Below are 144179 nucleotides of genomic sequence, written 5' to 3' on the forward strand. Positions count from 1 at the left end.
CTGGGAAACAGTACGTAGATTCCTCAAAAAGTTAAAAATAGAACTACCCTATGACCCAGCAACTGTACTACTAGGTATTTACCCAAAGGATACAAAAATACAGATTCAAAGGGGGTACATGTATCCCACTGTTTATAGCAGCATTATCAACAATAATCAAACTATGAAAAGAACTCAAATATCCACTGACTAATGAATGGATAAAGAAGTGGTATATGTATACAACAGAATATTACTCAGCCATCAAAAGGAATGAAATCTTGCCATTTGCAACAATGTGGATGGAGCTAGAGTGGATTAAGTTAAGCGAAATAAGTCAGGCATAGAAAGACAAATACACATACGATTTCACTCATCTGTGGAGTTTAAGAAACAAAACAGATGAACCTATCACAAGGGGGTAAAAAAGAGAGAGAGGGAAACAAATCATAAGATCCCAAATGATAGAAAACAAACTGAGGGTTCATGGAGGGAGTTGGGTGGGGATGGGCTAAATAGGTGATGGATATTAAGGAGGGCACTTGTCATATTGAGCACTGGATGTTATATATAAATCATGAATCACTAAATTGTGTTCCTGAAAACAATATTACAGTATATGTTAACTAACTAGAATCTTTTTTTTAAAGATTTTGTTTATTTATTTATCACGGATAGAGAGAGCACAAGCAGCAGAGTGGCAGAGGGAGAGGAGGAAGCAGGCTCCCCGCCAAGCAGGAAGCCCAATGCAGGACTTGATCCCAGGACCATGACCTGAGCCAAAGGCAGATGCTTAACCGAATGAGCCAGTCTGGCGTCCCAACTAACTAAATAAAAATTTGAAAAAAAAAAAAAAAAAAGAAATATGTTAATAAGACCAATTAAAATAATTGCTTCTTTTGTCAAAATATACTTGCATTTCTGGGCATAAACTTAACCTATTCAAGATATATTATCCTTCCTCCATATATTACTGGACTTGGTTTGCTAAAATTTGGTTTAGGAGTTTTGCATCTATGTTGACGAATAAAATTGGCCTATCGTTTTGCCTTTTTCAAACTGTCCTTGTCATTCTAGTAATAAGGTTAGAGGAGCCTCATAAAGTTGGGCAATATCCTATTTCTAGTCTCCGGAAGAGACTGGAGCTGTTTCTTCAAATATTTAGTAGAACTCAACTTTGAAGAGCTCTGGGCCTGAAACTTTAATATTATTTGAGCTTTCGATTTTCTTACTGTATTAATTTTGACAAACTGTGTTTTCAAAGAATTTATCCATTTTATTTTAATGTTAAAATGTCTGACATGTGGGGTGCCTGGGTGGCTCAGTGGGTTAAGCCTCTGCCTTCAGCTCAGGTCATGATCTCAGGGTCCTGGGATGGAGCCCTGCATTGGGCTCTCTGCTCAGTGGGGAGCCTGCTTCCCCCTCTCTCTCTGCCTGCTGCTCTGCCTACTTGTGATCCCTCTCTCTATGAAATAAACAAATGGAATCTTTAAAAAAAAAATGTCTGACATGTGGGGCTCCTGGGTGGCATAGTCGGTTAAGCATCCAACCCTTGGTTTCGGCTCAGGTTCTGATCTGTGTCCTCTGATCAAGCCCCGTGTCAGGTTCCATGCTCAGTGCAGAGTCTGCTTGAAATTCTCTCTCCCTCTGCTCCTCCTACTCATTCTTTCTCTCTCAAATAAATAAATATATCTGTTTTTAAAATGTCTGACATAAAGTAGATCATGAAATTCTCTTACTACCTAAATACTTCCTCAATGTTCAACTAATAAAATGGACTTTGTCCACCTTTTTTACTTGTCTTTAAAGGAGGGTTGGTCTGAATTACCTGATCTGCCATTACCTGATATAGAATACCTTAAGCAGTTCTTGACTTAAGGTCTCAGGCATGTCTTTCAAAGCTGTACATACAGTTAGGTTGGGGGGAAAATCAGGAGTGGTACCCTGGGTACTCCTTATTTCCTAATTTGGTGCTTCCCCCGACTATTTCTTGTCCTGGTACAGTTGAAGCAAAATTTAACTGAGTAAATTTGAAGAGCTAATTGGCTTTACTCAACAATTACTGAATCAGGCAACATCCCATCTAGCAAATAGAAAGGCCCTGTACAAAAGAGTTATACATAATGGAAGGTTTGTACCTGCAGAAACAAGGAAGTTATTAGCAAAAGAAAAGAAAGGATTGTTTCAGGCAAGGTCACCTTCCCTTGGACCAGGGCAGGGGGTCTTATCATGCAGATTGTTTCACCAGTGTTGATCAGGAAATTCCAGATTGACCGGTTAAAGGTCACGTTAAAACTTGCAATTAAGTTTTGGTTTGCAAGTGACTCCATTTGAGGCCTTTTTTTAAAAAAAAAAAACAAAAAAAACCCAAAAACAATCTTCATAGAAACTTATTTTTTAGAGCACACTGTGTTAAATGGATAGATGGCTCATGGACACGGATGATTAGCCTAGGGGCTCGGCCACACTAGTCCTTGCCTGGCTGTCCTAAGGACTGAGGAAGGCAGTACATCAAGACCCCCTAGAACCCACAAGGGGCATACCTATGTGAAGTTGCAAATAATTTAGCGAACTCTTCCCTAATTCTTCCCTCCTTTCTCCTCCACAGCTCACAGAGCTCCCCTTTAAGCTGTTTCCCATTCAGAAGTCAATCTCTTACAGCCACCCTCATGGCCTGTCTTGCGATGCATCTCCTCTCCCCAAAGGATAATGAAGTCCCTGCTCCCCCAATCCCTTCTTGAACCCTGAAAACTCAGGCCTCTGGCTCCCACTGGTTATTAATGGATGTAATGACTAAAATTTTATCGGAACACAACTATATCCATTTGTTTATGTATTGTACATGACTGCTTTCTCACTACACACCAGAGTTAAGTAGTTGGTGATATGGGAAAGGCAACAGAAGCAAAAGAAAAATTATTAAATTTCCTTACGACTTACAGCCCATTGACAAGTTCTTGAAACAGGCAGAATGACATTCCTCTAGGGACTCAACTGCCTAAATGTTGACACTTTGCTAAGAGCAAAAGGCAATCTTAGCCGGACCCTCCAGGATCCTCTGAGTCTACTTTAAATATACGAAATTCCTTTGGAGATCCCTTTATTTCAACCCCCACACCCCCCCCCCATACACATTAGGAATCATCCTCCATAAGGCCCACTGATACATATCTGAAGGATCTCTTGACTGAGAGTTTACTAAACAGTAATAAATGCCCTTTCCTAACAATAGCTAGGCCCCTCATGATCCTGGAAAACTTATTTCCAAAATACCTTGGAGGTTTGTTCTGTTCCTAACACCCTCCCAACTTGCAAGTGTATAATGGGTCACTCTTATGACCCCAGCTCTTTCTGCCCATGGGTCCTGCCCCCCCACCTCGTGCTTTAATAAAACCACTTTTTGCACCAAAGACGTCTCAAGAATTCTTTCTTGGCCATCGCTTTGAACCCCAACATCTGTCCTACATCACTTGGGACAGAAATTGTATGGCCTGCAAAGTCTCAACTGTTTAGCACTTGGCCTTTACAGAAAAAGTTTGCCAACCCCACATGAGAGGATTGCTCTCATTAGTTTAGCTTGTCTGGGAGAAAAACAGCCTAAAAATAGCATAAAATTAAGCCTGTGGCCATAATCCTCTCAACAACCCTTTGACATGGGTTGACATTCTCATCCCCTTTTACAGATGAGGAAACTGGGACACAGACAGGACGTTCCCCAACCAAGATCTGACCTGGGCAGGCCGGCTCTACAGGCTGGCTCTCCAGACTGGCTCTGAACTCCTACAGAGGAGTACCTCTTTTGTGAAGCAGAGCTAGGAATGTGAACTTTATCAGTCTCCAAACTCCTAGTATCAGGATTCCAGAGCCCGCTGAGGCAGTTAGCCCATGGCTAGACTTAAGAAACCTGCTCCCAAAACACCACTGGGACCTTGGCAGACAGATAATTGCACTATTCTGTACATCCTATCTGCTTTCCTGGGTCACATGTAGCCCCGCCCCACCAACTGTACTCTCCACACAGAGAAAAGAACAAAGAATTTCATAAGTAGCACCCTACCATTCACTAGCAAATTCTAGCATTTTCTTCCATATGCTTCAGCGTTTCTGTTATTAAGAAATAAAATATAACCCCAGTTGGAGCTCCCTCTGTACTTCTCCTGGATCTCTTTACCTTCCCTCTCCAAAGGTAGCCACAGTACTGAAATTGGGAGTTTCTTTCCCATGCATGCCAGAACTCTTTACTAGCCTGCCTTTTTAAAAATTTCATCATCCAAAAAAAAAAAAAATTTCATCATCCGGCCTGGGCAAGAAATACTAGTTCTTCGGGTTCATAGACTCTCCAACCATTTTCATCCTTCCTCTGCTGAGGTAGGTGGTATCTTTGAATCTGGTTGTTGGGAGTTCAGTGTCTTTGTTCTCAAAGATCCTAATCATGGGTGTGGTTGCCAGGCAAGGGGTGGGGGTGGAGGTAAACAGAACTGGAGTGGTGGCTGAGTTACTAGTTTAACACAAGTAAGGGCTTCCCATCTCATTCTGTTACATCCACTTGCCACACTCACCAGGCTAAAGGAAGAAGTTCTTGCTATGAGGGCCTTCGCTGAAATTGTGTTCCAGACCTTGGGCTGAACTGGGCAAGGTTACCCAGAGCAGGTGAAAACATCTTGGTCAAAGGGATGAGGGAAGGAGGAAGAAGGCCAGAAGTTGCAACTGTGGTGTGTCTCCCCACCCAATGGGGGCCCCCAAATGTGGAGCCACCTGATGGAGTGGAAGCTGATGGCCCCAGTAGTGAAAGAATTTACCCAAGGCTGCACAAAGGAGCTAGAAGTTTATTGAATACACCACACAAGGGAGCAAAGCAGAGATAGTCTGCAGGGAGGTGGTGGGTGCAGACAGTATTTAAAGGGGGAAAGTGAGGAGGGAGGGGGATGTATGGGATTTCCCCTTTTTTGGTAACTGAGCCTGGTTGTGCATAGCAGCCCGTTGGTTACTTAGGGCCTATAGCTATTTTGAGATGGGTCACCTGATGGGCCTGTCTGGATTCAGCCAGGGGGTTGGGATACCATGGTCTCTTTTGCCTTAACCAAGTTTCCATGGCTCAACCCTGTGGTCTCAAAGTAGCCTCTACAACAACTAGGAAAAGGTTACAAGGATTAGCTTCCAAAGATGAGCCTCAGTTTTACATTAGAAAGGGGGGAGTAAGAGATGGTAAGATTAGAAAATAAAATGTAAGAGAGGTGGAGTCAAGATCTAGGCGGTGGTGAGAAGAGAGTACTAAGGACCTGTGCTCCTTGTCCTTTATTGATTTTCACCTCTGGATCCACTCCCCACTCTGCTCCATATTCACCCACATACAGATATCGGTGAGTTCCCTGGCCACTGGCTTCCAGTCAGGTTTGGCCAATGGAGAGGACTGGCAAGAAATCGCAGGAATGGAGGAGGACAAAGCTGGGCTACCTACTTCTATGACTTGTTCTCTGAGAAGTTTCTGTAGGCTGACTGGCAGTTTCCCTCACCTGAAGGTCATAGTCCCTCTCATCAAGTAGCCCTTGCCATAAGGCCCTTGCTCTCCCCAATCCAGGTTCAAGAAATCACTCTCTCCCTCTGCTGCTTTAGGTATAAGGGTGTTAACAGCTAGCCACACGTTCTGGAATATCACTTCCGGAATATCACTTGTGGATTCTCGACGCACTACCTACACTACTTAAATTCTGCACATAGTTACTCAATTAAATGCATCTTTCAAAAAATGTGAGTGTGCCATCTATTGCCACTGGTTACTGATACAGGGCTCATTTCTTAAGTTACTGAGAAAATTGCTGACAAGTTAATTCTATTACTTCTACTAATGACAAACCAACAGCATTAACTTTCAATCCAAGGAGGAGATATATAGAAAGACTCTAACTGATAATTTTGTAAAACCACAAAATGTATACACCAAATCTTCCTAAAGAAATAATTTCTAGGAACATTGACTCTTAGGCCTGGAAATCTGTTGTATCTTTTTTTAAATGTTGAGTTTTACAAAGGTAATCTCTGATATACTTATTTGTCTAATATCTGTCTCCCCCACTACACTGTAAACTCCATGACACCAGAGACATATCTGTTTTATTCACTACTGTATCCTCAGTGACCAATAGCCCTCAAACAGTAGATATTCAACAATTTTTTTAATTTAATGAATGAGTGAATTATGATTAAAACAATTTTTTGAGTTATGGTTTTGAAAATAGTCAAAAGCAGTAGCAAAAACAACCATCATGGAATACTGATGAGTCATTCTCTTAATTAGAGGCAGATATGAGGCAGGCACTTGTTTAGAGAGTTTCTTCAGTGAATCATGTGACTTCTTTGTGGCTTAACAATCATATCTTTTTGTGAAGGTGGTGTGGGAGTGTTCACAAATTTTTCAGGGTGTCTTCTCAATTACAGAGATGCAGGAAATGGTAAATCTCAACGCAGCCTGCACAAAATTGCTTGGGCTTTTCTTTAGGAGAGTCTTAACATATTCAGAACTGAGGAATCCACAGTACATGCTTTACAGAGATATAATGCCTGTGATATCAAATGAATCCCTGAAGAGGCAATAACATCAAGAAATCTACACCACTGTGAAAAACAGAATGGATGTCCCCCAAAATTTTAAAAAAGAAAACTACCATATGATCTAGCAATCCCACTTCTGGGTATTTATCCAAAGAGAATGAAAACACAAATTCAAAAAGATATATGCACTTCCTATGTTCACTGCAGCATTATTTACAATAGCTAAAATATGGAAACAACCTAAGCATCCATCAATGGATAAATGGATAAAAAAAATGTGCTACATGTATATAATGGAATACTACTTAGCCATAAAAAGAATGAAATCTTGCCATCTGCAACAACATGGATGGACCCTGATGGTATTATGCTAAATGAAATAACTCAGACAGAGAAAGACAAATACCATCAGATTTCACTTACATGTACCATCTAAAAACCAAAACAAATGAGCAAAACAGAACAAAACTCATAGATACTTCTGGTATCTGGTGATTGCCAGAAGGGAAGGGAAAGGAGGGTGGGTAAAATGGGTGAAGTGGATTCAGAGGTACAAACTTCCAGTTATAAAATAAATGTCACAGTGATGTAATATACAACATGATGATGATAGTCAATAATATTGTATTGCACATTTGAGAGTTGCCAAGAGTAAATCTTGAAAGTTTTCATTATTAAAAAAAAGAGTTTGTAACTGTATGATGATGGAAGGTAACCAGACTTATAGTGGTGATCATTTTGCAATGTATAAAGGATTGAATCATTATATTGTATACCTAAAACTAACATTTTATATGTCAATTATAATATAATCAAAAAAAAGAAATAACATAAAAAAAGGTATACTAACCACAAGGAAAAGAAATCCATAAATGCTTTGATAGGAGAACCAGCAGAGATTTCTTCCTTGCCTGAATCCTTGCCTCATATCACCCAGGAAATAACCCACATCAGCACAACTTTTGTGGGGCATTCGATTGCAAATGCTTATGTTCAATTATCAAATATGCATTGCATACCTACTATACCTGTGAAGGTACCCACCCACTCCCAGGCTCTGGCAATGGTGATTAAGTCTGGGGCGCCTAACTGGCTCGGTCCATGGAACACGTAGCTCTTGATCTTGGGGGTCAGAAGTTCAAGCCCTACATTGGGTCAGAGATTACTTAAAAAAAAAAACCACATAGTCCGTGTCTGTGATTACTCACAGACTAGTGGAGCCACAATCACAATATGCTATGACACGTACTATAAAGGTACTACTGTTTTGTTTTTTGAACTTTTTATTTGGAGATAATTTCAAGCTTTGGGCAATCGTGCTAGAATAAGAGTAGCAGGAAGGACACCTTTTGTTGGTTTGAAACCTTAGCAGCTTCCTAGGTGAAATCTAAAATTGGCCCTGGTACACAGAGGGGCAGTGGGAACCAAAGGAAGAGGCAGACCATTCTAGATTGGTAGGTGGCAGATTTACTAAGCAAAAGAACTTACATGCAAGTCTTATCTTAGGTGGCTATGAGATGACTAAATCTCTGTGCCCACCCACTAAATCTTAAAAGTTTATACAGAGGCCTTGGGGTGCTCAGGTCGTGATCTCAGGGTCATGGGATGGAGCTCTACATTGGGCTCAGCACTCAGTACAGTCTGCTCGTGCCTCTCCCTCTGCTCCTCCCCCCACTCATTTACTCCAGCGCGGTCTCTCTCTCTCTATCTCTCTCAAAGAAATAAATAAAATCTTTTAAAAAATATTTTATTTATTTCTTTGGGAGAGAAAAAGATTTTATTTATTTCTTTGAGAGAGAGTGAGAGCACAAACTGGGGGGGGCAGTAGGCAGAGGGAGAGGGAGAAGCAGGTTCTCCACTGAGCAGGGAGCCAGATATGGGGCTTGATCCCAGGACCCTGGGATCATGACATGAGCTGAAGGGAAGTGCTTAACTGACTGAGCCACCCAGGTGCCCCTAAAAAAAGGCATATATAGAGGGCTTAATGGGGCTAGTTACATATATAGTCCAGATGGTCTCAACAACACTTTATTCTCTCAAGGTTGTGTCCTTGGAACAGCTTCCACTGTGGGAATGGTGGGCAGAACATACATTCCCAGGAAAGGAGAGGAGGTAAGGAGCCTCTGATTGAATGGGGTCTAGCTCATGGGTCAGTCAGGGGTCATGCCCTCTCAGTGACCTCTTCCAACACCTTTACCCAGATTCATGCAATGTTAACTTTTTAGCCCATGTGCTTTTGCATGCTTTATCTATCTGCCTATATTTTCCCCTAAACTATTTAAGAGTATTATACATAATTACCCCTCACCCCTATATACTTTAGTTTGTGAACCAACAAACTAAACTTGTCTCTTTAGCTTCCTTTAATCTGGAACATTTCTATAGGCTTTGTCTTTTTTTTAAAGATTTTCTTTTCTTTTCTTTTTTATTTATTTTTATTTTTTTAAGATTTTATTTATTTATTTGACAGAGATAGACCAGTGAGAGAGGGAACACAAGCAAGGGGAGTAGGAAAGGGAGAAGCAGGCTCCCCACCAAGCAGGGAGCCCAATATGGGTCTCGATATCAGAAGCCTGGGATCATGACCTGAGCCTAAGGCAGATGCTTACGGAGCCACCCAGGCACCCCTTTTATTTATTTTTTAAAAATTTATTTATTTGTGGGTGGTGGCAGGGAGAGGCAGAGGAAGATGGAGAGAGAGAAAATCTCAAGCAGACTCTCTGCTGAGAGCAGAGCCCAACATCAGGCTCAAAACCATGACCCTGAGATTATGACCTGAGCAGAAATCAAGAGTCAGATGCTCAACCAACTGAGCCACCCAGGTGCCTCTTACGACTTTATTTTTAAGTAATCTCTATACCCAATGGGAGATCAAAATCACAATCCTGAGATCAAGAGTTGCATGTTCTACCAACTGAGCCAGCCAGGTAACCCCATTCTTTTTTTTTTTTTTTTTTTTTTGCTTTCTTTCTCTTTTATGACATAGACATTTTTGAAGAATACATACCCTCCTTTAAAAAATAAACTATTTCTTATTTTGTTTTCCTACTATTTCCTCATGATTAAATTGAAATGATGTATTCTTTTTTTTTTTAAGCAATTTCAATACCCAACATGGGGCTAGAACTCACAAACCTGAGATCAAGAGTCACATGCTTTACCAACTGAGCCAGCCAGGTGCCCCTGTATTTATTTTTAAAGTAAACTTTATGCCCAACATGAGGCTCAAATTCATGAACCTGAGATCAAGAATCACATGCTCTACTGACTGAGCCACCCAGGCATCCCACAGTTTAAGTATTTTTAAGTGTATAGTTAAGTGGCATTAAATACATTCACATTGTGCAACCAACACCATCACCCATCTCTAGAACTTTTTCACCTTCCCAAACTGAAACTCTGTACCTATTAAATAGTAACTTCCCATTCCTCCTTCTCCTTAGCCCCTGATACCTACCATTCTACTTTCCTTCTCTAGGAATTAGAATACTCTAGGTACCTTATATAAGTAGACTCATAAAATATTTGTCCTTTTTGTGTCTGGTTTATTTCACTTAGCATATGTCTTCAAGATTTATCCATGTGGTGGCATGTGTCATTCCTTTTATTCCATTGTATGTGTTCTTTTTATTTGATTTGATTTGATTTGATTTATTTGAGAGAGAGGGAAAGAGAGAGCACAAGCTAGGTGAAGGGCAGAGGAAGAAGCAGGCTCTCTGCTGAGCAGGGAACCTGATGCCAGACTTGATCTGGGGACTCTGCAATCATGACCTGAGCAGAAGGCAGATGCATAACCCCCTGAACCACCCAGGTGCCCTCCACTGTATTCTTGCCTGGAATCTTCCATAGGCAGTGTCATGTCCTTCTCAGGGTTTTACCACTGGAGGTACATGATGTTCATTTGTCCTTAAGAGAGAAAGAGAGCATGCAAACAGGGGCAGAGGGAGAGGGAGAGAGAGAGAGAATCTTAAGCAGGCTCCATGTCTAGTGGAGAGCCCAATGTGGGGCTCTATCTCATGACCCTGAGATCATGACCTGAGCCAAAATCAAGAGTTGTACACTTAACTGACTAAGCCACCCAGGTGCCCCAGTAATGCTCATTTTAATCACCTAGTTAAGGGGTTGTCAGATTTCTCTGCTATATAATTATTTTTTTCTTCCTTGAAACTAATAAGCAATTCTATAGGGGATACATCTTAAAGCAATGAAAATATTCTGCTGCTCATAAAAAATTCTCCTGGAATTATTTATCTATTTTTAAGTAAGTAAGCTCTGTGCTCAGCATAGGACTTCAACTCATGACCCTGAGATCAAGTGTTTATATTCTACTGACTGAGCCAGCTGGGCACCCCAAAAAACTCCCCCTGGATTTAGTACCCTTTGATGAGTCTTGCCTGATTCAATCTTTACTAAAATAGTTATAAAACTCTGACTTTCCTACTGCAGAATTCTTTCTACAATAATCAGTGGGCACTAGGCATTCTACTTTAAACAAGAGCCTGCCCTCCTCCCTTATTGATGGATGGACAGATGGGTGGATGGATGGATTAGATGACATAGGTGGATGGATGGACTGTCCATATGGACTCATGGATTTCTATTTTTTTCAATGATTTATAATTTATCCTACACTGAATTATTTTGGTGCTCAAATACTCCCAGATTTGGCCAATGGGAGCTCCTTCAAGCTGGCTCCTGTGTACTTATGACATGCCCTCATTGTTTTTAAAGCACTTCCTTACTTTATGACATAAAAGATGTTCCAGGTTTGGGGCACCTGGATGACTCAGTTGGTTTGAGCTTCTGAATCTTGATCTCAGTTCGGGTCTTGGTCTCAGGGTCATGAGTTCAGGCCCTGCACTGGGCTCCACACTGGGCACAGAGTCTATTTAAAAAAAGATGTTCCAGACTTATTTCATCCCTACTTTGTCCCAGCCCTACAATCTGCCATTATTCTGAGAGCCTGGTTCCTTTTAGGGAGGAAACATTATTAGAGATAAAGATCTGAGCACCAGGTGTACTCATTACTATTGGGATATCTTTGCCTCTGAGCCCTTTCATTAGACAGAACTAGTAAATATATGCACATGTATATATATATGTGTATATATATATGTATGTATATATATGTGTATATATATGTATGTATGTATATGTATATATATAATGAGCATATTAACATGCATATATACATATTTCAGAAATAATGAGTTCATACCAATCCTTCCAATTCCAATCCATCCTCACAGGGTTCTTTCTTGCCTTTCCCCATTTCATATTTGTATGTCCCTCCTTTCACAATTAGAACCCTGATGCCCAACTACATTGATCCATTTATTCATTTGCTCAATGCTTTATCTTGAGTCATTTCAGAATTATTTTGCCTATACCTCTACCACAACCAAGCCTACTAAAGAGAGTTCAGTATTTGTTTGCAATTCTGCTTGCCTCATAACTCCATCTCATCTCAGACCAGGAGTTCATAAATGACTCGAATTAGTCCTTTCTACTACCCTTACCTCCTCTTTAAATGTGATTATTTGAAATACAATGTGGTCGGGACGCCTGGGTGGCTCAGTTGGTTAAGCGGCTGCCTTCGGCTCAGGCATGGGGCTCCTTGCTCAGCAGGGAGCCTGCTTCTCCCTCTGCCTCTGCCTGCCACTCTGTCTGCCTGTGCTAGCTCTCTCGTGCGCACTCTCTCTCTGACAAATAAATAAATAAAATCTTAAAAAAAAAAAGAAATACAATGTGGTTCATTTGTTCCATTTGCTTTCAGTTGAGTCATCTCCCCACCCTTTTTTTTTAAATTTCATTTATTTAAGTAATCTCTACACCCAACTTGGGGCCTGAACTCACAACCCCAAGATTGAGAGTTGCACACTCCTCTGACTGAGCCAGCCAGGAGCACCTCCCCCTTCTCATCCCATTTTTGAATATATAGAATATTAATATGCTTCAGAAGTCAAAACTATGTAGTAATGCATACTCAAGAGTGTCATTCCTTCCCACGTCTTTCCTGCACCATCTCTCCTCTCTGACCCAGCCTCCTGTAAGTGGTCAACCTGGTTGTATTCTGGTTTATTTGTCTTGTGTTTCTTTTTAAAAAGATGAATAGATAAATAGATATATGAATGCTTTTGAAATTTTTCCTTCTTTTCATAACAAAGGTGAGACTACTTTAATACTCTGTTTCACTTTGTTCCTTTTCTTAATATTATCTAATAGTGGTATTTTCAAGGGCTACCAGTGTTGGGACTAGGGTGAGGTAAGTAAGGTGTGTAGTGTGTAAAATTTAAGGACACACCGGTGACTTCCACCTGGAGGAGTCTGACAGGTGACTAGGAATATAGTCACAAATGAAAAGGAATGAAGTCATTTGAGACAAAGGGAACAGAAAGCACAAAAACAAGGAAGCTCAAAAGAGCATGGTGAGAAGTGCAATATAACTACAGTACAGGATGTTTGCTAGGATGTTTGCTAGGGAGGGCCTGGAGATGAGACAAGGCTGATAAAACATGTTGAGATTGGGTTATAAAATAGTGGTAAAAGCCTGGACTGGAAAAAAAAGAAAAGAGCCTGGACTGGACTTTTTCCTATAGGCAGCAAGAAACCCTTGATTTTTTTTCATGCCCTTGATTGCTTTATCCATTCCATCATTAAATTCTATCCATTCCAATTCTGCACTGGCTTCCCTTGAAGGGTTTTATTTTATGTATTTTTTTTAAAATTTATTTATTTATTTGACAGAGAGATCACAAGTAGGCAGAGAAGCAGGCAGAGAGAGAGGAGGAAACAGGCTCCCTGATGAGCAGAAAGCCCAATGCGGGGCTCAATCCCAGGACCCTGGGATCATGACCTGAGCCAAAGGCAGAGGCTTTAACCCACTGAGCCACTCAGGCACCCCACTTGAAGGGTTTTAATCAGAGGAGTAACATGATTACAATTTTCTTTTAGTGAGATGAAACTGGCAACATGATATAAACCAGGCCTGCAGAATGGGTGAGAAGAAAGGTGAGGGGTGCCTGGGTGGCTCAGTGGGTTAAGCCTCTGTCTTAGGCTCAGGTCATGATCTCAGGGTCCTAGGATCGAGCCCCACATCAGGCTCTCTGCTCAGCAGGGAGCCTGCTCCCCGCCCCCCCCATGCCTGCCTCTCTGCCTACTTGTGATCTCTGTCTGTCAAATAAATAACTAAAATCTTAAAAAAAAAAAAAAAGAAAGGTGAACCTGAGGCAGGTGAGGACTCTCATCAAGTGAGAGGTGATAAAGAACTGAACTGAGAAAGTAGTAACAAGAGGACTGAACAAGAAGGGATAAATGTTTATGAGACAGAATTAGTAAGACTTGGGTATACAAACGAATTTCATTCCAAAATGTAACTGGAGGGGCTCCTGGCTGGATCACTGGGTAGAGCATGTGACTTTTGATCTTGGGTTTATGAGTTCGAGCCCCATGTTGGGTGTACAGATTACTTAAAAATAAAATCTTTTAAAAAATCTTTAGGAGTGCCTGGCTGGCTCAATTCGAGGACCTTGCAATTCCTGATCTTGGGGTCATGACTTCAAGTTCCATGTTGGGTATAGAGATAACTTAAATAAATAAAACTTAAAAAAATTTTTTTAAGAGATGCCTGGGTGGCTCAGTCTAGTGAAGCGTCTGCCTTCAGCTCAGGTCATGATCTCGGGGGTCCTGGGATCGAGCCCTGCATTGGGCTCCCTGCTCAGTGGGGAGTTTGCTTCTCCCTCCCCCTTTGCCCCTCCCTCTCCACTTGTGTGCATACTCATCCTCTCTTTCTCATAAATAAATAAATAAATCTTAAAACTTAAAAAACAAATCTTTAAATAAAAATAAAACGAGGGACACCTGGGTGGCTCAGTCGTTAAGTGTCTGCTTTCAGCTCAGGTCATGATCCCGGGTCCTGGGATCAAGCCCCACATTGGGCTCTCTGCTCGGAAGGAAGCCTGCTTCTCCTTCTCCCACTCCCTCTGCTTGTATTCCCTCTTTCACTGTGTCTCTGTGAAATAAATAAATAAAATCTTAAAAAAAAAAACAAAAAAATGAAATAAAATAGAATTAAAATGGAACCGAAGGGGGTGTCTGGCTAGCTCAGTCAGTAGAGTGTGTGACTCTCAATCTCTGGATCATGAGTTTGAGTCCCCTGTTGGGTGTAGAGATTACTAAAAAAAAATACACATTTAAAATAAATAAATAAATAAATAAATAAATAAAATGGAACTGGAGGATGCAAAACGGAGACTCTCATGGATACACACTTGGAAGAATGGAACTTACGAATTGAGAGACCAGTTTCCCTTAAATGTCTGATTTACAAGAAGACTGAGGCTTATCTCCTGACCAATGAAAACCCACCAGGAATCTCTCTTGTCCTCAAGCCAATGAACTTACTGCTTGGACAGGGGCTGGACTTACCCCTCTTTGTACTCTGCGCATGAATACAGCCCACCTCCAGCCCTTGATGGACTAGCCTGTAGCTTCCTACAGCATGGGTTCTCCAAATTGCAATTCCTCTACTATTCCTGAAGAAACTCAATTTCTGGTAATTCCAGCTTGCCTCAGTTTACTTCTTTATTTAGGTTGACAATACTGATTATAGGTAGAAGATGGAGAAGCAGGAGAAGCCCAAGAGGACTTTCCAGTTTCTGGCTTAAAGGATTGGATGAACAGAGGTGGCATTCAGTTGAGTCGGGAAAATGGCAGGAGTACCTTTGAGGCAAAAGATAAGGTCAGTGTTAGATATGCTGAGTTGGAGTTGGCAAAAAGATAACCAACCAGAAGTTTTCAGGAAAAGGTTCTGAAAAAATGTCTTAGTGAAACTTGGGCTGTTTCCCTCTTCTGACTTCCTTTCACCTTCACAGTCAAGATAAAACCAAGAACTTTGGGGAAAATATTTATTTCACCAAGTGATGTCCAGGAGTCATCAGGAGGTGTATCTAATGTCCTCACAAACATATCTGTCAGCTATAGTTAACAGTGCCCACCATTCTTTTCACATTGCTCAATAAAACATCTTCTGAGTCCCTCATCCATGCCACAGCTACCACTGTCCACCGTCAAAGCATAATCTTTAGAAAGTTAAAAATATGACTTGTACAGGGGCACTTGGGTAGCTCAGTCAGTTAAGCATCTGCCTTTAGTTCAGGTCATGATCCTAGGGTTCTGGGATCAAGCCCCACGTTGGGTTCCATGCTCAGCAGGCAGCCTGTTTCTTCCTTTCCCTTTGCTCTTCCTCTCTGCTCATCTACCTTCTTTCTCTCTTTCTTTTCTCTTTTTTTTTTTTCATTTAAAGATTTCATATATCCATTTGGCAGACAGAGAGAGTGAGAGAGCACAAGCAGGGGGGATGGCAGAGGGAGAGGGAAAAGCAGGCTCCCTGGTGAGCAGGAAGCCTGACTCCAGGCTCAATCCCAGGACCCTGGAACCACCACCGAGCAGAAGGCAGACACTTAACCAACTGAGCCCCCCAGGCACTCTCTCTCTCTTTCAAATAAATAAAATCTTTAAAAAATATGACTAGTACAAAATATAAAGTTAGCACCTATACCAATTTTATTTAACTCATTGAAGGAGAAACAGCAGTATGGTAAATTGAGTCAAAGGAGAATTGGAAAGAATGCATAGAGGCACTAAAAGAAATAATTCTAGAATAAGATTACTAAATTAGATACAATACTAGTTAATGGACTGTGGGGAAATACAATTGTTACCTTGGGTACAGTCTTTTCTACTGGACTGAATCACTTGCATCCCTACAAACAAAAATTTGCAAGTTAACAGAGACTTCATAAAGACTTGGCCTTAATCAATAGTCAATAGTAAGTCACATGAAATGCATTTCCTTAGAGAATTAAATAATTTTTAGGCGGATTTGTTAGACAAGGTTCCAATATGACATGGGAAGGACACCCTTTTGCCTTATTTCCAGACTGCATAATTTTTCTTCCTAATACATCTGTATGAAGAGTGTAGCCCCCTTAGACTGCCGAAATTGCAAATTGTCGAGGCATCAAGGGAGCGCTCCCTCCCACACTATCACACTTCAGAGGGGAACCAGGTCCATCAGCTTTTGCCAGTAGCTTCTCTCTACATATAGGGATCAAATACATGTGTCTGAGGCTAGGCAGGAAAATCAACACCCAAGAAAAATGAGGCACCATCTTCTTTATTTTCATGTCTCCCCTGGTGCCCATGAAAACCTCCTTTACACAGGTGCCCTATGCGATTTGATACTGATGCAAATAAATAGCTTTGTGTTGCCTCCCCTCCAAGTTATGAGACATGCACAGACATTGTTGAATTCCAGCCATGGGAACAATTAACACAAACCAGGAGACCCACAATAGTCACCTCAGATGATTACTATCATTCCAGGAGGTCATAGAGGCTGCCAGATAGCTGGCTTGGGAACAATGTAGACAAAGGAAATACGCTGTACTCACACTGCCCTACTAAGGACTAAAATGATATCCTGATTTATCACTCTCTCTGATTCAGATAAGATTGTTCATTCCCATGAAGTCTGGATTTGAGAGCACTGAGCCACCTTGACACAGACCAGTAAGTCTGAAGTGAATAGGATTCTGTACCATCTGCTTTGTTTAGAGTCTGATAGTCCTAGCAAAGCCTGGCCTTCATACCTCACTTCCTCACACAAAGCCCAAGAGCCTTGTATGAAAGAATGTCTTTTGCACTCCAATTTCAGATTTCGATTCACCATTTTTTCTAGCACCCAAACCCATGGTTCTGACAACATGTGCTCTCTCTTGATGGAGAAGAGAACCCCAGGCTCGATGGAAATGGCACTATCCTGGCCCCAGTCCTAGGGTGGCTCCTTGTCCTGCTTGTATGAGGCACGGTCCTGGCAAGAGATAGATGGCACACTCAAAGGATTTATGCGAGATGAACTGAATGAAGATGTGGACAGGAATAAAAGAACAAGGGATGATAAGGTGTTCAGGGACTAGTAACAGAGGGAAATAACCCTTGACCAGAAGAGGCCAAGAGAGGGAAGTAATACTAGAACCTGGTAAGAGAAGGAGCTATGGAAGAAGGTAGCCTGATAGCAGTTGTGGTCATTGAGGAATGCTGCCCTTTCCAGAACCATGGCTGGACAGGAAGGAAACAGAAAGAACACATAATCTGACTTCTCTCTCTTTCTACCCTCTAAGCCCATGTCAGTGCCTGCCACTGGCCAAACCTAACCAGAAGTCCATGTGACACAGACCATGGAAGGGCTGGTCTCCTAGGGCACAGGACAAGGCCGCAAAATGTGGAGAAAGCATGGTGGGGGGTGGTGAAGGGTAAGATCCATGGAAAATACCCAGCACTTTCCTCCTGTAGGTGGAGCTCTTGGTATGCTATCTCACCCTGTCTGCCACAGACCTGTAAGGTGGGCTAGGGAGTGTCCTCCATGTTCTTTCAGCAATGCTGCCTGCGGGAAGCTAATATGAATCTTAGGGTCCAGTTTTTACAAGATATTGTATGAAGTAGTGGGTTAACTGAGGTATTTACCCAGGGTTGTAGGACGATAGCATAGACAATGAGAGAATCCTAACGGTAAAGGAGGAGGGAAGGAAGGTAGGAGGGAAGGAAGGAAACAAGGAGAAGGAATTTTAAAAGGAAAGAAAGAAGAGAAACAGGGAGGAAAGGAAGAAAGGAAGGGAGGAGGACTAAAAGTAAATAGGGAATCAAGAAAGGGAGGTAAGGAGAGAGGAAGGAAGGAAAACATGCCAAGCCCTAGTTCCAAGTAGAGAGACAAGGCTATAAAATGGAAAGCCTTCCTTTGTGACAGGAATCCCTGATGAAGAGAGAAAGGGTAGTACAGAGAAGTCATCAAAAGCATGGGTTGTGGAACCAGACAGACCTTGGGCCTCTCTCATAGGTCCACATGTCTACATGCTGTATGTCTAGATGGCACTTTACAGTTCTTTCATACCACACTGGCACAGCTTAGTTCTACAGTCCCCCTGCCCCCTCCCCCAATCTCCAGACAAGAAGCAGGCACAACTCCCCTCCTTCAAGCTCCCAGTAGTGAAAACAGGGTTGGCTTGCTACTGAAGATCCAGAGATTCAACATGATGATGCTTGCAAATGTAGAGTTTGAAGAACAAAATACAGCATGAAAATAAGGACAAGCATCACGGGCAAAGGCTGTCTCACAGAATGGTATGTGGAAAGGACAGGTGAAAGCTCCAGCTCTCCTCCTCTGTAAGGGCCATGGTGGGATGCACTTTCTCTCTCAGATCAGAAACCACAGAATTTCAACCCCAGAGCCCTGGGCAGGAGTAAAGTGCGTGACTTCGAGACCATGTGCAAACCATGCATCTCACAAGTATTAAAAAATAATAAATGCTCTAGGGATGCCTGGGTGGCTCAGCCAGTGAAGTGTCTGCCTTTGGCTCAGGTCGTGATCTGGGGGTCCTGGGATTGAGCCCCGCGTCTGGCTCCATGCTTGGTGAGGAGTCTGCCTCTTCCCCTCCCTCTTCCTCTGCCCTTCCCTGCTACTCTTGCTCTCCCTCTCAAATAAATAAACAAATAAATAATCTTAAAAAAAAATAAAATGGCAAATTACATGTGATGTGAATTTATTCTCAGTTAAAAATAAATAAACAAAACAATGCTGACACTGTAGTAAAAACTGCCCTGAAATTCTTGGGACCCATGGTCGCAGAGCCATGCTAGTGATCATTAGGTTTTACGCTGTGGCAAAACAGCTCAGGAGAATTTCAGACTTACTGCGTATCTCACATGCAGCTTGCACATAAGGCGTGGCCCTTATATATGCATTAACCCTCAAAGCACCCCTGCCAAACACAGTGACCCCAAACCATAGTGAGACCCAACTCCCTTAGGATAAGCCCTCCAGTAGAGAGAAGAGGGCCCAACCCATGCCACCTCCAGGAAGCCCTCCCCCTGCAAACTTGATACAGGCCCATAGCCCCACTGAAACATCTGGATGGGGCTGCAACTCAGATTGATGCCTCCTTGAGTTCCCGTTTTCTAAACAGCAGAGGGGAAGCGAGCCCCACTTGACACTGATACTCCCTCCACTGCCACCAAGCGTGACCAACTGTCCCAGTTTGTCCAGGGCTCTGTCCTGGTTTGCAAACCGAAAGTGTCAGCTCTTTGGAAATCCCCCGTCTCAGGAAAGTTGGGACGGTTGGTCACCCTGACACCAGCCCTTTCCTCTATGATGGCATCACCATGATAGTGTGGGTGTGTATCACCCATTACTACGGACAGTGCTCTGGTTCTGCATACAGGAAGGCACCTGGCTCCCCCCATTTCCCAGAAGCCATCAGAGTCCTGCACTTGACCTCAAACTGTCCGGACACTACTTCTTGTTCTGTTGCAGCTGGGTGCTTCTCTCTACAAGCTGCTCATGCAACCTCCCTCTCTTCTGCCTGCCAAATTATCTTTACTAACAGCGGGAATTCAAGGGCTCTTCATGCCTCTCATGATGGCTAAGTCTGCACAGACGCCTCTCAGCTGATTCAACACACATTTACTGAGCCCTTCTGGGGGTTATTAGAGGTGGCCCTTGCTGCCACTTGCTGGGAGCAGGCCTGATTTGACAGCCCCTCCCACCTTCTGCAACAGCTCCCCACCCAACAACCCAGAAATATGCAGGCTTCCTGCCTGTTCCTGGGAGCTCAGGATCCCATGCACAGGTCCCGGCTGCCTCTTTGCTTCCAAACACCCAGCTCTCCAGCCCCAGAGGCACACAATTTTATCAAGAGCTGGTTCAGAATCAGGTTCTGCACCCTGAACAGGGGACCCAGAGGTGAGCGACAGGGCGTTCCTGCCTGTGAGAACCTAAGTTCTAGAAGGAGAGGGATGCACCCCACCCCCAGAATGCAAGGTCACATTGTGCTAGAGAGGCAAGGCCAGGCAGGGATTGTGGGTGGGATCAGCCAGGGTTTCTTGGGGAGGGACACCTGAGAGGAGCCTCACAGGTCACCTGGAAGTTGTACAAAGAAGAGGGCACTGGGGGAGATCTCAGGGGCCTAGAGAACAGCATCCATGGGGACATGGAATGGCACAAAGGATGTGTGGAAAGGTAGGAAGATGCATGAATAGAATCCAGGGACCTGAGGGAGGAGACACTCTCACTGAGGAAGCTGAAACCCAGTGTCTGATCTCCCAACCAGGTCCAGGAGGTGAGGGGGCTGGACGAGTAACCTTTGCCGGTGGTAACTAAGGCATGATGACAGAAGCCAGTGGAGGAGATAGACACAGGGCTACAGAATGCTCTTCTAAAAGCTCAGCTCTGGAGCACCTGGGTGGCATAGTCGGTTAAGCAACCAACTCTTGTTTCAGCTCAGGTCTTGATCTCAGGGTCATCAAGCCTTGATCTCAGGTCATCATCAAGCCCTGTGTGGGACTCTGCACTGAGCACAGAGTCTGCTTGAGATTCTCTTTACCTTCCCCTCTGTCCCTCCACTCATGCTCACTCTCGATCTCTCTCTCAAATATATAAATAAATCTTTAAGAGATAAATAACTAGGGGCACCTGGGTGGCTCAGTGGGTTGAGGCCTCTGCCTTCGGCTCAGGTCATGATCCCGGGGTCCTGAGATCAAGCCCACATCGGGCTCTCTGCTTGGCAGGGAGCCTGCTTCCTTCTCTCTCTCTGCCTGCCTCTCCGCCTACTTGTGATCTCTGTCTGTCAAATAAATAAATAAAATCTTTAAAAATATATAAATAACTAAACAAACAAATAGTTCAGCTCTGACATGAATAGAAAGAGAAGCAGAAAGGGCTGGCTTTGGTGTTTAGGATGAGAAAGAGAGATGCGGTAGGTTATAAGGGGGACTTTGGGGAAGGACCCAGTAGAAAAGGAGTGAATGAAGAATGAAGAGATAGAAGCGAGGGTTCTGGATGGGGGCTGCGTCCAGGCATACTGCAAGGGGTAAGGGAGAGATCTCAGGTTGAACTGAATCTCTCGTTCATTATCCTGAGCAACTAAGGACACTGAGTCAAATAAGGACAATGAGTCCCAGTTCTGAGGGGTGGCAAGTATCATATCCTCAGAAAAGATTGTCCTGTGCCTCGCTAGGTATGAGGAAAGGGAAGAGCCTGTCCTGAAGGGAGTTGATTCAGCTGGAGCTGGAATCAGCATCACAGTTTGTTCTGCTGAGCAAGTGGTGGCATGGGATGTGGCCCGGGGCTGTGTCATGGCCAGCTGAGCACTGGGCAAGGATCTATATCCAGGTCTGACGAGGGAAGCCCTTCTGGCAGTATCCTGAGCAATGGCCCAGGTATGATTCATGTTCTTATAGTTCCTGGTATGCCAAATTGGGGGTGTGTGACTTCGTCCTATACCTTCTGAGGCTGCATTGTCTGTACCAAGTGGTTGCCTATCCAGGTCCTAACCTAGGCAAGAGGCTATGCTCAGCATGCAGATCAGTGGTCTGGTCACCTCAACTGCTCAGTGATTTGCTGAGCAGAGATGTACTCTCAAGCTCTGTTTTTGGCTGAAGCTGTCTGTTGGTTCACCAAGTGGTGGTATAGCCCCCTAGTTTGGGCTATCTCCTTGTGTTTGAAGCACTGATATAGGAAGAAAGAAATGGCTGTTTCCCTGGGTAGATGCTGCCTCTTAGGGTGCACATTGGTGGAGTAGATGTTGACCTTTGTCTGGGAAGGATTAGGCAATGATTGTGCCAAGAGGGGATGAAGGTATGTGCCTTAAACCCAGTGGTAGCTGAGGAGTGGGGTTCTCCAGATGACCTGAGTGATGATCTAGCTTTAAGTTTATCTTTGTGGGGGCTTTGTCCTGGTATACCCAGTCCTGATGTAACCACAAAATGTGGTCTGGGAAGAGAATGTCTTCTGGTCTTCTGGCACGTGGAGGAGTGACATGGGTGAAGGCTCTGTTCTTGGTTGGCACTGTCTCATAGTGGGCCATGTGGTTTGGTATGACCATACACGCCCATCTGAGATGGGCTCTATGGTGGTCTGTTGGGGTAGATCTATGTCATGGCTCAATTTTTCACAGAGGCTCATTGCTTCTTTGGTGAACATATATATAGGGTCCCCCCCCATATGAATCTTCCCACCATGCTAAGTGATGGTATGGGAGTTTGATGGTCTGCTTCAGATCGTGTTTTTGATATTTATAATGATATAGGCATAGGAACTCATCCAAGTGAGGGCTGTTTCCTGATGAGTTAAGTGTGAGTACAGTTATCAGTCCTATTCAACAAGGACTTTCTAGTATGGTGTTCAATGGTGCTATATATTATCCTTTTTCTGTGCCAGACTTTTTCTCTTGGTTTGCTAAGAAGCAATCAGCAATATAGACCTTAGTCTTGTTGGGGAAAGCCTCCTAGTGTGATGAGTGCTGGACTGACTCTGGATTATTGTTCTAGGGTGGAGCTCCTGATGGCTTTCTGGATGATGGGATAAATGTGTTCCCTGGTCCTTGATTTGTACATTCTGTAGAATACTGAGATCTGGGGAAAGTGCAGATTAAGTGTTGGTCTTTATGCTAACCTTCCCATGATGTGCCAAAGCAAGCATGTGTATGGACTTGCTAATGAGCTGTGTGACTCTTGTTCTTGTTTGGATTTGAATCTGTCCACTGGTGTGCTACACACTGGTTATGGGTTCTGGCCTGGGACAGGGCTATTTTGTGGAAAACTTTAAAGATGTGTGGGTGGCAGCCCAGTTCTCAGATAAGAGCTATCTCCTGACTTGCTGAGGACTGTGTGGGTATTAACAATGAACAGTGATCTGAGCAGGACTCTGCCAAGATATGTTGAAGACTGGAATGGCCTTAGGCTCTCAGGAGATATGGCAGTCCCCACGTGGTTAGAGGTCAGATGTGTACATATAGTGGCCAGTGCAGGAGCCTTCACTTAGGCTTCACTTAGGGATACTGACAACATGGGCTGTCTGGCAATGTATTGACTAGTGGTAAGATATAGGGGCAAGGTTGGTTCTAAAGAGTTTAAATGGTGTTATATGTGTTTGAGTTTGGGTAAGAGTGGACATTGTTTTTTAAGCAGTGGTGTAGCTATGAACCCAGCTCCGGGAAGGGGCCAGATTCTTTTTTTTTTTTTTAAGATTCTATTTATTTGAGAGAGAGCACACAAGCAGCAGGGAGGAACAGAGGGAGAGGGAGAAGCAGACTTCCTGTTGAGCAGGGAACCCCATGAGGAACTCGATCCCAGGACCTCGGGATCATGACCTGAGCCAAAGCCAAATGCTTGACGGACTGAGCCATCCAGGCGCCCAAGGGACCATATTCTAATATGCTGAATGGTGACAGCATATCGGTCCCTGTCTGGGTGGGTGCTACACATCCCATCAGTAGTACAACTGAGCTGCCCGTTTCCATACCCTGAATTTCTGTTGGAATAGCATAACCCTCTCCTCTACAGAGAACGTTCATTCTGAAGCAACTCTGCTGTCTACAGGCAGTACTGTACTCTAACAACACAGGTCACATCAGCAGCTTCAACTTAGAGGCCAGAGAGTCCTCTGGCCTATGCAGATACTGAGAAATCTCGATAACAAACAAGTAGTGAAGACCTTTCCTTTCACCATTATCATTAATTCTTAATTCTGCCTTTCCTCTTTAGTTTCTCTACCAGTCACTCCTCTGCCATCCTCAGTGGTAGTCTCATGAACCTGGAGTACATTTGCTGTCCTGGTAATACCAGCTTTCAAGAGAGCACATTTCCCCCTTTGTACTAGGTTGAATGGTATCCCCCCAAATTCGTATCCATTCGAAACCCATGAAAGTTTATTTTTTTAAGATTTTATTTATTTGAGAGAGAGAGTAGAATGAGAGAGAGAAACAAGTGGGGATGAGGGACAGAGAGAGAGGAAGAGGAAGACTCTCCTCTGAGCAGGGAACCCAATGTGGGATTTGATTCTAGGACCCTGGGATCATGACCTGAGTTGAAGGCAGAGGCTTAACTGACTAAGCCACCCAGGCACTCCTGTCATCAAGTTTAGATGAAGTCATATTGGATTAGGGGAGGCACTAAATCCAATATGACTGGTGTCTTTATAAGAAGAGGAAATTTGGGGCACAGACACACAGAGACACACAGAATGGAGAATGCCATGTGAAGATAGAGACTGCGAGGATGTGTCTACACACCAAAGGCTGCTGGCAACCCACACAAGCTAAGAAGAGGCAAGGAAGGAATCTTCCGTAGAGCCTTCAGAGGGAGCAAGGCCAGCAGGAACCCAACAGACTCCTTGATTTTTCAGACTTCCAGCCTCCAGAACTATGAGAGAATAAACTTCTGTTGTTTTAAGTGACCCAGTTTGGGGTAATTTGTTACAGCAGCCATAGTAAACCAATATACCTTGCTTCTACTTCTTTTCTTTTGTACAGATGCTGCTTAAATGCTGAGGACTTCTTTTTATTTCCCTAGAATGTTCCTCTTTGGGGGCGCCTGGGTGGTTCAGTCAGTTAAGTATCTGATTCTTGGTTTCTGCTCAGGTCATATCTTGGGTCTGGTAGGGCTCCACGCTCAGTGGGAAATCTACTTGGGAGATTCTGTCGTTCCTTCACCTTCCCCATTGCCCCTCCCCACACTGATGTGTGCACGCCTTCTCTCTCAATAAATAAATAAATAAAAATCTTTTTTAAAAAAGGAATGTTCCTCCTTGGACAAGAGAGTATAATTTAGCCAACTGCATTTCAGCAAATATTCGTATTTGTCAAGCAACTGTGACTGTTAAAATACTACTAGTATATGTTAGCAGTACCTATTGAAAATAGGACTAAGATTTTTTTTATACCATAACAAGTGAATTTAAAAATTTCCCACTGATTTAAAGCACAGCAACAGGGGCACCTGGCTGGTTCAGTCACTAGAGCATGCAACTCTTGAGCTCAGGGTTGTGAGGTTGTTGTGTATACAGATTACTAAAAATAAAATCTTTTAAAAAATAAAATAAAGCACCATAACATCTTTTATTCTGAGAGACAAAGAACTGAAAACATAACCAGGGAAATGTTTTCTGTGAATGCTGCTTACTCAGTTTTTTTTTCCATCTTATTTTGTTAGTACAGTTTTAATCTGTTTTTTAAAAATAAGTTTACTTCATACTTTAGAGATTTATTATATTATTCCTTAGAATTAAGTTTTAGCTCTCACATATTTGGGTTCTAGGTACTATATTTGATGGAGGGAAAGCAAATATAACATCATTATTCCATTTTCTCCCCTTCTTTTTTTAGATTTGTCTGCTATCCTACATAACACTCTCCCTTTTTTTGCTTCATCCCTTTATCAAACAATAATATGGCTTTTAGGGGCGCCTGGGTGGCTCAGTGGGTTAAGCCGCTGCCTTCGGCTCAGGTCATGATCTCGGAGTCCTGGGATCGAGTCCCGCATGGGGCTCTCTGCTCAGCAGGGAGCCTGCTTCCCTCTCTCTCTCTGCCTGCCTCTCTATCTACTTGTGATCTCTCTCTGTCAAATAAATAAATAAAAATCTTTAAAAAAAATAATATGGCTTTTACTATCCTAAGCTCCCCCACTCATTTCTTCCTTTGCCAGTCCCTGTCCCCATCCCAATTTCTTTATTCCCTCTTCCTATCTACTAAGTATTACTTTTTTAGAAGATTTTATTTATTTACTTGAGAGAGAGAGAGAGAGTGAGAGAGAGAACATGAGAGGGGAGAGGGTCAGAGGGAGCAGCAGACTCCCTGCTCAGCAGGGAGCCCCATGCAGGACACAATCCTCGGACTCCAAGATCATGACCTGAGCTGAAGGCAGTCGCTTAACCAACTGAGTCACCCAGGCGCCCTCTATTAAGTATTATTAAAGAAACTCTAAATCATATTGGCTAGTGTTTACAGAGATAAAAATACAAAGCCGGGTTCTCTAGACTCCATAATGGGTCATAATGAATGGTCTTTAAAGTTCAACTACGTGGAGCGCCTGGGTGGCTCAGTGGGTTAAGCCCCTGCCTTTGGCTCAGGTCATGATCTCAGGGTCCTGGGATCAAGCCCTGCATCAGGCTCTCTGCTTGGAGGAGAGCCTGCTTCCCCCTCTCTGCCTGCCCCTCTGCCTACTTGTAATCTCTCTTTCTCTCTGTTGAATAAATAAATAAAATCTTTAAAAAAATAAAATAAAGTTCAACTGCAGAAAGATATAACCTCTGGGTCTAAGGCAACCCCCTAGCTAGCAAACAGTTTTCCAAGATCCATGCTTCACTTAAAACTTACTGCTTAAGGTTATACCATGTGATGATACCTGTTTGTTTATTCTTTCATCTTTAGTAGCTTGCTGGTATGTCCTTGCTTAGATCCCAGCTTCTATCTGTGCTTTCATCCCTTGCTGAGTGTTGCCTAGATGCACACCACCTACCCAACTCCACACAATTTTCCCAGTTGAAACTTTGCCCAACCCCTGACAGTTGCCTTGACTACTTCTGTGCCCAATCAGGACTTTGACTCCTTCACAGGGAGCTCTTTAAAACTCCAGTTTAGGGGCACTTGACTGGCTCAGTCAAAAGAACATGCAACTCTTGATCTCAGGGATGTGAGTTTGAGCCCCATGTGGGGTGAGGTTACTGAAAAATAAGTAAACTTCAAAAAACATTAAAAACATTAAAAAAACAAAACTTCTATTTATTGAGCTACATGTTGTGCTAAATGCTTCATATGCACTATGTCTTTTAATGCTCACAACCATGTGAGGTAAGAATTACCCCCTCGGGGTGCCTGGGCAGCTCATTCGTTAAGTGTCTGCCTTTGGCTCAGGTCATGATCCCGGGGTCCTGGGATAGAGCCCTGCATTGGGCTCCTTGCTCAGCGGAAAGCCTGCTTCTCCCTCTTCCACTCCCCCTGCTTGGGTTCCCTCTCTTGCTGTGTCTCTCTCTGCCAAATAAATAAATAAAATCTTAAAGAAAAAAAAATTACCCCCATCACCTTCAGCCATTGACCATGCTTTCCATTGTATAGGAAATAATGAGGACATCAACATATGCTTCCTCAATTTCCCTCTTCTCCACCTCAAAATCTCTGATCTTCAAATGCTTCACCTCCTTTATTCCCATTATGAAAACATGTTAAATGGGCAGAGACAGAAATAGAGGGGCATCTGAGAGACAGACATGGTTGATCCGTGGTCTCAAGGAACACAGACCTTAATGAATTCTATGAGGATCAAGAAGAACGATCTAAAAGAAGTACCAAGAGGGGTGCCTGGGTGACTCAGTTGGTTAAATGTCTTACTACTGATTTCAGCTCAGGTCATGATCTCGGGGTTGTGAGACAGAACCTCACGCTCAGTGAGGTTTCCTCTCTCTCACCATCTGTCCCTCCTCAGACTCTCTTTCTCAAATAAATAATCTTAAAAGAAAAAAAAAAAGGAATTACCAAGAGCCTGCCAAGAAATTTCAGGAAGCTGTCATCCAAAGAGATGTTGAAATCAGAAAACAAGCAGCCCACTAAAGTTTGGGGCCTAAGAGTATAGCATTTCTTGTGGGGCAGCTTACTGACTCCTGAAAACACTCTTCTTTTTCACATGATGCCAGCCAATGTGTAGAGGCTTTCACTCTTCAGCCGTTTGGAGGCACGACTCACCTTCTGCTCCCTCTCTTTTCTACCTGCCAGGTTTAATCACTCAGATGGCTTTGATTTTATCCTACAACTCGCTTATGAGTCTCAAAATAATGACTCCAAATGTCCCAGTCTCCTGCCTTAGCTTTGAAGGAAGCTAATACCCCTCTTCTTTATATTCTACCATATTTGGCCACTCTCCAAGATGAAGCCCCTCTGATCGTATAGTCTCTCTGTTTCCACATTGCTCTCTGCTTTCTCACCCACCCAAGTTCCCACTGCACCTTTCCCTCCCAGACCTTTCCACTTAGCCCTAGAGAATTCTCATTCAAAGACAGACAAACTTGGGGTGCCTGGGTGTCTCAGTTGGTTGGGTGTCTGCCTTGGGCTTGAGTCATGGTCCTGGAGTCGGGGATTGAGCCCCGCATCAGTCTCCCTGCTCGGCAGGGAGTCTGCTTCTCCCTTTGCCCTTCACCTCACTCCTGCTCTCCCTCTCCCTTGCTCTCTCTCAAATAAATAAATAAAATCTCCTCCATGGAAACTCTCATTTTCCAGCCTTAAATGAAACATGGTTTTCCCCCTCAAGACACCACTTCCCCTGCATCTCCACATAACACAGGACTTAGAGACAGGGTTGACATTCTCCTACTACTTCATCACTACTTCTAAGCCATAACACTTTCAACTTTGCTTCCTTGAGGTTCATACCATTCACTCATTTTCATTGTGGTCATCTAACAACTACTGGTCAGTCTCTCTCTCCCTCTCCCTGTCATTCACTGAATGTTGCCACTTGACTCATAGTTTTCCTCTCTAACAAACTGACCATCATCCCAAACATCTTCAGCAAACATCCATCTTAGCACCCAATGTGCAGGTAGGGGAGTTTAGGAAGGCAGCATTTGAGCCATGTCAGCTGAATGAAACTTGTGATTTTTCTGGTGGTTTCTCAATATGAAATGGCCGCATTTAAACAGAAACTCAGCCTTATAGTGTCCAGGACAGAGTCTAGGATGACCGTAGGTGAGTAGAGTTTCAATAGATTTGAATTTTTCTCAGCAGCAGACTTGGTCTCCAAGTATCTGAAGCAGGAAGATTTCTGGGAAAGAGCATTTAAGCAAGAGTTGCGGCAGACTGAGTCTAGGCTTATCTGGCTGGCAGTACTGCACTCACATCAATTTTTTTTAAAGCAAGCTCCATGCCCAGCATGGAGCCCAGCATGCAGCTTGAACTCATCATGCTGAAATCAAGGCCTGAGCTGAAATCAAGAGTTGGATGCTTAACAGAATGAGCCATCCAGACACCCCCGCATCAATTCTATTACAAAGACACTGTCTTCTGAATCAACGTTTCATGATTTTGATAAGTACAAAATACCCTTTTTAAAGATTTTATTATTTGAGAGAGAAAGAGAATGTGGGGGGCGCACTTAGAGGGAGAGGGAGAAGCAGGCTTTTGAGTGAGCAGGGAGCCTGACACAGGGCTCAATCCCAGGACCCTGGGATCATGGGACCGTGACCTGAGCCAAAGGCAGCCACTTAACTGCCTGAGCCACCCAGGTGCCACACAAAATGTTATTTCAACAAGTATTTCCTGAAAACCTACTATGTGGCAGGCACTGCCCCAACAGCTGAGTAAAGAAAAAAAAAATCCCTTATCCCATTGCTTAAATCAGTTCACAACTATTTAACATAAATAATTCATATGTCAAGTTAAAATAATGATACTTCAGAGGGTTGTTGTGTGTTTTAAATGAGATGATTCGTATCATGCTAATAGCTCAGTAAGTGATAAGTAAATGGTGAAGGGGTGGGGCTATTAAGAACTCCTCTGCACCTCCCAAGTGTAACCACCAGGTGTCAGGATCCCCTAGCTAAACCCTACTAGGTCAAGGGTGACCAGGTTGTCTACCCTCTCCAAACACCAGTGGAAGTAGCAAAGGACCTTGAGGCCACTCTTCACCCCTCCCCTATTCCTAATCAGAGCTACTTAGGTGCAGACATCTCTTAGTACCAATCTTAGGTGAGAACGTGTGTGCCTACAGAGTGAGACCAATCCAAAGCATTCGGCTGTCTTCGTTAGGCACCACGATTTGGAAATGACCAAGATCCGGTCACAGAGAGCAGAAAAGGAACATTCAAGTCTAAGAGGAGCAAGATGAGGCAGATCCAGGGAGAGAATGAAGTAGGAGGAGGAAAGAAGACACTGAGACAGAGAGAAAGCTAAAACTTCTCTTCCTCAGTCACCTCTCCAGAGCCTCACCCAAAGCTCTGCTAGAGCCCTCTCATTTAAGCCACCAGCAACCTGAAACCCCCACCTCCCAGGCTCCTGCCACACGTCAAATCCCTCTTTAATCCTTGTAATCCCACTGATTCTCTAGCTGGCTTTCTCCCGGATACATTTCACAGAGAAGCTTTAGAGTCCCTGGCAAAGAACTCCTCATTCTCTTTTAGCCCACGTAATTTCTACCTTGTATCTGGGCTGCCATATTTTTCCAGACTTCCCTTTTCTCCTCATTAGAAGCTATATTTCCATTTTTTGAAAGATGCCTTTCCCCCTCTTACAATAGCCTCTTTGACTTTGCCAACTAACCCAGCTGCATATTTTATGTCCCAAGTGCCTAGTATTTTTGATCATTGGCATACATTTTCTCAGGCTTCTAATATGTTATGTTGAAATAGTCCACAGGCTTCCTGTGGGTTATTGACTTTCTGAATGTTAGTCTTAATTTTTCTTAATGCCTTGTAACATGCGGCATACTCAAACAGGAATGGGCCTTGTTCAGACACCATCCTGAAGTAGAAGTGTTGACTTAGTGAGCTCTCTCTCTGGACAGAAACCTTGCTGCGACTACTATTTAGGGCCAAATATCAGTTAAGAGCTCTTTCCTTAACACAGAGAGCTTTGCTTAGGAATTTCTAAAGAAAACCCGAAGAATTTAGAAAATGGAGCCTCTGCTCTAGAAAGGACAAAATAATAAAAAGTAAAATGCACTGCAATTGACATAGTAGCCAAACTTGTGAACTGCCACTAATCCCTTCTCTCCCTTGGCAGTGTGGCAAAGGGAAGTAAATCTATTTCTAGGACAACATAAAGATTCTAGGAACTAACCTAATATATCCAGTTACCTAAAAAATCTGAACTTGGATTTCCTCCAAATCATGATTGATCCAGGTCAATGCCAGATCATGCAAGAGAGGCCTGAGTCCTTGCATTCACTCAAGGCCACTGCTGTTACTGTTTCTAGTCATTGTCAATAGAGAAATAGCCTTATTATGGAAATAGCTCTCCTGTGGTGACATTGCACATATCCACACAGGCAAAGGCTTGAACTATCTGAGTTGTGGCGGAATGCCTTGTGAGCCTCCTGAAACACAAGAGCACAGGAGGTCTGTAAGGAGGTTGTGTCCCAGTCAACTCCCTATATTTCCTGGGAGGCTGTCATGAGACAGTTTCTCATTACCTCCCTGGTTTTGATGGGATATGAAGCTGTCTCTCCCTGGTTTTGATGGGATATGAAGCTGTCTCTCCCTGGTTTTGATGGGATATGAAGCTGTCTCTCCTATGCGTTTGGAATAGAGCTGCAGAATATAAAACCCCTTAGTGGCAGCCTAGAATGGGCTCCTCCGCAATACTGGAATACCGTTGTTTCGGTGTTGTCCTTTTTAGTATGCAGAACAAGGATCATGGCGAGCAGCAACTTAGGCTTACTCTTTTTTTTGCTGTCTACTTACTAAAATGTCTAAGTCTAGAAGTGACTTGCTGTCCTTTTACCAGCCAGATCAATCAGGTCTTGTCTCATGTGTAAGCTTGACAAGCCTTGAGCCATTCCACACAGCCACGCTGTGATTATATCCAAAGCATGACTGGTTGAGGCTACAGTTGATTCCACTGACAGGGTCTGCCTCCTTCTACCCAGTGGAAGCTGTTGCTTTTTCTGACACTAACTGAGGGGCCTAGAATCTAATTGGCTCCCCTTTTTTAAAATGTTGCAAATCCAAATGAAAGGACATTCCACAAAGCAATTTGCCTAGGCTCTTCAAAAGTCAATGTCCCAAAAGGCACCAAGACGGCGGCTGTGGAACTTTACTGGAGACTAAATGAAGTGACAACTAAATACAATCTGTGACATTTGAGTGGATTTTCCATGAAGTTTTAAACACCTCTAAAAGACATCATTACAGTAATTAGAGATATCTGAATATGGGTTATAAATCAGATAATAGCGTTATAATCAATGTTAAAATGTCCTGAGTGGGATCATTGCATTGTGGTTATGTAGAAGAATGCTTTTGCTTTAGGAAACACATGCTGTGCTCATTTCAGCAGCACGTATACTAAAACTGGAACGATACAGAGAAAATTGAGCTTGGCCTCTGCACAAGAATGACGTGTAAATTCGTGAAGCATTTCATATTTTTAAAGGTCTTTATTTTAAAAAGAAAAACAACAAGGAAATACATGCTGAAGTATTCAGGGAGTCCATGCAATTTACTTTCAAGTGATTCAGGGGAAAAATGTATATTTACACATAGATAAAGCAAATGTGGCAACATGCTAACAATTTATAAAGGGTATATAGGTATTCGTTGTATGATTCTTACAACTTAATATCTTAAAATATTTCAAAATAAAAAATTAGGGGGAGGAACCATGCTGCAAAGAACATTTTGCACATATCTGACTGGGCACATGAAACTGTAGGTTATATACTAGAAATGGAATTTCTAAGTCATAAAATATGAGCATTTTTAGGTTTATTTGATATTGTTATATTACTCTCCAAGGTGGTCATACCAGTTTCTACTTCCACCACATTTTACCACATCTTCACACAACACTATCAGTTCTTGCTTCTGCCAATGATGGGTGTAAGATAGTATCGTATTACTGCTTTTTTCCTAACATTGTATTACGAAAAGAAATTTAAACATAAAGTTTAAAAAATTATGCAGTGAACTCGGGTGGTAGCTACATGAACATTTTGTCATATTTATTATGTATCTATCCATCCCTTCATCATATTCTGTTATGTATTTGAAAGTAAACTGAAAACATCTTTATACTTCACCTCTAAACACTTCAGCATGCACATCATTGACAAAGTTCAACATTTGCTTACAGATTTTTAAGGTAAAACATATACACAGTGGAATGTCCAAACCATGAATATATATTTGCTGAGTTCTAACAAATGCACATACACACATGTAAGCCAGACCTCTATAAAAATATAGAACATTACCATCACCCCTAGAAAGTTCCCTAATTCCCCTCCAGGCCAACCCCTGCTCCCACTTTCACCAGGTAACCACTGCTCTGATTGGTTTTTTCATGATTAGTTTTGTCTCTTCTAGACACAATATGCACTTTTTTTGTGGACAATTTCTTTCACTCAGCATGTTTTTGAGATAAGTACATGTAGTTGCTTCTATCACTAGTTTGCTTTTTTTAAGACTTTATTTATTTGAGAGAGAGAGAGAGAGCGAGAAGGCACAAGCAGGGGAGTGGCAGAGGGAGAGGGAGAAGGAGGCTTTCCGCTGAGCAGAGAGCCCAAAGCAGAACTCCATCCCAGGACCCCAGGACCTTGATCTGAGCAGAAAGCAGATGCTTCTACCAACTGAGCCACCAAGGCACCCCTAGTTTGCTCCTTTTTGTCATTGAGTAGAATTCCATTGTATGAATATGACATAGTTTGTTGATCCATTTTTCTGGTGATAGACACCTAGTCTCTTTTCAGTTTGGGGCTATTGTGAATAAGGAGGTTATGAACATTCTTGGCAAGTATTTTTGCATATATATGTTTTCATTTCTCTTGGGTTTTTATTATTTTAATCTGCATATCTCTACTAGTGAAATTGGACATATTTTCTTTTCTTTTAAGTTTATTTAAATAATCTCTACACCCAATGTGGGTCTTCAATTCCCCACCCTGAGATCAAGAGTCGCATGTTCTTCCAGCTGAGCCAGCCAGGCACCATAAACATATTTTCATATTAGCCATATTTTACTGTATATATTATCTACTTTTATCTTTTGTTCATTTTTCTGTTAAGCTGTTTGTCTTTTTTTTAATTTTTTTAAAAATTTATTTATTTGACAGACAGAGATCACAAGTAGGCGGAGAGGCAGGCAGAGAGAGAGGAGGAAGCAGGCTCCCCGCAGAGCAGAGAGCCCAATGTGGGGCTCGATCCCAGGACCCCGAGACCATGACCTGAGCCGAAGGCAGAGGCTTAACCCACTGAGCCACCCAAGCGCCCCAAGCTGTTTGTCTTTAATCATTTTCTTTCTTTTTTTTTTTTTTTTTTGGTCTTTAATCATTTTCTTTACGAAGCAGCTCTCAGGACACCTGGGTGGCTCAGTGGGTTGGGCATCTGACTCTTGGTTTCTCCTGGATCAAGAGATGGAGGCCTGCATAAGGCTCTGTGCACAGTGGGGAATCTGCCTGAGATTCTCTCTCCCTCCCCCCAAGTGTGCTTTCTCTCAAATAATCTTTTTTTTAAAAAAGCAGGTCTTTTTTTAAAGTTATATTTATTCAAGTCACCTCTACACTCAACATGGGGCTTGAACTAAAAACCCCAAGATCAAGAGTCTCATGCTCTTCTGACTGAGCCACCCAGGCACCCCAAGAAGCAGCTCTTTTTATTCTGGATGCTAATTACGTATTTCTTACATGTTGTAAATATCTTGTCTCTTCTCTTTGTTTATGGTGTCTATTCTTACGTAAAAGTTTGAATCTTTAACACAGTCGAATTTACTAATTCTTTTTCTTTTACAGTTTTTCTTTATGCACCTTGTCTAGGACAGGGATCTTCAGTCTAGGGTATATATTCCCTGAAGGTATGTGAAGACTTTTAAGGTGTTTAAGAGTATGGACAGCTTTGAAGGAATTAATTTCTAGATCCTCAGTTGCCATATCTATTCTTTCCTAAAAGAAATGTTTTAGACTGCTTGTGTGGTGGCCTCACTCTGGGTCTCCATTTCCTCCTTTCCTTTCACAAACGCCTATATCCCTTTCCCCAGTCCGAACCTTAATACTGTTCATTCCCCTAAATATAAAACGTTTAGTGAGCCAAAGGGACAAATAAAAACATTGCTGTTAAAAGTGTACATACTATACTTATATGAAACTACAGAACAGGGAAAATGAATTGTTAGTGAGAACAGACAGAACAGTGGTTGCTTCTGGGGTGGGAATAAAGATTGCCTACTTCAAACAAAAAAACAAGAGCAAATAATATGCATGTTGAAGTTTTCAGGAGTGAAGTGTACTGTCTGAAACTTACTTTAAAATGCATAAAAACATAACATGGGTTAATGGAAGGTCCAGGGGTCCAGGGCAGGCTGCCCCAAGATGGGCCACCTTGGCATAAAGATTATTTTGAGTTAAAAGTAATCAAAAGCAGGGGTGCCTGGGTGGCTCAGTGGGTTAAAGCCTCTGCCTTCGGCTCAGGTCATGATCCCAGAGTCCTGGGATTGAGCCCCACATCAGGCTCTCTGCTCGGCAGGGAGCCTGCTTCCCTTCCTCTCTGCCTGCTTGTGATCTCTGTCTGTCAAATAAATAAATAAATAAAATCTTTAAAAAAAAAAAACCTAATCAAAAGCAGATGCAGGAAAAGCTCTCTAGGTCCCCCCAAAAGGCCTAAATTTACATTGGAAAGCAGAACCTGTACCAGGAAGAGAGCTTTTTTTTTTTTTTTTTAAAGATTCCATTTATGGGCTCCTGGGTGGTTCAGCCATTGCACATCTGCCTTCAGCTCAGGTCACTGGGATCAAGCCCAGCATCAGGCTCCTTGCTCAGTGGGAAGCCTGCATCTCCCTCTCCCACTCTCCCTGCTTGTGTTCCCTTTCTCATGGTATCTCTCACCGTCAAATAAATAAAATCTATCTTTTTAAAAAAAATCAAAATTTCATTTATCTACAGAGCGAGGGCGCGAGTGAGAGAGAGTGCACAAGTAGGGGGAGGGGCAGAGAAAGAAGCAGGCGCCCCGCCAGCAGGGAGCCCATTGCGGCAGATCCTGGGACTCCTGGATCTCACCTGAGCTGAAGGCAGAGGCCCCACCAACCGACCCACCCAGGTGCTCCAGGAAGAATGCTATTAACAGGGACTCCCCTTTATGTAAGGAACTTAACTGCATAATAGGACAACCTTGCTTTTCTAAACATTTCCCTTCACCTTTCTGCTAATGGCCTTCTCTTTGTATCCTCAGACCTCTCCTTAGTTCATATAAGCTTCATGTTGCCTCACTGTCTTTGGAATTTCCAGGTCTGTAGATTTACTATACATACGTCTATTAAATTTGGTTTTCTCCTGGCAATCTGTCTCATGACAATTTGATTCCAAGTCCACTTAGAAGGACCATAAGGCAAAGGTAGGTCTTCTACCCCAACAATGGATACAGCAATGGGTAGATAGAAAATGTGGTTATTACAGTGAACACAGCAAAATGCCAATTGTAGAATCTAGGTGTCAAGGATATGGACATTTGTGTACAATTCTATCAAGTTCTTTACTTGTTTAAAACAAGTAGATGTTGAGGAAGCTTCCTCTAGTCAAAGTCTTCAGTTTCAAAGTCTTTTCTGGTTCTGAGACACAGGTCCATGAGAACAAAGCAATGAGAACTGTGGTAAGAAATACTGAAGGTGGCAGTGCCTTATTTCATCTAGGCAACAAATTCATGGCAAGGTTCAGCCTCATCTATCTTAGAATCAGAATGTAGAATTGAGATAGTTGTTACAAGGAAGGCATTAATACATTTTTATTTGAATTGAAAAAAAAGTCAGACTTTTTAAAACAAAATAAGTCTCATTTGACTTTTTTTTATGATGAAGAGGACTGACTGCCAGTTAGATTATATAGTGGGCATTTTCTGTAAATTGAATAAACTCTGATCAGTAACATCAAAAGCTTTTGATAAAAAATATTCAAAGCTCAAGAAGAAACAGAAATATTTATTTTAAAATACTAAATTGGCAAATATTCATTCAAATTAATATTTTAATTTTTCCAACCCTTTCTGAGGATATCAGGTTAAATAAGTTACACTCAATGAAAAAGTAAAGAGGTACAGTTACTAGTCATCTAAAAAGCCTTTTTGGAATAGTTCCTAGAAGGTGAGAAATTGAATAACTCTAGTGAATGAGTAACAAATCCTTTTACAAGTCACGTGGTTTTCCATCCTTTGCTTTCAACAAATTTGAAGGAAAATCTAATCAAGTAGCCAGACAAGAGATCATAAAAAGACATTTCTGATAGATCATTATGTGATTTTTGGCGAACAACTCAGAAAGAGCTCAAAAACTAAATTACAATGCTATTACAATACGATTATATTTTCAGATGCTTACATGTTTGAACAATTTTCTCAGTGCATCATAAAAACAAAAACAGAATTGAAACTGAACTCTCATTCTAGCAACAGGTTGTATTCATCCACCCATATGTACACTGGAGGGGACAAAAAAAAGTCCATCTCATTCAAGGGTGCATTTCCAATAAAATTTGACTTTTATGTTTTCCGTTAATTTATCAAAATGTATAAAAATGTATGTTTTGAGCAATTTTATACCAATAATAACAGTTACAAATAACTCAATCCAGAGAAATTTTTTATTTTTATTTTTATTTTTTTTTTTAATATATTTTTATTTATTTGACAGAGAGAAATCACAACCAGGCAGAGAGGCAGGCAGAGAGAGAGAGGAGGAAGCAGGCTCCCTGCAGAGAAGAGAGCCCGATGTGGGGCTCGATGTGGGGCTCGATCCCAGGACCCTGGGATCATGACCTGAGTCAAAGGCAGAGGCTTTAAACCACTGAGCCACCCAGCCGCCCCAGAGAAATTTTTTAATAGCTAAAAATGTTTATAGGACATTTGCTAAAAAATTGTTTTATATTCACTTTTTTGTGCAAAGAAATATGATAGAGTGATAGGGCGCCTGGGTGGCTCAGTGGGTTGGACTTCTGCCTTCCACCCAGGTCATGATCTTGAGGTCCAGGGATTGAGCCCTGCATCGGGCTCTCTGCTCAGCAGGGAGCCTGCTTCGCCCTCTCTCTCTGCCTACCTCTCTGCCTACTTATGATCTCTCTCTGTCAAATAAATAAATAAAATCCTTAAAAAAAGAAATATGATAAATGATCAATAAAGGACTTCAAAGCATAAAAATATATCACCTAAGATAAAATTCTATGGGAGAAGTGGAAAGGAAAAATGAATTAAAGACAAAAATAGATAAAAATTTTCTGGCTATTAAAGATCTTATCCTTTTAACTTTCAAATGGATGATGTTGGGTATCAAACCACTATGGTACTTAGAATTCATTTAAAATAATGATAGATTTGGCTTTTATGTCACCATTTATAATATCTTGGAAATTATATCCTTTGTAAGTATCTTAACTTAAAATGAAAACATTTTTATGTCACATTAACATGTAAAACTGGATCCATAATTTTTCAAAATTCTTTGAGGGATATGAGAGCAAACAGCATGAAAACCACTGGTCTAAGAAATCATTCCCTACCCTATGATGAAATTATACTCTCTTGTATTTTAGTTTTTAAACATTATATTTATTTGAGAGAGAAAGCAGGAGCAGGGAAGAGGAGCAGAGGGAGAAGCAGGCAGGGATCCTGACAACAATGTGGGGCTTGATCCAGGACCCTGGGATCATGACCCGAGCTGAAGATACACGCTTAACTGACTGAGCCACCCAGATACCCTCTCTTGTATTTTCTTTAAAAATGTCGAAGTTTGGGGGCACCTGGGTGACTTAGTCGGTTAACCATCAGACTTGGTTTTGGCTCACATCATGAGCTCCGGGTCTGCTTCCCCTCCCACTCTCCCTCTGTCCCTCCCTCCAGCCGAGCATTCCCTCTATCTCTTTCTCCCTATTAAAAAAATAATAATAACAATAAAATTTGAAAAAATGTCAAAGTTTTGCCTTTCACATTTCTGTCTCTACTCAGCCTGGAGTTGATTTCCCTAAAACATAGCCCAGATAGACACAGCACCAGAATCAGCTGGAGCCTATGGCAAGGCTTTACATTTCCACCAAATATGGCTTAGCTTTACTGACTGAATCACGGGAGTGGAGAGTATCCAAGAATTACTACTGTCAAAAAGCTGTTCAAGTGGGGGCACCTAGGTGGCTCAGTTGTTAAGTGTCTTCCTTCAGCTCAGGTCATGATCCCAGGATCCTGGGATTGAAGCCTGCATCAGGCTCCACTCCCCGGCTTGTGTTACCTCTCGCTGTGTCTGTCAAAAAAAAAAAAAAAAATCGGTGTTCAAGTGATTCTAGGCTTGGAAACCACTGACTTACATGATAAAGGCCAAATGATAGAGCGTGCTGTGCTAGGTGTTAGAGACTGGACTGTATTCTCCCCAAAATTCATGTTGAAGTCCTAACCCCCAGTACTTCAGAATGTGACTGCATTTGGAGATAAGGCTTTTGAAGAGGCAATTAAGTTTAAAAAATGAGGAGATTAGGGTGTGCCCTAATCCAATATGACAGATGTCTTCATTGAGAAGAGATTAGGAGGCAGACACACCAAGAGGGAAGACACAGGGGCGCCTGGGTGGCTCAGTGGGTTAAAGCCTCTGCCTTCGGCTCAAGTCATCATCTCAGGGTCCTGGGATCAAGCCCCACGTCGGGCTCTCTGTTCAAGCAGGGAGCCTGCTTCCTCCTCTCTCTCTCTGCCTGCCTCTCTGCCTACTTGTGAGCTCTGTCTGTCAAATAAATAAATAAATAAAAATCTTTAAAAAAAAAAAAAGAGGGAAGACACAGAGAGAAGACAGCCATCTGCAAGCCTAGAGGACAGACCTCAGATGTTGAACCTACCAACACCTTGAACTCAGACTTTACACCTCCGAGACTGTGAGAAAATAAATTTCTGTTGTGTAAACCACATGGTCTGTGGTATTTTGTTATGGCAGCTCGAGCAGACTAATATACAAGGATTTTATCTGGGCCCTGACTACCAGAGCCACAGCTCTCTTGTCAGGTTCCATCCATCCCCCCCCATCACCACCCACCCACACCTCCTGCTTGCTAGTTTTGAGACCTTGGGCAACCTAACCTCTCTATCCATTTTCTTACCTATGAAATGGGGATAATAATATCACTTGCCAGGAGCTGCACGATGATTAAATGTGATCATCTATGTAAGGCACTGAACACAATGTGAACATAAAAAATACTCAATAAATGTTAGCGGCTACACTCTGGCCCTTCTCTGTTAACTGCCATTCTCCAGCTACATGTTGTTTTGTTCCACCTCCATGAGTCAGCACGTCTGCTGACTGTCTTAGAATGCCCTTCTCCCACCTCCTCAGCTAGCTAAATCTTGGTTGTCCTTCAAGACTGAAGTCCGTGTAGAGCCAGCTCTGATTCACTCTTCTCCTCCCTCCCACGCTTCTAGAGCTCTCCTCTAGATTCCCACAGCACTCTGTGCTTGCCTCTACCAAGTGAGATGCCATCGCAGGGGTTTAGGCAGAGGAGTGACCTGATCTGGCTTGAGTACCTACCATATGGCAGGCACGATTTTAGGTTCCGAGTCAAGATGAGAATAAAAAGCACAGTTAAGGGGCGCCTGGGTGGCTCAGTGGGTTAAAGTCTCTGCCTTCGCCTCGGGTCATGATCCCAGGGTCCAGCTCTGTCCTGATCTCGGGCTCTCCGCTCAGCGGGGAGCCTGCTTCCTCCTCTCTCTCTGCCTGCCTCTCTGCCGACTTGCGATCTCTCTCTGTCTGTCAAATAAATAAATAAAATCTTTAAAAAAAAAAAGCACAAGCTTTGTGCAGTGGCAGTATCGTAGCCAATGAGGTTTATCCGAGGCGCGATTATTGCTAATTAAAAAAAAGCACAGTTAACTTACAGGGTTACTGAGAGGATTATGAGAGACTTAAGACAGTGCCTAGCATATGGTAAACTCTCAGTAAGTGCTAACAATTAGTATCTATCTATATTCAGGACACTTTCTCACATCTATTGATATCTGTGGCCTTTGGTTCAGTCTTCCTCCGGAAACACAAATTCCACTATCATCCTGGGTGATGACACCTCCAACATGCTAGCGCCTCTCCTGGACCTCAACTCCTGTAACTATCACCTCCACCCTACTCCAGACACACCATGACAATATCCTGACCTTGACACTGTTGTTGGACTTATGCAGACTAAATACATTGTGTACAACCACAGGAACAGATTAGAAACCCGGGCAGAACTTTTCCATTAGCTTAAGTTGAGAGTGAGCTCTTCGGTCCCTACTCCAAACAACCAAAAAGTCTCTTCTGTATGACTGAGTCCTGGAAGATAAAAAAGCAAAGGAAAAAAGAGAGGGCTGGCTGGGGATGCTAGTTTTGTGGGCACGAGATAAGGGTAGGCATCTTTGTGACTGCTCAAAGAGAGGAAATTACAGTAGCCGTCTTTCTGGCAGCAAGGAGGGAGAGAGAGGTTAGCAATCAAGACACCTGAGCAAAAGTCAGGAGACTGAGGGGCAGTGCTGCTGATAGACACTGTTCAGCATGAATGACCTTCACCAAGGCTATTTTCTGGTGATGAGTCAAGAGTAATGCTATGCAGGTGTGTACTCCTTCCTGCCATAAGGTATGTAGCTCTGAGGGCAAGGCCTGGAAGTCAGGGCTCACCCCACCTTCCTTCACTGTAAAAAATTCTGCTATTTAGTTGGACTTTCACTTAAAACTGCATTTCCAGAAAGTGTTATAGTGCTAAACTTTGGCTGTTCTGGGAAGATAACTACATATGTTATTTTCCACAGAATCCAGCTGCCATTGAGGTGTGATGATCACCCTTTAGATTCTTCTCTACTTACCTACATCTCATCACTTTTAGCTTCTAAGGATGTATCCTTTTTCCCATTCAAGGTTAATGCTACTACTCATTCTTGATTCTCTCTCTTTCTCATTTCTTTTTTTTTTATTTGTTTATTTTCAGCGTAAGAGTGTTCATTGTTTTTGCACCACACCCAGTGCTCCATGCAGTACGTGCCCTCCCTATTACCCACCACCTAGTTCCTCAACCTCCCACCCCCCCTTCAAAACCCTCTGGTTGTTTTTCAGAGTCCATAGTCTCTCATGGTTCATCTCCCCTTCCAGTTTCCCTCTCCCCTCCATCTCCCCATGTCCACCGTGTTCTTTGTTATATCTCTTTCTCATTTCTGCTACATCTTTATGCTATCTATTTCCCTTTTGCCATTAAATTGCTGCTTGGAGTATTTGGCAATGGTTTAACACTGGCAATTCAGATGGTCCAAGCTAATACACCTTTGTACTTTTCCTCTCTAAATATTCCTTCTCCTCAACCAAAAACAATTACAACAAAACATCCTTGTACGGACAAGAGTAACCTCTCCAAAGATTGTATTTTTCTAACTTCACACCTCCTGTGTCCCTTCGTATAAAACCTAAACACCATTCCTCAGCTATGTCTGCCTTTGCTGTTCACATCTCCCAAATGACAAATCACCTAACAAATATTTTCCAAGGGTCTGGCGTGTTTATGAAATTCTTAGTCACTCATTCAACAAATAACTTCTGAGTAGCTACACTGTGCCAGACACTATTCTAAGTACTTGGGCTAGAGCAGTGAACAAAAGAAAAACTCCTGTCCTCTTGGAGCTTACAGTCTAGTAGGGGTTGGTAGGAGACATACAACAAATAAACACAATAAAGAAAATAACTGGAGCGCCTGGGTGGCTCTGTCAGTTAAATGTCTGCCTTCAGCTCAGGTCATGATCTCCAGGTCCTGGGACAGGGCCCCACTTAGGGCTCCCTGTTCAGCAGGAAGTCTGCTTCTCCCTCTCCCTCTGCCCTTTCCCACCACTCATTTTCTCTCTCTCTCTCGAATAAATAAATAAAATATTTTAAAAAATAACCATACAGTACGTTCCAAAGTGATAGATGCCATAGGGGGGAAACAAAGTAGAGCAGGGGAGATTGAGAACACTATGAGAGAAGTTGTAATTTTAGATATGGTGGTCATGGTAGGCCTTATTGAGAAGGTGACAATTTTCTTTTTTGAGAGGGTGACAATTAAGCAAAGACTTGAAGGACAAGCCATGGAAAAATCTGGGGGAAGTGTTCCATGCAGAGTGAATAACAAGTGCAAAGAAGCTGAGGAAGGAAAGCTAAAGGAATAGGGGAAAGACTAGGAGATGAAGACATAAAGGGACAAAGGACCCTGACTGTGTAGAGCCTTTGTATTAGTAATCTACTGTTGAGTAACAAATTGCCTAAAATTTAGCTATTTAGGGGGTACCTGGCTGGCTTAGTCAGTGGACACGGGACTCTTGATCTCGAGGTCATGAGTTTGAGCCATGTTAGGCATGGAGATTATGGAAAAAAATAAAAACAAGCAAAATTTAGCTATTTAAAACAGCAATACACAGGAATTAAGAGTGGTTTGGCTGGTGGTTTTGGCTTTGGGTTTCAAGAAGTTGCAGTCATCAGAAGTCTGGGCCTCAAGAATCCTCTTCCAAGGTGGCTCACTCATGTGGTTGACAAGTTGGTGTCTGTTGGTGGTGGGGGAGGAGTAGATGTGAAGAAGGGGAGGACTCAGGTTTTTCCCATGTGGGCCTCTCTACATGCTGTTTGAGTATCCTTATGACATAACTGCTGGCTTCCCACAAAGCAACCAATCCAAGACAGAGTGAGGCAGAGACCACAATGCTTTTTATGACCTAGGCTTTTAAATCATATGCCATCACTTCCAGAGTATTCTATTAGTTTACACAGGTCAGTCCTACTTCTCTGTAGAAGACAACTAGCCAAGGGCATGAAGAGCAAGAGGTAAAGATCAGTAGAGATCATCTTGGTGGCTGGCTACAATAGTCTTTGTAGGCCATTATACATCTGTGGCTTTTACCCTGAGTAAAATGGAGAGCCACTGAGGGATTTGAGCAGATAAATGACAATGACAATGAGCTGACTTACTAGCACAGCTCTGGCTGCTGTGTGAATAGACTGGAGAGGAGCAAGGATGTAAGCTGCAAGATGAGCAAGGAAGCTAAAGTTCAAGAGACAGACAGACCAGGGTCATAATGGTGTCAATGTGAATTGGTGGGATTCTGGATATATTTTGAAAATTGAGAGGGATAGGATTTGCTGATGAATTGGATGTGGGATAGAAGAGTTGGGGGGTGGATTAAAGATGACTCCAAGAGTTTTGGAGGAATTACAAAAATGAGTTAGACATAGATCTTACCATAAATGAACTTCAGGTATAGGTAAGACACGCACACAAATAGGTATATTACATCACAGAAAGCACTGTGTTCCATAACAAGGGCACAAATTCAAGTGCCAAGTGAGATGAAAAAGTTCTCGAGGTACTCAATGCCACTGATCTGTATACTTAATAATGGTTAAAATGGTAAATTTTACATTGTATACTTTTTCTTAAGTGATCTCTATGCCCAACATGGGGCTGGAATTTACAACCCAAGATCAAGGGTCACATGCTCCACTGACTGAGCCAACCAGACACCCCTATGTTATACACATTTAATTACAACTTTGAAAAGGTGCTAACAAAACCAAAAACAAAAATTCAAGTGCCAAGAGAGTTCAGAATAGGAAGAAGAGATGACCCTCAGCTAGAGGAATCAGAGAAGGCGTTGAGTAAGGGCAGTCTTTCTACTCTTGAGCCATTTGAGTAAATGAATGGAAGGCAGAAATGCTGGGGGTGGGCAGGGGCACAGTTCATAGGTCTATTTTGTTAGAAGATAGTATGCACTAAAACTACAGTCGATGACTGATGACAGCGTTCTGTGACCGTCTCAAGTGACCTCAAGGAAGAATCAAAAACAGAAAGAACTGGAAAACCAATTAAGCAGAGACATGTAAGCAATATTTTAAACAATCAGATATATAGAAACATAAAGTATTAAGATGACCTAAGGGTCTTTCTTGTGTCTGTGTGGAAATCAATAAAGCTTAATTTCTTTTAAGCCTTAATTTTTACAACCGTAACAAATTATACCTTTTGATGTGCAAGTATTTGGACAGCTGCTTACAAGCAGGCATACCCTTTTCCCCTTTTGTATATATAATCCCCGGTAGCTAATGAGCTTTGGAGCAGTTCTTCAGAGCCATCTGAAAGACTGTTTTCCCAGGCTATAGTCCCCAGGAAGACAATGAATAAAGCATTTGCTAACCTACTTTGAGGTTGGCTTTCTTTCAGTTGACAGTAGGGTGTCCAGGGGAGAGTGAACATAGAGCTATGTTCTATGTGTTTTAACATTATCTGGGAAGTAATGTTGAAGGGTTTAACTTACATGGCCTTGTGCAGGCTGTACTGCCGGGGACCAGTCCCAGGGATAGAGAGGCCAGTCCAGGAGACCGGGAAAGTGGTCAGACACACCTGTAATCAGAAGATCTAGGTTTGAATCAGTGTTCCAGCTCCCACACCTACTCGCAGTGTGACTTTGGGCAAGCAACCTAAACTCTCTAAACCTCAGTGTCTTCCTCTGTAAAATGGAAATGATGGTAGTTACATATTTCCTAAGATTGCTCTGAGAATTAAGTGAGATAAGTATTTGCTTGCAATTAGTATCACCACAGTAAGTCAGATGTGAGATTCTCAGAGCTATAACAGTAAAAGAGGATTGGAGAGGGTAATATTTAGCAAAAGCCTAACAAGCAAAAAGAAGTCTTTTCTCTCCTCCCTCCAAGTTCCCTTTTCAAGAAGAGCAACATCATTTGAGGATGGAGGTGATACTTATAATCTTCCTCTTTAAATGAAACACTCATTCAGAACCTTTCATGTCACTACGCTAGCATATAAGGGAGCTCCCAAGTTTGTGAAACAAAATTCATTAGTCTGTTTGACAATCTTACAGCATACTTGAAATAAATCCAGGATATGATCAGCATTTTATGTACCAGATTTCCAGTTTTCCCTGCCTTCTGCTTTCTTCCCTATTCATTTTCTCTTCCTTTATCTCTCAATCCCCTTGCTGTACCAAATGAATGTCTCTTTCCTTTTATCCTTCCCAACTAGGCCACAGTCCATATTCTAATCTCAGTTCCCTCATTTATTAGCTGCATGCTAGTGGAGGGGCTTATCCTCTCTAGGCCTCAATTTCCTCTGTAAAATGGGATTAAGAAGAGAGTGCCTATCTTACAGAGTAGTCAAAATTACAACAAAGAACACGTTATATGCCTACCACATTGCCTGGTCTACAGTGAGAACGCAACTTGTTCGCTCTTTTCATCCATAATTTTATCTCTAGTCCCCAACTGGTCAAATCAGAGTCCAGCAGGTAAAAACCGTGGGAAAAAACACCTCAAGGGTAAAGAGGAAACGCTAGAGCGGGGGGCGGGGACTGCGAAGTACACACTGCGCAGGCGCATCCGACAGGTCAGGCTCTGACTTCCATGGGGGGGGTGGGGGGGGCCGAGGGTTTCAATTGTCCTGGCTGCCCCCTTCCGGCCCAGGGAAGTGGCAGGACCTTGGCTGCGCCCCGGGAGGACTCAGCACTACTCAAGGACGCCAGGGCCCGAAGGGTAAGTTCGAAAATGGCGGAGGGGAAGAAGGAGGGGCCTTGCAGGGCGGGAGGCTGTCCCCCGGGTGGGGGCAGTAAAAAGGAGTCTGCGGGGCGGGGGGGGGGGGTACCCGTGGCGAGGCCTGGGCCGTGAGCGACAGGGCCCGGTGTCTGAGGCCCTGCCTTGGACTCGGGGTTCCTCTGGGCGATGGGCGGGCTGCTGGGTGCGCCTGCGGGAGACGAAGGGACTTCCGTTTCCTTCTAGGCTGGGGCCAGGCCGCAGAGCAGAGTTGGCATTTCCAGATTGGGGCTCGGGCCGCCCCTCCTCCAGGACCCTCCCCTCCGGACCGCGCAGGGCGCCGCGGGCGATCCGGGCTGGCTCTCCTAGCGCGGTGGGTACTGCCTGTACGGGCTTCCTCCTCCTCAACCCCCCCTCCCCGCGGGCTCCGCGCTGCGGGGGAGGGCGGGAAGGCCGCCCGTGTGCGGCGCGGGTGGCCCAGCAGCGACTCCTTGCCCAGGTTCCTGGGAGCGCCGAAGGAAGGCGTGGGTGGGTGGGTGGCTTCAGGCGGCCGGGTGCTGTCTTAAACTCTGTGACCCCCTAAGGTAAATCGAGTCAAAGAACTTTTTTTTTTAATGATCAAAGGGACCGCCCCCCCCCCCCAATCTGATGCGTGTGGCAGGTATTGAGCTGGGTGGAGTGTGCCTGGCAAGGGCTTGTGAAGCAGAAAGAATAGGAGTCAAGGAGCTTCCGGAAGAGGAAATTAGCTAGTAATTCTTTCCAATCTTTGCTGCCCTAGTCACCTCCCCAGCATATTCTGTGAGTAAAACAAAATTCAGTCTAACTTTCAGTTTCATTATTTTAACTCCATAAAACACTTGTTTTTGGGAGGAGGGGGTTGGTTATTGCTGAAACCAAGCGTTTCAGCAACAGCCTCCTCCACCTCCAAAAAAAGAAAAATGTCAATCAAAGCTTTGTGAAAACCTATCCGATTTTAATAATCTACTACTTTGCTTTCAAGTATAATTATGTCCCTAGGTTTGTCACACTATACCTTGATAGTCAGTGACGCGTAGAAATGTACTCTTGTAGGACTGGAGGTTGCTATGGTGTTTCTTTCTTCTCTTTTTTTACTTCGGATTTCTTAAAACCAGTTCAAGAGAACACAGTTACAGACGGCCATCTTAGAACTATAACATTTTAAAGTTGGAAGGGATCTTAGTCGAGTCGTCTTAATTTTACAAAAGCGGAAACTAAGGTATGGGAAGATTTCATGGCTTGCCTGAGGCTACTCAACTAAGATTAGAACCCAACTTGCCTGGCTCCTTGCTCACTGCTCTTTCAGAGCAACTGCTGCACATGCCTCCAGGCAAGAAAATTAAACATTCAACTCACCTCACACTTCGGAAGCGTATACCACTGCGTACCATACAGCTGTGCTACTACTTTCGATGTATTTAACGTGTTTATGAAGCCGGTGCTTGAGATATTTTCCCCATCATTCAAGAAGTGGCAACAGTAGGTTAAGATTTATACACACACGCATATATGCATATTTGAATATGCTTAGATAATTTCTTGAAGTATACACAAGAAAAATGTGGACAGTGGCTACGTAATGGAGGACGTTTTTTAATTTGCACTTCACATGTGGCCTAATGTACTGTTTGGAATTTCTTTTTTTTTTTTAAGATTTTATTTATTTATTTGACAGATCACAAGTAGGCAGAGAGGCAGGCAGAGAAAGAGGAAGGGAAGCAGGCTCTCTGCTGAGCTGAAGGCAGAGGCTTTAACCCACTGAGTCACCCAGGCGCCCCTATTTGGAATTTCTTAGCACAAGTATTGATTTTACAATTAGGAACAGTTTTAAAAATCCACATATCTCTATGTATATCAACATAAGTATTATCTGTGGTATGTAAAGACATATATGCATTTATGTATCAGTGGTCTATGTTGTAAAATCCAATATGGTTCCTGTCAGCCCACCTGGCAAAGCAGGCCTGATTATCAGATGCTCACATTTCTAGTGTTCGTTTGTTGTCCCTAATATAAGATGGTGAAAAGAATATATGTTACTACTAGTCTTTATACATTCTTAGAAAATATGCTAACTTTTCCTTATCGAGTAATATAGCAAACTATAACATTCAAGATACCCAGTTTGATGCAGTGAAAAAATCTGAATGTAGAATCTTTGTGAATAAGAATCATTTAAAAAAAATTGAGATTGGAAGGGTCTCTGGTGATTAGTATTTCAACTCTTTTCTTTTTATGAATAGGTTAACTGGGACTCAAAAGAGTTGAAAAAATAACTTGCCCAAGATTACATATCTATTAGAAGAGCTTGGACTAAGGTCTGGGTCCTAGTCCAGTACCCCTTGCACTACCTTTGTAACTTTATTGCTTTGTAGTCCATTCAGAGACTCCCAACTAGGCAGAAAAAGTAATGCTGGCTAAAGGTTAGGCCCATTTCCGTAGATAAGAATTATTGCAATTAACATGCCAGTTAATTTGTATAGTGCTTGAAATATTTTACTAACCTAAATGTTCCCCTTACATTTGGTTATAAACATTAATTTGTTTGATAAATTCTTTGTTTCTCTTGTAAACACTTATCCCCAGTATGAAATGATACTGTCGCTGGGTTTTTTTTGGTCTAATTTAAAAGTCTGGTAGTTAGTGTTAATGTGGGGGGGAAAAAGTTACACTTTATAAAGTAAACGTTTATTGATCACCTACTGTATGCCAGGGATTGTACTGTGGGGTGTAGGGTTTGAAAGACAAATGTGGCAAAATAGATGTCCTTGTTCTCTTGAGGCTGGGAGATTATCATGAGCTGTCAGTTCTCAAACTTTATCTCTGCGTTCTAATCTGGTAATAGTATTATAAAATGTAATCTGTAGCACTATTTAAGGTCATCATGAGTAGATTTGAGGAGACGAAAACAGTAGTGGTAAAAGAAATTGATGTTGAATACTTTTTTTTAACTTAAGGCAAAAGTATTTATTGCTAACATAATTTAAAAGTTCCAGGCTTCCAGCTCTTCAGTTCTTCCTGTGCAATTCCCGGTGAACATTTTACTATTTTCATGTCTTCGAGGTCATGTGGTATAGTGAGAAGAGCCCTGGATTTGATGCCTGGGTTGTCTTGGCTTTGTTTCCATTTAGCTGTGAGATTGTGAGCAAGTCACTAAACCCCTCAGTGCCTACATATTTCTATTTTCTTAACATTTTATGAGTTAAATATCCCATTTAAAACATAGACTATTTTGAATATTTTAAATTATAAAATAAATATGTTTATTATGGAAAATTTATGAAATTCAGAATAGTATAAAGAGAAGAAGCATAATCCTGTTCTTTTATGCTTACTTTTACTGTTTTGGCTCATATTGTATGTACATTGCAGTAATTCTTTTTTCTTACTCAGCATTCTATATTGAAGATTTCCTGTGTCATGAAAAGTCTTTTAAAATGTAGTTTTTATTTATCCTCCATATTCTTCTTTTAAGATTGATTTATTTGAAACAGAAAGCACAAGCAGGGGGAGGGACAGAGGGAGACAGAAAGACAAGCAGACTCCCTGCTGAGTGATGACCTGTTGTGGGAAGGGGACTCAGTCCCAGGACCCCTGAGATCGTGACCTGAGCTGAAGTCAGACACTTAACTTACTAAGCCACCCAGGCACCCTGGGAGAGAGAGTCTTAAGCAAACTCCACACTGAGCATGGAGCCTGATGTGGGGCAGATTGCAGAACCCTGAGATCACAACTTGATTGGAAACCAAGAGCTGGATGCTTAACAATTGTGCCACCCAGGTACCCCATATCCTACATCTTATTCTGTGCTTTGCCTTCATTTTATAAAGTAACAGGTTTGGGCTAGTTGATTCCAAAGATTGAAAATCCATTATAATGGTTTTTTAAATTTTTTTATTTAGTTTTTTTTTAAAGATTTTACTTACTTATTTGACACAGAGAGACATCACAAGTAGGCAGAGAGGCAGACAGAGAGAGAGGATGAAGCAGGCTCTCCGTTGAGCAGAGAGCCTGATGCGGGACTCCGTCCCAGGACCCTGAGATCATAACCTGAGCTAAAGGCACTGAGCCACCCAGGCGCCCAATAGTTTTGTTGTTTTTTTTTTTTTAATTGATTATCTCAGATTTTACCAAAGGAAAAAAAATCCCATGTAACAATTCAAAATCTTTTTGGAATAATACCTCAAATAAAATGATAAGAAATTAAGGATAAGGTGGAGATGTAAACCTTAATAATTTGTGATTGTTCTTTTTTTCTGCCTTTATGATTTGAATACTTTATTTTAAAAATTTCACATGCTAAGTACTTGAATTTTAATTTGTTGAAGATGTGATGATACTGTGTCACTACTGTGTTAAAAGCTGGCCTGTTTTATCTTGTAGGGTGGGTATAGAATAAGTTGAAGAGGGAAAAACTGGGCTTCTGGGATTATCATAGTACAGAGGAGAGAAAATTTGTGGAAGCTCAGAAGGGTTCAATAACTTGCTTAAAGTCCATATAGCTATTATGTTGCAGGGGTAGGATTTGAATCCAGATTTCTCTGATTCTGATAGTCATGGTTTTCTTCCATTGCATGTTATATTTTAGAAGATCTTTTAGACACATACTTCGATGGTATTGCTTTGATCAAAATTGACTAATTCAGTATCTTTGAATAAATTGAGGAATGGAAGTGAGAAATGCTGAGATAGCCCTTAAGAAGATGGTTTTCAGCTTGAGACAACCGAACCAACACACCTTGAGCACCTTCTGCTTTGACCCAAATTCTTATATCGCTGTATTAACAGTGACTGGCCTGTACTTGTCTGGCAAAAAATGGTTGACTGAGGGGCGCCTGAGTGGTGCAGTTGGTTGAGCATTCAACTCTTGGTTTTGGTGCATGTTGAGATTTCAGGGTTGTGGGATCGAGCCCCACATTAGGCTTCACACTTGCGTGGAGTCTGCTTAAGTTTCTGTCTCCCTTGGAGATGCATTTCTTTTGTTTGTATTTTTATAAGGCCTAACACTCTGTAGCTTTCCCAGTGAGAAGTGAATAAATCCGGATGTCTGCCTTTCATTTCAGTGCTGAAAGAAGGAAAGCATAACTCTTGTCAAGTTAAAGGAAGAGTTTTATCAGGTATAGGTCAACACTAAGACTTCAAGCTAAAAAATACTGCTTAAGCGTTTGTAAGATGCTTGCTAGGTACTTTTTGATTTGTTTGTTTTGATGTTGAGTTTTAAAAATTAGCTTATGAGGCTCCTGGGGGTCTCAGTCATTAAGCCTCTGCCTTCGGCTCAGGTCATGATCCCAGGATCCTCGGATCAAGCCCCACAATGGGCTCCATGCTCGGCAGGAAGCTTGCTTCTTCCTCTCCCACTCCCCCTGCTTGTGTCTCCTCTCTCAGTGTCTCTCTCTGTCAAATAAATAAAATCTTTTTAAAAAATTAAAATAAATAAAAAATTAGCTTATTGCTGATTGGCCTCTTTTGAAGTCAGAAATATCTGAATTCTTTTCTTTGCCTTGTTAGTTTAAATACACCATTTACAAAAAAAAAGTTTCTCTCTCACTCTCCCTTTGCCTCCTCCCATCTCTCTCTCAAATAAATAAATCTTTTTTTTAAATTGTTGACTGAGGGGCACCTGGGTGGCTCAGCTGGTTGGGTGTCTACTTTTGGATCAGGTCGTGATTTCTGGCATTGGGCCTTGAGTTGGGCTCCCCACTCAGTGGGGAGTCTGCTTCTCCCTCTCCCACTGCCTCTCCCCTGGCTTGTGTGCTCTCTCTTTCAAATAAATAAGTGGAGTCTTTAAAAAAAATTATTGACTAAATGCCTTTGCTTGTTATAATGTATTAGATAAAAAAGGAAAAACTAAAACTTCTAAGGCCTTCCAGATAATTTGAAATAAAGGACTTTCTATGCTCTGAGAAATTAACCAAAGCAGCTGTTGATTAGTTACCATATCTACCAAAAGAATTTGAGGCCAAACTTACGAGTTATATGTTTTATGTGCTCTGATTATACTTAATATTAGGTTGTCCTTTGTGTGGTAAAAGCATATTTTATATAATTTTGTAGGACTTGGCATGGGCTTTTATTATTTTTAATTCTGGTATTGTTGTAGCTCTGCTATTCGATACATGTTGGAATTTGATTTTGGTATAATGGATCCCCAATCTTAGTTAAGGATACATGTGATTCACTTATCATGGTCTGCTTTTTTTTTTTTTTAAGATTTTATTTGTTTGAGACAGACTGGGAACACTAATGGGGAGGAGGGGGAGGAGAAGCAGACTCCCCACTGAGCAGGGAGCCTGTGGGGCTTGATCTGAGGACCCCAAGATCATGACCTGAGCCACCTAGGTGTCCCCATGATCTGCCTCTTTTTTTTAAAGATTTTATTTATTTATTTGACAGAGAGAGATCACAAGTAGGCAGAGAGGCAGGCAGAGAGAGAGGGGGAAGCAGGTTTCCTGCTGAGCAGAGAGCCCAATATGGGGCTCCATCCCAGGATCCTGAGACCATGACCTGAGCCAAAGGCAGAGGTTTAACCCACTGAGCCACCCAGGCGCCCTGCCATGATCTGCTTTTATAATGTATTTTCAAGAATATAGGTCATGGTGAAACTGGGGTTTACCTGTACAGACTGGGAATAGCTTGAACTCAGATGATCAGGCAGAGGTTGAACTGAGTGAGTTAAGGCTGATTTCCTTAACTGAGGAAAGCTGGTACCACTGTATTCCCTGGAATCTATAAATACTTACATGTGGTTTGAACTTTTATACATCCTCTTGTGATAATTTTGTTGGCCTCACAACACAGGCCTCTCCTATATGTAATTACATTGCTATGTGCTTTACCTTTCAGTGGCTCCTGCTAATTTTTCGAGTCTTGAAAGGGCCAGGAACTGACATTTTCTGCTGCCTCACCAGACTAACCCTTCTGCCAGTAATTCTTAGAGTAATTTCTTTAGACCCATATTGCTCATAATCACCAGGTTTGTCTTTTGACTGTCATTTACTGTATGATCTTTGATGAGTAATAACCAGAAAACCACAGTTTCCCCATATTTCATATGGGGGCTATGATATATTGCTTAGGTTAAATTAGATACCACATATGAAAACCTTCTAATTGCAATTCACATACATATTTAGTTATTATCAGAGGTGACATGGTGAAAAAAGAGAGGATGGGCCATGGACTCACATAAACTCTATGTTGAGTTTTTTTTTAAGATTTTATTTATTTGTGGGGCGCCTGGGTGGCTCAGTGGGTTAAAGCCTCTGCCTTCAGCTCAGGTCATGGTCCCAGGGTCCTGGGATCGAGCCCCGCATCGGGCTCTCTGCTTGGCAGGGAGCCTGCTTCCTCCTCTCTCTCTGCCTGCCTCTCTGCCTAGTTGTGATTTCTCTCTGTCAAAGAAATAAAAATTAAAAAAAAAAGATTTTATTTATTTGTTTGATAGAGATTGCAACTAGTCAGAGAGGCAGGCAGGGAGAGAGAGGAGGAAGCAGGCAGAGAGCCTGATGCGGGGCTCGATCCCAAGACCCCGGGATCATGACCTGAGCTGAAGGTAGAGGCTTTAACCCACTGAGCCACCCAGGCGCCCCTCTATGTTGAGTTTTTGACCTTCTGTTAAACAGGATGACATTTTTCAGTTTCAAGTCAGCATGTTGTAGTATGTTAGAATATTTATGTGTAGCTAACATGATCGTATGGAGGGATATGAAAATGAGTTTGTAGATAGTTTAGAACACATGAGCACTCATTAACTATATGGGACTGTTTTAATTTGGCTTATGGTCACTTGCTATGACAGTTTCCTTTACTTGGTGTCATTTTAATTCAAACCCAGACAGAAGACAAACCTACATGTGTATAGGCAGCAGAGTGACTTTCAGATAGAACTAAATATTTTTACTGGAGAAAAGGAAAAGATACTGGCTTTTACCAAGAACTTGTTTCAACACTTGGCTTGAGATCTTAACATGATCATGGAAGAGTACTTAATTCTTTTTTTTTAAAAGATTTTATTTATTTATTTGACAGAGAGAGATCACAAGTAGGCAGAGAGGCAGGCAGAGAGAGAGGAAGGAAAGTAGGCTCCATGCTGAGCAGAGAGCTGGATCGATACGGAGCTCAATCCCAGGACCCTGGGATCATGACCTGGGCCAAAGGCAGAGACTTTAACCACTGAGCCACCCAGGAGCCCCAAAAGTACTTAATTCTGAGAAATATCTAGGGTGGGTATTACCTGTTCACCAAATCATCTATTAAAGAACCTTGGCATGGCACGTGTGGAACCATCTGATTTTTTTAAGTCCTGCATCCTAATCATTCTGTTCGGATAAGTTATCTGTGTATGTATCAAACAGAGTAAGTTCCACTTCTTTGCCACCAATCAGTTCTGTGGCGTCAGTCAAATCATTTAACTTCCTTATGCTTCAAAATGAAAGAGTGATTTCTGGTATCCTGTCAGCACAAATACAGTCAGCTCTGGTGAACAAGTTTTGCTTGTGGGTGTCTGCAAATTATGATGATTTTAGTTTATAATGTACTTGATTCAGAACTTCCCTTTTGTAAAAATTAGGGGAATTTTTTGGGAACGATTACAGGCAACTCTTCTTCTTACAGGCTCCAAATTAATTGATGATTTTTATAACACAGTGAATGAATAGTTCAGAACTCCAGCTATAGACATCACTCAAACATTGCAACAAAGTCCTTTCATTTTCATTTTCTTTTATTCTTCTTTTCTTTTTTTTTTAACATATAATGTATTATTTGTTTCAGGGGTACAGGCCTGTGAATAGTCCTTCCATTTTCAACTCAACACTAAGTAGCAATTAAGTAATACCCGTATTTCTCAGTCCTCTCTGCTGGTGATTTGCTGCCACCAAGCAGGGCACCAAAAGACATTTGTTCATGGCCAACCACTGTGGACATGACCTGATTACTGCTTTTACCTCTGGGAGTTGACCTGTATCTCTGTCTTTTCTTCTTTAACCTGATGATTGACACTGTTGACATCAGTTTACAATTTCTTCTTTCTCATTGGTGTGGCTTGGAGTTAGTAATCTAACAGTAATATTACAAAGTAGCAAGCTGCCAAAAATTCTCACGAAAGGCAAAAAGATACGGATCAAGAATATATCCTTCCCTCTCCTTGTTATGAGAATGATCTTTTGTGAATGAAAAACCCAAACCTTGCAATACCAGGCCCTGCTTTTGACAGTTTACTGGGCTAATGTGTTTACGGATGAAGGAAGCATTGTCACCTGGCATATAGCCAAGTAACACCCTGCAGTTGGCTGGGTAGGATTATATAAGGGACCTGATTAATTAAGAGCCCAACTGCTTTTTTTCTTTTGATTAGAATCTAATCCATTTACTGGATAAAATTTAGAAAATTAAGCACAAAGAAGAAAATAAAAATCCCACTGCCCAGAGATAACCACAGAAGAATTCTGATGTATAATTTAGCCTGTATTTATATATCTGTATTTTTTTATAATTAGGATTATACTGTACAGTATTTTGTAATCAGCTTTTTTTTCACTTAAGACAACAGGGTGAACATATGTCTGTGTCCTTTAATATTCTCCTACAACCTGACTTTTTAATGAATGCCTAGTATCCACATTACCGAAGTGTTATCCTCATTTGTTGGATATTGAATTTTTTTGTTTATCAATATCACTGTATTGAATATCCTTATATATACTTTATTAAAAAAATCCTTGATGGTTTCCTTAAAATTGATGCTAACAATTAGAATAGGTGGTTCAGAAGATAATTACATATTTAAGATTTTAGAACATATTGCTACATTACTCTCTAGGAAAGGTGTACTAATTTTTTAAAACTTTTAATTCTAGTGTAGTTAACAAAGTTATATTTGTTTCAAATGTGTAATAATGATTCAACAATTTCATACATTATTCGGTGCTCATCAACATAAGTAAGTGTACTCTTTTTTTAAAAAAGATTTTATTTATTTATTTGAGAGAGAGCACAAGTGGTGAGAGGAGGCAAGGCAGGGGGCAGAGGGATAGGGAGAAGTAGACTCCCCTCTTAGCAGGGAGCTTGATATGGAGCTTGATCCCAGGACTCCAGGACCCCAGGATCATGACTTGAGCTGAAGGTAGATGCTTAACCAACTGAGCCACCCAGGTGCCCCAAGATAAGTGTACTCTTAAACCCCTTTACTTGTTTGACCCATTCCCACCACCACAAAAAGTATACCAATTTTTATTTTTATTTTATTTTTCTTTAAAGATTTTTTTTAATTTTTTAAATATTTTACTTGTTTATTTGACAGACAGAGATCACAAGCAGGCAGAGAGGCAGGCAGAGAGAGAGGGGGAAGCAGGCTCCCCGCTGAGCAGAGAGCCTGATGCGGGGCTCAATTCCAGCACCCTGAGATCATGATCTGAGCTGAAGGCAGAGGCTTGACCCACTGAGCCAGCAAGAGTGCCTGTTATCACATACCTTTCCCACTGTTAGATTTTTATTGTTGGCAGTGATGGCCATCACTGTCCTGCCAAACAGGACAAAAATGGTGGTAATTTTTAAAATGTTTATTTCCGGGGATGCCTGGGTGGCTCAGTTGGTTAAGCAGCTGCCTTCGGCTCAGGTGGTGATCCCAGCGTCCTGGGATCGAGTCCCGCATCGGGCTCCTTGCTCAGCAGGGAGCCTGCTTCTCCCTCTGACTCTCTCTGCCTGTGATCCCTCTCTCCCTCTCTCTCTTTCTCTCTCTCTCTCTGACAAATAAAAAAATAAAATCTTTTAAAAAAATGTTTATTTCCGGGGGGAAAAAAAAGTTTATTTCCAGGGTGCCTGGGTGGTTTAGTATATTCATAGACCATCTCTGGAGGAATATACAAATTGGTAAGGGTTATTGCTACTGGGAATGTGTTGGGGGATTATTTTTATACTTTTCTAGGTTCCTTTGGCTGGTAAACTGATATAGGACAGATTAATAGGAAAAAATTTTGATTACATACATATGGAAGCCCTATAAGAACATGAGATCTACAGGCAGTCAGAGTTGAGATTTATATGCCATCCTAAGCTAGGGAGAAAAGGGGGTAGGGATCTGAGACTTCAAAGAGGAGGAGGACAGTTTATAGGATGATAGGAAGAGCAAATGTTTGATAAATGTTTGCACAGGATGATAGGAAGAGCAAATGTTTGATAAATGTTTGCCAGGCCATACATAGACAATGAAACACAGAGGAATTTGATCTCCAGGTCCTACAGAGCTTCGCCCAGCTTACAACACCTAGCTCGTATTCTTGGCAGTTGTTTCTGGTGATAGTTCTCTTCCTGGACCAGGCCCTCTATCTAAATTCCTTTGGGTAGTTGAGGAGGAGGTAAAAGCATTTCCTGAATCTTTGGGCCTTGACTCACTTCCCGTTAAAGTAGTCCACAGGCCCCAGGCGCCTTGCTGGCTGGGTTGGTAAGGACATGCAACTTTTGATCTCTGGGTCTTGAGTTCAAGCCCCACATTGAGGGTAGAGTTTACTTAGAAAAATAATGGGCGCCTGACTGGCTGATTGAGAAGAGCGTGCAACTTGATCTCGGGGTTGTGAGTTGGAGCTTCCAGTTGGGTGTAGAGATTATAATCAATAATAATAGTAATAAATTTTTAAAAAGTAATCCTCATACCAAAGCTGCATACTTTGTAAAGGCTTCTTCTGAAACCCCTTAGTCCAACCTTTGAAGCTTGCCCATGAAGTTTCACAACCCAGAAGTTGAGTTGGTATGTTGCTCCATCTCATTGAACTGGTCTCTTAATCCTGAGAATAGTCAGTTCAGTTAAATAGTTGTTTCTCATTTCAGGAGATGGTGATGCACTTGGGCTCCCAAGGTTAGGGCTGTGATGCAAACAGTTTGGTATTTAATAAGAGAAATTTCTGTGAAAACGAAACAGAAAGGTTAATAGAGCAGATTAAAGTTTCAGTTTCTGAGTTGTTTTTTTAGACAGAGAGATACAGTGAGAGAGGGAACACAAGCAGGGGAAGTGGGAGAGGAAGAAGCAGGCTTCCCACTGAGCAGGGAGCCCACTGTGGGGCTCCATCCCAGGAACCTGGGATCACGCCCTGAGCTGAATGCAGTTGCCTAAGGACTGAGCCACCCAGGCACCCCCCCTAGTTTCTGAGTTCTGAAGGCAGCCTGGTGAGAGGATTTCTAGATGTTCAGCTTGAAGCAGCTTCAGATAGAGTGGGGGCAGGCAGTGGCATTCTGAAAGATTTTCCTGAATGTCTCTGGTGATCTTTCTGAGTGGTCCACATAGCAGTAGGCATGAAGACTGTATGTGAGCTGTTGTGGTGATTTCTCTAAAGCTTATATCAAGTTGTCCGACGTTAGCTCATATGGCTTTGGAAAAGGGACAGTTTTAGTTCTCTGATTCCAACTCAGGAGGTTGGGGTAAATTTAGAAATGTTAGTTTGGAGAGTTGTAGCCAAATATTGGAGGAAACTTCTGGATTCGGAATCCAGTCCAGTTTATAGGTAGAACTCAAAGACAAACACACTCTCTGCCAAATAAATAAATAAAATCTTAAAAAAAAAAGATTTATTTATTTAGAGAGAGAGCATAAGTGGGGAAAGGGGAAGAGGGAGAGTATCTCCAAGCCGACTTCCTGCTAAGCCCAGAGCCCAACGTGGGGCTCAGTCCCACAACCCATGAGATCATGACCTGAGCTGAAACCAAAAGTTGGATGCTTAACCAACTAAGCCACCCAGGCAACCCCCCACTTTTCTTAAGAGGCTTCATGTGGAACCAAATGTGGGACTTGAGCTCACAACCCTGAGATCAAGACCTGAGTTAAAATCAAGAGTCAAATGCTTAACCTGACTGAGCCACCCAGGTGCCCCAGTAGAACTTGAATTTGATATTCATAATGGTGTATTACTGAAACATAATTTTTCTCTGTCAGATCACCCCCATTTTTATCAAAGATAGTCACATACCTGTCTATTTGTAAATTCAGTCTAGTTTCAATAAACTTGGCCTATTTACATAAGTGTAACAAGAGTGGTGATTTATCCTATAAGCTCTTTTAATCTGCTTTGTTGGAACTTTTCATAAGGAATCTGATTGGACTCTTTATAGGCTTCTTGGGGCTAGAAAGCCAAGCCAAGACTTGCCATCAGACTTAACCTGTAATACTTACAGATTTGGGTTAATTTCTCTTTTCACAGTTCCCAGGATTTCCTAAGGTTCCTATCCTCCTGGAAGGTGACCTTCCTTCCTTACCTGGTAAGGCTACTGGGAACCCTGTAAGCAAGGTACCAGGCTGATTTTTCCAAGGGGCTTTATTGGCTCCATGAAGTTAGCCTTACCTCCTTAAAGCTGTCTAGTGGTGGGGCGCCTGGGTGGCTCAGTGGGTTAAAGCCTCTGCCTTTCGCTCAGGTCATGATCCCGGGGTCCTGGGATCGAGCCCCGCGTCGGGCTCTCTGCTTGGCAGGGAGCCTGCTTCCTCCTCTCTCTCTCTCTCTCTCTGCCTGCCTCTCTCCCTACTTGTGATCTCTATCTGTCAAATAAATAAATAAAATCTTTAAAAAAAAAAAAGCTGTCTAGTGGTATCTGAGTCTGTGCATGTCTCTCAAACATAACATTCCAGTCAAATCCTTGGTACTATAACCAGTGTTTCCAGTTGTGTCCTGTTATAAGGAGAACAGATTCTTATAGAACCTATGCAAATAATTATCTTCCCATGAAAATAAGAATACTGAGTTTCCGAATTCTGGATGGATCAGGTAAAAGTATGTTCCAATTCTGCTCTCAAAGGTATCATTTAACAAATTGCTTAAGGTCATAGCTTAAGAAAGGTTTCCTGGGGTGCCTGGCTGGTTCATTCGGTTAAGTATCTGACTCTTGGTTTCAGCTCAGGTCATGATCTGGGGGTTGTGCGATCAAGCCCCACTTCGGGCTCCAGGCTCAGTGCAGAGTCCACTTGAGATTCTTTCCCTCTCCCTCTCCTAGTTTGAGTCCATTCACACACACTTTCTCTCTCTCTCAAATTTACTTGAAATTTATTTATCTAAAAGGAGAGACTGAACACAAGCAGGGAGAGCGGCAGAGGGAGAGGGAGAGGGAGAAGCAGGTCCCCCACTGAGCAGGGAGCCCAACAACCTGGGGCCTGATCCCAGGACCCCTGGATCATGACTCAAGCCGAACACAGATGCTTAACCAACTGAGCCACCCAGGTGCCACAATAAGTAAAATCTTTAAAAAAAAAAAAAAGATTTGACAGAGACACAGCAAGAGAGGGAACACAAGCAGAGGAACAGCAGAGGGAGAAGCAGGCTTCCTGCCAACCAGGGAACCCAATGCGGGGCTCGATCGCAGGACCCTAGGATCATGACTTGAGCCGAAGGCAGACGATTTAATAAGTGAGCCACCCGGGTGCCCCTAAAATCTTTTTTTTTTTTTTTTTAAGAAAGCTTTCCTTATATCTGGAAAATAAAAGATGAAAGAACGAGGGGTGCCCGGGTGGCTCAGTGGGTTGAAGCCTCTGCCTTCAGCTTAGGTCATGATACCAGAGTCCTGAGATCAAGCCCCACATTGGGCTCTCTGATCAGCGGGGAGCCTGCTTTCCCCTCTCTCTGCCTGCCTCTCTGCCTACTTGTGATCTCTGTCTGTCAAATAAATAAATAATCTTAAAAAAAAGATGAAAGAATGAGTGATATTATAAACAAGTCATAAAGAATCCTAATCATCCTCTTCAGTTCTTTACTATGTAATTAGTACTTGTTCTGTTAAATCCAGCTTTTACATTTGTTCCAAAAATTCTTACCCAGTTCAGTTTTATGATCTTAAAGTTATTGGAAACCCATATTCTAGCATACCTATCAAGTCCTTTCTGTGGGGCTCCACTCAGGGCATGGAGCCTGCTTAAAAAGGAAAAGCAAAAGAGTCCTTCCCATGAATTTCTCTGAAGGTGAAACACTTTTGCGGAACATTTGCAAAAGCATCAGAGTAAATAAGTGTAAGTAGCAAAAGCCTTTAACATGGCAATGGTTAAAGATCCGATGAGTGATTGTTATAATGCAGTTGACAAGGAAATTTGGTTGTTTTGGTGAGATACATTTTAAGATGGCAAACGTTATACCAGTATGTAACAGATTTTTAGAATTTTTTTCAGAATTTAGAATATTTTAGAATTTTTTTCCTTAATTTTTTTCCTTTATTTTAAAGTAATCTCTGCACCCAACTTAGGGCTCAAACATATAATAACCCTGAGATCAAGAGTTGCACACTCCACTAACTGAGCCAGCCAGGCACCCCCAGGTCTTTAGAAATTTCATATGAGGGGTGCCTTGGTGGCTCATTTGTTAAGTGTCTGCCTTCGGCTCTGATCATGATCCCAGGGTCCTGGGATGGAGCCCTGCTTCAGGCTCCTTGCTGGAGGGAAACCTGCTTTGCCCTCTCCCACTCCCCCTACTTGTATTCCCTCTCTCACTGTGTCTCTCTCTGTCAAATAAATAAATAAAATCTTTTTAAAAAATGTCATATGATTTCTGGAACACTTAGGCTTAAGAAGATTATTATCAGTTATTTGACAATGCTTCCCATGTAATTTAACATACCAAATGAGCCTAATTAGTTAATATCTCACTTCTTATAAGGAGAGAACAAATCTTTTTTTTTAAGATTTTTATTTATTTATTTGACAGAGATCACAAGTAGGCAGAGAGGCAGGCAGAGAGAGAGGGGGAAGCAGGCTCCCCGCTGAGCGAAGAGCCCGATGGGCTCGATCCCAGGACCCTGAGATCATGACCTGAGCGGAAGGCAGAGGCTTAACCCACTGAGCCACCCAGGTGCCCCAGGAGAGAACAAATCTTTTGAGAGGTTCAAGGGGGCCCTTTGGAAAAATCCCCAAAGTAGTTTGAGGTCAAAAAAGACTTTATTTAGGGCGCCTGGGTGGCTCAGTGGTTTAAGCTGCTGCCTTCGGCTCAGGTCGTGATCTCAGGGTCCTGGGATCGAGTCCCGCATCGGACTCTCTGCTCGGCAGGGAGCCTGCTTCCCTCTCACTCTCTCTGCCTGCCTCTCTGCCTACTTGTGATCTCTCTCTGTCAAATAAATAAATAAAATCTTTAAAAAAAAAAAAGACTTTATTTATAATTTAATTTTTGGGAACTTTGTCAAAAATACCAAAATATTTTAAAACATTTGACTAAATAGGATCAGAGATAATTATGAAACATTATTTAACCAGAGTGACAAAAGATTTTATGGGTAAATGCAAAAGCTTACATAGTTGTGAGCAAACCCAATCAAAGAGCTGATAAAGCACAGGAAATTATTTTAATAAAATACAAAATCTTGCTTTCTAAGAAGATTACTTAAAAGGTAAAGAAAAACCTTTCACAGTCTCTTAAATTAGCAGACCAATAGTCCAAGAAAACATTGTCCTTTTAGCAAATGAAAAATTAAGTTTACATAGGTAATACTACCAATATTAAAGCTTATTTTAAAAACCCTTGTGGGGTGCCTGGGTGGCTCAGTAGGTTAAGCATCTGCCTTCAGCTCAGGTCATGATCTCCAGGTGCTGGAATTGGCCCTGTGTCCAGCTCCCTGCTCAGCAGGGAGTCTTATCCCTCTGCCTCTGTGCCTCCCCTGCTAGTACACTCTTTAAATCAAATAAAATCTTTTAAAAAAAATTAAATTTAACAAAAACACTAATTTTTAAAAGATTTTTATTTATTTGTATGAGAGAGAGAGAGATCACAAGTAGGCAGAGAGGCAGGCAGAGAGAGGGGGGAAGCAGGGTCCCTGCTGAGCAAAGAGCCCGATGTGGGGCTCCATCCCAGGACCCTGAGATCATGACCTGAGCTGAAGGCAGAGACTTAACCCACTGAGCCACCGAGGCACCCCAACAAAAACCCTTGTAATAACAGTTCAATTTTTTTTAATATTTTATTTATTTGACAGAGAAATCACAACTAGGCAGAGAGGCAGGCAGAGAGAGAGGAGGAAGTAGGCTCCCTGCTGAGCAGAAAGCCCTATGCGGGGCTCAATCCCAGGACCTTGGGATCATGACCTGAGATGAAGGCAGAGGCTTTAACCCACTGAGCCACCCAGGCGCCCCAACAGTTCAAATTTTTTTAAGATTTATTTGAGAGACAGAGAGCCTGAGAGAGAGTGAGCATGAGCAGGGAGAGGGAGAGGCCGGCTCCCTGCTTAGTGAGGAGCCCAATTCGGGGCTTGATCCAGGATCCCAGGATCATGACCTGAGCCAAAGGCAGATGCTTGACCAACTGAGCCACCCAGGTGCCCCAACAATTCAATTTGAGCCAGCTTGATTACACGAGGTAGGATTTTCTCTTTCTCTCTGGTTCCCAACTTTCTGTTTGTCCTTTCTTTTCACCTTTCCCAATTTGAAATAACCAGATTGACTTCAGGACAAATTACTTTCTTTTCCTGTAACACAAATGCATCTCCATACCTCATGCACTTTTTTCTTTTTTTTTAAAGATTTTATTCATTTATTTGACAGAGAGAAATCACAAGAGAGGCAGGCAGAGAGAGAGGAAGGGAAGCAGGGTCTCCGCCGAGCAGAGAGCCCGATGCGGGACTCGATCCCAGGACCCTGAGATCATGACCTGAGCTGAAGGCAGTGGCTTAACCCACTGAGCCACCCAGGCGCCCCCCTCATGCACTTTCATAGCCAAAAACACAACCTGCTTTTTTTTTTTTCTGGTTAAAACTAATAAGCAATTGTGAACAGTTACCTCAGTATTCTTTTAGATTGGCAAATTTTTTAGTACATTTCATAATTCCTAGAAGCATATGCTTCTTCATTTTAGTCTTTTAGTGTGGTGTAAAACATGTTTACTAATAGACCCATATTTATCTTTATGTATAGCAGGAACCCAAAACTAGATAAAAACCTGTGTTCAGTAATTAATGTTTCATTGTTTTATCTTACTTGGAAATTAGATATTCAGTAAACTTCCATCATTTAACTTAGCAAAACTCTAAACTTTAAGGTTACCAAAAAGGGGACGCCTGGGTGGCTCAGTCAGTTAAGCGTCTGTCTTCATCTCAGGTCATTATCCCGGGGTGCTGGAATCAAGCCCTACATCAGCTCCCTGCTAGGTGGGAGCCTGCTTCTCCCTCTCCCTTTGCCTGCTGCTTTCCCTGCTTGTGCTCTCTCTCTCTGCCAAATAAATAAAATCTTTTTAAAAAGTAAAGTTACCAAAAAGATTTTAGAAGCTATTTTTTTTTAAGATTTTATTTATTTATTTGACAGAGATCACAAGTAGGCAGAGAGGCAGGCAGAAAAAGAGGAGGAAGCAGGCTCCCTGCCCAGCAGAGAGCCCAACTCAGAGCTCGATCCCGGGACCCTGGGATCATGACCTGAGTCGAAGGCAGAGGCTTCAACCCACTGAGCCACCCAGGTGCCCTTAGAAGCTATTTTTAAGTACACATATTGTAAAATATAGTTAACTGCTTAAAAATTCAACCAAAAACCTCTATCCCACTTATATCTCACATCTAACTAAATCACTTGCTCCCAACGATTGTGTTTAGACTACTCAGAAAAACTTCATGAGACATTAGACAGCCGTCACCCCAAGCTATTTTCTGTAAGAGCTATATACTTGACTAGTAAACCTAGGCAGAATAGAAGTTGAATGTCTGCATTATAATCAGTGTTGATAACTCTAAAGACATGCCTGTTTTATTTTTTATTTTTTAAATATTTATTTATTTGAGAGAGAGCGAGCCCACGTGAGGGAGAGGCAGGGGGAGAGGAAGAGAGTCTCAAGCAGATTCCTATCTTATTTTAAACTAATGAACTTCAGTTGGCTTCAGTACTGAATATTTTCCCAGATCACATGAAACTGAGAAGCATTTGGGTTAATTGCTGTTATATTTCTGAGAATTTTCAGGATACCTAATTTATAAGCATTTAATTTTATAGAGCTTTTTAACAAATTAACTTTAGTAATATCATCTGAAGATAGAAAATGCCATCCATCTGCAACACAGAGATAAATATATAAATGCAGGTAGAGACCTTGTTTTAAAATGTTAACCATGAGGGACGCCTGGGTCGCTCAGTTGGTTAAGCGACTGCCTTCAGCTCAGGTCATGATCCTGGAGTCCTGGGATCGAGTCCCGCATCGGGCACCCAGCTCCATGGGGAGTCCACTTCCCCCTCTTACCTTCCCCCCTTTCATGCTCTCTCTCTCTCTCTCAAATAAATAAAATTAAAAAAATAAAATAAAATGTTAACCATGAGAGGGGTGCCTCACTAGCGCAGTTGATAGAGCATGTATCTCTTGATTTTAGGGTCATGAGTTCAAGCCCCACGTTGGGCATTTTAGCCATGAGATGGGTATGATAATGCAAAACTCACTAGTTTCTAAAGGAACAGTTGGGGGATGCCTAGGTGGCTATCGACTTTTTTGTTTCAGCTCAGGTCATGATCTCAGGGTCAGGAGATTAAGCCCCTTGCCAGGCTCTGTGCTCAGGGCAGAGTCTGCTTGACATTTTTTTCCCCCTCCTTCCTCTCCCCCTTGGTTCCTCCCCCTGCTCATGTTTACATGCACACTTGCTCTATCTAAAAAAATAAATAAATAAAATCTTAGAACAGTCAGAGTAAGTTTAGCTTACCTGAATAGAAGCTTTTTAGCTCATATTTATGGAGAAGACTTATAAGATTTGTATTTGTCCTTGACAAATATTTAGGGAGGCTGTAGTCTAGAGTAGGGGCACAAAAGCCTTTTTAGCAGTTTGTATCAGCAATAATCGTGTCTCAGATAAATCTCATTGGCTGCCACTGTGCAAAGCTAGCAGTTTATATTTTAAAAAGGTTTCTGTCCCCCTCCTTTTTTTTCCACACCACTCTTAGGAATTGGGCATAGTCTAGGTAAGAGTTTACACTTAAAATTTCAAAGGCACAGGGAAAGAGTGCAAGCTCCTCCGAGAAAAATTTTGGCTTCTTAAGGCCAATATTTACAAGCCTTGTGAGATAAATAGAGGTTTGGGGAATGGTAAAAAGCTATAGGGTGAACTTTGAATTACCTCTAGAGTTGCATTTCTAGTTTTGCAAAGATTTGTAAGATAAGGATAGGTGCTCTCAGTCCCTCCAGGAATTGGGTTGCAACTTGAATCCTTACCCAAGAACATTAGAAGATTTTTCTTTCCCTCTGGGTACATAGTTTTATTTCAACTTAGGGGAGGAGACCAAAAAAGTTCCTGTCAGACTCTGAATATTAGCTTTCAATCTGGCCAGTCTCTTACCACAGAACTACGTAAACTGTAAGCTTTATGGCCATCATAGGGCTTGAACTTATGACCCTGAGATCAGGAGTTGGATATTCTACCAACTGAACCAGCCAGGCATCCCTGAAGAAAAACCTTGTCAGTTTTTAGCCAGATAGACAGCAAGCATTTTCCAAGTTTAATGCAGTTTTGTAAAGTCTGTATAAAGCATTTTATTTTATTTTTAAAAATATTTTATTTATTTGACAGAGGGAGAGAGATCACAAGTAGGCAGAGCAGCAGGGAGAGGGGGAAGCAGGCTCCCTGCTGAGCTGAGAGCCTGATGTAGGGCTTGACCCCAGGACCCTGAGATCATGACCCGGGCCGAAGGCAGAGGCTTAACCCACTGAGTCACCCAGGCGCCCCTGTATAAAGCATTTTAATAAAGGCCTTCTTTCTTAGTGTTCAGTTCAACCCTGAATTCACCTTAAGGGGTAAAGCCTCCCTATCGGCCCCCAAACATCGCCTTCAGTTGATACTTGTAGGAGGGCCTGGGAGGAATTCCAGGCAGGGGGAGGTTTTTAGGAGGTGGTCTGGCTGAGTGGAGTTGTAAATGGCCATTAATTTTTTGAATCCCTCTTTAAATTTGATAGGCTCCTGAAAGAGGTAAGGGCTTTATAATTTAAAAGATCTGTCCAAGGGACATGAAATTCTTCGGGACATTGCCTAGGAGGAAACTAGAGGAGCCTGACTGTAGAACCCAGCAAAATAATCCTTATGTCTGAGCTTTATTGTCCATCCTAGGTACTTCTGTTAAGTTTCTTTTCGGACTTTCAGTATTTACATGAGTAACCTGTCTACCCAGTCTTAAAGATCATGCCGGAGTGCTCCCTGTAAATATTGTAGGGAAGGGGAAGCTGAAACAAGCAACTAAGTGCTTTAAGGGATTTTCTGAGGAAGGTGAAGGAGCTCTGGGGACTAAAGAATTTACTGAAGAGATGGACTAGATTTTAAGAAGGGGAATTCATATTGGGGACTTCACAGCTTTTATTCTCATTTCTATTCTTATATCTTGTTAAAGGAGTCTCTAAGGCTAGCTCTTCTGTGTCTTTGTGTCTACTTTTTAATTTGGTCTTCCCATAGGTACCATTAAGACAATTGTTTAGGATGAGAGCTCTCTAAAAAAATTTTTCTAATACAGAACTTTTTCATTTCTGAAGATCCATCATCTGGCCATTGAGAAGTAGAATCTATGATTTTTAAAGATTTGTTCATTTGAGAGAGAGTGCACTCACGTGAAGTGGGCAGTGGGCAGAGGGAGAGGAGAGAGAATCTTAAGCAGACTCCCCACTGATCACAGAGCCTGATGTGGGACTCGATCTCATGACCCTCAGATCATGACCTGAATCGAAATCAAGAGCCACATGCTTAACTGACTGAACCACCCAGGTGCCCCAACAAGTAGCATCTATTAATGTCAGTAGTGCTTCAAATCAGGAAGCCTTTTTATAGCTTAACCAAGGATGCAAGAGGTATCCTACAAGAGAGTGTAAAAGATGCAGTCCTTAGAAGATCCTGAAAATTCAGTCCCAAAGATAGTCAAAGTAAAGCCCTTTGTTGTTACAAGCTGTAAGAATGGTGTGAAAACCATGTCTCTGTTTTCCCACAAAAAACACCTCTAGTCCCAGACCCACTAATCTGACACCAGGCATTATCAGAATGGGTTTTTTCCAACACTAGGAAAACAAAGAAGGTTGCCATAAAAGCCCCTTGTGGACTGGGATGGGACCCCTTCTGACAGACTCCCCTGAGAGCTGGCACAGTTAGATGAAAAGAGTGCTGCTTGTAATTTCATGTCTCAGAACCCCAGTCTCTTTGGCCAGCAAGATGCACACTGGTATGTGCGTCTTCTAGCTGGCAGAGACAAGAGACAATATTCTCACTGGTCATACAGCCACACTCTCTAAGACATAGAATAAGACAAAAGGAAAACCTTATTCAGCTTTTTGTATATGTAAACAGCTTTGGCTAAGCCAGTCTCTCGAGCCAAACTAATACCTAAGATGGATGTTCCACTGGTTTGGGGATCATGTGGTGGTTTACGGAGTAACTTGCATGGAAATTTTTTTGAGTTTGACAGGTGACCTAATAGAAATCTAACCTGTTCTGTTCCAGCTTACTCTAATACAGGAGTCTTTGGATTACGTGGCCAGTGCTGTAATAGCTCTTAAATACTTGACCCATACCCTCCAATCTTGTGACTTTGGCTTCCAAGATCTTTCTTAGCAACAGCCTTTACCTCATGTGCTCATTAACCCACAGCAAAGTTTGTATAAACAGACACCGGTCTGGTGAGAACCATGAGTTCACCAGTCAGCGAAGCTGGCTTGAACAGCAGACTTGTAGGGCCTGTGCCTGTGTTCTCTACCCTGTGGTCTTGCTTCTTATGACAACACAACAGAGACAAAGGAAAACAGTGACTGTCCCTGGGAGGAAAAGGATCAATAAAAATCAAAAGTACTCAAAAAAAATCAAGAGTGCTCATAATAGATCTTTACCAGAGTTGCTATATGGGTATAGCATATAGGAACTAGTTTCACAAATATGTTTTCCTACTAATCTAAATTTAGAAAAGGAAAAAAATGGGGGCGCCTGGGTGGCTCAGTGGATTAAGCCGCTGCCTTCGGCTCAGGTCATGATCTCAGGGTCCTGGGATAGAGCCCCGCATCGGGTTCTCTGCTCCTCAGGGAGCCTGCTTCCTCCTCTCTCTCTGCCTGCCTCTCTGCCTACTTGTGATCTCTCTCTCTGGCAAATAAATAAATAAAATCTTTAAAAAAAAAAAAGAAAAGGAAAAAAAGGACTCACAGCTCTCTAATTTCCACTGGACCCTTCAGGCAGAGATCCAGAAGACTGACATGGTAAGAATTCTTACCTTCTGCCATGCCTATTGGAGATGCCAGGATTTCTCAGCTGCTGTAGTCCTGGAGCAAGCTGTGATCAGTCAGTAAAGTTGCTCCTGCCTGGCTCACCAACTGTTGGGGAGAAAAGTTTTTTTCTCTGCTATTGCAGATTCTTTGGCTGGTAAATTGATACAAAACAGACCAACAGGAGAAAAACAAATTTAAGTATGTACAGAAGCCACATAAGAATATGAGAGCCCACAGGCAGTCAGGTGGTTGAGGCTTATTTGCCATCTGGAGCTAAGGAGAAGAGGGGGGTAGGGGTCTGAGACTTCAAAGGGGAGAAAGACAGTTTACAAGAAGGTGGGAAGAGCAAATGTTTGATAAACAAATGTTTACCAAACCATACCAAGAGTGTGGGACCAGAGAGGAATTTGATCTCCAGGCCTGGTAGAGCTTCCCCCAGCTTAAGCACACCTAGCCCAGATTCTTTGTAGTTTTCTCTAATATCCTCTTCCTGGACGGGGCCCTTTATCTAAATTCCTTTAGGCAGTTAAGGAGAAGGTAAAAGCTTTTCTTGAGTCTTTGGGCCTTGATTTGACTTCAACTTAAAGTAATCCACATGCCAAAGTGGCATATTTTGGGAAAGCTTCTTCTGAAACCCTTCAAGGGAAACCAGAGGATTTAAAATACAGGGTAGTAGCATGAATGAGGTGACTTCTCGAACTATTTGATCATGTGTGTATTGTCTCTTTTTTAAATATACATCTAGGGGTGCCTGAGTGGCCCAGTGGGTTAAGCCTCTGCCTTCGGCTCAGGTCATGATCCCAGGGTCCTGGGATTGAGCCCCACTTCGGGCTCTCTGCTCAGCGGGGAACCTGCTTCCTCCCCTCTCTCTCTGCCTGCCTCTCTGCCTGCTTGTGCTCTCTCTCTCTCTCTCTCTCTCTGTCAAATAAAAATGTTTTAAAAAATAAAATATACATCTAAAATTAGTGTTCAGAAATATGATTTGATGAGGTCATGATACATTTGTATAGTCATGTACTAGTCATCCATTTATGAGACTGATGCACTACCTACTGCGCTAACGAGGCACCTTAGGCATCCATTTAAAATAATGTTCTAGGGGCACCCGGGTGGCTCAGTGGGTTAAAGCCTCTGCCTTCAGCTCAGGTCATAATCCCAGGGTCCTGGGATGGAGCCCGGCATGGGGATGTCTGCTCAGCAGGGAGCCTGCTTCCTCCTCCTCTCTGCCTGCCTCTCTGCCTACTTGTGGTCTCTGTCTGTCAAATAAATAAAATCTTAAAAAAATAAAATAAAATAAAATAATGTTCTAATCAAGATAAAGATGGATGTGGGAAGATGCTTATGATATATTATTAAATGGGGAAAAAAGCAAGGGCTCCTGGGTGGCTCAGTCAGTTAAGCATTGGCCTTCTGCTTAGGTCATGAGCCTGGAGTCCCGGGATGGAGCCCTGCATTTGGCGGGGGGGGGGGGGGGGGGGATCTCTGCACAGCAGGGAGTCTGCTTCTCGCTCTGCCCCTTACCTCACTCTCATGATGGCTCTCACTCACTCTCTCAAGTAAATAAAACCTTTAAAAAATATATAAAAAGCAAGGTATAAAATACCATTTATATGTCATTTAGTTATTTGAATGACTCTGGTGCTTAATTTTAGGGAATGAACTTTTGATTTGATTGGATGTGATTAATCTCCAAAACGTTTTGTTGACTATTAATATAAATAAAGTTAAAAGAGGGGTGTGTGGCTGGCTCAGTTGGAAGAGCATGTGACTCTTTTTTTTTTTTTTTTAGATTTTATTTGACAAAGATCACAGAAAAGGTTTTATAAAGATTTTATTTATTTATTGGACAGAGATCACAAGTAGGCAGAGAGGCAGGCAGAGAGAGTGAGAGGGAAGCAGGCTCCCTGCCGAGCAGAGAGCCCGATGCGGGACTCGATCCCAGGATCCTGAAATCATGACCTGAGCCGAAGGCAGCGGCTTAAACCACTGAGCCACCCAGGCGCCCCCAGAAAAGGTTTTAAAAGGTTAAATATACTAAAGGTCGCAGCCTGCATAGTAAGATTCTTTTTTAATTCCTGTCCTTTGAAAAGGAAAACATGAGGGGTACCTAGATGGCTCAGCTGATTAGGCGTCTGCCTACCGCTCAGGTCATGATCTTGGGGTCCTAGGATCGGTTCTTCCACACTCAGCAGGGAGTCTGCTTTTCCCTCTGCCCCTCCCTCTGCTCCTGTTTTTCCCCACCCAATGAATTTTAAAAAAATCTTCAAAAAAATTTTTTTTAAGATTTTATTTATTTATTTGTCAGAGAGAGAGAGAGAGCGCGCACACACACAAGCAGGCAGAGTGGCAGGCAGAGGCAGAGAGAGAAGCAGGCTCTCTGCCAAACAAGGAGCCTGATGTGGGACTCGATCCCAGGACTCTGGGATCATGACCTGAGCCAAAGGCAGCGGCTTAACCCACTGAGCCACTCAGGCGTCCCAAAAATCTTCAAAAACTTTTAAAAACTAAGCCATTTGCCTTAAAGATTGAGTTAATGTCCATCTTGAGACTTTTTTTCTGCTGTTCAGATTTTAGCAAAGGTTTTCATCTGGGCTCTGAATAAGCATAAATAATATTAATTATGTCACGGATCTACAGTTTGTACTGTAGATGGTTTGTTTTTTAATCAAAGGCAGCTAATTAGCAAGCATGGTAAATTGCTTAAGTTTTGAACAGTTTCCAATAAAATGAAAGAGGGAATAATAGTAATAGTGATGCTGAGCCTTTTTATGATCTTTAATGAATTATTGAGCCCCAAACCTGTGTATTATTCATGCAAAACATTGTTTTGGGAAACACAGGTGCATAATTTGTTAAAAGATGAGGGAATATTAAAAAAAAGGGAATATCTTACTCTGTGTCCATTCTGAGCAACTGTACTTATAGAATTAATTATTATGAATAGGCAAAGACTGGAGGTCGTGCTCAAAATTTAAGTATTACTCTGACTTTATAAATCAAGTATAGAGCATGTAATTGATACTCTCTTTATTGATTCTCAGTATGCCTTTACGGGTGTTTATAGAAGTAGATTTCATGATAAAGTACATATTGTATATAGCACTATTCATTAAGTTTAGGTTATTGACTGAGCTTATGAGCTAAGTGCTCATTAATGTCATTTAGTTATTTGAATGACTCTGGTGCTTAATTTTAGGGAATGAACTTTTGATTTGATTGAATGTGATTAATCTCCAAAACGTTTTGTTGACTATTAATATAAATAAAGTTAAAAGAGGGGTGTGTGGCTGGCTCAGTTGGAAGAGCATGCGACTCTTTTTTTTTTTTTTTTAAAGATTTTATTTGACAAAGATCACAAGTAGGCAGAGAGGCAGGCAGAGAGAAAGAGAGAGGAAGGGAAGCAGGCTCCCCGCTGAGCAGAGAGTCTGACATGGGGCTCAATCCCAGGACCCCGGGATTATGACCTGAGCCCAAGGCAGCAGCTTAACCCACTGAGCCACCCAGGCGCGCCAGAGCATGCGACTCTTGATCTCAGGGTTGTGAGTTTGAGCCCCACATTCCGTGTAGAGATTACTTAAAATAAAGTTAAAAGAATTATAATATGTCATGGTTTAAAGAACCCTACTAGGATAAACAATTTGGCTAAAATTTGAATTTTTTTTTATAGATTTTATTTATTTGACAGAGAGAGATCACAAGTAGGCAGAGAGGCAGGCAGAGAGAGAGGGGGAAGCAGGCTCTCCACTGAGCAGAGAGCCTGACTCGGGGCTTGATCCCAGGACCCTGGGATCATGACCTGAGCCCAAGGCAGAGGCTTTAACCCACTGAGCCACCCAGGTGCCCCAGTGAGAGAGAATCTTAAGATAAATTTGAAATTATGCTATTTTATGGTGAACACATAAAATTTTGATTGTTACTATGAAAAATTTTATGAATCCTGTATTTTTGAAATGTGATTTTTAAGTTTTTACTTAAGTAATCTCTCCACCCAAAGTGGAGATCAAGATTCAAAGGCTTGGGGCACCTGGGTGGCTCAGTGGGTTAAAGCCTCTGCCTTCGGCTCAGGTCATGATCCCAGGGTCCTGGGATCGAGCCCCACATCGGGCTCTCTGCTCAGCAGGGAGCCTGCTTCCTCCTCTCTCTCTCTGCCTGCCTCTTTGTTTGTCTACTTGTGATCTCTCTCTGTCAAATAAATAAATAAAATCCTAAAAAAAATTAAAAAGATTCAAAGGCTTCTCCTACTGAGCCAGCCAGGGGCCCCTAAAATGTGATTTTAGTATAGGTTTTTAATCACTTAAGAATTATACTGTTTGCATGGTATGCATGTATTTCCTATCTTGTTCACATATCTGAAGCATGTATTAACAAATTTTAGTGCTCACCGTAATCTCAAGCGTCCTGGGGAGATGGTGGGTGGGATGTGGTGTAATAATAGCAGTAACCTACTAGAGATGGTTTTGCCCACCGTTCATTAAGCACTACTATATGTTGATTTCCTTAGGCATGGGGAATACAGGTGTGGTAAGACAGTCCTTGCCAAAAAGGACCATTCTAACAATGTACTGTGTACATACACACATACAGACATGCATGCAGAAATTACTACATCTTGTCCTAGTAAAAATCATCAGCAAATTGTATAGAGGATATAGTAGGGGCACAAAGAGTAATCTTTCTGGGGTTTGGAGTGGAAGAATCTGCAAGGATGTTGTAAATGAGATTTTTTTTTTAATCTGCATTCTTTTTTTTAAAGATTTTATTTATTTATTTGACAGAGATCACAAGTAGGCAGGGGGTGGGGGGAGTAGGCCCCCTGCTGAGCAGAGAGCCCAATGAGGGGCTCGATCCCAGGATCCTGGGATCATGACCTGAGCTGAAGGCAGAGGCTTTAACCCACTGAGCCACCCAGGCGCCCTGAAAATGAGATTCTTAAAAACATACATTTTCTGAGTTTTAAACAGATGCCTTTATTTAATTACATAATGTATTTAAGCATAATAGTGCTGCAGTGGGAGCTAATAGGGATATATTGCTTGCATAATTCCTGTCAAATTTTTAACATCATTTTTACTAGTTTTTTTAGGGCTGCCATAGCATGGTACCACAAACTGAGTGGCTTAAATAAACAAATTTATTTTCTCACAGTTCTGGAGGCTAGAAATTGGAAATGAAAGTGTTGGCAGGACCACATTCTCTCTGAAGGCTCTGCAGACAATCTGTTCCATGCCTTTCTTGCAGCTTCTGGAGTTGCTACTGATCCTTGGTGTTCCTTGGCTTATTGATGTTGTATTATCACTCCAGTCTCTGCCTCCATCTTCACATGGCCATCTTCCCTCTTTGTCTGTGTTTCTTCTCTTATAAGGACTTCAGTCCCTTGTAAGGGTCCATCCTAATGACCTCATCTTAACTTGATTACATCTGCAAAGACCCAGTTTCCAAGTAAGTTCACATTCCTAACCAGTGGTTAGGACTTAAACATACCTTTTGTGGGGGCATGATTCAACCTGCAACAATCATTTAGTTCCCTTTGTACTGTGCTGTATCAATATAATTACTTCAGAAATGCATTTTCATGATGAGAGGTTAACAAAGCCCTTGGTTGCAGGAATAATGTTAAGAATTTGTCGTTCAGGGGTGCTTAGGTGGCTCAGTTGACTGAGTGACTGCCTTGGGTTCCAGTTGTGATCCTGGGGTCCTGGGATGGAGCCCTGCCTCACATTGGGCTCCCTGCTCCCCAGGGAGCCTGCTTCTTCTCTCCCTCTCCTGCTCCCCCTGCTTGTGCTCTCTCTCAGGTGTTCTCTCTCTCTCAAATAAATAAAATCTTAAAAAATTTATAGTTCATTAAGTGAGCCTATAGTGATCGAATAAATTTCTTCCAGAGACCAGAAGAGTGAAGCATAGACAGATTGTAGAGATCTGTGAGCTTGACATAAAAAAAAAGACACCACTAAATCTTCTGCTATTTATTTGTTAAGAATGGTGATTAATTATTCAGGTGCTATTTTGACTTTAAAAATTTTAATAGGTATTTATAGTATTTAACTCTCAGTCATCAGAGACATCATCCTAGTTAGCCATCTTAAATAAATTTGTATTAATTTGCAGACTTTTCATCACTGGTACACGTTCTGAAACTGCTTAGTTATATTTTCAAAGGTGCTGTGATACTGAATCTCACGATATTATGGAGTACATTGTTTTTTAAAATTGCCTAAGCCAGTAATAATTGACTACCAAACAACTTTTTATAAAAATATTAATCTTTGTTTCAAGTAAGGCAGGTATTTATTAAAAAGCTTAATATATTTCTGAATAGTGTTCTTTTATTAAATCTAACAAAAAATACTTCTCTTTGCATGGGATTTTTTTTTCTATTGCTTTAACACTAGAGGTTGGGTTTTTTTTTTCTTTTTCAATTAATCAGGATTTTCTTTTTTTTTTTTTTTAACCATTTAGAGAATATGCCCTTCAGAATGTAGTCATTTGGGTCTTCGGTTGTTTTAATAGCACAAAGCTGTTTCTAAAGGCATGCATAGGGGCGCCTGGGTGGCGCAGTTGGTTAAATGGGTCATAATCTCAGGGTTGTGAGATGAAGCCTGGCGTCGAGGCTGCATGGGGCTCTGCGCTCAGCGCAGAGTCTGCTTAAGACTCTCCCTGCCCTGCCCCTCCCCCCAAATAAATAAATATTTTTAAAAAATAAATAAAGGTGCCCATAGCAGACCTACCATAAAATTAATTAATTGGAGTGCTTGGCTGGCTCAGTAGAGCATGTGATTCTTGATCTTGGGGTCCTAAGTTTGAGCCCCACATTGTGCATAGAGATTAGTTAATAAAATAATAAATAGATTTGGGGGCAATTACCCATAAACTGTAGGGAATTTATATACTTCATGATATTCTTAATTTCTATATACATGCGTACTATAGTGCTTTTGCACACTGTACAATGATAAATACCAAGGAAGTCAGGCAAAGAATGAAAGTTAGCAGCCTTACTCTTATTTGTTCTAAGTAGATATGCGAGAAATAAATAGCCTAATGAAAATAATATGGATGACAAACTCTACCTGTCAATAATAAATACCACAACTTTCTTCTAAAGTGTAGTGATCTTAGAATGATCCCACCGAAGAAGATCTAAAATCTTTGTATAAATCTGTGCACAGATTTGTGCACAAATCTGTCCTATGTGTAAAAATCTTTCAATCTATGTGTATTTTGGTTTCAAAACAATTCACACTACTTGAATACATCAAAAAGGTTCAAAGGTGTGCTAACATGTGTAGACACATTATAAAGAATGCTTTGCAATGAGAGAGGGAATGAAGACTTAAAGGAGAGTCTCCTATATTACTGGAGTCAGTGCCATTAACTGTTTTTAATAACAAATTATACCTATTTGGAACTAGTTTATAAATACGTAAGCCATAAGGTTAACAGAGTGAATGTTAGAAACTCACAGAATTTCATAATTCAGGAACATAGCTTCAGTGTTTCATAATATAGAAAGAAGCTCCTAAAAACAGCCAGTTAGTTTGCTTTCTTAGAAGTTAGAAAAAACTGCATTTCAGAAAATGATTTGTAATGATTAGGAACAGAAGAATATTAAGAAATAAAATATTGGGGCACCTGGGTGGCTCAGTGGTTAAGCATCTGCCTTTGGCTCAGGTCATGATCCCAGGTTCCTGGGATGGCCCCGCCTTGGGCGCCCTCCTCAGCTGGAAGCCTGCTTCTCCCTCTCCCCCTGCTTGTGTTCTCTCTCTCTCTCTCAAATAAATAAAACCTTTAAAAAAATATTGAGAACATAAGAACTGAGGTCGTCAGGGTAGAAAAAGAGATAAAAATTAGACTTCATATTAGAACTTAAAGAATGTAGTTGAAAGAAAAATTAACTAGGATCTTTGAAACAGGTTAAATATTAAACCACCTCAAATAGAAGTGATTTTGTCCTCTCAAACTACTTCTGAAAATGTACAGTAACATCTAGTTTTCCTATAAAAAGCACGTAATTTCATTAGCAAAGGTCCCGTTGGTTTAGCCTTAAAATCACATCTGATGCAGGGCTCTTGGCTGGCACAGTTGGTGAAACATGTGACTCTTGATCTCAAGGTTGTGAGTTCAAGCCCTGTGTTTGGCATAGCATTTACTTAAAAAAATTTTTTTAAATTAAAAATCACCTCTGATCTACCAGTTCAGACTAACAATTGCCAAGCTAGCATTTAAACAGCTTTATCAAGATACATCTCATGTACCATAAAATTAATTTTAAAGTGTACAGTTTTCTTGTTACCATTTAGTATATTCACAGTTGTGCAACCATCAGTACAGTCTCATTTAGAATATTTTCATTACTCTGAAAAGAAAACCCAGTAACCATTTGCAGTCACTTCCTAGTCCCCTTCTGCCCCAGCTGTGCACAATCACTAATCTACTTCCTGTTTCTATTTATTTTCATAACATTTTAAACTTGCAATACTATTGTTCTCATACCTATTCCAGGTCACTGACTCAGAGGTTTAGAAGTTCTTCAACTAGCCATATTTACAAGTCCTGTGACATCTTCATTCAGAAAACATTCAAATGATGACTTCATAATATCATTGTTCTATATTCTAAGAGGTTTTGATCTGGTACATGTGTTTAAAATTCTGTTTGTGCCACTTGATAGGGATGTTACACTCAGAAGGAATAAAACCATTTTGTCCAGACTCAAAACGAAGTTTATTCAATGTGTGTTAACCATCCCAGGCTTTCTGTTTAGTGAGAAGAGCTTTAGGAATCTTCTGTAGCACACATTATCTTCAGTAATAATGTCATCTTCACCACTGTCTTCATCCTTTGGTCAAAGTTTGGTTTAATTTGCTGTGATAGCCAAGAAGGCGATTATCAGTAGATTTGCTAGAGCTGCTGGAAGTCCTGCTGTTTGTAACGTTATTCTCGTTTACTTGTCTGGCTGTTATGATGAAATTGCAACTGTTTCAGTCATCCTATTATTTGATCAAAACTCTTTTCTGGAACTTCTATGCCATTAACTTCTAAAACTTCATCATTAATATCCAGTAATCCTGCACTGTGAACCAGAAAGATCCCTGGGACTTGCCACAGCCATATGGTGTCTCCCTTGGGCTTTCTGAAACCGTTCTGGCTATTGAGTCCTGGAGAATGTTCAGTGCTGTGTTTGTAAAGATAAACTAACCCTATGATGTATTTCTGGGAGGATATTCATGGCTATAATAGAAGATGCGAGTCTAACATCTTGGGATATAACAATGACTAGGTGTCAAGGAAGCACAATGCATTGAGTAAACATTTTCCTTCTTCGTTAGCATGTCTATACCTTAGGCACTATATTATCTGCCTCTTCCTCTTTTTGTATAAAGATCCTAAGCGTGGGTTATCTGTTGAAACACCTTTGTGATAATTATTTTTTATAGGTAGTAAGTCTCCCTGGAAGTTTGCATAGCCTAATAAATTGTCAACATTAGGTATCTTATGAATATGTCATAGTAATCCATAAAACTACTCAAAATGTCCAAGGTTTGCTCTTTCTAGCAAAAAAAAAAACAACGAAATTCATTGCCAGACCTTTTCTTCACCTCCAGGATGCCCTGGCAGCCACCGTCCTGCTGAGTGCTGGGCTGCCTCTGTATGGAGTGCCAGTTGGGTGCATGTGCACACTCAGCTGCAGCCCAGGAATCCACAGCTCAGCAGATGCACCTATCAAGGTAGCTTGGATCTTGGTGCTCAGCCCCACTGAGCTCCACAGGGCTTTCACAGGGGCAGCAGGGAGTGGTCTGGCAGTGTAGCTGGTAGAGGCACAATTCCCTCCACCTCTCTGCTGGGCTCCAGTGGAGGAGGTTGAGGAGGCAGTTAGCCTATCCACCTCCTTGCTTTCATCCACCTCCCCCATGACTAGGCTCCTGATCCGGGCCAACAGTGCCAACCTGAGAGACTGTAAGTGAAAATATTATTAAAGACATTTTGCGGGGTGGTGGGGCAGACATTGTGGAGAAAAGGCTCACCTGTACTCCTGCCACCCTAACATAATTTACCCACTTAATATAAGTTATATTACGATAAAAAAGGGGGGTGTCTGGCTGGATGTGTTGGTGAAACATGCGACTCTTGATCTTGGGATGGTGAGTTCAAGCCCCATGTTTGGGTTAGAGTTTGTTTTTAAAAAATTACCTTACAAGTCTTATCCATGAGTATATGTTGTCATGCAGTGGCAGTCTAATGTACAAATTACTTTATGTCCTATTCCCCATTAAAATAACCGTTTTTCTATATATTTGACAACTTTAGTAATAAAAGCTTGGAGGGATAGAAACTTTGGGGGGCATAGTCTTTAAGCATCTGCCTTCAGCTCAGGTCATGATGCCAGGGTCCTGGGATCAAGTCCTGCGTCGGGCTCCCTACTTGGCGGGAAGTCTGCTTCTGCCTCTCTCTCTCCCTCTCCCTGCTGTTCTGCCTGCTTGTTCTCGGGATCTCAATCTCTCTCTCTCCCTGGCAAATAAATAAATAAATAAATCTTTAAACAAAAGAAAAAGAAATTTTTGTATTGTGTGCAGATATTGGTAGGTGGGTTTTATGTGTATATTTTTCTCTTCCCTCTAATCCCCCCCATTACCACATTTTTGATAGATTAGCAATGGATCACTCCTCGGTACCTGTTCATGGCTGTCTTTACCCAGTTGACTACGCTAAATATGTACGTGTACTGTGTATGTATGTATATGTACATGTATGTGTATTTTTGGGGTATGTATATATTTTAAACAACATCTCACTATCTTGAAATCTTCCATGCCCTTCGTAGAAACATGTAGCACTGCTTGCTGATTCTTTCTGCACCCGTGTTGGTTTCTGTGATACCATTTTTCCCAACCACCGTTCCATTCAAGATTACTGACTGCTTAGCCCCTTTAATGTCAGATTTCTTTGACATCTTTCTTCAGTGCCTTCTTACCCTCCTGCTTACCCAATATAAAGTTTGAGAGTGTGCTTTCACAAAGAAACCTTAAATGATCTCAGCATACTTTATTACATTTAGACCTTTTCACATCTAAAGCTTTTAATCACTCTCCTCCAATATCTGTACCCCATTTTCTTCTCTATTCACAATTCCCGTGCTTCATATATACTTATTTTCTAAATATCATCTCTCCCACGTTCACCTCGCTTAAATCCTTTATTTAAAAAATCCTCTCTCTCATCCCTTTCCTTTAGTGCCTTCCGCCAATCCCAAGGTTTCTATCTGTTGTCAGTCATTTTTCTCCCTTTCACCCCTAACCTCTGGTAATTCTGCTTTCACTCCCTTCAACAAAAGCTCGCACTCTGATAATGTATGTATAGTGTTCAATTGGGTACTTCTGAATAAATATCTGCTTTTCAAAACAGTGAAATCTAAACTATTAGCATGGAAATAACCCCTGGGAAGATGAGGTCTCCACTTGAAAGCTTCAAATAGACATTCTCCTGCTATTATTGAATGATGGAGTTTTATATAATAATATCTTAAATGGGGTGACTACTTGAACCATACAAAATGTCCACTTTTGCAAAATGACAATAGATCCTTGATTTTATACTTCTATTTTGATTGACCTGAAAAATAAAACTTAGCACTTCAGAGAAGGTAATTTTCATATGTTTTGGATTATATTGAGCCTTAATTTCTTTTTTTTTAAATTTTTATTTATTTGACTGAGAGAGAGAGATCACAAGTAGGCAGAGAGGCAGGCAGAGAGAGAGAGGAGGAAGCAGGCTTTCCACTGAGCAGAGAGACCGACACGGGGACCTTGGGATCATGACCTGAGCTGAAGGCAGAGGCTTTAACCCACTGAGCCACCCAGGCACCCTGAGCATTAATTTCTAAGGGTCATTGTGGACTTAGAAATTTTTTTTTAAGATTTTATTTATTTGACAGACAGAGATCACAAGTAGGCAGAGAGGCAGGTAGAGAGAGAAAAGAGGAGGAAGCAGGCTCCCTGCTGAGCAGAGAGCCCGATGCGGGGCTCGATCCCAGGACTCTGGGATCATGACCCAAGCCAAAGGCAGAGGCTTTAACCCACTGAGCCACCCAGGGGCCCCAACTTAAAATGTTTTGTTCTGCCTCCTAGTGTATGCCCAAGTGCCTTATCATGGTGGGAGAAATCTATAAGACCCCAATCCATTCTGCACTGCTGTTGATTGTTCCAACCGTTCCTCCTTGTATTGAATTAAAATCTACTGACTAGAATTATATTCATTGATTCAGCTTCTGTCCTCAGACTACACTGAATTTGATCCCTTTCCTATGTAACAGCCCTTTAGATATAGCTAATGGTAATTATTCTGTCTTCTACAGCTCTCTCTCTCCATATTTTTTTCCCTTTGAGATAAACACTCTCAGCTCTTCTACCTGTTCCTCACTGAACACCATTCTCATCATCCCGATTGCTGTCTATAGATAGGACGCTTTGTTAATGTTCCTTCTGAAGTGTTTTCAGTACTGAAAATAATAATCAGTGTGTAGCTGAATTGGGTCCAGGCCTTGTACATCTGGACATTAATGCAGCCTGGAGTTGCTTTAAATTTCTTTTTAGTAGCCAACTGATATTGGCTCATAATGAATTTTTTTTGAATAAGCTCTGTACCCAACATGGGGCTTAAACATATGACCCCAAGATCAAGAGTCTCAGGCTCTACCAACTGAGCCACCCAGGCACCACTCATAATGGAATTTTTAATTAACTAAAATCCCAAGATTTTAATCTAGAGATTTGCCTTCACATGACTTCTTTCCAAACCAAGCTTCCATTTTCCTTTAGTTGTACAACAAATTTCTGAAGTCAGAATGTAATGTTTAATAACCCTGTGAAATTTCATCTCAGCCTGTCAGCCAGCCTTAGTTTCTTTGAATTTTAATTTTTGTCATCTAGCTTACACTGATTGAACAAGGGGTCTTGAAGCTAGTGTCAAAATGTTGTTAGACATATGGGAAACAATAATGAAGAATCACGGAGTCTGTCTTCCAAAAATTGTTGTATGCAGATAATATCTCAGCTCTTGCGGTAAATATGAATTACTACCATTGTAAATTGACAAGGCCAATTGAAAGGCTAAAGTTTATTGCCAGCCTGCAGGACAGAAGCCTTGTGTTGAACATTACTCTGAGATGATGTTCTAAGACATATTGTGCCAACATAATGCCAGGGCTCCTTATTCTTAAGAAATTAATTAATGCACAAACGAAGTAGAGACAGAATTATTGTGACTTTTTTTTTTTTTTTTTTTTTTGCCAAGCATACACTGAGCACAGTATTAGGAACAGTGAGATTCTGGAGAATCAGGTTTGCCTGAGGCAACTCTGATTTACGCCTGTTGTCCTAGTGTAATTATTAGTAGCATCATTTTTCACTTCCCAAAGTGTCTAGGTTTGGAGGATAAATTATCTGGCCACCCTTCTCATAATCCAGCTAGTTCCTTTACTATTTTATCTGGGTTAAAGGTTACACAGCTGTAATTTAGCAGCTTTAATGAGGCTGCAGTCGTACTTCTCTTCCATTTGAACAGATTGTTCCGTGACCATGGGAAGTTGATAGCAAAAGTAACTGCAGTTAGGGTCTACCCATACTTAGTATTTTTCCTGAGCTGCTCTCTAGAGGGCAGTAATATATACACCTGAAATGATCCGATTCCAACAAAAAATGGACTACAAAGTCCTGTTTTCGTATGCATGAAAATCAGAAACATTTGATGCTCTTAAAGGACATATTGGAACCAATACTATGAGTAAAACTCAAATACCTTTTGCTAAGCAGAAAAGTAAAGAAATACCAAAAATTAATTCATTAAGGTTCTGAACATACTTTTTTTAATTGTAAAAACTGAACTTTGATGCCTTGAATATATAATGCGTAATTATAACAATTACGCATAGAGTTTGAGAATCTGCATATTTTATGCTTTTATGTTTTTCCTAATTAATAATTTTGCATGGTTAATAATTTTAATATATTCTGTATCACATAGTTTCCATGTTTATGTGAAATAAGCAATTAAAAATGAATAGTTCTGTTCTACCTGCTAAAATATTACTTTCCTCTAAAAAATGAAAATGCAAGTTATTTTATAACTTGAATCTTGTGGTAATATAGAGCTCTAGTATTTAGAATTAGAGGGTTTCTTAGAGATTGTGTAATTAATTTTATGTCATCAGTAGGTAATTTGGTAGCTCCTAATATCAAAATTATATTGCCTATGTTTCACATTTTGGATTTCCTAATGTGATGTTCTCTTTTTAGAAAAGGTGGACAAGTCCTCTTTTCAAGAGAAGATGAGTTTTAACAGTTTTGAAGGATCTAAAACTTGTGTACCTGCAGACATCGATAAGGATGAAGAATTTGTAGAAGAGTTTAATAGATTAAAAACTTTTGCTAATTTTCCGAGTAGTAGTCCTGTTTCCGCATCAACACTAGCACGAGCTGGTTTTCTGTATACTGGTGAAGGAGACATCGTGCGGTGCTTTAGTTGTCATGCAGCAGTAGATAGATGGCAATATGGAGACTCAGCAGTTGGAAGACACAGGAAAGTATCCCCAAATTGCAGATTTATCAATGGCTTTTATTTTGAAAATACCACTGCACAACCTACAAATCCCGGTATCCCAAATGGTCAGTATAAAGTGGAAAGCTACCTGGGAAACAGAAATCATTTTGTTTTAGACAGGCCATCTGAGACTCATGCAGACTATCTTTTGCGAACTGGGCAGGTCGTAGATATATCAGACACCATATACCCGAGGAACCCCGCCATGTGTAGTGAAGAAGCTAGATTAAAGTCCTTTCAGAACTGGCCTGACTATGCCCACTTGACCCCAAGAGAGTTAGCTAGTGCTGGACTCTACTACACAGGTATTGATGATCAAGTACAGTGCTTTTGTTGTGGTGGAAAACTGAAAAATTGGGAACCGTGTGATCGTGCATGGTCAGAACACAGGCGACACTTTCCCAACTGCTTCTTTGTTCTGGGCCGGAATGTAAACATGCGAAGTGAATCTGATGTGAGTTCTGATAGGAATTTCCTAAATTCAACAAATGTTCCAAGAAATCCAGCCATGGCAGATTACGAAGCACGGATCATTACTTTTGGGACGTGGATATACTCAGTTAACAAGGAGCAGCTTGCAAGAGCTGGATTTTATGCTTTAGGTAAACTTCATTATAAATCCAGGCTAATAACTTACTTTCCAACTATTCTAGTGCTTTAAAAAGTAGATTCCTTTAGCCCCTTGAACTGGCGAATATTTAGGTGTAGGCTGGCATGATTATTTATATCAGTATTAGTCTGCAAGCCCTTAATGTTGAATCTGCAGTGTAACCACTACGTTTATGGGAGAATGACTACCATATTGTGACTTATGTTTACCTTTATGTGATTGTTTTTTGGGGATGACATGCAAAAGATGATAGTTCTCCCTGAGAGAATGGGTCTGACCATAATATTAACTCTAATTTATTGAGCTCAGTCATGTATTACATGTATTACATGCATCCTTTCTGCATCTCATAAAAAGAGTTAACAGAGAGTTTAGTTTGGCTGATATTAAAATTGCTCAGTACGTGTATTATATGCATTCTTTCTACATCTCATAAAAAGAGTTAACATTAGAGAGTTTAGTTTGGCTGATACTGAAATTGATATCTGCCTTTGTACAGAAACTGTATATTTGAAAGCTGACCTGTATGATGCCTTCTTGCTTCAAATAAGCACTTCTCAAAGGGACTGCTGTAAACGTGTCAGGAAAGGCCATTGGTGTGATGGCTTCCAGGAATATTCAGAAAAGTTACACCATTATATATTTGACCCATTTATTTTAGGATTGAGTTGTACCAAAACACAAAATATTAGTTATTTCAGTATTTTATTTACATAGTCTCCTGTAGCAATCTTGAAGGCTTGTTTAGTGTCATGTAGCTCTATTAACCTTAGAGAAACTTACTTTGTATTTTTGTTAAGCTGAACTTTACTGTTAAAGTTCCACAGTTTGAAATAGTGTAGTATTGGTGGCCCTAAATGACATGTTAGAAGGAAGGTAACATCGTAAATTTTTACGTAAAAATTGGGCATATAAAATACCTCAAATAGAATCAGTGAGTTTACTGTGCATTTCCTCCTCAAATAATCATGTCTTTTACTTAGAATTTGAATGTCTTCCTTGAAGCTGTAAGATTTTCATGTAATTTAGAAATGATTAATTTCATGGTGTGAAAGGGAGTATTTTTTCATAAGCTTCCAGTTGCACAAATACATGTATTTTTACTTGTGTCTTTTCTTAGGGGAAGGTGATAAAGTAAAATGCTTTCACTGTGGAGGAGGGCTAACTGATTGGAAGCCCAGTGAAGACCCTTGGGAACAACATGCTAAGTGGTATCCAGGGTAAGGTATTTAAATGTTTATTTAGGAACAGGCAAGTTAGACACTTTGCAATGGGAAAATCTTGAATAACTTTTCACCTCAACTATTTTTGCCTTCACCATGGCTTGCAATTCACACCAGGTTTATAAAAATGGGGTCACCTACTTTATAGGAAAAAAAAGCCCTAAGCCTTCTCTGGTGACCAAAGCATTTGTTACTTATGTGTTGTATCTTTGACATTTAGATGATTCTATTTCTAAACAGCAAATTAGGAATATATAGTTTTGTTGTTGGAAGTGCGTTCTTTTCACAGTGGGCACAAGAGAGCCCTTGTTGCCAAGGGCTTGTTTCCCTAAGAACCCATCACATCCCCTAGCAAGTAGTGCTGTGTCTCACTGATTCTAAGACATACAGTTGTTCATATTTTCAGATTTTTGAAATGAGGACACATCTAGTGGTGGGTCATAATTTAATTGGCACTCGTGGTACATAAAATAATCATGCTTCTTACAGTCAGTGGCATCTTAGAATGATAATGACATACTCTAAATGTCTCTTTGTCAATGACATACTCTAAATGTCTCTTTTCATCTTTAAAAATAAAGTATACATAGATGTAGGTGGTATAGAATTTTTGGCCTGCAAAATAGTATAACTTAAAACTTAAGAGTGATTGTTTGAAAATAAACCTTAACCTTAAAAAGCCTTAAAAGGAAAGGTTGAAAGCCCAAAGAATTATTTCAAAATGTACAGTTGGTTAATCTTTAAATAAAATTTAAGATTAACTATTTGAAAAAAATTTTTGAATCTTAAGGCAATAATTTTTTTTAAAGATTTTATTTATTTATTTGACAGCGAGAGAGAGAGATCACAAGTAGGCAGAGAAGCAGAGAGAGAGAGAGAGAAGCAGGCTCCCTGCCGGGCAGAGAGCCCGATGTGGGACTCGATCCCAGGACCCTGAGATCATGACCTGAGCCGAAGGCAGTGGCTTAACCCACTGAGCCACCCAGGCGCCCCTTAAGGCAATAATTTAATAACTTGTTTAAAAGTTGAAAGTTCTCACATTGGTATTTTTTGCCTCACTAAGATGAGCAAAGTAGTGTAACAAAGGGAACTTTTTTTTTTTTTCAAACTTTAAAATGACAGTTGATAGGGAATTGGATAACATTTCATTTTGCAGCTTCTTAGAAATGCCAAAAAGCAAGTTCATGGAATTAAGACCATGGAGATTATATCTTTACTTATACTTTACTAATTTGTCAGCTACCAAAGTTTAACCTTCTTTTAACTGTTTAGGTGTAAATATCTGTTAGAAGAGAAGGGACAAGAATATGTAAGCAATATTCATTTAACCCATTCACTTGAGGACTCTGTGGTAAGTCACATATTGTAGAATACATAATTTTAAATATTTAATTTCTTTTGCAATGATTTCTTGGTGTAAAATTAACAGTATAGTATCTTAAATTAATAATGTATAGTGAGCCTTAAAGAGGAGATCTTGAAGAATGCTTGTTCTTGACCTGAAGCAGATTTGTGAAAAGGGAATCACCATGAGCTGACTCATTCAGTGATCACTGTAAACAAAAATGGGCTCGAAGAACTAAAATACTTAATCCCTCAGCTTCTGAAATTACTTTTGTGTAATGTGTTTTATACTCATAAATAGTTGTAAACTTTTCCTAGACAGTATTTTAAATCTCAAAAACATGTCTAAATTGACAGTGCAGCCTGGGGTGGCCAAGGTATCAGTACCACATGGGAAGAGCCATGGACTAGAATGGGAGGCCCGAGTTGCCATTATGGCTTTACCGTCTCTAGCCTCGATGGAGTTGCTTTATCTCCCTGAGCCTCAGCGTCTTGTCTGTAAAGTGAATGGATTGGGTTAGATGATCTGTTAACTTCCTTCTAGCTTCATCACATTATGCCTCTTGCGAACTCTCATATGTTAAATTGGAATAAAGCCAACTTATAAATTCATGATTAGTGTAACTTTTCAAATTGAGGTAACTGCCTTCTACCAAAAAGAATTCTAACTTATAATCCATATTTCTATTTTAGGTGAGAACTGCTGAAAAAACACCATCATTAACTAAAAGAGTTGGTAAATATGTTTATTAAAATAAATACACTTTTATTTATTTTTTTAAGATTTTATTTATTTATTTGACAGAGATCACAAGTAGGCAGAGAGGCAGGTGGGGATGGGGGTGGGGGGGTGGGCCTGCAGGAGCAGGCTCCCTGCTGAGCAGAGAGCCTGATCCGGGGCTTGATCCCAGGACCCTGAGATCATGACCTGAGCTGAAGGCAGAGTGCTTAACTTAACCCACTGAGCTACCTAGGTGCCCCTAAAATAAATATACATTTAATTTCATTGCCAATTTATTGCAGTTGTTATTTATAGGGTAGAGATATAAGCCTATTCTTTCAAGGTAATTAAGTTATCTTTGAGATGAGATTGCTATAAATCTAAGAATTAATGAAGTGCCTATAAATTTAAGCCAGGTATTTATATATTAATAACATTCATGTGACTAAGGTAACACTGTACATTAATTGTAATGGGAAAATTTTTAATTACACTAAATCATATTAAATTGTAAGTTATATAGTTACATATATAAAATTATATTAATTATACTTAAAAATAATAAATAAAATTTTAAGAAACAACATTCCTATGGAGGTTGGGCAGTTAGCTTTTCTAAGTTCAGGAGCAGCAGCTGTCCATTTGGATCCAAATGGCTGTCTGTTGCCATTTCAGTTAAAATCAAAAAAGGAAGAGGTAAGTGTATTTTTGTCCCAGGGTGCTTCTTGAGTTAGCCAGGATCACCAATCCAATGATCTGCTAATGTGCCATCACCATGATCAGCCCTACCTGCTTCCTTATCCCATGCCATCTTTGTGCCTCCCCCAGTTTCTTTGCAGAGGGGCATGGTTTGGTTTATCTCCTGTTACATTATAGAGAGGTAGAGGTTTTTATCCTGAAGATAAAAATAGTAAAAAAGTTTAATTTAGAATATGTCTGCTAATTCCCGACTCCTTACAGCATCATCTAAGGGTTACAAGAGAAAACTGTATATAAGCATAAATATGCTTAAGAAGGAAAGCCACTTGGATAATGTTTGATATAGGTTTTATAATGGGCATAAGTAATAAAGTTTAAGAAATCTCTTATTCCAACCTGTATTTTTGAAATTATCCACAAATGAAGATTCTGTAACATTTCTTGGGTCGCCTGGGTGGCTCAGTCGTTAAGCATCTGCCTTTGGCTAGAGTCATAATTCTTGGGGTCCAGCCCCACATTGAGCTCCCTGTTTGGCAGGAAGCCTGCTTCTTCCTCTCCCACTCCCCCTACTTATGTTCCCTCTCTCACTGTGTCTCTCTCTGTCAAATAAATCTTTTTTAAAAAAAAGATTCTGTAGCATTTCTTGATAGTAATCACCCTAACAATGTATACTTTTTTAAAAAAGATTTTAATTTTTGGGAGAGAGAGCATGAGAGGGGAGAGATCAGAGGGAGAAGCAGACTCTACTGAGCAGGGAGCCTGATGTGGGACTCGATCCTGGGACTCTAGGATCATAATCTGAGCCAGAGGCAGTTGCTTAACTAACTGAGCCACGCAGGTCCCTATACTGTACTTTTTATGACTACGAGACTCTTGATCTAGTTCAGGATTAATGTTTTAAAATTGACATGTACTGCCTCCTTAGCGCAGTAGGCAGCGCGTCAGTCTCATAAAATTGACATATAATTCATATAGCAAAAATTTCACCCTTACAAACTGTACACTTTGGTGGTTTTTAGTATATTCACAGAGTCATGGAACCATCACTGATACTTAATTGCGGAACATTATCTTTTTTTTTTTTAAAGATTTTATTTATTTGACACAGAGAGAGATCACAAGTAGGCAGAGAGGCAGGCAGAGAGAGAGAGAGGAGGAAGCAGACTCCCTGCGGAGCAGAGAGCCCGACGCGGGGCTCGATCCCAGGACCCCGGGACCGTGACCTGAGCCGAAGGCAGAGGCTTTAACCCACTGAGCCACCCAGGTGCCCCTGCGGAACATTATCTTAATCCCTAAAAGAAACTGTGTACCCATTAGCAGTCAGTCACCATTGCTGCCCCTTTACCCTCAAGTCTAGCCATACAACTACCAATCTATTTCTGTCTCTCTGGATTTACCTATCCTGGACATTTCATATAAATGGAACCATAATATGTGGCTTTGAAGTTCATCCATGTTGTGGTACTCATATGAATCCTTCATTCTTTTTTATGGGGGAAAAATTTTCCTTTGTATGGGTAATACCACATTCTCTTTATCCATTCATCAGTTGATAGACATTTGGGTTTCCACTTCTTGGCTCTTACAAATGATGCTGATGCTGCTATGAACATTCGTGTGCAAATTTTTGTGTAGACAAAGGTTTTTAATTCTCTTGAGTATGTATTTCGGCATGGAATTGCTGGGTTATGTAGTAACTCTACATTTAACCTTTTGATAAATGGCCAGTTTTCCAACATGGCTGCACCATTTTACATTCTCACTAGCAGTGTAGAAGGGTTCCAGTTTGTTTCTCCACATTTTTGTTAACACTTGTTATTGTATGTCTTTTTATTATGTCCATCCTAGTAGATGTGAAGTGGTATCTTATTGTGATTTTGATTTGCATTTCCCTGATAGCTAATGATGTCAGGCATCCTTTCATGTGCTTATTGGCCATTTGTATGTCTTTGGAGAAGTGTCCATTGCCTTTGCGTGTTTTTCAGTTGGGTTAGTTATCTTTTTGTTACTGAGTTATAAGAGTTCTTTGTATATTCTAGTTTTTTACATATAAGTCCCTGTCAGATATATGATTGGCAAATATTTTCACTCATTTTCATTTTCTTGCTGGTGTACTTTGATGTATATAAATTTTTCATTTTGATGAAAACATCTTATTTTTTTGTTGCTTATGCTTTTAGTATTATATCTAAGAAACCATTGCCTAATCCAAGGTCATTTATGTTTTCTTCTAAGAGTTTTATGGTTTTATCTCTTACATTCAGGTCTTTGATCCATTTTGAGTTAGTTTTTATATATGTGTAAGGTGGGGGTCCTTTTAATTTTTTTCATGTGGATATCCTGTTGTCCCTGCTTTTGTTTTTTAGCAGGATTACCTTGAGATACCTACAGGATATCCAAGTAGGTGGGTCTTAAAATCTGGAGCTCACATAAATAAGGGTAAAATTGTGGTATTGGGGGGAGTATCCAGAGAGTTTGTTAAAAAGGGGGAATCAGTGAGGGAATAGAAGGGAACCACCAATGTCTAATCAGGTGAGCAGAGGGAGCCAGCAAAACAAGCTAGAAAAAAAATCAGAAGTAGAACCAGGAAAGAGTGATGTCCAGCAGACCTCTGGACATATCCACCTAGAAATCTCAAAAAGCAGCTCAAATTCAGCATTTCTAAAAATCACTCAGACTGAATCCAGTCCTGTTCTTCCCCCCCAAGCTGGTTAATAGTTCGACAGTTCACAAAGTCGCCCAGTAATTTGAGTCATTTTAATCTCTTTGCTTTCCTTAATCCCTCTACATTTAATTAGCCACCAGGTCTGATGAATTCAACCTTTTTAATATTGTCAAAAATCCACTGGTTCTGCCCTAGTTTCTGCTCTCATTTCTCATTCAGTTGCTTTAGTAGCCTCATAAATGGTCTTTTATCTGCATTATAACTTCCCAACATATCAAAGATCTTAAGTTACTTTCCTACTTCTCTTATTACTTACCATGTAATATTTCTTACAATCAAATCCCTTTCCAACTTCTCTTTTTAAAAAACATTTATTGAAGTATAATACACATACAATAAAATGCTTAAAATAGACTAATCTTAAGTATTTAAGTCAGTGAACTTCAACACGCATTTATCTGTGTAGTCATTAGTCAAATCAAAATACAGAACTGGGGGCACCTGGGTGATTCAGTCAGTTAAGCATCTGCCTTTGGCTCAGGTCATGATCTCAGGATCCTGGGATCAAGCCCTACATAGGGCTCCCTACTCAGCAGGGAGTCTGCTTCTCCCTCCCCCCACCACCCACTATTGCTTGCACCGCTCTCTCTCAAATAAATAAAAATCTTTTAAAAAAAGAAAGGTAATAGAACATTCCCACCATGCCAGAAACTCCTTCAGGCCCCTTTCCCAATCAACATCTACCCCCAAGTTATGTTCTGACTTCTGTGTTTTTAAGATTTTATTTATTTGACAGAGACACAGTGAGAGAGGGGACACAAGCAGGGGGTGATGGGAGAGGGAGAAGCAGGCTTCCGGCCAAGCAAGGAGCCCGATTCAGGGCTTGATCCCTGGGATCATGACCAGAGCCACCCAGAAACCCCACCATAGATTAGTCTTGAACATCCAATAAATGTAATCATGTGGTATATTCTTTTGTCTCTGGTTCATCATTATGATGACGTTTTGTTCATCAGATCTGTGAGATTCATTATGTTGTCTGTGGCAGAAGTTCAATTTTCTTGTTGCTGTGTAGTGTTCGAGTATACCACCGTTTACGTACCCATTCACCTGGTGATAGATGTTCAAGTTGTTTCCAGTTTGAGGCTCTTACAAATGACACTGCTATGAATATTCTTGTGTATGTCTTTGGTGGATCTTTTTTTTTTTTTTTTTTTTGGTGGACCTTTGTACTTATTTTTAGTACTCAAGTAGAATTGATGAATCAGAGGGTGTAAGTCTCCTCTTTCAGCAGTTCCATTCATAACCTGTATTTCTACTTCGAGTACCATTACAGTGAATTTCTATTCATTTTGTTTCCTTATTTAGTTCTCCCCCCTCGGCTGCAGAAACTAAGTCTCAGAGATAGGAAACTCACACATTCAAGGTCACAGACTGCAAATTCCCCCTATTTCCCATGATTTTTCCAATATAATTGCTAGTGACTTGGGAAAGACATCTACTCTTAAGTACCTAGGTTAGCTGTTAATGAGTACAGCTGATTTGAAAAAAAAAATCTGATTCTTGAAGCACTTAACTTTATCTTCTCGGTTTTACCTAATCTTGCACTTTCTTTAGTCTTTAAAGCATCTAATCTGAATTCATAGTGCTACAAAATAATACCATATTTTCAATGATTATAAGATTCTGATTCTTCACGGCTTAAGTATTTTAAAATCTTACCCTAGAGTAGCTCTGACTTTTTTTTAATTTTCTTGCTGCGTACCTTTTTCTTCTTAACTGTACTTTGCTGTTGAGTTGTGTTAATGAAAATAATTGTTTAAACTCTGTGTTCTTTTTCCTCACCAATTTTTATTTCAGATGATGCCATCTTCCAAAATCCTATGTTACAAGAGGCTCTACGAATGGGATTCAATTTCAAGGACATTAAGAAAATAATGGAGGAAAAAATTCAGACATCTGGGAGCAACTATACATCACTTGAGATTCTGGTTGCAGATTTAGTGAGTGCTCAGAAAGACAGTACACAAGATGAATCAAGCCAAACTTCATTGCAAAAAGGTATGCATGGCTGTTTTTATTTTTAAAAAGCAAGAAACACCTAATAGTACTTCATTATGGATCGTTATCTTATATGACTGTGGCCCATTCATTTTATTCCTTCTCACATCCCCCTTGGGATAAACATTTTTTTTTTAAAAACGTTCTGTTATGGGCACCCGGGTGGCTCAGTCAGTTGGGCTTCTGCCTCCAGCCCAGGTCATGATCCAGCCCAGGTCATGATCCCAGAATCCTGGTATCAAGCCCCCATGGGGTCCTCTGCTTGGCGGGAAACCTGCTTCTCCTCCCCCTCTGTCTCTAGCTCTGCCTACTTGTGCTCACTCTATCAAATAAATAAAATGTTTTTAAAAAGCTTTCTGTTAATAAAAAATTTTTTAAAAAGTCAAAATTGGAGAAAGTACAGTGAACCCTCATGTACCCATAAACCAGATTCAGTAATTATCAGCAATTTTCCAATCTTGTTTCATTTTTCCCCCAACATTTTTTGCTGTGGTATTTCAAAGAAAATTCCAGGTATCCCATATATCATTTACCTATAAATACTTCAATATATACCCAACAGATAAGGATTTTTCTTAATGTAATTTTGTCGTGTTAAGCAGTAACTTAAACTATGCTCAGAGTGCTCTAACAGAATACCACAGACTTAAAACAACAGACACTTACTTCTCACATTTCTGGGGAGCCAGGATCAAGGTGCTGGCATATTTGGTTCCTTCCCGGCTTGCAGATGGCTGCTTTCTCTCTGTAAAGGCAGAGCACTCTGGTCTCTTTTCCTCTTCTAAATACACTGATTCCATAGGACATCTGGCTGACTTAGTAGATCATGCAGCTCTTGATCTTGGGATTATGAGTTGAAGCTCCACATTATGTGTAGAAATTACTTAAAAATAAAGTCTTTAAAATAAATGAAAATAAAAATACATACATAATAAAGGGAAAGAAAGAAAGAAAAGGAAAAAAAGATACTGATTTCATAATGAACAGGTCCCACCCTTATGACCTCATCTGAATTTTAATGACCTGCCTCCCAGAGGGCCCATCTGTGAGTCCCATCACATTGGGTGTTTAGGGCTTCATAGGAATTTTTGAGTGGATACATTTATTCTATAACATACTGTTACCACACTTAACAAAATTATCAGTAATTCCATAATATCATTTGAAAATCAGTTGGTTTTAATTTTTCCCATTGTCTTGAAACATTCGTAACAGTTGATTTGTCCTAATTGGTATTCAAGTAAGATCCACTAGTTTAGTAATTTTGTTTTATTTTTGTAATGATTTACCTATTTATTTTAGAGATATTGCTGGGGGAGGGGATAGAGGGAGAGGGAAAAAGAGAATCTCAAGCAGATTCCCCACTGAGCATGGAACCTTTGCGGAGCTTGAGCCCATGACCCTGAGATCATGACCTGAGCTGAAATCAAGGGTTAGATGCTGGGATGCCTAGGTAGCTCAGTTGGTTAAGCATCCAACTCTTCAACTCAGGTCGTGATCTCATGGGTTGTGGGATCAGGCTCTGCGCTGGGTGGGGAGTCCACTTGAGGATTCTCTCCCTCTGCCTTTCCCCCTTCTGTCTCTCTCTAGAAAAAATAAATCTTTAAAAAAAAGAAAAGAAGAGTTGGACACTTAACTGACTGAGCCACCCAGGCATGCCTGATTTATTTAGGTGTGGGTTTGTGTCTTAGTTTAGATAAAGAACAGTGAAGGCTTTTATGATTATATGTGGAATCTGTAAGTTTTTTAATTGAAATGGATTTAGAGTGTTCTGCAACTCTTCATGCGATGTAAACCTGTAAACACACCATATTATTAAATAGAGCTTGAATGAGTGGCACCCAGGTACTGTAAATCATACATGGAAAGTGTATTAAACTTTTTTTTTAAGTAGACTCCATGCCCAACCCAAGGCTTAGACTCACAACCCTGAGTTCGAGAGTCGAATGGTCTGTTGACTGAGCCAGCCAGGTGCCCCTAAAAATTGCATTAAATAATGTGCAAGGGATGGCGCCTGGGTGGCTCAGTGGGTTAAGCCTCTGCCTTCGGCTCAGGTCATGATCCCAGGGTCCTGGGATCGAGTCCCGCATGGGGCTCTCTACTCGGCAGGGAGCCTGCTTCCCCTCTCACTCTGCTCTGCCTCTCTTTCTGTTTGTCTTTCTCTCTGTCAAATAGATAAATAAAATCTTTTAAAAAAATAATGTGCAAGGGAAGCATATACTCTTTTTAGGAACAAGAGGTAAAAAATGTAAGTTCCTGGGGTGCCTGGGTGGCTCAGTGGGTTAAAGCCTCTGCCTTCGCCTCAGGTCATGATCTCAGGGTCCTGGGATCGAGCCTGGCTTCGGGCTCTCTGCTCAGCAGGGAGCCTGCTTCCTCCCCTCTCTTTGCCTGTCTCTCTGCCTACTTGTGATCTCTGTCTGACATTAAATAAATAAAATCTTTTAAAAAAATGTAAGTTCCTTCTTTAAGGATGAAAGCGACTTGGGGTACCTGGGTGGCACAGTGGGTTAAGCCTCTGTCTTCGGCTCAGGTCCAGATCTCAGGGTCCTGGGATCCAGCGCCACATCAGGCTCTTTGCCCAGCAGGGAGCCTGCGTTCATTCTTTCTCTCTCTCTCTCTCTCCCCCGCTCTGCCTGCCTCTCTGCCTACTTGTGATCGCTGTCAAATAAATAAATAAAATCTTTTTAAAAAAAAGAGGATGAAAGCAACTCTTTGATATTTGCTTGGCAAACTGTGAGTACATTTCAAACTATGAGTAATTTTGGGTACTGAGGTACGTTGTTATAGTCATTATTCTTTGAGCTCTTGACCTCTCGCAAAGATTGAAAATTCTCCCAGTGCTAATAAATCTAAAAGTTTTACTTTTTTTTTTTTTTTTTTTTTTTACATTAAAGACCCTTTTGGAGCTCCTGGCTGGCCCAGTCAGAAGAGCTGGTGACTCTTAATCTCAGGGTTATGAGTTCAAGCTCTACATTGAGTGTACGGCTTACTTAAAAAAAAAATAAAAATTAAAATATGAATACACCCTTTTGATTTTTAAGTTATTTCCAGTGCTTCTAAAACATTATTCACATAATTAATCAGTCACAAAACAGTGTAAGTGATTTTTTAAAGTTACTTCAGTTGATATAAAACATTCAACAGAAAGCATACTGTTCTTTTCCTAAATAGGCATTTATTTAAAACCTGTAATAGGGGCGCCTGGGTGGCTCAGTTGGTTAAGTAACTGCCTTCCACTCAGGTCATGATCCTGGAGTCCCGAGATCAAGTACTGCATTGGGCTCCCTGCTCAGCGGGGAATCTGCTTCTCCCACTGACCTTCTGTCCTCTCATGTTCTCTCTCTCACTCTCTTTCAAATAAATAAATAAAACCTTTAAAAAAAATAAAACCGGGAATAGCTCCACTTGTCCTGGCAGTGGTAAAATGAACCACTGACTTGGTCTTCTTTCTGCTACGATAGAAATACAAGTGACCATATCATTTTTTCCTGAATCTTAACCACAACTCAAGTTTGACGATAAGGTGTTTTTATACCTGAAGGTATTGTCAGCAACAGGATGATTTAGTGGGTTGCAGTAGGAAGAGAACAAGGGACAGAGTACTTTAGGGAGTGTCTGTTTTCTATCCAACAGGAGTCGATGGGCGTTCTTGTTACCAGAGAGACTACAAACTAGGATGGTGTGGGAAGGAAGGCCTGAGCAAATGGCAGCCCTCAGAAGCAAGAGTTGGAACATCAGTTGTCTCCTTGGTCTCATTAAATTGAGAGGGAGGTTAACTGATACAGGCTATCTTCTCACACTAGGGCTACTGCCTATTCCTCTTACCAAGGGCTGATGAGTAAAGACTGGCACTAAGACTCTTCTTAATTCTATCCAGAAGAGAAGATGGGCCTAACTGAGGTAAAGTGGGTGGAAGTTATTAGAAAAACTACACTGTTACTGTTGCTTACTGAGAAATCCTAGATTCAGTACTAGCTTTATCCCAATGGCTATGTGACAGAGAATAGCCCTGTAAATGGTCTTCTAAAAATAGTATCAGAGGGGCGCCTGGGTGGCTCAGTGGGTTAAGCCTCTGCCTTCGGCTCAGGTCATGATCCCAGGGTCCTGGGATCGAGCCCCGCATCGGGCTCTCTGCTTGGCAGGGAGCCTGCTTCCTCCTCTCTCTCTCTCTGCCTGCCTCACTCCCTACTTGTGATCTCTATCTGTCAAATAAATAAATAAAATCTTAAAAAAAAAAAGAAGAACGCTTTCAGACTATGTTCTTGGGGTGCTTTGGCAGGCTCAGTAGAGCATGTGACTCTTGATCTCGGGGTTGTGAGTTCGAGCCCCACGTTGGGTGTAAAGATTACTAAAATCTTAAAAATAAACTATGTTCTCACTATGTCATTTGTAATTTGTTTATAGATTATAGAGTAAATGTGGTAGTTGTTAGAAGTTAGTAGTTTCGGGGTACCTGGCTGAGTTAGCAGACAGAGCATGTGACTCTTGATCTTGACATAGTGAATTCAAGCCTAACTGGGCATAGAGTTTACTTAATTTAATTTACTTAATTCTGGGATCGAGCCCCGCATCGGGCTCTCTGCTCTGCGGACAGCCTGCTCCTCCCCTCTCTCTCTCTGCCTGCCTCTCTGCCTACTTGGGATCTCTGTCTGTCAAATAAATAAATAAAATCTAAATCCTCTTAAAAAAATGTTTCAAGTGTACAGTTCAGTAGTGTTAAGTACATTTACAGTTGTGCAGCCAGTCTCCACAACTCTTATTTTTTTAAGATTTTTTTTATTTATTTGACAGACAAAGATCACAAGTAGGCAGAGAGGCAGGCAGACAGAGAGAGGGTGAAGCAGGCTCCCTGCCAAGCAGAGAGCCTGATGAGGGACTCGATCCCAGGACCCCGGGATCATGACCTGAGCCGAAGGCAGAGGCTTTAACCCACTGAGCCACCCAGGCACCCTCCACAACTCTTTATATTTAAACAACTGAAACTGTCCCCATTAAACAACATCCTTATTCCCCCAACACATCCTTATTTCCCCTCCCCCAGCCCAGAATCGCCATTCTGCTTTCTGTCTCTATTAAACTTGACCTTTCTAGGTCCAGTTTTCATTTTTACTCATTGGAGCATCACATCTAAAAGTCATGTGTAAATTTCTTTTTTTTTAAAGATTTTATTTATTTATTTGACAGAGAGATCACAAGTAGGCAGAGAGGCAGGCAGAGATAGAGGAGAAGCAGGCTCCCTGCTGAGCAGAGAGCCCGATGTAGATGTAGCGCTCCATCCCAGGATGCTAAGAGACTTAACCCACTGAGCCACCCAGGCGCCCTCATGTGGAAATTTCTTAATTATTTTCCTCCTTATGGGGGGTCATGAGTATGTACTTGATTCTAACTTTCTTGGTTAAATGCTTTCTTTTTTTTTTTTTTTTTTTAAATATTTTATTTATTTGACAGAGAGAAATCACAACTAGGCAGAGAGGCAGGCAGAGAGAGAGGAGGAAGCAGGCTCCCCGCGGAGCAGAGAGCCCGATGCGGGGCTCGATCCCAGGACCCTAGGATCATGACCTGAGCCGAAGGCAGAGGCTTTAACCCACTGAGCCACCCAGGCGCCCCGGTTAAATGCTTTCATATGAGACAAATCAGTGTAGAGTGCCATCTCTTTACTTCCATTGTTACTTTCACCCCAGCTGCCTTTTCCCTGTCTGTGTACCTACTCTTATTCGCCACTCCACCCCCAGTCCTCTAAATCCATCTTGTGAACTCATCCTTCAAGGTTCCACTTAGAGGTCATTCTTTGAAGCTTTCCTCAGTACCCACATCAGAGTCCGGAGCTCCCTCTTCTCTAGGCGTGCTGCTATGAGAGCATTCGTAACATTGTTTTAGAACGGTTTTCCTTTTCTGTCCAGCACCTGAGATGAAGCTTCTTGAGGACAGGTGCTTTATCTTATCTCCGGTGCAGTCCATGTTTGAGCTTACAGGAGCTTACAGTTTTGATTATGCCCATGAGGTTGCTTTTTAAGAAGAAAGAGATTAAATAATACTTCCTCTCCACCCTGGTCAGGCATACCTTTCCAAAGCACAAATCTCGGGGCGCCTGGATGGCTCAGTGGGTTAAAGCCTCTGCCTTCGGCTCAGGTCGTGATCCCAGGGTCCTGGGATCGAGCCCCGCATCGGGCTCTCTGCTCTGCAGGGAGAGTGCTTCCTCCTCTCTCTCTGCCTGCCTCTCTGCCTAGTTGTGATTTCTCTCTGTCAAATAAAATATTTAAAAAAAAAAGAATTAAAAAAAAAACAAAGCACAAATCTCCTCCTATCTCTCTCCAGGTTAATACCCTTTACTGGCCCCCAGGGTCCTTAGGATCAAGTCCAAACTCCTTTAGGTGGGTTGCCAAATCTTCCATGATGGGGCACCTGCTGATCTTCTGTAGCCTCAAGTCATGCTGTGTCTCTCCCCAAGGCTTACCGGTGTACTTGTAGTCCTGGTTCTGTCTCTCCCCTCAGAGCCTGCCTATACCGTTTCCTCTGCCCAGAACACTCTTCTCCCACTGCCTCTGTACCCCAGGATTCCCCCTCCATCTTTCCTAGTTAACTCCTCCTCCTCCTCTAGGACCCAGTTTAACTATAATTTCCTCCAAGAGGCCTTCTGTTCATGTGTACATGCACATTTACACCTTTCCTGTGTTCTTTATAACATATTGTAATTACCCTTATCATTACATTCTATTATAATTTCCTTTCTACTTGTGTTTCTCACTTGTTTATGAACGATTAGGGGCCTAGGGCCTTTGTATTTGCTAGTTGTTGTATCTCAAGTTCCTAGAACCTAGTTAAGTGTTCAGTAAATATTTGTTGAACAAAACTCAACTACTGTTTCCCAAACTTGTTTTCAAACAGTGTTCTAGGGCCCCTGGGTGGCTCAGTGGGTTAAGCCTCTGCCTTTGGCTCAGGTCATGATATCAGGGTGTAGCATCAAGCCCGACATCACATTGCGGAGGGGGGGGGGTGGGTCTCTGCTCAGTAGGGAGCCTGCTTCCCTCAGGCGCTCTGCCTGCCTGCTTGTGATCTCTGTCAAATAAATAAATAAATAAATAAAAATCTTTAAAAAAAAAAAACAAAACAGAACAGTGTTCCCCAGGATGTTAAAGGGGATGCCATGAAAAGGGAGCAAAAAAAAAAAAAAAAAAAAAAAGGAACTTTGTAGTTAAATGTGACTTTCTAAGAGGGGATATACACTGTACTGTAAGGACCTGTACTTCATAGCAGTGGTTCCCAAGCCAGTGTGTGTAATCCCAGAAATTGTTGTTGTTGTATAAAACCATATCTTCTTTATTTTGCATATTTTAATTTTGGAACAACAACAAAAAAAAACGGAGAAATTTTAGATTTAGTGAATGGGGCATAGCAATAGATCATTTTAAAAAATGCCCAAGTGCGCCCAAGTTGCTCAGTTAAGGATCCAAGTCTTTTTTTTTTTTTTAATATTTTATTAATTTAACAGAGAGAAATCACAACTAGGCAGAGAGGCAGGCAGAGAGAGAGGAGGAAGCAGGCTTCCTGCAGAGCAGAGAGCCCTATGCGGGGCTTGATCCCAGGACCCTGGGATCATGACCTGAGCCGAAGGCAGAGGCTTTAACCCACTGAGCCACCCAGGCGCCCCAAGCATCCAACTCTTGGTTTTGACTCAGGTCATGATCTCATGGGTCCCGTGATGGAGCCCCAGAGTGCCTAGGGACTCTGAAGATTCTCTCCTGCTGCCCCTCCCCCACTCTCAGAAATAGATAAATAAATCTTTTTTTTTTAAAATGCCCCAAGTGATTCCCACGTGAGGCCACATTTGGAAACCACTGGTCTACAAAGATTGTTAAAATATGTAATGCCTTTAGAATAGTGCCTGGCACGTAACAATAAGTGCTGTATTACTGTTAACTGCTGCCATTATTGATGTTGTCATTATAGTTCTTTTTTTTTTTTTAAGTAGACTCCACGTGCAGTGTGGAGCCCAGCACAGGGCTTGAATTCACAACCATGAGATCGAGATCTGAGCTGAGATCAAGAGTGGGACACTTAACCAACTGAGCCACCCAAGTACCCCTGTCATCATTGTTTTGTTTGACCATGAAACACATTTTTGTGATGTATTTGTTAACACCTCAAAACCTAGTTTGGGAAAGGCTGAATTAAACAAGTACTTTAGTGCCACCTATATGCTAATGTTACCCAAATCTATTTTTCTAGCCCTAACTTCTCCTGATCTCAAGACGTGACTGTCCAATGACATTTATATACAGATGCCCTGCAGACACCTCAAAAACAACTTGAAAAATGCCAAACCAATATTTCCTTTTGGCATCACCATCCCCTTGTAGCCACACTATAAATCTTTTTTTTAAGATTTTTTAAATGTATTTATTTGATAGAGAGTTCACAAGTAGTCAGAGAAGCAGGCAGAGAGAGAGAGGAGGGGGAAACAGGTTGCCTGCTGAGCAGAGAGCCCGATGTGGGGCTCGATCCCAGGACCCTGGGATCACAACCTGAGCCGAAGGCAGAGGCTTTAACCCACTGTGTCACCCAGGCGCCCCGCCACACTAGAAATCTTAAAATCAACTCTGGTTCCTCTTTTTTCCTTATCCATCACATGTGGTCAGTCACCAAATCCTAGAAGTCCCACTTCAGAAGTGTCCTCAGATCCATCCCTCCATTTCTGGAGTGAGTCATGCCCTTTCCATATGTCACTTCATTTTACCTAACCCTGGCTTCTCTATCTGGCAAGTTGCTGGCCATGTTTAAATGTCACTCCACCTCTTCCCCCATCCCCCACACCCTGCAGCTGCCAACCTGAGAAGCCTTTCCCACCTCATCTGAACAGAAGAACTGTTTCTCTCATCTCATTCCCCAAGCACTTTGTACATAACTTTATTATAGCACTTAACCACTTTGTACTTTGTGCTTCCCTCCATAGCCTCAGCTCACGTCCTTCTCTAGCCTGCGAGCTGCTTAAGAGCAGGTGTCATGTGTGAGTCATCCTGTCTCCTGGCCCTTGCCTAGCACCTGGCACATAGTAGGGGTTCACGTTGTTTCAGTACTTTTCAGCAACTAAGAAAGTAAAAAATTAACACATTTCTTTTCTCTTTGTGCAGAGATTAGTGCTGAAGAGCAGCTGAGGCTCCTGCAAGAGGAGAAGCTTTGCAAAATCTGTATGGATAGAAATATTGCTGTGGTTTTCATTCCTTGTGGACATCTGGTCACTTGTAAACAATGTGCTGAAGCAGTTGACAAATGTCCCATGTGCTACACAGTCATTACTTTCAAGCAGAAAATTTTTATGTCTTAAAAAATTTTATGTCTTACTCTAACTCTACAGTTAGGCGCATTATGTTCTTGTCATTAACCCTGATTGAGTGTGTGATGTGAACTGACTTTAAGTAATCAGCATTCAATGCCATTAGCATTTGCTACCAAGTAGACAAAATGTAAACTACAATGTTCTAGTTCGTAATCTAAAATTTGAATTTCTGGATTTTGGGGGATATTAGATATGTTGTATATGTTTTTTTTTAACTCTTATTTAATTGAAATTAAACTAAGAAGCATCATACTGTAACTGATCACAATGTGTATTTGTAGTACACTAACTTAGTTTCTAAGTGTAAGTGAATTAATCAGCTGAATTTTTCATTCTTTTCATAGAGGCTTAACAAATGGAGCATTCTTTGTAAACGTGGAGATTAGAGTTAATCTCCCCAATCACATAATTTGTTTTGTGTGAAAAGGAATGAACTGTTCCACACTGGTGGAAAGATAGAGATTATTTTTAGATGTTTGTCTTTGTGTTTTAGTATTTTGTCCATTCTCTTTTAAAATTAGACACACGTGCTTGGATGGGTGATTGTAAAAAATTATTTTGCCATTGTTAAAAGGGTATTTAAGGATAGAATACCATCTAGCCAACATGTACTGACATGGAAAGATGTCAAAGATATATTAAGTGTAAGCTAAAGTGGCAAAACACTGTGTATAGAATGAGTCAGATGAAGGTGTGTGTGTTTTGTATATGTATAGAACAAAAAATTTGGATCGATAAAGCACCAAACTGTTAAATGTGGTTTCTCTTGGTGGGGGGAGGGTAGGGCCCAGAGGGAGGGTTGCAGGGGCCTTTCACTTTCTACTTTTTTCATTTTATTCTGTTTGGATTTTTGTAAGTATGTATTAATTTTGTAATCAGAATTTTTAAAAAGTATTTTACTGATTTAAAGGCTTAGGCATGTTCAAACGCCTGCAAAACTACTTATTGCTCAGCTTTAGTTTTTCTAATCCAAGAAGGCAGAGCAGTTAACCTTTTTGGTGCCAATGTGAAATTTAAATGTTTTTTTGTTTTTCCTGCTTTTGTGGATGAAAAATATTTCTGAGTGGTAGTTTTCTGACAGGTAGACCATGTCTTCTATTGTTTCAAAATAAATATTCCTGATTTTGTAAAATGAAATATAAAATATGTCTCAGATCTTCCAATTAATTAGTAAGGATTCATCCTTAATCCTTGCTAGTTTAAGCCTGCCTAAGTCACTTTACTAAAAGATCTTTGTTAACCCAGTATTTTAAACATCTGTCAGCTTATGTAGGAAAAAGTAGAAGCATGTTTGTACACTGCTTGTAGTTATAGCGACAGCTTTCCATGTTGAGATTCTCATATCATCTTGTATCTTAAAGTTTCATGTGCGTTTTTACTGTTTGGATAATTAAGATGTATATAGGACAAAATGTCAAGTCTTTACCTAAATTGTTTTGTTTCCTTGACTAGTAGTAGTAGTAGGTACTTCTGAAATAAATGTTCTCTCAAGATCCTTAAAATCTCTTGGAAATTACAAAATATTGACAAGAAAATGAGAATACTTGTTTAAATACTAAAAAGAAAATAAAACTTGAATAAGAGTCAGTAGAGATTAAAAAATAGAAGTTTAAAAGTGCTTCATACAACACCCAGGGTTTGCATAAAAGATTCTTAAACCAACGTGTCAATAGAGGTGAGTGAGGCATTTTACTGCAGAGAAACATTTGAGAGTGAAACTTAAAAATCCTATTTTCATTGTATTTTCTATGAGAAAGAATATTGTCATGTTCTCCTCACCTCTGTGAATGACTGTTTTAGTGGCAGTCATTTAAAGCATTGCGAATTTAAATGAGAACTTTTTAAATTAAATAATGACCGCCCTGGTTGGGGGGCTGTCTTGTTTTATGGTGTAAACTCTCAGTTCTTTACCTTTGCACTTCCACTTAGGTTTAGTTAAATTTCGTTAAGTTAACTTTTACTTATATAGTCTATGCTTTGAATTTAAATTACAAGGGGAGAAAAGTGTTAAAGGTTCTTAAATGTGTTTTCCAGAACATGTCAGCTCCAAGTCAGGTAGTTAATTCAATCTAGTTGTTGGCCAAGGACTGAATTATTTTAACATAAGGCTTTTCCTGTTCTGGGAGCCTCAGTTCATTAAAACTCTTCTTTTAAAACTTGAATGTTTAGAGTTAAGAAAGACCTTTTTTCTCCCCATGAGTTGTGAAATGTAATGCATGAAGCTGATGTGGATAACAAGTTTATTTTAAGAATTGTTTAGAAATGCTGTTGCTTCAGGTTCTGAAATCACTCAGCACTCCAACTTCTAATCACATTTTTTTTAAGACTTACCAGTGTTTGTCTGTGTTCTCACTACAAAAAGCACTGGATCCTTTCCATCTAGTTGTGCAAAAAATGATTACTTGCAAGGTCAAAATATAATCAGATCCAAATCTGCGCCTCCTCCTTTCCCAAAATAGTTCTTCATATCTACATGTAGACATTCCTTTTCTGTTAGAAAGTTCACTTTAAAGATTTCTAAGTCACCACCTATTTTACTACGTTTTAGTCATGTGAAGAGTCAGGTTGTTTGGTAATAAGTAGTTCTCTTTATTCATAATAATTTGGTGTGCTGATCAAAAGCCTTGTTTTAATTTTTGAAAAATGGGTTTCATGTTTATAAAGTAAACTCCAGTTTATTAATTAACGGCTTTGTATTGCCTTTCCTGCTAGGTTTGGGTTTCTTGGGGTTTTTTTCCCCCCTTTGGTTAAGGGCTAAGATGGGGTAGGGTCGGTGTGATGGGTGTATATAATGGGATTTGGCCCTGCCTAACTATGATCTTTCGTTTTTTGCGGTTACATTATTTAAATTTTGGTAGGCTTTTTTTTTTTTTCCTGTTTTCATTTGAGTGGATAAAACTGGTATTTTGAACTCTCTGAATGGAGACTACCACCGCAGCATTAGGTGCGTGTATTGTACTCTTTAGGCCCAAATCATTGTTTTATTTCCTGATTCCCCAGGGGTTGAGTAGGGAAGGGGTGGAGGAGTGGGAAAAATGGGGTAGGTTTTTCATTTCCATTAGAGAAATAAGAAAACAGGAGGGGATTGTTGACAGATGTAGTTATTTTTATCCAAGTCTGCTTTTTAAAAGAGAGAGCTATTTCTTTATCTCTGAAATAAGAATAATAACTGTCTTATAAAATCAGGAGAATTCAGGGAGACCCTGGATGTCAGATACTTGCTACAAATGTTCATTCCCTTCCCAGCGCACTCGCTAACCCTTCAGGGGTTTGCCTTGACTGGAAATTTGGGCTAAGACTTAGATGATAACTCGTTCGGTGACTCTTACTCATCTTTTTTTGGCAGCTCTCATAGTTAAGATGTAAATTATAATAAATGGGTCAGGTCCTTAAAAATATTTAAGTTCCTCTTTTAAATCTTAACTATTTTTATCGAATTCAGTGAGTTTTCCTAATAGAAACAATTGGCTTATTCCTACTTTCATCATCAGTGTCAATTTGACTCTTACTCACTTAGCACAATGTGAATTTCACTAGTGGCATACTAGAATCCTAGAGTTCAGAGCCAGAAGTGACCTTAGAGGACTATCTGATTCTTCCCCCTCATTTTACAGGTGAGACAACTGAGGCTCAAAGGTGAATGATTTATTCAAAGCTATCTAGCTAATTAGTGGCAGCCCAGACTGACACATGGTTTGAAAGTGAAAAACTTCAAGTTACCTCTCCTGGGAGGTCTCAGATGTTTATTTTTTCAACTATTCTTTCTTTTATAGCATAACTTTCACTACATATTAAATGACACTTTATGACTAATACAGTAGGACAATCTTAAATACATATATCTTCAAATTGTACAATACTACGTTAATGTTTTGGGTGGTAAGATTCTATTTTGAAGACTGAAGTGTGCAGATATGCATAGAGGGTTTTTTTTGGCATTTCCTGCGTTCTTATTGTGTATCATTAATGCAACGTTTAAAATTACTATATAAGTATATTTTGTCATTTTTCCTATATTTACTAACAAATACGCGTTTTTCAATTTGATGTAACAAAGGCTTTAATGTACTTTTGGTTAGAAGATTTTGCATTTTTTTCATTACTGTTAATATTTAATCTGACAGAATGACGGATTCTTATGTCATTGTATTAGTGCTGTGAATAATCGTGAAATGTTTTCAGATAGAGTGCTATATTTGTGAATATAATTTTATGACTTTTGTCATTTAGTAGAAACCTTTCCATCAATATGGAAAACAAAGAAAATAGCTTTCCACTGTATAATCTGGCAGTTATCAAAGCTTATTTTTCTGTGAATAAAACTTATTCAATAAAGTACTATTCTTTAAAATGATATCTTATTCCTTTGTATTTATTTTACTTTCTTAGAAAAAATAAGATAGCCCTCTTAAAAATACTAGAATGAAACCTAAATATATTTTCTGCTATTGGGCCTGGCATTAAGGTACACATCAAGACATGTCCTGTTAAAAGAAAAAAGACATCCGTTTTCATATTAATTTATAGAAATCTGTAAGTACATGAAAAGCCTGTTTTTTTAAATGTATAAAAATAAGAACTATTTTACCTTACCCTCTCCCCACAAAGATTGGTCTATTTCTCCCAAGAGATATTAGTCACCATAACAAATCATGAGCAAGAAATTTAAATGCAGCGTACCTTTCTTCATGTCAACTATACTTTCAATGAATATTGATAAAGATGTGAATTTTCAAACTTTCTCTTGAAATTCAAGCCCCAGAGAGGGCACCAAAAAATTTTTTTTAAAAAGCTTTCTCTTACAGAAATTTTCAAACTTACACAAAAGTAGAAAGGAAATTATAGCTAACTCCATGGTATTCCTCATTCAGCTTCAATAAATAATATTTTGGGGGCACCTGGGTGGCTCAGTGGGTTAAGCGTCTGTCTCGAGCCCCACAAGAGCCTGCTTTTCCCTCTCCCTTTGCCCGCCACTCCCCCTGCTTGTGCTCACTCTCTTTCTCTGTCATATAAATAAAAACTATTCAATAAATAAATAACATTTTGCTCATCTTGTTTCATCTGGGATTTCCCCCCCTTCCCTCCCCTTTTTTGCTTGCATATTCTAGAACAAATCCTAGGCACCATGTAATTTCTTCTGTAGTTACCTTATTATGTACCTATGCCAGATTAGAATTTTTCTAACAAAAATTGAATTTTAAACTCTCTACTGTTGCTGAATTTTAATGGACATCTAAATAAGGATTAAAGTCAACTTTATTGCCCTTTCCCCTATTTGAAGATTAGGGAAAATAAAGCCCCTCAGAACTGATATTTAAGGGGTGCCTGGGTGGCTCAGTCGTTAAGTGTCTGCCTTGAGTTCTGGTCATGATCCCAGGGTCCTGCTGAGGAGGAAGCCTGCTTTTCCCTCTCCCACTCCCCCTGCTTCTGTTCCTTCTCTTGCTGTGTCTCCCTCTGTCAAACAAATAAATAAAACCTAAAAAAAAAAAAAAAGAACTGATACTTAAAAATACTTTCAGGGATGCCTGGGTAACTCAGTTGTTAACCCTCTGCCTTTGGCTCATGTCATGATCACAGGGACCTGGGACTGAGTCCCACACTGGGATTCTTGTTCAATGGGGGGTTTGCTTCTCCCTCTCTCCCTCCCCATGCTCGAGAGTGTGTGCACGCACGCACCCTCTCTCTGTCATATAAATAAAATCTTTAAAAATAATAAGAACGCGGGGGCGCCTGGGTGGCTCAGTGGGTTAAGCCTCTGCCTTCGGCTCAGGTCATGATCCCAGGGTCCTGGGATCGAGCCCCGCATCGGGCTCTCTGCTTGGCAGGGAGCCTGCTTCCTCCTCTCTCTCTCTCTGCCTGCCTCACTCCCTACTTGTGATCTCTATCCGTCAAATAAATAAATAAATCTTAAAAAAAAAAAAAAGAAGAACGCTTTCAGACTATGTTCTTGGGGTGCTTTGGCAGGCTCAGTAGAGCATGTGACTCTTGATCTCGGGGTTGTGAGTTCGAGCCCCACGTTGGGTGTAAAGATTACTAAAATCTTAAAAATAAACTATGTTCTCACTATGTCATTTGTAATTTGTTTATAGATTATAGAGTAAATGTGGTAGTTGTTAGAAGTTAGTAGTTTCGGGGTACCTGGCTGAGTTAGCAGACAGAGCATGTGACTCTTGATCTTGACATAGTGAATTCAAGCCTAACTGGGCATAGAGTTTACTTAATTTAAAAAAGGGGGCACCTGGGGCACCTGGGTGGCTCAGTGGATTAAGCCACTGCCTTCAGCTCAGGTCATGATCTCAGGGTCCTGGGATCGAGCCCCGCATCGGGCTCTCTGCTCCGCGGGGAGCCTGCTTCCTCCTCTCTCTCTGCCTGCCTCTCTGCCTGCTTGAAATCTCTGTCTGTCAAATAAATAAATAAAATCTTTTAAAAAGGGCGGGGGGCACCTGTGTGGCTCTGTCAGTTAATCCTCTTCAGCTCAGGTCATGATCTCATAGTCCTGGGATGGAACCCCACTTAGGGCTCTGCACTCAGCGAGGAGTCCGATTCCTCTCCCTTTGCCCCTCCTCCCCACTCATTCTCTCTCTCAAATAAATAAAACCTGAAATATATAGACGAGTAAGCTAACTGCATGGTGAATGGATACCTTGTTCTCAAAATATGGTCCTGGGACCAGCAGCATCTGCATCAGCTAGGAACTTGTTAGAATTGCAAATTATTGGGCCCCATCTCAAACCTACTGAATCAGAAACTCTAGGGCTTGACCCAGCAATGTGTGTGTGTGTGTGTGTGTGCGTATGTATGTTTAAGATTTTATTTATTTGACATACAGAAATCATAAGTAGGCAGAGAGAGAGAGAGGGAAGCAAGCTCCCTGCTGAGCAGAGAGCCCGAGCTGAGCCGAGCCCGATGTGGGCCTTCATCCCAGGACCCTGGGATCATGACCTGAGCTGAAGGCAGAGGCTTTAACCCACTGAGCCACCCAGGCGCCCCAACAATCTGTGTTTTAACAGGCCCTGTAAGTGGTTCTGATGCAGGCTAAAGTTTGAAAACCCCTGGGATATGGTACAAGGTCTGAATCCAGAAAGAACTAAATGGCTGAAACCTATAAATTAATTGATGTAGCTCTTTTGCAGTCATCTCTGCAAATGACTGTCATCCTCACTGTTCTTTTCCTTATAACTTACTGCTGATCCTGTCCTGTATTTTCTCCTGTAATCAAAACATGAAGTCATAAAAGACAACATCCTGAAAGTCCCTTCTGATTCTACTTTTCAACAAAACTTTCTGGCATAGAGTACTCTTTGAAAGTCCCTTCTGATTCTACTTTTCAACAAAACTTTCTGGCATAGAGTACTCTTTGAATTTAATAATAAGTATAAATCTTTAGCCCTTTCACTGCTAAATGCATAATTGCCCCACATTGCCCATGCCATTAAACTATCCTTCAATCAAGCAATGAAGGAGTTAACATTTGAAGCTGCACTCACAAGTGCTAGTGTGACAGGAATCAGTTGAAATTGCACAGAACAGACCTGCACTTCTAGAAAGGGCCAAAACTTCAGTGGAATGTGAGGAGTTAATCTACAAGGATAGAATGTAAGAGTTCGAAGCCTCTCTAATTCATAATAAATAGCACCTCTGAATTCTTCTTTCCTGTAGTGGTGTCAGATCTCTGAAGGCCTTCAGAGTTGCATAAATGCGCACTTATTAGTCACTCTTGGTCTCTTTAACTGTAACCAAAATTAAAATCTTTTTTTTTCTTATAAGATCATTAGATCTTACTGCAATTTCTTTTTTTTTTAAAGATTTTATTTATTTATGTTTTTGACAGAGAAAGAGCACAAGCAGGGAGTGTGGAAGAGGGAGAAGCAAGCTCCCCACTGAGCAAGGAGCCCAATGAGGGACTCCATTCCAGGACCCTCACATCATGACCTGAGCTGAAGGCAGACACTTAACCAACTGAGCCACCCCGGCGCCTCAAAATTAAAATCCTTAAATCTAGATGAAAGTCGGTGATTTTCTTTTCTGTTCTATTCCTGCAAACCACTAATTTGCTTATAACAAATACTTACATAAACTGGCCATTTAGCTTTGAATAGATTTGGTCTGCTCAGAGGTTTTTTTATCCCAATCTTATTCTGTTTAATTTGAGATTTCAAGAATCTATATTCACCATAATTAATGACAACAGCATAAAAAATATTTTGTATGGGCCAATACTTGTTAACTTTAGTTTATGAATAAATAATGGAAGGATACCTGTTCAAAACAAATAAGGAATAAAAATCCAAGAGAAACCAAGCTTTTTTAAAAATTTTTTTAAAGATTTTATTTATTTATTTGACAGAGATCACAAGTAGGCAGAGAGGCAGGCAGAGAGAAGGAGAGAGAGGAGGAAGCAGGCTCCCTGCCGAGCAGAGAGCCCTATGTGGGGCTTGATCCCAGGACCCTGGGACCATGACCTGAGCTGAAGGCAAGAGGCCTTAATCCACTGAGCCACCCAGGCGCCCCGAGAAACCAAACTTTGATCATTATTTTCCCCTGTCAATTTCCCAGAGGAATTTAAAGTTGAAAAAATATATATAATCGGTTGAGGTAATGTGATTGAAACAATGATCCTGCTTCAAAGTCTAATTTTTCTTTCAGGGGCACCTGGGTGGCTCAGTCGTTAAGCATCTGCCTTCAGCTTGGGTCATGATCCCAGGGTCCTGGGATAGTACACCAAGCAAGCTGAGCAGGGAGCTTCTCCCTCTCCCTCTGCCCCTGCTTTTGCTCCCTCTCTCATGGTATCTCTCCCTGTCAAATAAATAAAATCTTTAAAGAAAGTAATTTTTGTTTCAATAAACTTCACTAAAGATATATTTTACAGGGTCCTGGCTGGCTCAGTCACAAGGACCTGTGACTCTTGATTTCGAGGTCATGAATTTGAGCCCTACATTGGGTGTAGAGGTCACTTTAATAAAACAAAAAGATATATTTGGGGTGGGCGGCGGGCATCTGGGTGGCTTAGTCAGTGAAGCATCTGCCTTTGGCTCAGGTCATGATCCCTGGGTCCTGGGATGGAGTCCTGCATCAGGCTCCTTGCTCAGTGGGGAGCCTGCTTCTCCCTCTCCCTCTGCCTGCCACTCTGCCACTTGAGCTCTCTGTCAAATAAATAAATTAAATATTTTAAAAGATATATATACACATATATATATATTTTTAAAGATATATTTTACAGTAGTCCCCCCTTATCTAGTTCCCTTTCTATGGTTTCAGTTACCTGTGACCACCTATGGTCCAGAAACTGATGATTCTCTTTCTGATCATCGTCAGAAGGTCAATAGTAGCCTAACGCTACCTCACCAGCCTACATCATACTCCCCTCACTTCATGTCACCACATAAACATGCTGTCATGTTTATGACAATAAGTCATAAGTACAGTACAGTACAATAAGATATTTTGAGGGAGATCACATTCACATAACTTTCATTATAGTATGTTATAATGCTCTACTTTATTATTGTTAATCTCTTACTGTGCTTAGATTATAAATGAAACTTTATCATAGGTAGGCAGCTGTAGGAAAAAACATAGTCTATATAGGGTTTGGTACTATCCACAGCTTAAAGCATCCACCGGGGGTCTTGGAATGTATCCCAAACAGATAAGGGGGGACTGCTCTACATACAAAATTATAGATGTCCATTTGTTACATAAAGTTCTGAGAGTTATTTTTCTTTAAGTCTGTGCATTGTATTTCTTCAATTTTATTCCATTACCAGGTACTAGGGATTTCTTTTTAATTCCATTAGCTTATGCAAGGGGCTTTGCATTTTTGGCTAAAGCATCAAAAATGTATTTTCTCATTAAATGCTGGAATTTTGTTTGGCAATGATTAGGCTCTGCTTCTGCCAGATTACTGACAACCGTATTGAGGAAAACAGAACACATGAATATGTTCATGAGCACGTACTGATATTTAAGAGGAACTTACTCCCCCCCCGAAGAACTTATATTAAAAACAAAAATATCCCAATTCTCCTCCATTAAATTAATCAGAAATGGATAAAAGCTTACTAAACATCATTTTATTTTTCATTAAATAAACATTGTGCATAGATTTCCTAGTAGAAATTTAATAAAGGCCCGTGTTAATCATTAAGAGAATGACCTAACTTGTCTGGAAAAATCTGTTTTTCTTTCAACTAGGGTTTTTTGTTTGTTTGTCATTTGATTATTAAAAAGAATGTACTCTACTTATACCTTTCTTAGTTTCCCACTATAAACTTTCTGTATATATTATATTCTTATGTGATATATAAGAATTAAGTAAAAAGACCTATGGTACCTACAAGTTCTAAAGCAAGATTTGGTTAGTTATGCAAAATAAAATATAACAAAAGTATTACTACACGGGGATAATAATCCCTACTCCACCTACCTCAGAGGATTGTTGCAAGGATCATATGAGTAAATGTACATGAAAGAGCTTCAAAAAGTATAAACCCTCTATACAAGCCCAACGAATCATTCCTCTAATTAGAATTTACTGCACTAATTATGGGCTAGTTTTACACAAAACGAAACAGTTCTGGACCAGCATCTGATTAATGGGGGATATATGGTGATGAAATTCATTTATATAGTTTCTTGGCCATTTCCACGACTCTCAAAACCCTTCATATACATAGTCTCTATGTCTTCCAGTCTCTATGTGGTTACTCCTTGTGTTTACATCAAAAGTGCATGGGTAGGGGCACCTGGGTGGCTCAGTGGGTTAAAGCCTCTGCCTTTGGCTCAGGTCATGATCCCAGGGTCCAGGGATTGAGCCCCGTGTCTGGCGCTCTGCTCAGCGGGGAGCCTGCTTCTACCCCTCTCTCTCTCTCTCTCTCTCTCTGCCTACTTGTGATCTCTGTCTGTCACATAAATAAACAAAATCTTTTAAAAAAGAAAAGTGCACGGGTAATAGCCCAGAGATAATTGGAGAAATTGTTGCCGTGTACGATTGTGGAAATCATGTTCATAAAGCCTGCCATTTGAGGGACTCTCAAATAGATTTGCTTGGGCAATCAGGTCAGCTCTGTTTTCTAACATGTGAAAATAAGAATACATAAACCAGATTAAATTTAGGGACAATAAAATAATTGGTCTGGTATTCTTGCACTATGCCATTGTGTCTCTCATTCATTATATTCCTAGCATCTCTGTAATTTACAGCTGAGGCACCCCAGACATAAAGGTTATGTGACTCACCTAAATCATGTGGTGAATCACCAGTCAAGCTGTTCTTATAGGCAGTGAGAATGTTTTTAGCTAATTTTTGGCATGGATTAGCAAGAATGGCTGCCTCACTGTCTGAACTTAGAGTATATATGTCCAAATCCAGGCTCTATTTTGGATGCCAAGACCTGACTGGCCATATGATACCAAACCACAAGGCCAAATAGAAGCAGTAAATAGGTGTATAACGTCTTCAGCATGTCTACTCAACTAAAATTACAAAATTAATTCTGAAAAACTCAAAGTTACATTTCTTTCTTTAAAATTTTTCTTTTAAAATAAGCTCTAACCCCAGCGTGGGGCTTGAACTCACGAGCCCGAGATCAAGAGTCACACATTCTACCGACTGAACCAGCCAGGTGCCCCCAAAATCTGTGTTTCTGATCTCAAGAATTTGGAAGTGGGAAAGAGGACTTTTCACTATATTGCCAAGGCAAACCTTGGAGGTCAGGAACCATGTCTTCCTAATCACTGTGTTTGCAATGACTACCATGCTGTCTAGTCCATTAATAAGCACAGAGTTAATTTTTTCAGTACATACATATATGAGTGAAGGAATGAAGAAATAAGTAAACAGAGTGGGAAAACCTCATCTAAAAGTTGTGCATTGACAAATATAATACAATTTAGAATTCATGCTAGTTTTCCACAAATTTCAACCCTTTTTATGAACAAACATCAAACACCTGCTCTGTGCCAGGCTCTGTGCTAGATGCTAGGGGATCTGTTCTGTCATAGAGCACAGAAGGGCAGTAGTAACTGTCTCTAATTCAAACTGTTTGGGGGAGGGTGTTGGGGAGACTGTTCTGAAGGAAGGGACCCTTGAAGTAGTCAAGGAGGTGGAGAAAGGTGGAGTTCTGCCTAGGAGAGAAGCATGTGCAGAGCTCAGAGTCAACAAAGTCTGACGCCTTTGAGGAACTAAAAATGGGGGTTTGAAGGCATTCTTTTTGGTAAAGATTTTATTTATTTATTTGACAGACAGAGACAGTGAGAAAGGGAACAGAAGCAGTGGGAGTGGGAGAGGGAGAAGCAGGCTTCCCGCCGAGCAGGGAGCCCAACGCGAGGCTCTATGTGGGAATCGATGTGGGGCTGGATCCCAGGACCCTGGGATCGAGACCTGAGCCAAAAGCAGACGCTTAAAGACTAAGCCACCCAAGCACCCCTCTCAAGGGCTCTTTATGCGCACTAGGTCTCCCTGGGTACACATTTAATCTCTCCCCCTACAGGCAAGAGAAATTCAAGCTGGTATGTAATGGGTTTTGAATTTCTGAATAGGAAACTTATTTTCTGAAGTAGGTTTTGTGAGGTACATTGGGGGATAAAGCGAAAGATACTCATTTTCCAGGCAACCATCACTGCCTTTGCTGGGGCTGGATGGAATATATGAGTTTCACATAGGCACCTTTTTATTAGAAATATATATTCAAATTATGCCACCTTGTTTAATGAGTTAACTGAAACCTTCTTTCACTTCATTCCTGGCCTCCACCAACGTCTTTTAATCTTGTTAAGTCACACTAACAGTGTGTATTGAGTGCTTGCAGAAATTCTGGGAGGGTAGTGATAGGAGAAAATAAGACCCAGGCTTGGCCCTCCTGGAGTTTACAGTCTTGTCGGCAAAAGGAGATGTACATTCATCATTCACAAGATATTCCCCCGTTCCAAACATAATACATGGGTCTTTGGTAACCACTGTGTTGTTTAACTCAAAATATCAAAAGAGCAAAAGAATGTAAATACAGTGTGATACAGTGCTAGATTGTGTGGTGTAGACTATCATTATTGTAGGAACACAGAAGGACAAATGAGGGTGTGAACCAATAATTAGGGTAGGTTTCATGAAATTGGTGTGACCAAAGCTAAAGGATCTGAGATTGTTGAAGGTCGTTCCAGATACTAAAACTTTATGATTGTAGTGGTGTCTGGGTGGCTCGGTGGGTTAAGCTTCTGCCTTTGGCTCAAATCTTAAAAAAAAAAAACACCTTTATGATTGTATATGACACCTTTGTTGTTTTGTTTTGTATGCAAGTTTAATGGTGGAAGACAAAAGGACCCACTTAGGCTGTTATGCTATATGGGCTTATCTGTGGTTTCTGGCATGTGTCTTGAATAATATTTTAATATATTTCCACACATTCCGTTAAATAATAACGCTTTAAACAGCATTCTTTTTTTATTAAAGATTTTATTTATTTATTTGACACAGCGAGAGAGGGAACACAAGCAGGGGGAGTGGGAGAGGTAGAAGCAGGCTTCCCGCCAAGTAGGGAGCCGATGCGGGGCTCAATCCTAGGACCCCAGGATCACTACCTGAGCCGAAAGCAGCCACCTAATGACTGAGCCACCCAGGCGCCCCTGAACAATATTCTATCTCAAAAAGAATTCAGCCTCCCTTGCATCCAAACAAACAAACAAAGCCAAAATTTGGATGCCTAGGTGGCTCAGTTGCCTAAGCACCCGCCTTTGGCTCAGGTCATGATCCCTGAGTCCTGGAATCCTGCTCCTTGCTCAGCGGGTAGCCTGCTTCTCCCTCTGCCTGCTGCTCCCCCTGCTTGTGCTCTCTCTCTGACAAATAAATAAATAAGACTGTAAAAAAAAAAAAAGCCAGAATTCACTCAGAGCACTGCTGAAGTAGTTCTCTCTTCATTTGGAAGTGGTCAATTAATTCAAATGACAACTCAATGAAATAGGAGCAACTCAGCAGGTGATTCATGGTGTGATTGAAGGGGTCTGGTAACATTTCTGACTCAGTTTCTTCATCTGTCTGTAGGAAATAATGGTCTCACAGAGGTGTTATGAAAAATAATTAATGTTGGTAAGGTGCTTTGAGATCCATGCATGAACCTTGTTTTCAAAGTGCATAATTACACCCTGCAGTGAGCCTCTCCGACTGGCTCCTTCCACTCATTCTTTAATAGGTATTCAAAATGACAGAGCTCAGGTAGATTTTTCTTTGTTCTCAAGTTACTACTACATTATTTAGCCCTGATACCAGTTGCCTTTAAAATCGAATGCAGCCCACAGCGTAGTAAGAACCACTAATCCTTTGGCTTTAGGATTCTTAAAGTCTTTCCTTCTGGGGAGTTTAGTTTTCCAGATCACTCTCAACCTACGTTTCTCAATTTTCCCATTTCAATTGACTCACTCATCTCCTCTCTGATAATAATCCCCAAAGATTGTAAAAGATCAGCTCAATGGCTTCACTGAAACCTAACAGGAGGCCCTTCTTTGCTTTGCTTAATACTTGGTAATGTCTTCTTTGCTGTTCTTATTCCTATTCTTTCCCTCCTTCCCTCTCCCCCGTTTTAATTGGCCTGTTGGAAACACAGCAGGTGAAATTCTTTAGATGACTCCACAGCAGGAGAAGAAAAGAAATGCTAAAATCCAAATGTTGAGTTGTTGAATTGGGGGGGGGGGGGGTAAGAGGGGGGCTGGGATTGGCCAAGCAGAAAACTAGAGGGGAGATGCGAGCAAGATGTTTTGACAACATCCGAGTCTATCTGGGTAGTAAGAGGAAACCTACAAAAACAAAGCTAATTGCGAACACAGGAAAAGAGAACTATTGACCCCTAACACGGGCCGCCTTCCACAAACTCCTTTGCCATTTCACCATTTGACAGAAGGGAGCGAGAGAATGTGGTATCCCTCCCTGTCACAGGAAAAGCTCGTCAAGCTTATCTATCCTAATGACCTTGGATCCGTAGTGACATCTTTATTCAAAGGAAAGCACACTTTTCCCTGAACATTTGGTTCGAAGATGGAGTATGAGTATAAATCAAACCTTTTGCTGAAGCTCAGCTTGAATTCTGTCAATATGTATGACAGTTTCTTTTTGATTTTTTAACTTTTTATTTCGAAGTAATTTTAGAATTACAGAAGAGTTGCAAGAACAATACTGGATTTTCACATTTATCTTCCACTCAGCTTTCCCTAATAGTAACAACTCAAGGAATTAGAACAATGATGAAAACCAGGAAATTAGCCTTGGTAAATACACAAGAGTCATATCTAACAGTAAACAACTGACCTTACTTAAATTTCACCAGTTTTACCCCTTGTGTTCATTTTCTGTTTCTGGGTCTAGTCCAGCATCCCACATTGCATATCGTTGTGTATCTCATTAATTTCCTTCTATCTGTGGCATTTCCCCATTTTAAAGAAGAAAATAAAATCTGTTGGTAGTGATAATGTTGAAATGCAAGATAAATGTAAGGACATAAAAATGATCTACTCTTTCTTCTTTTTTCCTCCGAAGCAACTAAAAATTAGCTTTATTTTTAATTGCTATAACAAGTAAAGAATAAGTTACGGTTTTTATTTTTAAAATAAGTAAAAAATGCAGTTGGTAGTTTTAAAGGCTTTAAAGGAGTCAAACATATTTCAGAATAGTCAAATACGTTTCTTTAAATATGAAATTGTTTGTGTATTACAATTGTATGATTGTAATAATCTTGCAGTTGATTTCACTGTGTAGAAAATATTTTAACCTTACCCCAAAAGAGGTCTGATTTTTGTTCTTGGCTTCTGAGAGGTGGTCTCTAAGCCTTTGGAATGTCATGCTTGCAAGAAGAATCTATATCTGCCTGAGCAATATGTGTGACAATTTCTACATGAATTTCAGGCAAAAGCTTTCTTTCATTCCCTCCAACCCGAGTTCTGTCTGCACTACCTAGGGGAACAGAGCTTCCTTTCAGAGAAACCACTACTCAAAGCAGTGCCCATTCCTGAATGGCTTCAGTTACCATCACAAAACTAGAACTTAAACAGACTAAGATATCCATAGAGTGGGTCAATTTTACTTTTACTTTGCTGGTAGGAAATATTTTCCTTCGACTGGAGTAAAAAACACCAAGAGGGCTTGGCTTTTCCCCTTCTTGAAATACTATAGCACTGCATATGTTTCTCACTCTAAGTGCAGAAAACTTTTGAAAAGTATCTATTTATATCACAATTTTGAAATGACAAAATTGAAGAAATGGAGGACAGCTTAGTGGTTGCCAAGGATTGGGGAGGAGAGGGCAGAGGGAGATGGGTGTGGTTACAAAAGAGCAACTGGAGGAATCCTTGTGGTATTGGAACTGTTCTGTATCTTGACTGTGGTGGTGGATACATGGATCTACATGGGTGATTAAAATTGTATGTAAATTAATACACACATGCACATGCGTGCACACACACACAAACTAGTACAATTAAAAGTGGAGAAATCCGAGTAAGATCAGTGAACTGTATCAGTGTCAATATTCTGGTTGTGATATAATACTACAGGGTCCAAGAGCAGGTTGCCCCACGATGGGCCACTTTGGAATGAGGATTGAGTTAAAATAAAAGCAATCAAAACCCAAGAGATTCAGGAAAAACTTTACCACCACCACCCCCCACCTCAAGTGCCTACTACCTTTACCAGGAGGAGAGCTATTAACAGAGATTCCTCTTTACCTAAGAAACTTACATGCCTAACAGGGCCATCCTCTCACTTTTCCTGCTGTCTTCTTCCTCTTGTATCCCCACATCCTACCCCTCTTCTTAGCTCAGTATGTCATTTGTGCCTCATGTTGCCTGTCTTTGAGATTTCATGTCTGTGTGGACTCCCCATATATACGAAACTAAATTTAATTTTCCCATTCATCTGTCTCATGTCATTGTGATTCTTAGACCAGTTAGAAGGACCTTGAAATGGGCACCTGGGTGTCTCAGATGCCTAAGTGTCTGCCTTCGGCTTGGGTCATGATCCCAGGGAGCTGGATCAGAATCCATCTCCTGCTCCCTGCTCAGCTGGAAGCCTGTTCTCCCTCTCTCTCTCTCTGTCTGTCTTTCATAAATTAGAAAATTTCATAAATTAGAAAATAAAATCACTAAAAAAAAAGAAGGATCTTGAAAGGAAGAGTAAATTCCTTCCTCCCCAACAATGTTGTAGTTTTGCAAGATGTAACTGATGAAGCATAGAAGCAGAAAAATGTTCACCTTTAGGTGACCTATAGGTCAGAAGGCTGACCTATAGGCTACATAGTTCCGACAAGCATCAAATACTTGCTGGTAGCTACATTCTTTTTTTGTTAAGATTTTTAAGATTTTAAGATTTAAGATTTTTAAATTTTATTTGACAGAGATCACAAGTAGGCGGAGAAGCAGGCAGAGAGGCAGGCATAGAGGCAGGTGTGGGCGGGGAGCAGGCTCCCTCCTGAGTAGGGAGCCAGATGTGGGGCTCTATCCCAGGACCCTGAGATCATGACCTGAGCCTAAGGTAGAGGTTCAACCCACTGAGCCACCAAGGCACCCCTGGTTGCTACGTTCTTATAGGGTCTCATGACTGCCTGTATATCTCACTGATGGTTAATATCAAAATGAATTATAAGCAGCAATTATATATGTTATATAAGCAGAAATTATAAGAGAAATTTTACAAAAGTGGTTTTAGGAGTAGAAATTTGAAGAAGACATTTATGATGTAATACTCCCTGCATGTCCCCTCCCCCTTGAGCACTAAGCATATAACCACCAGCTTCATACAGAAGAGTGCAGCTTTTTCTGCCCAGTGCCCTGTCCCTGTGCTACTCAAATAAAGTTACTAAGTTTCACCATACAATGTCCCAAGAATTCTTTCTTGATTGTTCGCTCAACAACCCCACAACATTACCACTGGGGGAACCTGGGCAAAGTGTACAAGGGATTTCTGTGTTTTTTATACAACTATATGCAAATCTACAATTAGCTCAATAAGACTTTCAGTTAAAAAAAGTTAACCAGGACTTTTCTAGGCCCTACTCAAACAGCATGGGCAAGGAGACAAACCACCCATGGCTGAGACAAAAAGAAGAAAGCTCACCCCTGAGAGGTAAGCTGGCCTCTGAGGATGGAGTGATTCAGAACTAAAGTTTGATACATCAGAAAAGCAGAAATTTTTTTTAAAGATTTTTATTTATTTATTTGACAGACAGAGACCACAAGTAGACAGAGAGGCAGGCAGAGAGAGAGAAGGAAGCAGGCTCCCCACTGAGCAGAGAGCCCGATGCGGGGCTCCATCCCAGGACCCTGAGATCATGACCTGAGCTGAAGGCAGAGGCTTTAACCCACTGAGCCACCCAGGCACCCCAGAAAAGCAGAAATTTTTATATTTTTCTAAATTTTTACTTATTTATTTTCAAGAGAGAGAGTGTGTGAGACAGAGAGCATGGGGGGAGGGGCAGAGGGAGAGGGAGAAGGAGAGAATCTCAAGCAGATCTCTCACTGAGCACAGAGCCAACAAAGAGCTCCATCCCATGACCCTGAGATCACAACCAGAGCTGAAATCAAGAGTCAGATGCTTAACCCACTGAGCCACCCAGGTGCCTCAGAAATGGTTTTTTTTTTTTTTTTAAAGATTTTATTTATTTATTTGAAAGAGAGAGAGGTCAGAAGTAGGCAGAGAGGCAGGCAGAGAGAGAGGAGGAAGCAGGCTCCCTGCAGAGCAGAGAGCCCGATGCGGGGCTCGATCCCAGGACCCTGAGATCATGACCTGAGCCGAAGGCAGCGGCTTAATCCACTGAGCCACCCAGGCGCCCCTCAGAAATGGTTTTTGATTACAACTTAACATTCCATGTAAAGAATTTAGGTTTCAAAATAGAAAAAAAAAAGATGCTTAATTGTACAATCTTTATTTCTTTTAAAAGTTGATCTAAGATGGGGCACCTGGGTGGCTCAGTGGGTTATAGCCTCTGCCTTCGGCTCAGGTCATGTTCCCAGGGTCCTGGGATTGAGCCCCGCATCGGGCTCTCTGCTCCACAGGGACCCTGCTTCCTCCTCTCTCTCTGCCTGCTTCTCTGTCTACTTGTGATCTCTATCTGTCAAATAAATAAAATCTTAAAGAAAAAAGGTTGGTCTAAGATACCATAAAAAACAAATTAATGGTACTCCCTAATGTCTATTTATTTTTATTATAGAATCGTATTTTTATTAATAAGAATAGGAAATCATGCTGATGTTTGGGCAGAAATTTACCTTAACCCAGGTGCCATCACCGCAAAATGACTGGTTCAGATTTGTTTTGAGAAAGGAATAAATCTCATAAAGATTAAATCTTCATACTAGAGTGTCAAGTATAGCAAAAGATGTAAATACAGCCTTTTTTTTGGAAATGAAGAAATATTAAGGCTAGGTTTTGAATATATACTTGAAACAATAAGGTAGCAATAGATAAGACCAAAGCAAAATGAGGAAAACTCTAGCTGACATTCTCTGTGAGGTAATTATTGTCCTGAGGGAATCAAAGAGAAAAAAATGGCTCAGCCCATCTGTTTAAGTATTAAAACCTTTTCCAATTAAAATATTCTGTGTGAGTCAATAATGAGGTAACTCAGATAGACTCAAACTAATATATACTTTGATATAGAACTGAAAAGAATTCCCAGTCCAAGCCAAATCTTTGCCTAGTATACTATGTGTATGATTTATGTGAGACTAGGTGTGGCTAAGCGATGATAAATAATGTATATACTCAAAGTCCAACTACTGTGCAGATATTCCTGGCAAATTACAGCATTCTTTCAAACAACATCCTGAAGGCTCAGCCGGGTGATATTTTCCATCCCCAGGAAGTCTTGAAGGATATCATCCAAGCAAGGAGGGAAATAATTTCCTGGAGGCTGAGTTAGGGTTCTCAGTGCCAGGGTGGAATAGGAGAAAGCTCAGAATTTAGCAGACACAGGATCAAGATTACCATGTTGGGGCAAACATGGGAGAAAGGGAAGGGCTGCTCTCCTAGAGGTTTTCAAAGGCACCTGGGCAAAAAGGGAACTGACAGCTAGGTACACTATAAAAGAATCAAAGGGCTATACAGTAACTTCTAATGAGCAAGAAAAAAGACTGGGTGAAGGGAATTGACAAAAGTATGATCGAAAGCAAAAAGGGGAAAAGAAGTAATGAAAATCTCCAGATGCAGAGGCTGCAAGTATTAGCCCAGAGCTGATTCCAACACCTCCAAATGGCTGAGAAATTATACATGAATGAAAAAATGTATAAAACATAGAACAGGTCCTAGTCTGTAAGAAGAAAATGATGGGAAAATAATTAAAAGAACTTTAAAAATGAGGATTTCACAGAAGGATTACATAGGAGGTGGAAAAGGAGTCTGGATATATGTAATTTGGCTTTTTTAAAAAGGTTTATTTAGGGGCGCCTGGGTGGCTCAGTGGATTAAGCCGCTGCCTTCGGCTCAGATCATGATCCCAGGGTCCTGGGATTGAGCCCCGCATCTGGCTCTCTGCTCTGCAGGGAGCCTGCTTCCTCCTCTCTCTCTGCCTGCCTCTCTGCCTACTTGTGATCTCCTCTCTGTCAAATGAATAAATAAAATCTTTAATAAAAAAAAAACCCAAACAAATAAAAGGTTTATTTATTTATTTTAGAGAGTGAGAGTGTGGGAGGAGGGGCAGAGGGAGAGGGAGAAAGAAAAATCTCAAGCAGAATTCCCACTGAGTGCAGAGCCCTACTCAGGGCTTAATCCCGTGACCCTGAGATCATGACCTGAGCTGAAACCAAGACTCGGATGGTTAACCTACTAAGCCACGCAGGTGCCCCTAATTTGGGTTTTTTGGAGCAAAGTTTACATTGACATTCAAGTGTTCTGGATGGTCTCTAACCAAAGCTGGTGCCATCACGCCAATCACAATTTCGTGGCCGCTTAAAAACCTACAGTCTCTTACTCAGAAACAAATAATGGATCTTGATGGTAATTCTTTCTGTAAATACAGTATTGTGTTTGGGGTGCCTGGGTGGCTCAGTGGGTTAAAGCCTCTGTCTTTCGCTCAGGTCATGATCCCAGAGTCCTGGGATCGAGCCCCGCATCGGGCTCTCTGCTGGGCAGGGGGCCTGCTTCCTCCTCTCTCTCTCTCTCTCTGACTGCCTCTCTCCCTACTTGTGATCTCTATCTGTCAAATAAATAAATAAAATCTTTAAAAAAAAATACAGTATTGTGTTCGATAATAATTGTTATATGGAAGCCTCTTCTTCCTTTCTGGGGCTAAGCATGCTGTTTTGTAATTTCCTACTGCCTATTAATTTCTAGAAGGTAAAAACTGTGGCTTACCTTTTCTGAATTCCAAGTGCCTGGCATGTGCTAGGAACTCAATGAATGTTCACGTCTTTAATAAATGAACAGCAAACAAAACAAAAACAAAAACAAACTTAAGAAAAATGAAAGCGGGAGGTGCCTGACTGGCTCAGTGCTCAGAGCCTGCGACTCTTGATTTTGGGGTCATGAGTTCGAGCCCCGCATGGGTAAGGAGCCTACTTAAATAATGAAGGAAAAATGAAAGGCAACATTCACTTACCTGCTGGAGAGGCAGCTAAATTCTGACAGTGTTTCTTAGTAATCTACATGATGGCATTGAAGGAAACTAGATGGTGATGTAATAATTTCTTTGAGGAAGTTTGGGAGAGAACTGTTTACAAAGCAACAAGGAACAATACCAGAGAAACACAATTCCTGCATAACATGCTAAGATGTGATAGAGTCGGGGCGCCTGGTTGGCTCAGTGGATTAAGCCGCTGCCTTCAGCTCAGGTCATGATCTCAGGGTCCTGGGATCGAGCCCCGCATCGGGCTCTCTGCTCCGCAGGGAGCCTGCTTCCTCCTCTCTCTCTGCCTGCCTCTCTGCCTACTTGTGATCTCTCTCTCTGGCAAATAAATAAATAAAATCTTAAAAAAAAAAGATGTGATAGAGTCAAAACTCACATTCAATGATAGCTGGTGGCTCAGTGATTAAGCCGCTGCCCTCAGCTCAGGTCGTAATCCCAGGATCCTGGGATCGAGTTCTGCATTTGGCTCCCTGTTCAGCATGGTGCCTGCTTCTCCCTCCCCCTCTGCCTGCCGATCTGCCTACTTGTGCTATCTCTCTGTCGAATAAGTAAATAAAATCTTTAAAAAAAATAAATTACAACTGGTAACACTTTTCCCTTCCAAACTTGAATCCAGCTTCCCCTTTCATCAGCTACTCCCTGCTGTGCACCTTCTGTTTTTTTTTTTTTGTTGTTGTTGTGGTTGTTTTGTTTTATTTTAAACCACACAAGACCATTTGCCCTTCCTGAGATAGGCTGTGCCCTTTCTGTCCTTGGTGCCTTTGTTTGTAGCATTCAGTCTGACTGGAAATTCTTTCCTCCATTATCTTCCTAAGGAATTCCTATTCACCTTTCCATTGCCAGTTTGTCTAATCTGCCAATTGCTGCATAACAAACTCCCCCCCAGACTGAGTGGCTTTAAACAACTTGATTTATTATTTTCCCAAGATTATGCGGGTTGGCTGGGCAGGGGTGCTGGGCTTGTCTGGGCTCCCTCAGCTGGTGGGTCATCTAAGGGCTGGGCTCAGCTGTGACGCTGTCACACCTGGTCTTCTCTCCATGTGGTTTCTCATCCTCCAGGGCCTCTGCCTCCACACAGCCTCTTCCCAGCATCCTCGCCTAGACTTCTTGCCATGGCAACTGGATTCCAAGAGCAAAAGCAGAAATCTGCTACTTACCTTCAGACATGCCTAGAGTCAGAATCCCAGAATGTCATTTCTGTGGCTTATTATTGGTCAAAGCAAGTTATACAGTCAGCCCAGATTCAAGGGGAAGGGAAATGGACTCCACCTCTTGCTAGGAGGAGTTACAGAATCACTTTGCAAAGGGACCTGAAACACAGGGAAGCATAATTCACTGGGAGCCATTTTTAACAACCATACAGCTGAAATGTCACCTCTTTGTTCATCATGTGTGATACAGAGGATGAGACGGGGAGGACCATCAGATTATCTCATTATCTCACGGACATTATCTTATTCTTCTGTCCATGTCTGTTTCCCCTGTTTTCTGGCATGCTCCTGACACACTTGAAGGAGGCAGGGGTTTAAGAAAACAGTCTGAAAGAACAGCTTCCCATAATCTGACTGGGAAAAGCTATACCGATGACATGCACTTGGAAGTAGAGTTTAGGGCCAGATCATAGAGAACCTTGAGTGCAATGCTAAGGAATTTAGATTTTTATCTTGCAAGCACTTAGAACTGAAGCCAAGAACATCTCTCCCAAACTTTTTCTCCTATATTTCCTAACCTAGTGAATGGCAGAAATAGGGACTCAAATCTTCTACCTACGTTGTTCAAATGGCCTCCAAGTGCTACTTATCACAATTCTTAAATATCTCTGGACTGTCCCATCCTCCTATCTATCTCGCCATAGTTTTAGTCCAGGGTCTAACTCATCATCTTTATTCTAACCTAGTGTCACTGCCTTTTGGCAAGTTCCCATGATACCAGTCTTGTTCCATTTTCCACCCTCCACACTTCCACTGAACTCGTCTGCCGATGTTAGTCCCCTAATCATAAGCCTTCATGGATTTTTGTCACTCTCGAGAGAGAGTTCAGTCTCTAGCACTGAATACAAGGGCCTGCCATGATTTGTCCCCCTTGACCTTGCCTTTTATATATCAGCGACTCAAACTTCTTGTAGCTCCTTACTTCATCCATGCCTCATGTCCCAGTGCCTTTGCCCATGCTAGACTCTGTGTCAAAAACTATTGCCCTCTCCTCTTGTGTAACTCCCAGTTTTCTTTCAAGACCCAATCTCTAGGAATACTTCCATGACCTATACGCCCCTCATTCTGTATTAGGTGCCCCTCTTCTGTGCCATGATAGCACCTAGTTCCTACTGCTGTCATAATAATAATAATGATCATTCACATGAATAACTCAATACTCATACCAGTGTAAGGGCCTATTCAGCCAGAGCAGCCCCACCCCGGTTGAACTGTCATTTTGTTGTAAAACTTGGATTGACCTTGCCCCCCCCCCAGGGGATCTTGCTTAGAGGCAAGTCCCGGAAACCTGTCCCACGTAACAAAGTCCAAGTACAAGGCCAGGTGGAGACATTCAATCAGTGGGGGCGCATACTGTCTCCTAGCTACCAAGGTGACGGGCCAGTTTCCATGGCTACTGTGGGGTGAATTGTAATTCAATTAGTCACCTGTGTGTGGCCAGGCCCAACACATGGCCTTTGCTCTATAAAAGTTAGTCTCAAAAGCAGGAGGGTCGTCCTCTGTAACGGGCGACCCTGACAGGTCTGATTCCTGATGCTTGCCGGGAACTAAAGCTTTGCTTGACCTTCGCTTTGTATCAGTCTTGCTCCTTTAATCACGGACCCATTATTGGGGTACCCAATTTTGGGGGGACCCAACACCAGCTGCTTGAAGCAGATCCCCACTGTGACAGCTAGTACATGACAGAGCTAAGATTGGACCCAAAGTGCCTGACTCAAGGAGCCCCTATTAAAACCACTATACTGGGGCGCCTGGGTGGCTCAGTTGGTTAGGCGACTGCCTTCAGCTCAGCTCATAATCCCAGAGTCCTAGGATCGAGTCCCACATCGGGCTCCCTGCTCCATGGGGAGTCTGCTTCTCCCTCTGACCTTCTCCTCTTTTCATGCTCTTTCTCACTGTCTCTCTCTCAAATAAATAAATAAAATCTTAAAAAAAAATAAAACCACTATACTACTTTCCTGCTTAGGTAGAACACACAGAACACACATCACATTGTATTGTGTCAATTTGCCTGTAGGACGACCCCCCCCCCCCCCGCCATCTACTGTGAGTTTCTTGAGAATAGAAATCATGTCACATTAATCTTCTTATTATCAGAAACTAACATAATGCCTGTCACATAATAGGTACTCTATAATAATGTTTGTTGAATGGATGGATGTACAAATCAATGAATGACTCCTGAATGATTCTTCTTGCTCTGTTGTTTTAGCCATTTAAAAAAAAACATTTTATTTATTTATTTGACAGAAAGAGAGAAAGATCACAAGTAGGCAGAGAGGCAGGCAGAGAGAGAAGGGGAAGCAGACTCCCCACTGAGCAGAGAGCCCCATGTGGGGCTCCATGTGGGGTTTGATCCCAGGACCCTGAGGCCATGACCCGAGCCGAAGGCAGAGGCTTAACCCATTGAGCCACCCAGGCACCCTCCAGTTTTAGCCATTTTTTAAGCCATTTTTTAAAAGATAAAAATGGCTACAGAACTAGACACATACTTCAATCAAGACGCAAATTATATTAAGGGAAGAACAGAGGGCTGCTCATAAGTGATACATTTTCTGTTTACTGATGTTCTGTCATCCATTTAAAAATGCAAGCAAAAGGGGTGCCTCAGTGGCTCAGTCATTAAGCATCTGCCTTTGGCTTGGGTCATGATCCCAGGGTCTTGGGATCCAGCCCTGCATCAGGCTCCCCACATCAGGCTCCCTGCTCGGCTCCCTGCTCGGCTCCCTGCTGGACGGGAGGCCTACTTCTCCCTCTCTCACTCTGCCTGCTTGTGTTCCCTCTTTCACTGTCTTTCTCTTTGTCAAATAAAATCTTCAAAAAAAATGCAAGCAAAATCATTTTATTAAGCAAAAATATACAACGGTGGAATTAAGAAGGTACTAGAAAACAGAAGTTTAATTCTTCCTTCAACTCCTCCTCATCAAGGTAAGAAATGAAATGAAGCCCGCTATTAAGGTAAACCAGAAGGGGGGGGCGCCTGGGTGGCTCAGTTGGTTAAGTGACTGCCTTTGGCTCAGGTCATGATCCTGGAGTCCCAGGATTGAGTCCCACATCCAGCTCCCTTCTCCCACTGACCTTTCTCCACTCATGCTCTCTCTCTCAAATAAATAAATAAAATCTTTTAAAAAAGGGATATGAATGGCATGATACCATTTATGTAACATACCGCAATACTATGTATTTTTCTATACCTATTTAAGTAAAGGTATTTAAAAGATTTATCTGGAAGAATGCTCATCAAACTAAAAAATGTTTGTGGGGAGAAAGGAGGGAAGCAAGTTGGGAAGGTGGCCAAGGGGATGGTCTGTGCTGGTTAACTTTATATGTTAAATTGACTAGACCACAGGGTTCCCAGGTGTTTGGTCCAACCTTATTCTGGACGTGTCTGTGAGAATGTTTTTGTTTTTGTTTTTAATTTAATTTTATTTTTTCAGTGTTCCAAGATTCATTGTTTATGCACCACACCCGGTGTTCCATGCAATACGTGCTCTCCTTAATACCCACCACCTGGCTCACCTGACCCTCCACCCCCTTTAGCTCCAGTGAATGTTTTTGAATGAGATTAACCTTTGAATCAGTAGACTTGAGTCAAGCCAACTGCCTTCCCGAATGGGCATGGCCCTCATCAGTTGAAGGCCTGAACGGAACAGAAAGGTTGATCCTTCCTCCTGCTTCCTTGTTATGCAGCTCAAACTGAAACATAAGTTCCTCATGCCTCTCTAGTCAGCTCTCTTGAATCTTCAGTTTGCCAACCGCAGATCTTGGGACCTCTCAGCCTCCATAATTGTGCTGAACCATTCATCCTTCATTCCTCCATGCATTTTTTTTTTAAAGATTTTATTTGTTTATTTGACAGACAGGTCACAAGTAGGCAGAGAGACAGGCAGAGAGACAGGCAGAGAGACAGGAGGAAGCAGGCTCCCCGCTGAGCAGAGAGCCCGATGCAGGGCTCGATCCCAGAAGCCTGAGATCATGACCTGAGCTGAAGGCAGAGGCTTAACCCACTGAGCCACCCAGGCGCCCCTCCTCCATGCATTTTTAAGTGATCTCTACACACAACCTGGGTCTTAAACTCACAACCCTGAGATCAAGAGTCACACACTCCACTGACTGAGCCAGCCAGGTGCACCATGCTGAGCCAATTCTTTTTTTTTATTTATGTTTTTCTTTTTTTTTTTTCAAATATTTTATTTATTTGACAGAGAGAGATCACAAGTAGGCAGAGAGGCAGGCAGAGAGAGAAAGGGGGAAGTAGGCTCCCTGCGGAGCAGAGAGCCTAATGCGGGGCTCAATCCCAGGACCCTGGGATCATGACCTGAGCCGAAGGCAGAGGCTTTGACCCACTGGCCGCCCAGGCGCCCCATGCTGAGCCAATTCTTAATGATAAGTCCAGTTTCTCTCTTTCTTTCTCTCCTTCTCTTTCTCTCTCCACACATACACATACACATACATATACACATGCATATGTATCAATATAGATATATAGATATGCTGCAGTTTCTGTTTCTCTGGAGAACCCTAACCAATAGAGATTTTTTAGCTTTACCCTTTTTAATGATCTGATTTTTTAAAAAGGAGAATGGATTCATGTATTATATTTACTAACTTTATCTTCAAAGAACCAAGCTTGTCAAGTCGGTCTTATTATTCCCAGTTAACAGAAAATGAAACTAGAAGGGTAAGTGATTGCCTGTGTCCTTCTCCTTAGCTTTCACACACGCAATTCAAAGGGAAGTTGCAAAGGAAAATGCAGCATTATAAAAGTACTTAGAGCTCCTTGTTAGAACCTAGAAATTAAAGGTATCATAATTTGATTTTTCCTTCTCACCTCCTTTTCCCACATCTTTCACACCAAAGGGGTGAACTCACACACATGGAGAATGAGAGAAGAGGCAACAAATGTCTCATGAACATGGTAATTAACTCCATGTTACTTTCAAGATTTGAGCATGTGCCAAAAGTTGACCCCTCCAGTGTGGAGTGAACACTGCTTTGGAAATCATGGAGAATCAGTGCTTCAGAAACATAATTTACAGGCACAATAGCTAGACAGCAACATTTGCAGTGGAAAATTCCTTTCACTCCCAGGTTAAAGGATGGGGATAATTCTTCTGTACAGGGAAGATGTGCTCGGAAATGTGTAAATAAGAGGGAGGCAGAAACAAATTAAAAGGTGGGGGGAACTATATGAATATTTATATAATCCTGAGCTCTCTTGATGATTTTCTTAAAGATTATATTTATTTGAGAGAGAGTGAGTGAGTGAGAGAGAGAGAGAGAACGAGCACAAGCCAGGATGGAGAAACCGAGGGAGAGGGAGAAGCAGACTCCCTGGAGAGCAGGGAGCTTGATGTGAGGGGCTTGATCCCAAGACTCTGGGATCATGACCTGAGCCCAAGGTAGACACTTAAATGACTGAACCACCCAGGCACCCCATTTCTTGACTATTCCTAGGAAAGGAAACCTACTTGGGGGATTTTCTGCCCTACTTAAAAGGGGAAAATAGGGGGCGCCTGGGTGGCTCAGTGGTTTAAGCCGCTGCCTTTGGCTCAGGTCATGATCTCAGGGTTCTGGGATGGAGTACTGCATCAGGCTCTCTGCTCGGCAGTGAGCCTGCTTCCCTCTCACTCTCTCTGCCTGCATTTCTGCCTACTTGTGATCTCTCTCTGTCAAATAAATAAATAAAATCTTTTAAAAAAGGGGAAAATAGTAATAAAGGTATTTCTTTCTCTTGTCAACAGAAGCTGAAACCCCCTTTCTGCCAAATGAAGCAAAGGCTAGTGCATCTTAAATTTTGGCAGGTTATCTGCCACATTTCAAATCAATGGTTTGACCTTTAAATTAAAAATGTTGTGTTAGGGGTGCCTGGGTGGCTCAGTAGTTTAAGGCTCTGCCTTTGGCTCAGGTCATGATCTCAGGGTCCTGGGATCGAGTACCACATCGAGCCCCGAATCCGGCTTTCTGCTCAGCGAGGAGCCTGCTTCTCCCCCACCCTCTCTCTGCCTGCCTGTCTCTCTGTCTGCCTGTCTCTCTGCCTGCTTGTGATCTCTGTCAAATAAATAAATAAAATCTTTAAAAAATGTTGTATTAGTTGTTACGCAAATAAAATGCCCTATTATCCAAATAGAATCTTGTATTTTTTGTTCTTTTTTTGAATCATGCTTTTTTTTCAAACCTATTCATTTATCAGGATACTTCGAAAAGCTGATTTCAGAATTCTTCCTTTCCCTTGATTAACTATAACTTTTTTTTAAACAATGTAACTTGAAAGTATAAAACAACAGTATTGCATTTAAGGAATTCCAAATGGTTATGTGGACTTCTGGTTTGAACTTACACATGGTCTCTCAAGAGTTACTTATATGAATGTATACTAGTAATATTTTACTGTGAAGTTTTCATTACTGTTATTTGTAGAACCTAATGTTTTTAATTTTTATTTATTTTTTAAAGATTATTTATTTATTTGAGAGAATGAGAGAGCACAAGCAGTGGGAGGGACAGAGGGAGAGGGGGAGCAGGCTCTGCCTTGAGTGTGAAGCCACAGGTAGGGCTCCATCTCACAACCCTGAGACCATGACCTGAGCCAATGTCAAGAGTTAGACAATTAACTGACTGCACCACCTAGGTACTCCTGTTTTTTTTCCTGGGTATTCTCTACACCCAACGTGGAGCTTGAACACATGACCCCGAGATCAAAAGCTGCATGCTCTTCTGACTGAGCCAGCCAGGTACTCCAAAACTCATTTTTCAAATTATCAAATGGGGGTAACTGGGTGGTTCAGTTTGTTAAGCATATGGCTCTTGATTTCAGCTCAGGTCATGATCTCAGGGTTATGGGATCGGGCCCTGCATTAGGCTCCATACTCAGTGGGGAGTCTGTTTGAGATCCTCTCTTTCCCTCTCCTTCCACCCTTTCCCCCATGCTCTTTCTCTCAAATAAATAAAAAAATAAATTTTTAAAAAATTATGAAATGTTTTATGTATACAGAAAAATATAGAGAATAATGCTATAAACTCCCATATACTTATTGCTCAATGTCAAATCTTAAAAATTTCCCATATTTACTGAAGATCCTTTTTAAAGAAAGATAGGAAGGAAATTTGACTTTACAGATACAGTTGAAATTTCCTGCCTCCTTTCATTTCCTGTCTCCCTTTCTCAGAAGTAGCTGCAATCATGGATTTGAGGATTTTCATGTCCATGCATGTCTTCTTTTTATTTTTACCACATAGGTATTTATCCATAAGACATTGTTGTGCATATTTTAAGTTTTATTAAATGGCATCATACATTCAGTCGTAGAGGCAGTATAGTGCAACACAGAGGAGCACCAACACTGGAGCCAGAGGTGGTCTGGAATATCTGCTGTACATGTTACTAGCTGTGTGACCTTGGGTAAATTACTTTCTCTCTCTGTGCCTCATTTTCTCATCTATAAAATGGAAATTCATAAAAATACTTACCTTGTGGGGCACCTGGGTGGCTCAGTGGGTTAAAGCCTCTGCCTTCGGCTCCGGTCATGATCCCAGGGTCCTGGGATCGAGCCCCGCATCGGGCTCTCTGCTCAGCCGGGAGCCTGCTTCCCCCTCTCTCTGCTTGCCTCTCTGCCTACTTGTGATTTCCCACTCTGTCAAATAAATAAATAAAATCTTTAAAAAAAATACTTACCTTGTAATGTTGTCTTAAGGATTAAATGAGTTGACACATATAAAGCACTTAGAACATAATAAACTAAGCATAATGTATTAACTATTATTCTGCACCTTGCTTTTTCTTACATAACATTTTTGAGATTTACCCATGTAGCAGTAGTTCATTTTCACTACTACCTAGCATTCTGTCATATGAATATACAGCAATATATCTCCTCTTCCGTAATGGACATTTAGGTTGTTTCCATTATAAAAAAGTACTGTAATGAACATTCTTGTACACTTTTTTGTGCACATCTATATGAGAATTTCTCTGGAGTTCTTCATCTTTAACTTTATCAAGTTTTTGTTTTGTTTTGCCACTCCCCCTGCTTGTGTGTGCACACATGCTCTCTGACAAATAAATAAATCTTCAAAAAAATGTATGTTAAAAAAACCAATAGTGTTTTGACTTTCTAAACATTTGCAGCTACCCCCTTGAGCATTAAAATTACAATTTGGTTGAAGTGATGATGTCATGAAACCAAATACTGGTCTTATTAATTATTATTATTATTATTATTTTATTGCCTTTCAATTTTTACATACTGCTTTCTGCAAACTGAGTATAGACACTAATCTCTAATCAAATAGCATACCAATTCTTCTGCTTTGTATAAAATCAGATTTTTTTATAAATAGTGATTGATCATTGTACTTGAAAGGTCATACTTCAAAGGTTTCTGAGGTTCATGTCACAAGAGCTGTAACTAATAAATGTCTTTTAAAACTCAATTTTGTTATTTCTTCTTGGGAAGAGACTGAATTGGTCAAGTGGGTGTCGTATTGGTCTTCACTTGCTGAATGGTAGGTTGTAAACCTTAAGAATGCTTGAACAACTCTTAAAGGAATAAAGATCCCAGTTGAAGTCTCTCTAATGACTGGGATCTCAGACTGCTACCTCCTCTGGTAGTCCTTTTGAAAATGTATCCAAATTTTGTCATTTTCTCATCCTGAAGATTGTAGGGAAGTGTTATTTTTTCAAAGAAGGGACAAACAATATTTTTTCCCCCACACAATTTCTGATAGCCTTTATTTTTTGCATTTTCTTGTGCCAATAATTGATACACTTTTCTTTTAAAAATATCTAAATGGCTATGCTGTTTTGCTTTGTGAAGTGACTTTAAATTGATTCTCAAAGTGTTCTATAAACCATATTTAAATCCGAAAAAATAAAATCTCAGTAGAGATTCCAAAGCTGATCTCATTTTATGATTTGGCACCTAGACATTTGGATGTCCAACCCTCTGTGAAACAAGTCATCCACTCTCATTGTTGGTAGGCAATTCTTCATTTACAGCTCTAAGAAAATAAATGTCAGGTTTTATGGCTTTGTAAATAAATCTAAAAGCATCTTTGAAAAAAAGATGGCTTTAGAAAGAAAAAAAATGGCTTTAGAAAGCCATTCTAAACTAATGGATATATCAAATGTCTACTGAACACCAAGTTTTACTTATCTACTATGCTGGATAGTTGTTCCTATTCTCAAAATGAGTAAGCATACTAAATTTGGCTAGGAAGCAGAAGACAGTGATCCAGTATCTAAATGTGGTCTGGAAAAGTGTGTTCCCTGGTGGTATAGAGAAATACCTGAGCGCTTGGAGATGAGAGGATTATGGTGATGCTCCTAGCTCTGTCACTGGACATTGTATTATACTGGGGACATTCATCTCTTGACTCTTCAGCTTCTCCTCTGAAAAATGAAGATATGGTCCATATATACTATGGAGTATCCATCAGAAGAGATGAATACCCAACTTTTGTATCAACATGGACGGGACTAGAAGAGATTATGTGAGTGAAATAAATCAAGCAGAGAGAGTCAATTACCATATGGTTTCACTTACTTGTGGAGCATAAGGAATAACACGGAGGACATTGGGAGATGGAGAAGGAAGTGAATTGGGGGAAATCGGAGAGGGAGAGGAACCATGAGAGACTGTGGACTCTGAGAAACAAACTGAGGGTTTTGGAGGGGACGGGGGTGTGGGGTTGGGTGAGCCCGGTGACGGGTATTAAGGAGGGCATGTACTGCCTGGAGCACTGGGTGTAGTGCATAAACAATGAATTTTGGAACACTGAAAAAAATTAAATTAAATTAAAAAAAACACCATAGGGTGCAAAAAAAAAAAAAAAGAAAAAAGAAAAAAGAAGGGCTTGGTCTGGATGCTCTTCTATGTATCTTCTAGCCAATTATATGAACTGTAAAGAAGGGACCAATGTGGATTGTAGTATTCAAGTGAGATGTTAAAGAGAACATGATGCTTCACAAAGTCCCATGAAGAATTCAGGTGCTTGGGAGGTGAGCAGTGTTTGGGCATAACTGGATTGGTTCTTACTGCTAGATATGATTGCTTTTATAGTGTATACTAAATAACTGCAAAACTAGAATAATGTATATATTTCCCTACTTTCTTGGGTGGATAAATTTGAAATGTATTTTCAGATGATTAGAGGATGGCATATTAAAATATATTATTATTATTATTACTATTATAATTGTTGAGTGTTTAAGATCACTAGGTTTTTTGTTATTGTATCAACTCAGGTTAAAAAAACAGAATTGTGTTAAGTCTATCAATTATAACACAAAAAATTTCATGACTCTAGACATTATCCTTGATTTTGATCCATGGTAAATATGTTTTAACAACTGGCTCTCCATGGGGGAAAATAGCCCTAATCTCTTCATTTACTGGTTTTCACGGTGTAAATGCTCTCACCATGTCTGATTTCAAGATCCCAATGTGAGGTCACTAACTGAAGTTGGGAGGATGTCCACACTCAGCTCTTGTGAGTCAGTGCTAGCAGGTCTAACATACCACCATAATATGTATCATGTATATGAGGAATATATTTACCTTTCTTTCTGACCCATCAGAGTATAAGTTGCTGACGTAATGCCCCCTTTACCCTTAAATACTTCAGTGTGTATGTCTCAAGAATAAAGACAGTTGGGGCGCCTGGCTGGCTCAGTCATGCAACTCTTCATTTCAGGGTCTTGAGTTTGAGCCGCTCGTTGGGTGTAGAGATTACTTAAAAAGAAAAAAAATGAGGACAAACTCCTAGTAACTACAATATGACTATCAAAATCAGGAAATTAACATTGCCACAATATTATTATATAATGTATTAGACCTTATTCAAATTTTGCCAATTGTCCCAATAATAAATAGCCTTTATAGCTTAAAAAAAAGGGTTTGGTCCAGAATCTAATCCAGTGTTGTCTATATTTTGGGGATAAAATACATTTTCTCAGAAGTTTCTTCTTCCACTTTGCAATTCTCCCTTCATCTTTTCTTCACACCTCTTAATCTTTCCACAAACAGTTCTAGCATTAATTTCTAGTGTCTAACACTGGAAGTGTTATCAGCATATAACAGTAAACTTGCTACCAATGATAGACATCAAATGCTTACAGCGGTTCAAGTGTTTGAATTTTACTTAATGCTGGTAGTTACTAACACCAAATACACTTAAATCCAAGAAATAGTCTTTGCTGTTATTAATGTTAGTGTCCCTCCTAAGGCATTAATTAATACGATCTTGGCTTTTAAAAAAAAAGATTTATTTGAGAGAGAGGAAGGGCTGGGCAGAGGGACAGGGAGAGGGAGAAAGGATCCTAAGCAGACTCCACATTCGGTTCAGAGCCCGCTCTATCTAAAGACCCTGAGACCAAGACCTGAGCTGAAACCAAAAGTTGGATGCCCAACTGACTGCACCACCCAGGTGCCCCTGATCTTGGCTTTATAAAGCTTATAAGCTTATAAGCTTGCATGAGTGCCAATAAAAGAGAGTCTTAAAAAAAGATGGCCGTATTGGAGATCCTGGGCAATGCTGATTTTAACCAAATCACTTTCACTCATATAGGAAAACAGGTAAAAAATGTTAATTTTGGGGTGCATGTGTATGTCTGTTATTCTGCTAACAATGATACTTCTGCTGCCAAAACTAGTGCTATTTCTATAAAAAGGAATGCCCACCAAAGAGTTCTACAATAGCAACAAACAAAAAGAATAATGTAATCATAGAATGTGTATAGGTGTAAACTGATAAATATCTCCTGAACACATTGAAAACTCCTGCATCACAATAAGACCTATAAAATAATCCATAAGGGGCACCTGGGTGGCTCAGTCTGTTAAGTGTCTGCCTTTGGCTCAGCTCATGATCCTGGGGTCCTGGGATGGAGCCCCATGTCAGGCTCTCTGCTCAGTGGGGAGCCTGCTTCCCCCTCTGCCTCTGCCTGCGGCTCCCCCTGCTTGTGCTCTCACTGTCAGTAAATAAATAAAATCTTTTTTTTTAAGATTTTATTTATTTATTTGACAGAGAGAGAGATCACAAGTAGGCAGAGAGGCAGGCAGAGAGGGCCATGGTGGGGGGGCATGTGGGGCTCCATCCCATGACCCTGAGACCATGACCTGAGCCGAAGGCAGAGGCTTAACCCACTGAGCCCAGGCGCCCTAAATAAATAAAATCTTAGGGGGCGCCTGGGTGGCTCAGCGGGTTAAAGCCTCTGCCTTCAGCTCAGGTCGTGATCCCGGGGTCCTGGGATCGAGCCCCGCATCGGGCTCTCTGCTTGGCTGGGAGCCTGCTTCCTCCTCTCTCTCTCTCTGCCTGCCTCTCTGCCTACTTGTGATCTCTATCTGTCAAATAAATAAATCTTAAAAAAATAAATAAATAAATAAATAAAATCTTAAAAAAAAAAAACAAATAAAAAAAATAAGTCTGAGTTAATAGGTGTGCCTGTGTCTTGATAAGTCTTTTTTGTTGTTGTTTATTAAATGTTGGCACTCAAAAAATAATGCAAATGTCATCTGTCTGTGCAACAAATCCTATGACATGCTTAACTATTTAATACAAATAACTGGGACTAGTGACAGCACTGAGTGATGAAAGAATTGGCTACTGATAGGAATGGATTATTTTGGCTAGTATTTCTCAAATGATTTAAGCAGAAGGCAGAAGGCAGTTTTTCCCCTGAAATTTCCGGATATTCATACTAAGTTTCTGTTTTGCTTCCATGGAGATCTGGCCAGTGAAAAGCTATGTTTCTATATGCAAAAAAGGGAAAATAGAATGGATTATCAAATAAGGACAAAACAAAGATGCGCACTGTAATTATCATCTTATTTCAGACCAGAAAGCACATGTACCTTATCTAGACCCTGACTACATTTTTATTTCCACTGTTCAGTCCAAGCCCCATCTATCTTGAAAGAGGACTTCACTACCTCCATTTTGACCTTTAGCTTTCTAATTGATTAAGTTCCTTTCCAGTTTAACTCTTTTTTTAAAAAGATTTATTTATTTATTTACCCGACACACAGAGAGAGATCACAAGTAGGCAGAGAGGCTGGCAGAGAGAGAGGGAAGCAGGCTCCCTGCTGAGCGGAGAGCCCGATGCGGGACTCGATCCCAGAACCCTGAGATCACCACCGGAGCTGAAGGCAGAAGCCCAACCCACCGAGACACCCAAGCGCCCTCCAGCTTAACTCTTAACTCAGGCAAAAGTCCCAGTGGGCAAAGCATCCTGGGATGGGAACTGAAACTACCCCCCCCCCCCTCCAAGCAATAAGGTCTGCCCTGAGCCAGCAAGACCCCGCATGACTGACCCCAGGACAATGATCAACTTAACCTTTTTGTCCACCTTCTTGTACCCTCCGACCTTTGTCCCACATTTTCCTTATATGAACCTGGAAGGATTTTCAGCACTGTGGAGATAGTCTCTGAGATGTTAATCCACTGTCTTCCCGGTGGTGGCCTCTCTGAAATAAATCCTTTTATTTTTCATCACTAACCCTTTCGCCGCCTTCAGATTTTGTTAGTGGCAAGTGGCTGAACCTGATCTGTTTGCGACCCTGTGTCAGGTGCTCTTGCCTTTGCGCCCTGGCTACAACTTCTTTGGTTGTCTTTCCCTTTCCAATCCACCATCCGGAGACATCTTTCTAAAACGTCAAACTGAGCACGTTGTTTCTATGGCACTCCATTGTCTGTAGATAGCGAGCTCATTCCTTAGCATGGGCATTTGGGGGTCGAGGTGGGGGGTTGTGATTGGGATCCTGCGTATGTATGTCTCCAGCATAAACTCCAGCTCTCCTTTTAATAGAGCTCTTTGCCCTCCACTTCCCGATTGTTAGTCAAACTAATTGTGGTTCCAGAAGGAGAGGGGCTCTCTGTTTTGACTTTCCATGCCTTTGTTCACACTCCTCCCAGAGCAAAGCTCTTTATCTTTTGTTTGCCTAATGAACACTATGTAATTTCAACTCTTAACTCCCTTATAAAGCCTTTTCTGACTCATGCCCACATTCACCTTTGTACACACAATCTATTTTGTCAATCTTCTATAATAGCATCTATAACACTTGATTGAATTTATTTGATCCTGACTATCTTTTCTTAATAGGTTGCAAGCTCTTTGAGGTCAAGCACCATGAATTATTCATCTTTGTATCACCAGCCTGTAGCCTATTCTGTGTCTGGCACCTAGGAGGTACTCAGAAAATACTATTGAATGAAGAACAATTGTTAACTAATATTGCCTAGAAAGCTACTGTCCAGTAGCTAGTCACATGTAGCTATTTACAAAACTAAAAAGCAGTTCCTTGGGGCGCCTGGGTGGCTCAGTTGTTAAGCGTCTGCCTTTGGCTCGGGTCATGATCCCAGGGTCCTGGGATCAAGCCCTGAATCAGGCTCCCTGCTCGGTAGGAAGCCTGCTTCTCCCTCTCCCACTCCCCCACTTGTGTTCCCTCTCTCGCAGTCTCTCTGTCAAATAAATAAGTAAAATATTTTAAGAAAATGCAGTTCCTCAGTCACATTATCTACCTTTCAAGTGCTTGATAGCTACTTGTGTATATCATATCAGACAGCACAGATTACAGAAATTTCCATCATCACAAAAAGTTCCACTACATAGTGCTGATCTGGAAAATTCTTTATTTTCCCGTTTCAATTTAATAAATATTGATTTTCTGCTGTATGCTAACATTTGTGCTAGGCATGGTGGTTATAGCAAATGTGAACAAAATACGAATACTATTGTGATTATTATTTGCAAGTCATTTGAAATCTGGTAGGAGAAACCTCATAAAATGAGATTATTTCTGTATTGGGACATCAGGGGGGGGCTTCATGGAGATTTTCTCATTAAACTGGGCATTTAAGGATGAAGAAAATTTGAATAGGGCAAATCTTGGGAAAGGAGACAAAAGTGCATGAGCAAATGTACAGAGGTGGGAAAGTACTAGGAAAATGGGAAGTAATTTAGTTTGTTCAGAAAGTATGGTATGTGAGCTGGGAGTAGTTGTTTAGTTTATTCCGTAGTTCCTTTAATCATTCAACAAATATTTTTTGAGCACCTATCCTATTTCAGGCTCTATTCTAAGTTCTGGGGATAAAGAGTAACCTATGCAGACATCGCCCAGCAGAGTTCAGAGTTACGAACGATGAGATTTGGATAAGACTGTGGAAGGCACTGAAAGCTACCCTAAAGAGTTTGTACTTTGTTCCTCTGGCCCTCACACTCAAAGTGTGGACTTTAGACTAGCTGCATGGGCATGACCTGGGAGTTTGTTAGAAATGCAGAATCTCAGGTCCCGCCCAAACCTCAAACCTATTAAATCACAATTTGCACTTTAGCAAGATCTCCAGCTCACCCTTTTTTAAAAATTTATTTTTTATTATGTTCACTTAGCCAGCATATAGTAGCACATCATTAGTTTTTGATGCAGTGTTCAATGATTTCGTTAGTTATGTATAACACCCAGTGCTCGTCACAACACATGCCCTCCTTTTTTTTAAAAGATTTTATTTATTCATTTGAGAGAGAGAGAGAGACAGAGAGAGGCAGAGGGCGAAGGAGAAGCAGACTCCCAGCTGAGCTGGGAACCCAACAAGGGGCTCGATCCCAGGATCTGGAGATCATGACCTGAGCCGAAGGCAGACCCTCAACCATCTGAGCCACCCAGGTGCCCCCAAATGTGCCCTCCTTAATACCCATCACCCTGTTACCCCATTCCCCACCCCCTTCCCCTCTGAACCCTGTTTGTTTCCCAGGGTCCATAGTCTCTCATGGGTCTTCTCCCTGTCTGATTTGTCACCCTTCAGATTTCCCTCCCTTCTCCTATGGTTCTCCGTGCTATTGCTTATGTTCCACAAATGAGTGAGATGTATGATAATTGTCTTTCTTTGCTTGACTTACTTCACTTAGCATAATCCCCTCCAGTCCTATTCACATTGATGCAAATGGTGGGTATTCATCCTTTCTGGTGGCTGAATAATATTCCATTGTATATATGTACCACATCTTCTTTATCCATTCATCTGTTGAAGATTATCCTTAAGCACATTAACATTCGAGGAGTATTGTTCTAGGCCACCTGAGCCAGTAAGAGAGTCTGCAAATGAATGAGTTAAAGTAAAGGAGGAAGAATGGAGCAAGTAAGTAAGTATGACAGTAGGAAGTAAAGTGATATTCTAATCAGTTCTGGGTCAGATGCAAAAGAAATTGGACGTGGGTCTATTACTGTAGCTCAGATAAGAAATGGGAGGGGTTGGATATGAGGGACAAGCAATCCTTTGTATACAGATACAGCTTCAGTTCCATTAACTCATACTGGAAATATTGTATGTTACTCAAAGTGAAAAAAATATCAGCAAATTCAATAATAAGGTATTTGAGATGTCTTAGAAGATGCCATGTATTCGTTTTGGACAAGGCCTATTGGTATGTCTACTTCCTTTTGATGCCACAGGTCCAAAGTGTACTCCTGAGTGTCACAGTATCAGGCACTTAATCATACAAATTCATACAGGGGTTATGATAAGGATTTCAGAAATTAAATCACTATATCAAAGTTCACAAAACTAGAAATTCAGTTTATTAATATATAGTGGAGTAATTACCTTTCCACTAACCAGAGATTTTTCCTTTATTATCAACATTAATTTTTTTCAAGTTTCTATTTATTTATTCATTTAAGTGATCGCTACACTCAACCACAGGACTCAAACTCATGACCCTGAGATTAGTAATCACATGCTCTTCTGACTGAGCCAGTCAGGTGCCCCAGCATTCAATTTTTTATGACAACTTTTAAATTTTGAAATAGTTTAGAACTCACAAGAAGTTGCAGAAATAATAGATAGTTCCCATGTACCCTTCATGCAGCTATTCCCAATGATAGCTTATGTAACCATAGTACATTGTCAAGCCCAGGAAACTGACACTAATACAGTACTATTAACTCAAATACAGACCTCATCGAGTTTCACATTTTTTCATGCACTTGTGTTTGTGTGTGTCTGTGTGTTTATAGTTCTATGAAATTTTATAACGTGTTGATTTAAGTAAACATCACAATCAGGATACACAACTGTTTCACCACTGCAAAGAAACCCCCTCCCATTACCCCTTAATAGTCACACACTTTCCTCAACCCTAGCCTTTGGCAACCACTGATCTCTTCTCCATTACTGTAATTTTGACATTTTGAGACTATCACATAATGGAATCATATGATGTGTAAGCTCTTTGAGATTGGCTTTTTCTGGTAAGCATAATGCTCTTGAGGTTCATCTAAGGTGTCCCATATATCAGTAATCCTTTCAATGGCTGAGTACTATTCCACTGTTTGACCATATCACAGTTTGTTTAACCATCTGCTGGTTGATGGACATTTGGGTTGTTTCTTGCTTTTGACTTTCAAAAGCAAATCTGCTATGGGCATTTGTATGCAGGTTTTTGAGTAAACATACATTTTCGTTTCTTTAGGATAAATGCTCAGGACTAAGAGACCAAGATTGCTGGGTCATATGGTAAGTATATGTTTAACTTTATAAGAAAGTACCAAATTGTTTTCCAGAGTAACCAGGATTAGATTTTTTTAAAAGATTTTATTTATTTAGGGGTGCCTGGTGGCTCAGTGGGTTAAGCCTCTGCCTTCGGCTCAGGTCGTGATCCCAGGGTCTTGGGATCGAGCCCCACGTCGGGCTCTCTGCTCAGCAGGGAACCTGCTCCTCTCTCTTTGCCTGCCTCTCTGCCTACTTGTGATCTCTCTCTCTCTCTCTCTCTCTGTCAGAGAGAGATCACAAGTAGGCAGAGAGGCAGGCAGAGAGAGAGGAGGAAGCAGGCTCCCTGCTGAGCAGAGAGCCCAACATGTGGGGCTCGATCCCAAGACCCTGGGATCACGACCTGAGCCGAAGGCAGAGGCTTAACCCACTGAGCCACCCAGACGTCCCCCAGGATTAGATCTTAAAAATCACATAAGTAACATCCATTTACTGTAAAAGAATTCACATAAGGTAGCAACGTATAAAGTGAAAGTAAAATGACAAATCCTGGAAGCTTACACAACCTCTTTCCTGAGAGGTAATTGTCATTAGTTTTCTGTATATTCTTTTTTTTGAAGATTTTATTTATCTATTATATGAGAGAATGAGAGAGAGAGAGAGAGAGAGAGAGAGAGTGCACGATGGGGGAGGGTCAGAGGGAGAAGCAGACTCCCTGCAGAGCGGGGAGCCTGATGTAGGAGTCAATCCTGTGACTCCAGGATCATGACCTGAGCTAAAGGCAGTTGTTTAACCAACTGAGCCACCCAGGTGTCCCAGGTTTTCTATATATTCTTTTTTTTTTAAAGATTTTATTTATTTATTTGACAGAGAGAGAGATCACAAGTAGGCAGA

The 144179-nt window shown here is 41.1% G+C and overlaps 2 protein-coding genes, 1 non-coding gene and 1 pseudogene across 5 annotated transcripts; 3 read left to right on the plus strand and 1 right to left on the minus strand.

Moving 5' to 3' along the window:
• Positions 1–15098: 15098 nt before the first annotated feature.
• On the minus strand, positions 15099–48004 carry LOC123934741. The gene is made up of 4 exons (XM_045994821.1): positions 47970–48004; positions 46708–47098; positions 45368–45453; positions 15099–15249 (listed from the first exon to the last, which is right to left on the minus strand). Exons 1-4 carry the CDS (start codon positions 48002–48004, stop codon positions 15099–15101), a joined length of 663 nt encoding a protein of 220 aa, XP_045850777.1.
• LOC123935663 lies at positions 32387–32494 on the plus strand. The gene has a single exon (XR_006816950.1). It is a non-coding gene; the product is annotated as a U6 spliceosomal RNA (small nuclear RNA).
• LOC123935607 lies at positions 40860–41036 on the plus strand (annotated as a pseudogene).
• On the plus strand, positions 46461–107345 carry LOC123934829 (X-linked inhibitor of apoptosis). Of its 3 annotated transcripts, none has more exons than XM_045994956.1 (7): positions 46461–46598; positions 84031–84936; positions 86065–86164; positions 87440–87518; positions 88205–88247; positions 93457–93657; positions 102786–107345. In XM_045994956.1, exons 2-7 carry the CDS (start codon positions 84063–84065, stop codon positions 102977–102979), a joined length of 1491 nt encoding a protein of 496 aa, XP_045850912.1. In that variant the 5' UTR covers positions 46461–46598; positions 84031–84062; the 3' UTR covers positions 102980–107345. The 3 variants fall into 3 exon arrangements, with proteins under 3 accessions (XP_045850912.1, XP_045850913.1, XP_045850911.1); XM_045994957.1 differs by lacking the exon at positions 46461–46598 and adding an exon at positions 46741–46968 and having other exon boundaries at positions 84036–84936; XM_045994955.1 differs by lacking the exon at positions 46461–46598 and adding an exon at positions 46842–46968.
• Positions 107346–144179: the final 36834 nt, after the last annotated feature.

Source organism: Meles meles, chromosome X (genome assembly GCF_922984935.1).
Source record: "Meles meles chromosome X, mMelMel3.1 paternal haplotype, whole genome shotgun sequence".
Lineage (NCBI taxonomy): Eukaryota > Metazoa > Chordata > Mammalia > Carnivora > Mustelidae > Meles > Meles meles.

Excerpts from the sequence above, each read along its gene's own strand:
- LOC123934741 (XM_045994821.1), bottom strand. The coding sequence starts at position 48,004 with ATGGTACGCAGTGGTATACGCTTCCGAAGTGTGAG. Across the intron at positions 45,454-46,707 it reads CGGCCCAGGCCTCGCCACGG|GTGTGTCTGACCACTTTCCC; the intron begins GTACCCCCCCCC and ends TTCTGATTACAG. Across the intron at positions 15,250-45,367 it reads TACAGCCTGCACAAGGCCAT|GTACTCCTGCCATTTTCCCG; the intron begins GTAAGTTAAACC and ends TTTGCCTCAAAG.
- LOC123934829 (XM_045994956.1), top strand. The coding sequence starts at position 84,063 with ATGAGTTTTAACAGTTTTGAAGGATCTAAAACTTGTGTACCTGCAGAC. Across the intron at positions 86,165-87,439 it reads CATGCTAAGTGGTATCCAGG|GTGTAAATATCTGTTAGAAG; the intron begins GTAAGGTATTTA and ends TTAACTGTTTAG. Across the intron at positions 87,519-88,204 it reads ATTCACTTGAGGACTCTGTG|GTGAGAACTGCTGAAAAAAC; the intron begins GTAAGTCACATA and ends TTTCTATTTTAG.